Here is a 144179-nt window from a genome sequence, read left to right on the forward strand (position 1 = left end):
TTAATAACCAATTAATGGAATATTTGTTTATTTACTTCATTTATACTCCACCTTTTCTTCCCAACAGGGACAAAGTAGCTTACATCATTCACAAGAGAGCAGCAGTGGCGTAGGAGGTTAAGAGCTCGTGTATCTAATCTGGAGGAACCGGGTTTGCTTCCCAGCTCTGCCGCCTGAGCTGTGGAGGCTTGTCTGGGGAATTCAGATTAGCCTGTACACTCCCACACACGCCAGCTGGGTGACCTTGGGCTAGTCACAGCTTCTCGGAGCTCTCTCAGCCCCACCTCACAGGGTGTTTGTTGTGAGGGGGGAAGGGCAAGGAAATTGTAAGCCCCTTTGAGTCTCCTGCAGGAGAGAAAGGGGGGATATAAATCCAAACTCCTCCTCCTCCTCTAGTTTCTCTTTAGAGCAATCCTGTGAAGTAGATTAGGCTGGCATCAAACCTGGGTCAGTCTCTGCCACCTTTTATAGTACAAGGATGTGTGCCTTCAAACTCATATCTAGTACCTAGGTTTATTTAAAGCCATAGTTTGTAGAACAAGTGAGCAGGTCAGAAATGGGGGAATAAACACACATGATCTGAAGTTAAAAAAAAAGAGGCTGCTCCCCCACCTAGAAGGCACAGGGCTTGCTAACAGTGGGTTGGGAAATTCCTAGAGATTTGGGGGTGGAGCCTGGGGAGGCCAGGTTTTGGGGAGGGACCTCAATGCCATAGCGTCCACACACCCCCCCCCCCCCAGCAGCCATTTTCTCCAAGGGAACTGACGTCTGTTGTGTGGAGACCCTAATTCCAGCAGAATTCCAATTGCCACCTGGAGGCTGGGAATCCTATGGGGCACCTTTGCTGTATATATTTATAGAAAAGGTTTTCTTTCACTGTCTAGTTTAAGAGCTGATCCAGATTCAGAAGCCCGTTATTCACTGAAATTAATACATATGGCCTGCCTGCAGTTAAAGAAACTTACCCTACTTGTACAGTGACTGCCCAGCACGGACTCTGTATTATCAGCAGGCAACACTATGCAAGCAGCAGTGGCGTAGTGGTTAAGAGCAGGTGCACTCTAATCCAGAGAACTAGGTTTGATTCCCTGCTTTGCCACTTGAGCTGTGGAGGCTTATCTGGGGAACTAGATTAGCCTGTGCACTCCAACACACACCAGTTGGGTGACCTCTGGAGCTCTCTCAGCTCCACCCACCTCACAGGGTGTTTGTTGGGGGAGAAGGGCAAGGAGATTGTAAGCCCCTTTGAGTCTCCTTCAGGAGAGAAAAGGGGGTATAAATCCAAACTCTTCTTCTTCTTCTAGATTGGGGTTCCCTAACTCACCTGATTCCACTCAGTCAGATGACAGCTGCTGGGATCTAATTTTCCAAACAGGTCTGATTTGGATTGAGACTACAGTGCAAGGGAAAGCCTTCCCCCCCCCCCCCCCCAAACTAGCCACAGGTTATTTTTCCTGCCCCCACCCCCACCCCCAGCCTAAACTAGCCGCAGGTTATTTTTCCTGAGGGGTTTTTTTTTGGAGGGGGATGCATGCAGGTATATGTTGTTGCTTGGGCTTTGATATTCTTATATCTGTTGATTTTGTTGTTCAGCCATAGTCACAGAAGACTGGAAGATCAGATGACTAACAAGAGCACAGAGCAGAACTCTCCTTAAAGTTCTGAAATTTGCGGTTCAGGTTTCTTGCTACTTCCTAAGCATGCCCTTGACAATTGTTGGTTAAGAGGCTGCTATGCAGAAAACGTCCTTCTTTTAGCTGCAGGTCCACTTTACACCTTCCTGTAAATCCTACAGAAAGCCCCATTAGAAATACACAGTGGTCTCATTGTTCTTCCTTAGGAAGGAATGAACACACACACACACACACCCTCCTTTTATAAAGTTGCTGCCTTGCTGTGGAATGAAAACAAATAATCCACTTTTTGAGAAGAGAGGCCCACCAAGGGCCTAGTTTTCTCCTTTAATTTCATTCATGGAATCCAAAGTGCAAAAGGGGGCCACAGCGGGACCAAAGGAAGAAAAAGCTGTTTAATTGAATTGCAGTGAGGTTTTGGATTATATCTGAATTGCAGTTGAGGTTGTCCCCTTGTTCTCTAGTAGATCATGACGTACATAGGCCCTAGCAAAGTTAAACCTTCTTGTTGCCAATTCTGTGAGTGGTGGGGGTGGGAATTCCTGGAAATGTGGGGGCAGAACCTGGGGAGTGTGATGTTTGGGAAGGGTGTCATGACATACATAGATCATGACGTACCAGCGAAGTTAAACCTTCTTGTTGCCAACTCCAAGAAGTGGGGGGGGGGGGTCCTGGAGAGTTGGGGGCAGATCTTGGGGAGTGTGATTTTTGGGAAGGGAGGTCAGCGGGGATGTCATGTCATAAAATCAGCCTTCCAAAGTTGTCATTTTCTTCAGCGAAAACGATCTCCGTGGTCTGCAGATCAATTATAATCCCAGGAGAACTACGCTTGGAGGTTGACGACCCTGCTTCTGGGTTATGACACCTCACTGAACAGACAACTTATCAAAAACATGCTGGACATGTTTAAAAACATGCTGGACATGTTTAGTTTTAAAAGGGACTTGGACAGATTTATGGAGGAGAAGTCGATTTATGGCTACCAATCTTGATCCTCTTTGATCTGAGATTGCAAATGCCTTAGCAGACCAGGTGATCGGGAGCAACAGCCGCAGAAGGCCATTGCTTTCACCTCCTGCATGTGAGCTCCCAAAGGCACCTGGTGGACCACTGCGAGTAGCAGAGAGCTGGACTAGATGGACTCTGGTCTGATCCAGCTGGCTTGTTCTTATGTTCTTATGACATGTCAGGGATGGAGTGTCTGGCACCCTGCTGCCTGTAATCTCTTATAGAGCTACAGCTTTTCCTGTAATATTGAGTTGGACCCAGAGCCTCACAAGCTCCCTGCTCTTATTTATGGGATTCCAGCCTGAGAAAGTTTCCTTAGGAGTGAAAAAAGAACCTACAGAGGCTTTGCAAACAAGGAGAGATTTCCCCTTCATATCTGGAAACCTGCCACCAGAGGGTAGTAGGGCTCTATCTCGTCTGTTCTTCCTTTCCCTCCTCTTCTATAGTAAGTCCAAACAACATCTGAACAAAAATAGGCATTTAACCCTTGACGCTTGCAGCTTCAGGAGAGAGCAATGTTCAGAAAAGCAGAAGCATTTTCAGGGTGGCAGATGCTTAACCCCTTCCTACCCACCCCTTTGCTGCTGCATCCTTGCCAGTTGGCCCTTCTCCATGGGACTCCAGATGAGCATTTGCAAGCATACATGTACTTTTGTGTCCCGCCTATCAGGCAAGAACAGGTCCAGGCCCACTGCTTCAACCCAGCTCTGCAACCTGTGGTGGGTGTGGAAGAGGGCCTACCCATATTGATGCCTCCTATATTGAGGAGTTGTACTGTGTGTGATGGGTCCCTTCTGGGAGGAGATTCTGCTTCACCTTTTAGGGAGTGTTTCCGGTGTGGGTCTCAGGGTCAGGGGGGTGGCTTATCCTGCCACACTGATTCAGATGGCTCACGACATTTTGTCCTAAGGCATCTTTCCCTGTTATTAGGATTTTGCCAAGTTTTACTCCCCTCCCCCAAATGCTCCACACTAGAGGGGGTAGAAGAGTTAAATGGGATGTATGAACAGAAGTCAGCATTGTTGCACACTCAGTAGTGAGCCACTGTACCCATTTCCATGTTACAGGGAATGTACGTACGTCCTACATGTATGTGTGTACATGTTTGAAAGAAAGAGCCAGCATGGTTCACTTTACAAATGAAGCCAAGGACCAATACCTAGATAAAGGTTGGGTTTAAATCACAGATTAAGTGCATTCAGAAGAAACATAAGAAATATTCAGTGCACTCGTGAAAAAATATCAGGTGTGCACAATACACACCTTCCAGTATTCACTGTTATTTGTGAATTGTATCTCATGAAGGCTCTTTCTAGAATAAATGATAGCCTTTATGGTGCCATAGGAGTTGCACCAGATTAATGTGGTTATTCTTCCATCACCAAACTGCATATGTTGGCTTCCCACTGAATGCCCTCAAAGAGTAGGAGACACATCCCACCATTTATGCACTGTATATAAGATATGCCAGAGCAACCTGCTGTGGAGGCCAGACTACAGGAGCCTTTGCTTTAATCCAAATACCTTTCTTTCTGTGCCCAGCAAAGGCAGCCCTTTGCTGCAAAACTTCCTTCCTGTGGTGCTAGCTAGACCAATGTTTTTTAAGGAGTCTCAAAGAGGCTAGAGCAGTGGTGGCGAACCTATGGCACAGGTGCCAGAGGTGGCACTCAGAGCCCTCTCTGTGGGCATGCACAGAGTCCCCCCTCCCCACACACACATCTAGGCTGGCCTGGGCCACTGGGCTCGATTATTAGCATTAAACCTAAGACCTAGTTTTGGGGAAGCAGCTTATCTGAATTCCCCAGATAAGCCTCCACAGCTCAAGTGGCAGAGCAGGGAATCAAACCCGGTTCCTCCAGATTAGAATGCACCTGCTCTTAACCACTATGCCACTTCTGCTCTCATATGGTACTATCAGGAAACCAGTGGCTGCCAGAGGCAGGAAAATGGTGCTGATGTAGGCATGGCTTCTGAAAATGTGCATGGCATGACTATATGCTTGGACCGTGTTTTCTTTAAAATTAGCATAAAACCCTTGACATTCTGGGATCCACATATCTGAAGAACACCTCTCCCCAAAGGAATCTGTGCACTTTCTATGAACAGTTATGTTTTTTCTCCCTATCCCTCCTGCCTGGGCCGTACACACAAAGCCTGTGCTTCGTGTTATTTCTCCTCCTTGTGGAGCGGACTATCAAAGGGAGTGAGGAGGGTTACCTTGCTGTGGAGGTTCAGAAAGAAATACAGAACTGTTTTAGTAGCTTTTCAGTTATTTCTGATTGGGGGAAAGTGGGAAATCAGTGTTTTAAATAAATAGAATCATAGAGTTGGAAGAGACCCCAAGGGCCATCGAGTCCAACCCCCGGCAATGCAGGAACACACAATCAAAGCACTCCTGACGGCTATCCAGCCTCTGTTTAAAAACCTCCAAAGAAGGAGTCTCCACCAATGTATGTATGGCTTCTTCCTCGTGTTGTAATTGGCATGGGAGACGTACATGCTAATGAATCAAATGCTGGCTCCATGTTTTTTGTTTGTTTGTTTGCTCCTCCCCTCATGCTTCACACAGGTCAACTGCTTGGAAGCATGAAAACATACTCATGAATGTAGGTGTCTGTCCTTTGCTGTTTTAGAAAAATGAAAACGAGTTAACCTGGGGCTGTAAGTGGATACGTTTGGGTTAGCACAAGCACCAGCCAATTAGCACACTGCACAGGGGGATCATTTGCATTCCAGCTTCACTCTGGACAGAAAAATCTTGTACACACATTTTGTACACACAGAGACAACAGCCTCCATTGCAGTTGCAGGGGTATTGGCCATGTGGCTAACACCATTGGAAGTATATATAATTGCGGTGAGCATCATTGTTGATAGCATAATGTTTGTATTCTTCAGCTAGCACAGAGAACAAGCAGGATGGCATGTTCCTTCTCATGATCTGATCTCTTGGCAACCCAGTTTTTGTAATGTGTAGAACTTTGTAAACCCTCATAGCTTCATTAACATCTGGAATGCCCTGAAAATTCTTTTATTTGGTTTGCTTTTTGATAAAGACTACAGAACAAAGAATGCATGGTTCTCTACAAGCATATTTTACAAGAATTATTCCAACAACTGATGTCAAAGAACAGATTGAACCACATATCTTCGTCTCAAATATGAAAAATTCCTTCCTTCACCAGCTATATCCTGCGTAGAAGTTTGCAGTGCTTTACTGATTTGTACGTCAGATCCCTGAGAATGCTTGTCAGAATCATCATTGAAATCACAAAGACTCATGACTTTTTGGTAAGACTGAAAACAAAACTTATCCAGCAGCTTATCATTCCATGTAATCTCTTTAATACTGTGTAATACTTTTCTTTTTAAAATACAGTATTTTCTGAGGTAGACCATTACAGTTCAAACGCATTTTTTCAGACATTAATAAGACATGAATTAAATACTTTCATGTACAATATGTTGCAAAATGAGGTAGAAATGGTTACAGAGGATGTACAAAGTCAAAAACTATTTTTTTTAAAAAAAAGGTCTTCAAAAAATCCAGTACCACTTTTTGGAGGGGATAAAAAGAGAGGAGCCATCTTCCTGTGGTGTGTATCTTTGACACCTTTTAGAATTTCCAGTGAAGGTACCAGCATGGTATCAAGAGACTGTATCCACAGCTACAATCTCTTGAAAACTGGATGCTACCAGCATTACCGGACCTTTAGTGTTCAAAATTATTAAATCCCATGCAACAGTTGGGCTTGGATGACCATATGGACACAGCAGTATGCTAGCAATGTGGTGATCATTAGCTTTATTTCCAATCATGCTTTCATTTTGCCCCTTCAGGGAAGTATTTCAGAAGACCACAATATTGCTGTGTCTGTTTATACCCTGCCCCAATGCATAGAAGATTCTTGGGAATTCGGTGAGCCAAACAGTCAGCTAACATAGAGTTCTCATTCGTGCAGAACTTTCCCAAGAAAACTCACCTTACTGAGGAGTTCCTGGTAAACATGGAAGGACCCTAGAGTTCCCTGGAACATGCAGCCTAAATGTAACTGATCCACATCATTTAAAAAGTATGTCTTAATAAACAGAGGGATTTTTGTTTGTTCTTTAAATCAGTGGGCCTTTCCCCACTTCCCTTAAGCCCCGCGCTACTCGAGGAAAGTAGCGCGGGGTCCCTCGGCACTCCCCACTGAGAGGGGCGGAGACAGCGCAGCCGCCCCGAAGCTGCTGCTGTCACACCCCTCAGCGCGCAGCATCCCAGGCGCTCTTCTCAACGGCGCCTTTTGATGGCCCCGCGCAGAGCGCGGGGTCGTGGGGACGGCCGGGCGCGCGCCTGGGATGCTGCGCGCTGAGAGCAGCGCGCGGCATAGAGGGGAAGGACGAAAGTGGGGAAAGGCCCAGAGTTGGCTACATGTGACTGTGTGCTAACTTACTGCAAATTTGGGCACGATGACCCTCATAATAAACTCCCAAATATGTCCCCATTAAATTCCTTACACTGGTGGAATTTTAAAAGGTGAGGCAAGACAATGGCTTTCTTTGGGACAGCTTTCTGTAGCTGGTGCATGGAATAGTTGGTAGCGACTCTATATTCCCCACTATAGTTTTGAGCACGTTCGAAGGAACTAGTTCTGGTAGCCCTCTTAAAATAAAATGCACTGTTAAGCAACAGCCACACAGCTAAGAATGCTACCAGTTATTGGTAGGAAGCACCTTCAGACTTCGTGATGTGAGTATGCTGTAACAGGCATTGAAGTGCTTGTTTTTAAGCTAACTTGTAGTAAACATGTAGAACACAAAAATAAATGAGGTAGATACTAACTCCACACAACAGAAAGTAGACGTAACAACTAAATTCAAAAGTATGTTCTTCCATACCTTCCAAAGAAATGTGGACTTTGAAATAACCGTAGGCTTCTTGAAATGGCGCAGAGAGAGACACACACAAAGATATGGCCACTTATTATTTAACAGAAGGATGAAAAGTATTTGCTGTGAAGAATGAGGTTATTTCTGAGAGTGTTCCACTGTACAACTTCCTAGGTGGAGCCACCAAACTGGACCAGAAATCCAGAGCAGTGAAGCTGAAGCTGTTGGCCCCAAAAGCATACAGTAATGCTTGCTTAGCAACACACATATGCTCAAAATGTGGAAGCAGCCTGATCTCCCCCCTTCGTAATGAGCATTATACAAATACACATCCTTCCAGTAGCAGCTGGTTCCCTCCCAAAGGAGGGAGTGCTGAGTCTCACTGTCTTCCTGAACTACTCTTCCTCCATGCCACTGCTTTCTACCTCCTCCATCCCATGGAAGGCCTCTGCCATCATCCAAGACAGCCCAATGGAACATCCATGTTCAGAGACAGTGTACCTGAATATTCAAATACTGAGGTCAAGCAACAGAGCAACACTATTGTCTTCACAGGCCAGAAACTGAGTAGTCGGGAGAAGTGGAATCTGAACCCCAAACACCAGCATCTTTCTACCTCTCCCTCTTAAATTAGTTCCAACAGCACTTCCACTTCTAAAGATTCATTCCAGATTCCCTAAATTCATTTCCCCATCACTGTTTCTCATTTGCAGCAAAAATAAATCCTTTTCCTTGATTTGTGTCGACAAGACAGTCTTGGACTAGAGCACTTCTCCTATGCAACCCGATCCTGCATGAACTCAAGAGCTGCTTTCCTGCTCCCTCTTATCCTCCATATTGTACGAGACTAAGTGCACCATGTATGTGTATCGGGGGGAGGGAGGGAGGGAGGGAGGGGGAACCAGCCATCATGCCAGTGAGGAGGAAGGCTCCTTTCCCCAGCCTTCTTTCAGAGCCCCTGAATACAAAGAACAGGGACACCTACTAACATAGACCAAGTTTCACCTGTAGAGACAGGTGAGGAGCAAACGCCAGTTGCACACTTTGCACTGATGCCAACAACTCAGTCTGGTATGCATGTGCCAGTGAATTAGGTGAGCAGGAAGTGCTACAATAGTGAAAGAGTAGTATAGACTGCACCACTTAAGACTGCAAACAGTCCATCTTTGAATATTTCTTTTTAATGACTATGCGAAGGAGAGAAGGCAGCATGGTATATATAGCCTGATCTTGTCAGATCTCAGCTGCTAAGGTAGGGTCAGTCCTTGGAAGGGAGGCCTCTAAGGAAGACTCTGAAGAGGAAGGTGATGGCAAACCACCTCTGTTCTCACTTGCCTTGAAATGCCCTTGCTGGGGTTGGCATGAGTCAGCTGCAACTTGACAGAACTTTATACAAACATACACATACAGAGACCATAACAATGTAAGATTAGCGCTGTAGGGAGAAAGATGCTGCTCTCTGTTTTTGTTTATTTTCTGTTGCAGAGGATTTTTAATATAGGGGAGCCATTCCAGGCCTGCAGTCTGATGATGGTACAGTCCTTTCCATACCTCTGCAATGTACAACCTCATTCCCACCTAACTCTTCTGCTCGTGTGAACCAGGATGGAGGTGACACCATCCATTTTAAGGAACAACAGACCTTTTTTAAACAAAAACAATTCACCTGGATTTGTTCTACTCCCACCATCCTTAAGATGCAGGTACTCTGTGAAAGAAGCTGATATTCCTTCTCTCATTACCATTTGCCATCACAGCACTGTCTTGTAGAAATCATGTAAATAAAAAGATGGGGGCACCCAGTGGTTCAGGCTACCTGTAATGCCTCTGTGCTTAGATGCAGGTTTCTAGTCAAGAGATTCTCACACTGCATTTCTAATGATTTGGTTTCTGCAGGATAAGGTACAAAAGGATCAGCAGAATAACTTTTTGCAGATATTGTTTAGAAACAGTCATAAGGGCTAGAAACTTGCCTATAACATTGAAGTCATTATTTTCAGACATCTGTTCCACACATTATGTAGTGAGAGCAGATTCACGCTAGAGTAAGGAAGGCAGCATTCCTCTGTCACGACAACCTTCTGTCACTCTGTCAGTACAGCCTTCTGTATCCCTCAACTTTGTTCTTCAGAGAATCAGTGACACTCCAGGAATAGTGTGTGGTAGAGGGAACTGACAAAACTGGTCCTTCCCCTTGTCCACAGATGGAAAAACTGCAGTGACTATCATTCTTAATATTTAGGAGCAAGTCACCCATACCTAACTGGTTCTGGATTGTATGCATTCTTCTGTATTCATGTATTTTTCTATTCAATTGTGAATATAAAAATGGCTGGAGATGGAGTGAGAACTACTTTAAGCTGGATTGAGAAGCTTCTGATCAAGTCTTGGAAGTAAAGAAAACAAAGGAAAGTTTCATCTCTTCCTCCAAAAACATGCTGCCATGAGGTCCCGAGGGGCGGGGGAGAGTTAGTCCCAAAGGTTGGAACGAGGCTGGGATATACAAAGGTTTCAGAAGCAGAAACACAGTGCAGAAGGTGGAATCTTTCATTCACCCAAATTGAGATGATGTACATGCAGATGGGCCCACCAAAGAAGTTCATAGATGCTCAAAAGCCTCCATGAGTTTCCAACAACAGAAAGTTGCCCTAATAAAAGATAAAACCTCTCTTGTTGAGGTTTTTATTTTTCTGGAGTGTCAGGCAGAGCATTGGTCTTCAACCTTCCTAACCTTGGGACCCTAGTCAAAAGAGGCAGTCAGAACAATGGCCTCATTGGGTCAAGCCCAGCCAGTGGCAGATGATCAAGAGCTGGTGGCAGGAAATAAGAGCAAGTTCTACAAGTGTGCCACAGTGAGGATCAAGCTATGGGTCACAGCCACAGAGGAATCTTCTCCTTTGCAGAATGACCTCACCATTTCATCTTCCTTCTCCTCTTTTCCTGCCCACAGAAAAAGTCAGGAGCATGTGGCTCCTTGCCCCCTGGCAGCTGATCCTTCCGAAAAGCAAACAATAAAAATAAAATGGTAGCAGTGTAGGTGGGGGGCCTGACCCTCATAGGCTGAAAACCATGAATGCTTAACATTCAAGTGGGAAAGCCTAATGGTTACCTGGGAGGCAACTAAGGAAGAACCAATAAGTGGGGCAGCTCAAATCAAAATAAAGGGGAGAAGATAGCTTCCCAACTAGGCTCTGGTGAAAAAAGAGGCAAGGAGTTATGGATGCGAGGGGTTGGCTTGGGGCATTCAAAAAGAAACCTGCAGAGAGAGGCATGTGTGTGTGTGGGGGGGGGATCACTGAGCTGAATACCCACTAAAAGTACAAGGAAGCTTACTTGCTCTTGACAGAGGGAAATGATGATACTGTGGTGGAATACTATAAGCCTCTCTCAGGTCTAAGGCTGATTCCGCATGGGCCAAAAACAGTGGTGTAAAAATGGTGTGAAAACAGTATAAACCCTTTTACACTGTTTAAACCCTTTTACACCATTTTCACACCGTTTTCACACTGCTGTTTTTGGCCCATGCAGAATCAGACTTTGTGACAAATGAAGGGATTTTTTTCTCTCTATAAAACAAGAAACACCTTTACAGGTATATTCATCTGAGGTGGCACACCTTTAGGTGGAACAATCCACTGGCAGCATTTAGATATTACAAAGAAATAGAGGTTTGACTTGTGATGAATGTGTACTTTGGCTTCTTGTCTGCTCACACGTGATGAGCAATAGAAGACACCTTGGTTTTAGAAATCATCAAAGTCCAATTCATTATAATTTCCAAATGAAGGCACAGTGGGGAAAGGCGTAAATTGCCCCCTCCTACCCAGTTTCCCCTGCAAATGTTCTTTCTCACATATTGATGTTACAAACGTAGGAATTAATGGTTTAATCCTGGTTTAGAATCCCAGTGTGTGGGGAAGAAACAAACTCCTGTTTGTTCAGGTATATGCATTCCAATGAAATGATAAATAGGAAATAGACTGCAGACTTCTGAAAGCAGGAAGTCTTTGATAGTGCTCTGTGCAGGAGGGAGGGGCTTGGAGACAAGCAAGGGTTTCCAACTCCAGTTTTGCCTTGCAACATTAACTCCTTCCTCACTGATGTTTTAATTGCTGTTTGTATGGCTTTTACATATTTTAGCTCTGTTTTAATGATATGTGTGTTTTAAGGAGGGCTGATTTTAATACTTTTTAAATATGATTTCATCAGGTATGTTTCAGTATGATAGCTGCCTTGGTGGCCCTTGTGAGGACAGACAGACTGGGTATAATTTTAAAAAAATAAATACATGAAATAATAACATGTGGCTTTGGGGAATTTGTTGGGAGAACTAGGCAAGGAGAGCTGTTTAAGCCATTTCATGATTCTCCCTTGCAACTTCTCTCCTTGTCCCCCCCCCCCCCCCCCCTATCATTCCTTAGACTTGAAATAAAGCTGTCTGGGAGGAATATTGCCTAGAGCCTGTGCAGCTCTGTGTGGACGACAAGAATTTGATTGAATACTGATAGAAATATGGACTATATGTATATGTGCCTGCTAAAAAGGTAAATATGGTTTATTTGCTAAGATTTGTAAAGATAGAACAATCCATTTTTGGATAGCATTATTTCATTTATAGTGAATATTCTATTGCAAAAAATTGTTTGAATGAAATTGATGGACTTTCGACAGCAAAATTAGTAAGAGATTGATTACTTTTGACAGTAATACTGGTATAAAGCTGGAATATTAAGAATTAAGATTATATTTGAAAACACATTGATGACTGCCAATCAGGTGTGCAATGCGTTTTTGATACGTCCCTGCCTCCAAAACATCCATTTCATTACCGACACTCAGTGAACACACTTAAGAAAAGAACATTTGCCATGGAAATGTGTTGTTCTGCCCTTGACCTGTAATTGTGGGAAGCGCAAAGAGAAATGCCCAATTTCAAGCTGCTTCCTCAGTAGAAAATAAAATAAAAGCAGAGACTCCCACTCTTAAGCATCTAACAGTCACTAGAAATCAGACCCAGAATTAAATACCTCAGAAAGAAAAACCAGCAGATGAGTAATAGCTCAAGCAGGCAGGAGTGAACGAACGAGAACTGTGAATTTCTGAACCGAAGAGACCATCTTTACCTAAGGAAATTAAAGTGAAAAAACAGGAAAATGGTACTACTACTTTTCTTGGGATGAGAGTTATATTATTCCGAAATAAAGTGCTATAAGATTTTCTTACTACCAAAAAAATAAAAATTAAATTCAAGCTCCCCTCCTCCAATTATGGCTGAATTAAAAACAAAACCAAACCAGCAAGGTCAACTGGGAGGTTTTTGAAAACTGTAATTATTTCTCTAACGCCCACCACCTGCAAATCAAATCCCAATATTTTTTCTAAAATATAATTTAGCTGGACAGAATGTCATGATTGTCCCAAATGTATTACACTGAAGATTTAGTCCAGCTCTTCCGAAGACTTTTAAAGGGAGACTGAAGTGAAATCACAGATGGGCCATTTTTCAAATCACACTTTCAGGTGTTCATTTAAGGACCAAATACTCATCAGAGTAGTCTCTGCAATATTCTGTTCCCCAACCTTAAAGAAACAGCAACTGCAGACAGTGAAAATTCAGAACTAGTGTACATGGAGGCAGCTGCTTGACCCTTTCTGTTCCTCCCGTTTGTTCATTCAAACCTGATCCTCACCACACTTTTTCACTAGCACAGGAGGAAGATTCAGAGTAGTGTCTCAGCTCTTTCTTGAGTGTTTTCTTAATAGCCAATTTGAGTCTGCCCTGGTGTACCATGTGAAATGACTGGTAATATCAAGTGCTGGGCTCACGTGGGAAAGCCATTATTGACTAAACATGATATTCCCACATTTGGCCAATCCCCCTCAAACAAGAGATTTCCCTAGTGACAGTTCACACTACTAGCTGCAAGTCGTCAGTTTACAAATTGCAAAGGGACCAAACATACGAGCCCTTGTGGATCAGCTCGTGGTCAGACTGTAAAGACACTTACAGAGCAAACTCATGTGGAGTTACTCCATTGGGATCAATGAGTTTTGACTATAGCTTTTTCTGCACATGCAGAATAATGCACATTCAAACTGCTTTCAGTGCTCTTTGAAGCTGTGCGGAATAGCAAAATCCACTTGCAAACAGTTGTGAAAGTGGTTTGAAAACGCATTATTTTGCGTGTGCGGAAGGAGCCTATAATTCTGCACAGGATTTCTCTGCTGGATGTTTGACAGAGGCTAATCCGTAATGAGAAATACATGTGGCTATCTTTTCTGCTAAAAGAATGTAGCACCAAATATGCAAAGAGCTTAGTAACATTTGCCAGGCCAGGCCTGAGACTAATTGCCATTATCTCCATTATACCAAGATGGCTGAGGCACAGTAGGGACAACTGAGCCTCAGACACTGTGACTCACCACAGCTCATGAGGTTCACAGCTAAGCTGGGATTTCAGCCCAGGTTTCACTGGTCATCTCTTTCTCCGGTGTTAAGTGCTTTGGCTTCTTGGGTGCTTAAGTGAAAGCTGATTGAAATCTTTTACATTCAGAAAAAAGAATTTCCTCAAGCTTTGCCCCCACTGATCTTTGTGCATAATTCTTTAGCAATCTGCAATGCTCTCAGGAGCCACAGAGAACAGATACTTTGTGCGGCACATGACTGTACTTCTTGTAAGAATTTCAAAAAGCTGTGACCAGTGGGGCATTTACCACCACAGAACAGGAGCATAGCTCAGGGAAATGCAGGATAGGTGGAGTTATGACTCCCCAGGAATACCAAAAAAAGAAGGAACCAACAATGGCTTGTCAAGTAGAATGCATGGCTCCCAAGCAAGACGTACTTGTTCCCCAGTCAGCAGCACTGAGAACTCCCTCACACAAACATATGTAAACCAGCTAGACTGTTGTTGTCTAGAATAAATAGCACCGTCAGTGACTGCTGGGAAGGGGGAAAAAACCATCCTGGAGAACTACTTCTAGCCAACAAATTTTTGAATTAACGAGAAATACAACCTCAGTCCCACTGACTGAGGAGCATGACCATCCCATCATTCTCTGCAAAGGCTTCCAATGCTAGGGCTTTCCCAACAATTGCAGGAGAAACGATTTTATGCTATCCACTGTTCACTGATCACCTGCTTCTTCAAACAGGCATTAGTAAGCATTAGTAACTTTTGGTATGGGGCAAAGCAGAGAAATAGTTTTGCTGCAGGGGTACACAGACAGCTAAGTTTTCAGCGCAAGCACAAGTTCTAAAAAAAGGTGGGCAGTACCTGCTCAAAGGGCCTGCAGGATTTTTAAAAAGTAGCTCTTGGGTAAACATTCCACCCTGCAATAACGTAGTGAGAAGAGCACAGCCCATGTTTAAAACAAATTTAAAAGTCTGCAAAATGACACAGGCACTGCTTGCAATGTTATGCAACTTGTCACAAGCGCTTACCAACAGGTGTTCACAACTCTTCCACAAACATGTTACAAAAAGCATTTTCAATAATGGAAGCTACTGGTGGGAGAACTGTGGTGTCATGTGCAAACATGAGAGAGAACCTAGGACTTGGTACTTCGATAGGACCAGACTTGATTCTCAGTGGCTAGTATCATTAGGGGCATGATGCAGGTTTTATCACCAATCAAATGTGTCCCTTTATTCCACTGCACATCACATAGTTGCTACCAAGAGCCCAAGAATACAAGATCTAAATTCCACTTTAACCACAGCTGCAAAGAAATTGGAATGCTGCCACTGTTAGGAAGTGTTAGGAAGTGTTAGGAAGCTGGAGAAACCCCAGGAAATAATTAAATGTAGGGGTTTCTTGCAGATGAGACAAAAGTGGTACAATCAGCCAGTTGGCCGTCTTTGCCTAATAAAATGTTTTCCCTCCCATCTTTGGAAGTTAAAAAAAATTAATATCATCATAAACTTATTCCATGAATTAGCTGAAAAATTTGGACCGGGCAATCAAAGATATCCATCCAATCTCTTATCAGTGTATTTTAGAAACTGACAGATTTCCTTCCATGCAGGAGTCAGAACACTGCTAAAGAAAACAAGGAAAACTCTTGCTTTATAGTATCACAGAGGCTGTTGACTACACCATTCTTAAAACGACCCTGATATACTTCAAGCTCAAACATCTGACTCAGTAGACAATGTAGCCTTGGAGACTGAAATTTAGATTGTGGTTTCCTTGCTCCACAAAATAGGAAGTACGAATTGCTTTCACTTAATGTATTGTTGAAGGCTTTCACGGCTGGAATCACTGGGGTGCTGTGTGGTTTCCGGGCTGTATGGCCGTGTTCTAGGAGCATTCTCTCCTGACATTTCGCCTGCATCTGTGGCTGGCATCTTCAGAGGATGCATACAGAGGATTCATACAGCCCGGAAACCACACAGCACCCCTGCTTTCACTTACATTGACTGGCATCTGGAATGTGAAAGTACCTCCAAACATCTCCAAACTACCTGCATGGCGTGAGTTCAGTTAATACACAGGTTGCTTCCACATGAGTGTTTTGCTCCACCAAGGCTCTCAAACTGGAGTGGGTTCTTTCGGAGCACCCACACAATGTAGCCTTGCAGCTGTCGTCCTCCCATGGTTCCTCCTGGTTTGCACCAGGGTTTTCCAAAACCAATTCACTCTGATCTTTTTAGAAACATCATGGTCAAAACTGTTTTGCCCACTGTATGAACAGGAACAAGTAAATTCCTGAACGTCCTATTCACAGTGACTCTATTTTCCCCCGGCATCTCCTCTCAGCCATTTCTTCTCCTGTCCCATGATTTTTAGATACAGCCAAAAGCCCTCCAATGATGCAAGGAAATGATGGGCATGAAGGGACACTGAAAGCACAGAGAACAACTTCCTGTGGATACTTTGCACGGGCAACAGCAACTCATCCTATGGAAGCAACCACATTCTACATCCTGAACTGAATAGAGTGTTTGGTCTCCATCTCTGCATTTTTCACTTCGGTCCCATTAACGCTTCTATCAGAACTCTTAGAACAGGGAATATTAGTCAAAGATGGCATCAGTTTTATTCCTCTTCCCCAACTAAACATCCATCAGAAAGTTCTATCTATATAGCAATAACTTTTAAACAGAATTAATCTACATAGATTAAAAAAGAATCTCGCTGTTGCTGAGATAGTTGAAGATGCCTACAGATACTAAAATCCAAGTTCAAAAACACCAAATACCAGTCTCATGAAGGTATAGCGCTGTCAGAAAAAAAAACTTGCAGAACAATTTGAGAAGCGAGACAGATAGAACTTTAGTCTTCCATAGAGCCTACAACTGCAGTCCTAAGCTAATACTCTTTTAAGACCCACGGACTGAGAAGGGTTTAACTCTATTTAGGGTATTTTTAAAAGCAAGTTATATACTGGTCTTATTTGAATCCATTTGTTCATTTGAATGCCACAGTCTACATTGGGAAACATGGTCTTTTGCATTTGTACGTACAATAGTTAGAAGTTCACGTGTGAGTCACCGTGAGATGGGTTCAAGACAACTGAAACTTTACTGAAGGAAACATCTATACCCTACTTGCAAGGTTGATGGGTCCTAAATTGGAGAGTGCAAGAGGCAACACAGTTTAATAGACCTCAACATAGCAAAGTGTCCAGGCTAATGCACAGGAAATTGAGACTGTGAACAAACAGCAAAGAAAAGCATTTGCAAAGTATAATACAACTAGTGAGAAGAGGACTGTTCCAAATTCACAAGATATGATTTTCATCTGTGACATACTGGAAAGTACTCTATAAGCGTTTTCCCACTTACCTTCTGCTGTGCGCTACTGTAACCAAGTAGTGCGGGGTCCCCTGGCACTCCCCACTACAGGGGCGGCAACAACGCAGCTGCCCTGCCGCTGCCGCTGCCGCTGTCGTGCCCCCTCAGCGCGCGTCATTCCTGGCACTCTTCAAAACAGCGCCTTTTGATGACCCTGCGCAGAGCACGGGGTTGTGGGGAAGCCCGGGCGCGCGTCAGAAATGACGTGTGCTGAGAGTAGTGCGCGGCATAGGGGGCTCATGGTTAGTGTCGCCTTTTAAAGAAGAAAAATCATTGGTACAGTTTCACAACCTCTTGCACATCCTTTAAAATATCGCTGAAGTTAGAAATATAAGTATTCACTTTGACTCCAATTACACTTGGGGAAGTTTAAACAAGTTTTTTTTTCTTGGCTTATTATACCAGATTGGAAAATTCCTGTTATAGAATATAATGGAGGAAAATGCTCAAAATTTGGAAATGTTCCTTAGAAAAGTTCCTTCAAAAAGTGGTACTAGCCATGGCTTTATAAACTACAACACTAATACTTCTTACCATTTGAAGACACGTTACTCCACCAAAATGCTATGGTAAAAATGTTTTCTTTAAAAACAAATAAAAAGTTATGGCATAACATATTGTGAAAAGCCCCTGAAATACATTCAACTTTCATCTTTGTAACAACTTCAAGTTTACTTTTGCTTTCCTTTAATATGGAACCCAAATGTGCATTAAAGAACATTTGTTATCCCTCCAGATCATTTAAAATTTCCTTGAGTTTTTTTCCTTTAAAAAAACATTCTTTTTTGTTTTGAGGTAAATTATTTTTCCTGAGTAGTTAAAAAAAGAAAAAAATCACTACATACATTACAAAAATAAAAATGCCTAGTATATTAAACGGTCTACATTTTCAAAAAATCTAAAACCCCTTCCCTCAAAACCCACTGATGCCATTTGTTTTAATAATGCTGTTCTTGATGGCTTTAAAGCTCACCTAGGGTACAGTACCCCCCAGGAATGAGTCTATTATGGTATGGTGCATTGAATGACCCACAGTGCCATACCAAAGGAAGTTAAGAAGCAAAGACAAATATTCAAGAGGTACAGTATTAAAAAGGAAGGGGGGCAATACCTGGCTGAAAACTTTACAATGCTGGTACAGAAAGGGCTGACTGGGAAAACAGATTAATAATAAATAGGTTATCCTGAGTTCGTTGCACAACTACTTTCCATTAACAAAAGAAACCAAACAATCACCACACAGTCAAACTTTCAGACATTTTTAGAAAACAAAAAATGTGTGTCAATCAATATAGGGAAGTTCTTGCATCCAAAAAGTGTGACTTTCCAAAAGATGAGAATGACACCTCACCCATCTCTGTTCCTCGTGGACAGGCGGCACACCATCTCTTGGAAACAGTAGCACTCAATGCCACAAAGCTTCAACAGCAAAAGGAAAATTTAAGAAACCTCAAAGCTCCCAACAGCTTCCACTTAAGAGATCCAAGGTGATCTACCAGACGCAATAGACACTAATGCTGAGAACCATACATTTTATCCCATTCCATATACAAGTCAAGCTCCTTCTGAGAGACAGCAGGATGGATCTTGCAGAAAATGCTTTCAAAATCCTTGTAGGAGGTGGGCTGAAGTTGGCCTGGCAGGCTGTGCAGCTTGTTTGCCCCAGCCTGCTGACAAAGCTGAAGAAGCTCGCTGCCTGAATAGCTCTCAGTGAGTTGTACGATGGAGGCCATCTCCCTCTCGCTGAGACAGTAGTTTTGCTGGGCCATAGCGTGGTGCAGGATCTGACGCCTGGCAACGCTATCTGGTGGGGAAATGTAGAAACGCTTAGCAAACCTCCTCTGGGTGGCTTCATCAAGGTTGCCAGGCCTGGTGGTTGTTGCTATGACAACCACATTCTGCTCGCCTGAGGTAGCAAGGTTATCCAGGTAGGAGAGGAGCTGGGACTTCAGGATAGCTGAGTCTTCCAAGAGTGATTCTACATCTATGAGGAGAATGACAGAAGGCTGGCGACAGTTGGCCACAAAGAAAGTTGCCTGAAGGATCTTCTCAGCTTCAGCCTTCCACTTTGAGACCAAAGCTGTCCCGCTGAGCTTCAGCAGGGTGGATCCCAGTTGTGTAGAAATACACCTGCTCAGCAGGGTCTTTCCTACACCACGAGGCCCAAACAGCAGGATGTTTTTGGGTGGGCGGCTTGCCCCAGTGTAAGCTCCTGGCCTCAGGATGGGCCACACCAGCTCTTCCTCTATGACAGCTTTGACAGAGACTTGCCCGGCGATTTCTGTCCACTGAACTGGTGGGCCACAGTCAATTATTTTGTTGTTCACCAGTTCCAGAATGAAAGGGTCCATGGCTTTTGGCTGCTCTTCTACTGTCTGGGCACTGTTATCACTAAACGTTGGTGGTTTGGGCTGCATCCTGAGAGAAAAGGAATCTCCCCCATGCTCACCATTGGCAGTAGGAGGAGTGAATTTCTCAAAGCTCTCACTGGGTCTCAGTGGGGCTTCACCAACATTGTAAGCTGGAGAAACCAGTCCTTTCATGGGCTGGCTGCTGTATTTCCCAACAGGCTCCTCTGAAGCCACTGTTGTCACTGCTACACCTGATCCTGCTGGTCTTTTGCCCCCTTTGAAAGGCACCTCAGAGCTTCGGTTGAATCCATTCCCTCTACATTCACCACTGTCGGACATCTGATATGGGGACTTTGGTTGTTCATAGCTGTATTTTCGATACCTGCCTTCACCATCATCCTCACTACCAGTAATATCAAAGGCCTTCCTTTTCAGAGTGCTCCCTGACTCACCACTGAGTGGAGGCACTGTAAGAGGGCTCTGGTAGCTGTACCCAGGGACCACAGGGGGTCGAGAGGATGGGGGAATGGGTGTAGGGGCAGCAATACCTGAGGGTAAATATGAGGCTGATGGATGGGGAGGATGGATGGTGCCATAGCTGGGCTGGGGTGGGTAGCTGCCTGAGGCATAGTTGTACATAGGTCCTGAGGAGCTGTAGCTGGGGACAAGAGTTGTGGAAGGATGGCTAGGTTGTAGGAGGCCTGAGCTATGCAATGTAGATGGGTGAGGAGGTGGAAGCGCTGAAGCAGGCTGGCTGCAGTAGCCTGATGGAAGATAGGCCCCACTGTAGCCCGAGGTATACTCCTGAGAGGCCCCAAGAGTTCCAGAAGTGGGGGGTCCTCCACAAGTGTTACTGGGATAAATTGAATCAGAGAGATTGCTAGCAACCACAGGGGAGGTTCCAAGACCATTACCAGGAGTGACAGCAGGAGGGACAATCCCTTTGGAGCTGGATAATCCATCATGCATTGGAGTCAGAGGGTAGGTCCCCTCTGAGGTATGTCCCATTGGCCAAGGCTCCATCTCACCCTTCTGACCATTGAGTGGCCCAAAAGCGCCATCCCCATAGGTGTTGAGTACTGATGGCCTGTCATAGGGAGAGTCCAGTACTCCAGAGTACTTCTCAGCATACCTCTTCAGGAGGTTGGAAGCAGTCAGAGCAGAGATGTCATCATTGGCCCAGGCATAGTTGAAGCGCTGCCGGCTGCTGTGATAAAGGTCAGACTTATGGGCAGGTGAGGAGGTGGTGGAGGAGACATCAAGGTGCTGCTCCGGCCACTGATTCAGAGGCTGAGCATGCTCTGGTGTCCAGTGCATCTTTGACAGAGCTAGGGAAAGAGGAAGAAAGAAAGCAAGAGTTAGATGTTGTCTGTTAAGAAACATCCATACGAAATAAGTCTTGAAGATAACCACTGACCTCATCTTATAATTGATCATTTATCCAGAACTACCAGTGTACAAAGTGTGTCAACATCCATCCATCCATCCATCCATCCATCCATCCATCCATCCATCCATCCATCCATCCATCCATCCATCCATCCATCCATCCATCCATCCATCCATCCATCCATCCATCCATCCATCCATCCATCCATCCATCCATCCATCCATCCATCTGCGGTGTACAACCAATAAAACCATCACATTAAATCATGATCACTAAAGCAACATTTTCAGTTAAACACAATTAATAATCAGCTTTAACCTCCATCTTAAAATCAGATGATGACATAAACAATGGAGTCATCGGGCAGCTGGCATAATATGGACAAGCCCCCAAAGTGGAATATGGGGTGCAGGGGACGGCGCAACTCTGTTAGGCTTAACATTAGTGACTTGTCCAAAATCATGTAGTGAATTTCATGGCTGAAGACCTGGTGGTCAATGAATTCTTTTCAATTACTACTTGATCAATCTCCCTATAATTTATTAAGTTAAAAGAATACTGTTGGGGGATGCATCTTGCAATTACTTGTGTAGACTGTAAGACTTGGGACAGGGACAAAGATGGTAATAATCCATGACCATCAGCCCCTTCCACAGGTGCTATTGCCTTCCTCTGTAGAGTCTTTCTTGGTGGTCTCCATTCCAAGTACTGACCCTGTTTAGCTTCTGAGATCTGATAAAATCAGGAAATATTTTTAATAAAAACCAAGACCCACAAAGACTTGCAGTTTTCCTACTAATCTCTGCTTACCTCATCCATCTGATTCAATCCCCCCCTCACCCTTTGTGCCTGCCTGCTTAGCTTCTACTGGTTCCAATTCTCTCCCATCACCCACTTGTCCAGCAAAATGAAGAGGAGAATTCCAATTTCCCCCACACCAGTCCTGCTGTCATAATTGGCTCTGCCTAGCTCAGGCTCTCCTGCAGTGTTGAAAGACATGTACAGTGTGCTTAAGAGTCCTCGCAGACACATCAGGCACCAGGAGAATCTCTCAACCAGAGAAAACCTTTCTTTGATATACTGTTCACAAGGCAGAGGTGTTATAGTTTAACTCAGCAACCCATGATGGTGGTTCTCATCTTGAGGGCCTTCTCATGAGATCTTACAAGCCTAACAACCTGGGGGAGATGACATATCTATTCCTGCTCAGACATCATTTTTAATTTATTTTACTCCCGTCCCCCATTTTTCTCAACTCTTTTTTGCCATTTTGGGTAGGGTGTGTGTGGATTCTTCTTTCCTTTTCAAAGGGTATTCCTATCTGAATGGTTGTCAACATTTTAGAACCAGAGCTAGCTGTTCTTGCAGCCATGCCTCTCCGTAAAAGGGGTTTCAAATTCTGGATCACTTTCACCGAGGGCAGCCATCCCTGCTTTAAAAAGAGACCAGTGGCTCCAAGGCGCTTTCTCCTTCTCCCATCCCCCTCCCGGCCTAGGCTCAGCTGCTCCATAGCAAGCAGGCAGAGGAATGCACACAATGAAGCAATCAAGGACAGAGCTGGTGGAATGCTAACGGCACATCACCAGTCATTCCCCCCCCACCCCTACTTCAGCAATTTTAATTGTGTCAGGGTGTTTTTTTACCCCTGTCCCTGGCTCTCTGTTCCTTCTGATCTAATGAGTACAGGCATTTCTGGAGTCTTGCTGAAGGGCTCGGCAAATTCCAAAAGGCTATAGAGAGCGAGAAGAGGGACCAACCGGGATCGCCCTCCACATTACACAGGTGGACACAACCGTTTTCCGCCAACGGCCCAATGCTTTTACGGTCGCCAACCCAACTCTTCATGCAGGTCCCTTAATTTCTATGGTTGGTGTGTGTTTTTGTGTATTTGTATTCTCTCCAATCACCTCTTCACACACACACACACACAACCCCCATTCTCACTCTCCAATGTCCCTCCTCCTTCTCTTGTTCACAAAGGCCTCAGGGAAAGCTGAAGTGGAGGCCGGGGAGAGCTGCCATTCAGCCTTTAAGCCACTTTGTGACCAGAGTACAATTAGATTACCTAATGCTTTAATTGACTTATAGGGCATTTGTTCTTCCACTCTGGATATCAAACTTACATAAGAGGATTTAAATGGCAACTTTTAACTGGGCTTTCTCCAACATCCTGCCTTCCTTTACCCACTAGAATTAAACATCTACAGAGAGATGCCTCCCCGGTCCCAGCTACATAAATAAATGCAAGGACTTAGGGGGTGACTTTTGAAAAATGATAGGGGCCTTCTAGTAAACAGCAGCTTTGATCACACAATTTCAAGCCTTCATTCGTCTTGGGGAAAGCTGGGGAAGAGGTGATGTCCAAATGGCAGCAGAATCCTGTGTGCAGCAGGAACCTATTAAAGAGCAGAAAATTTCACAGCCCCTGAGGATCAAGACAGAGATTTTTTTAAGTGAAAGGCACACAGCATGAAATACACACGACTGCTGGCATTAACTTAATTTCTTTTGCCTGACATCCATAAGACTTCACGCAACACACTTCACATTAGAAGAGACAGGTTGGTTAGGAGCAAATATCCATGCCTGCTCCCTTCTTCATTCCCTGAGGAAAGTAAACTGAGCCCCAGCTAGGACTATAGAAATCCTAAGTACTTAGATGATCAAGCTTCTACAAAATGGATACTGAATTCGTAGGATCAGAAATGTCCTACCGGTATGTAGACATGGCAGGTAAAAAGATGGGCCTGTCTTTTAAAAACCTGAAAACCTAAAAATCAGTATTTTTTATCCAGTCCTGGGCTTGACTTGGCAAACAAGTTCACAAAACATTATTGATAGCACTTAGTTGGACTAAAATTTAGCTCAGATCAGTAGTTATATATAGCTATACCTGTTGGACATGACATCATCTTTCTACTATAGCAAGCATTCAAAACTGGACTTTCCTGTTTAGACAAAGAAAACCTGGCTGTGAAAGATGGCTACCAAGCAGTTATCATGTTGTACCTAACAATGTATGGATGGAGTCTATGCATTATAGTTTGAAGAGTTGCTAACATTGGTTTTCTATTAGGAATTTCTAGGTCTACTCACAAAACTACAAATATTAAAAGATTCCCTACAGAAAATTACTGTTAATATTTAGTCAAAATATGTTAGTTGATGTCATTACTATGGAAATATTAGTATATCACTAACTTCAGAAATTTATAGTTCATGTCTGACATTCATGTTATAATTTTGAAAGAAACAGCTTAGGAAATGCCAGCATCTTAAATGATAAATGGTTCAATAGATGGGATTAACCCCAAATAGTCTGATAACAGACAGCACCAAATGTTTCAGAGAAAAATGCTAGATTCCAGTATGAAGCAACAGAAAGAATAATCTGATCCCACAGTCTCAACCAAAGCCATCCCATATAAGACTGATTCACACTTTACTTGGCCAAGAACCTTTTCCATGTAATGAAAGCAACGGGTTGAAATATAATGTAAAGGGATTGTGGTAAAAAAAATAAAATTAAGCATGAGCTTAATCCACCTTTCTCCCCCAACTTCTGTGACAGATGTTTTCATTCCTGTAAGGCATTGTGGGAAGCTAATCTTGACTGCAAATACACTAATTATGCAATATTTATTTGTTTGTTTACACAATTTATTTATTTACATCATGCATAGTCTGCCTTTCTCAGTGGGGCCTAGGTGGATCACACAGAATAAGTCAGTACAATGGGACATTCAAATAAACAAGGCAACAGGACTTGACATAGAAATCTGGAACCAACCAGAAATCGGAAACAGAAGGGAAGGCAAAGCTGTAACCTACTTACAGCAACAGATAGTGCAACCTATTTAACCCCCACCTTCTTTCTGAACCATTTTCTTACAGTACATCCCTATTTCCTATGTAAAATGTACCCCTGAATAATTCATTTAGCACAATTTGCAGAAAGCCAGGAGAGTAAGAGCCTTCCTGACATCATCAGGCAGGCCATTCAATAAAGTGGGGGGCACAGCAGCAAATGGATGTGTATGGGTGGTTATTTGTGCCCATTTGCTGGGTGGCACTTGCAGAAGATCCTGCTCAGACATTACAATGATGAACAGGGGAAGTCTCAAAAGTGAAGTTTTGCAAGGAATTATGTAAATAATATGTGCAAATGAAAACTCCCCCGAAGGTCTCTGGGCGGTGAACAACACAATAAAACAATTACATTAAAACCCCATTAAAGCAGCAGATTAAACAAGATTACATTGATGTCCAGCATAAAACTTCATAAACCCACCCTGGAAAGAAACAAAACAAGGGAGCGGAGGGTCCCCGTAAGTATTAAGGGCCCAGAGTGTAAAGGGGGGGAAGGAAGGGGCGCACATCAGCGGCCGCCCCCCCCCCCCAAAGCCCGGTGGAACAATTCGGTCTTACAGGCCCTGAGGAACTCTCCAAGATCCCGCAGGGCCCGGATAGCTGGTGGTAAAGTGTTCCACCAGGCAGGGGCCATGGCTGTAAAGGCCCTGGGAGGCCAGCCGCATCATCGAGGGCCTAGGGACCACCAGCAAGTTGGCCTCTGACGAACGCAGAGGCCGTACAGGGACATATGGGGTAAGATGGTCCCAAAGGTATTTACACCTGCAGATTACAAACAAAAGACATATGGTTCATAAAACAGTGGCCCAGAACCAGCTTCAGTGATGATTTATGTCTCATTGAAAGCATGGGACTTTAAATTAGCTGCAACTCAGAGCTCAGGCAGATACCTGGATTACCCACAGACAAGAATATGAACATGGGAGCCTGATATGGACCTGGACCACAGCACACAGGAGAAGGAACGTATGTTCATCTCTTACAAAGAAACATGTTCTACAGACCTGAAAGGGCTCTGCTAGTTGACTCTGGGTAAACTTGGATATAACCATCATTATGCGCTTGTGTGTGTGTGCCATCAAGTCACAGATGATCTATGGTGACCTCATAAGGTTTTCAAGGCAAGAGATGTTCAGAGGTGGTTTGCCAATGCCTGTCTCCATGTGGGTTGAAAGAGTTTTAAGAGAACTGTTACTAGCCTAAGGTCACCCAGCAGGCTTTGTGTGGAAGACTGGGGAATCAAACCCGGAGCCCTCCACTCTTAGCCACTACACCATGCTGGCTCCCATTATATGTAAGGTATTCTAGGGCAAAGAATGGCTCCCTAGAGCAGCCCGAGGTAAGCGGGGCAGCCCATTCTCCCCCGCAGGTTGTGGTTCTAATTCAAACTGGGCCTTGTTGGGTTAAAATTTAAGAAGGGAAATAAAGGAGTAATTGACTTCAGTCATAACTGTTTAACAATCCAGGTGATTAGCCACTGGAAAAGCATCCCAAGGGAAGGAGCTAAAGATGAGCTGCCCTTCTAAAAACGTTAAGTTTAAACAGAGCACGCATCGGTGGTGATAATTTCTAGTGAGTTCAGGATAAAAACGGTCTCTGCTATGCCTTCATACGTTTTAATATGGCCAGATACATCTTTAAGAAAAAATCTGCCTTGATCTTTATACATTCAGAAGAAAGGCAGGTATATAAATATTTCAAATAAACAAATAAAACCTGTCTGGCATGGAGAATGCCAAATTGAATTTTAGAATTATAGAGGAGGAGAAGGAGGAGGAGGGGAAACACCGTGAGTGCAAGGTTAGGGTCATTGTTGATGCAGGCTAAAAGCAAAACCAAACCAAATCGAAAACCAATCTAACGTCCTTTAAAAAAAAATAAGAAAAGGGAGAGAGAAAAGACCCACAGGCTGTGGAATGGGGCCAGCAGGGAGAGAGAAGTTGTCATACATTTGAAATGGAACGTGAATAAGCACGGTAGAGAAGGCAGATGTTTCAGTGCTCTCCCTTGGCTGTGTGAGAAAATTACTGTCCAGTGACCAAATGGTATGTCAGTTTCCCACCCTCTCGGCTTGCCCATTATCTAAAGCGCAAGACAAAAGGAAGGAGGGGGGCTAGTCCGGAGAGAATCCCATTGTCCCCTCGCCCTCTAATTATGGAAATCTGGTTAATCTATTCAGGAGCAACGATGAACTGGGGGGTTTGTAAGGGGGGGAGCTTTAGCTCAGGCTCACAGTAAAAGGTTTCCAACTGTTCAGTTGAGAATACTTCCCTCTGTTATTTCCCGTAACAACACTGGTCACTACTGCCAAAGCCACCAGAAGGCAAAGGGCTGCTTCTAGCAAGAGGACACACTGACCATTGTTGAGTCTATATATCACAGGCACATTCTGCAAACAGTGCTCACTGGCATATAGTATAATCTACCCATGTGCACACGGCATGCACGGCATCCAATTCATGGAATGCATATCCCACACACACCAAAGAGATATAATATGCAGTCATGCGGCATGCGGCACTTGGGACAGGCAAGCAGATATTAAAAATCAGGAAAGATGTCTGAGATCAGCCTTGCCCTACAGTAACAAACAAACAAAATGATACTAAATTCAAAATGCTTGTTTAGCTGCTCAGGAAAAGGCATCTAGCTTGCCTCTAGGAATGAGCGGTGGTAGAAGCCCTCTCCTCATGAACAGTCCTGGTTAATGGTTCATTCCTGCTGTGGCAGGAAATAGTGGGGAAAGCCATGTTAAGATAAAAATAACAGGGGACCAAAGATAAACTGTTTTAATCCCCATATGTTTGAACAAAAGTTAAACATAACCTTCAATCTCCCCCCTTAAAATTCACAGCATTTAACGTGGCTAGGATCGTTCCTTATTTTTTATTTTTAAATGTTCTCTTTATTAAATCAGAGAAAACAGCACACAGGGATGTACGCTATCTGAAAACACTGTACTGCAAAACACTGTAAAGAGCCTAGTTCTTCACAAATCTGTCTGACTGGGCTTCATCCCTCCCTCTTTTAAGTCAGCTTAGTAAGAAGTGCTATACTGTAGATCTGTTTACACCAGTCTTAATGTTTAACACATCTTTATGGGAAAAATTCCCCCCACTAATGTATACAAACGACTTAGGTAGTTTCAATGTATGCATACATTTCCCCCCTGCATTATCCTGAGTATCTTTTATCTTATGTGTGTGGATACTGTGCATGGCATGACCTCCATTTACATTGATACATTATATGAATTTGGGGGTTTTGTCACTTGGGGAGAAGTCACCCGAGGAGGGAAAACTGAAGTAACTGCCCAGGTCCTGCACTTGGAGAGGGGGCCATGTTTTAACATCATTGTATGGATTTTATTGTAAGCTGCCTTGAGCCTTCCAGAAAAAGGTGGGGTATATATGAAATGTAATAAAGAATAATAAATAAACAAATATCCCACATACCGATCAGAGTTTGTGATACAGGGGGTCAGTGGAGGAGGAGGAGGAGAGGAGGAGGAGGAGGAGGAGGAGGAGGAGTTTGGATTTATATCCCCCCTTTCTCTCCTGTAGGAGACTCAAAGGGGCTTACAATCTCCTTGCCCTTCCCCCCTCACAACAAACACCCTGTGAGGTAGGGGGGCTGAGAGAGCTCAGAAGAATTGTGACTAGCCCAAGGTCACCCAGCTGGCGTGTGTGGTGTACAGGCTAATCTGAATTCCCCAGATAAGCCTCCACAGCTCAGGCGGCAGAGCAGGGAATCAAACCCGGTTCCTCCAGATTAGATATACGAGCTCTTAACCTCCTACGCCACTGCTGCCTGCATGGAGTCTGTCTTGATGGCTGACACCACCCCCACCCCCCACTAAATGGAACTGCCGAAAGAAGCATGGGCAGGTCATCAAATGAGATGCAGAGTTGCTTGCACAAGGGGAGAGGAGGGGGAGCAAATGTGACGTTACATCATTTCCAGGCATCAGAACAGCCACCTCCCTCTGCAAGATTCACCATGTTTGGAAAAGGACAAAGTAAAAGAGCCAACAAAGGTTGGCTGTTCAGTCTCCCTCTCAAAAAAAAAAAAAAACCCTGTCCTCAGGACCAGCTGTGACTGTATGACTTGTTTCTGAGTACAAATCCTTAGGTGTAAAACTCTTAACCAGCTGGGGACCCCCTCAGTCTAATACTCCAGGGGTCTATACCCACAGGTAGGTCATGAATGACAGAGTTAGCAGCTGGTCCACTGAGCAAGTGCAGAGTGCAGGATAAATGACTGGAGCCAAGTCAGTCAGACAAGGACAGTTATATTATTGTAGTTGCATATATACACAGAATACAGTGACAGAGCCTCCGGCTTGTGCCCTGTCCTCAGCAAAGGACATCCGTACATTGTTATCTACTACACTTATACAGTTCTATAACCAATGACTGACGCATTCACGGAGCATGTGACTATTTAACCATTTAACAAGCAATTAGATGAACCTGCAGTATCAGCTGGTTCAGTAGTTTCTGCCAGGCAGCTGTTACACTACCAGCACCTGACAATGAACATCTCTGAAGCCGCCATTTTAAACCAGTATTTATTTAACTTTTGCTGCTGTTTGGAAAGGTGTGCTATTCATTCGTAACTGTGGGAAGCAAGAGTGCCACAGCTTCAGCCCCTCTTTGCGAGCACCCTGAGGAGAGCTGGACCTGGCCCGCCAACCCACCCATGCGGACAGCATCAGAACAGCAATTAATATAACTCCTTTTCAGCACAGGAAGGATCAGAAAGCCCGCTCCCCACAAAAGCTCTCCCTTGCATGCTCTCTTTTTCTTCTTTTTTTAAAAAAAATAAAATTTATTTCAATACACAAAGTAAACATAGATATATACATAAAATATAGACTTTCATATTCTCACAGTTTCTATACAGCTTACTTATCTAAATTTACATTGAAAAAAATTACTGTCTTGTCAATATATCTTCATATTTAATAGCATAATTATTATAAAGCATATATTTTTCTAAATCTTTCATCTTCTATTTTGGTTTATTTCGCTTTATTTTTAATTTTCAGCTATACAATTTTTTTAATGTTCAATTTTTTTTGAAATTCTGAAATTGATAAATTATGTGTAAAGGATGTTAGTTTTGCCATTACTGCATATCCATACTCATCCATTCATTCAGGTCTGGATATTTCTTTGGCTTCAATTTTGCTGCATGTATTACTCCTGTTTTACTTTTTAATATTTGTTTTATACCCTGGCCTACCCCCAGCAGGCTCTGGGCAGCTTGCATATGATTAACATATAGTACATATCACCATGCACTTAAATGATTCATTCCCTTGTTTTCTCTCCATACATCCAGTCCCTTCGCACAGTTTGATGTAGCTTGCCTCCACCAACTGGTCCAGAGGTGTCCAACTCCAGCGCTTCAGATGTTCATTGATTGCAATTCCCATCAGCCCCTGCTGGCATGGCCAATTGGCCATGCAGGGACTGATGGGAATTGTAGTCCATGAACATCTGAAGCGCCAGAGTTGGACACCCCTGAACTAGTCCATCTGTGTTTCAAGAATGTGTAAAAACTCTCCGTTGCCCCCTGCTGCTCAACCTGGCCCAGCCACCTCAGGCCTTTGATCCTCTAGAACTCATCACAGGCTTGCATCACAAATCCCACCCCCATGACTGAATCATAGCTCAGTTCATTCTGTCATGTGATGATGATATAATGCACTCACATCTCAGTTAATTCCATATTGCCTCCTGGTGGATTCAAGAAAGTTCCTGGATCTGGAAGGGTTGAAGACCACTGGAATGGGCTTACAGTTATGCTCACAGGATTTCCAGCCACACCAGTGAAATACATTGACTTCAAAATCTCCTCTCAAATTGCTTGTTTCTTGTAAGCTTCTTCTGAAGCATCAATGACAGGATGTTCAAGCTGCATGCACCGTTTCCATTTTGCCTTCAACTCTCAGATTGTTATCTACAAAAATGGTGCAATCGGACTCGTGCATATATTTTGAAAATCACACCGAGAGAGGAAGGCTGGTCATTAAGACAAATTTTGCCAATATATTCCAGCAAGCCACGACATTCTCCTTTGGCCCAGTGTTATTTGGCTGCTCATGACTTTGCATAAGCACCATCAATTATTTATAAACAAACCATTTGTTCACATTTAAAATAAAAATCAAACTAAGTATGTGCCTGATTGAAGCACTGCATTTGAGTAATAGAAGTTCAGCTCTAAGTACAAGCAAGGATTGCTCCTAGTCCCTTCCCTATTTTGTTTGCTCTGTGTTAAAAATGAGAACCAAAACTACATACACGCACATCTGTGATGTCCCCATATATAATACACCTCTTATTTAATCCTGGGGCAGTAATGAGTTCCTTCCATCTTTGAAGATAACAGAAGGTGGTTAGACATTTTGGGTTAAGAACATAAGAACATAAGAACAAGCCAGCTGGATCAGACCAAAGTCCACCTAGTCCAGCTCTCTGCTACTCGCAGTGGCCCACCAGGTGCCTTTGGGAGCGCACATGCAGGATGTGAACGCGATGGCCTTCTGCGGCTGTTGCTCCCGATCACCTGGTCTGTTAAGGCATTTGCAATCTCAGATCAAAGAGGATCAAGATTGGTAACCATAAATCAACTTCTCCTCCATAAATCTGTCCAAGCCCCTTTTAAAGCTATCCAGGTTAGTGGCCATCACCACCTCCTGTGGCAGCATATTCCAAACACCAATCACACGTTGCGTGAAGAAGTGTTTCCTTTTAGTAGTTAGTCCCTGAATTCTTCCCCAGCATTTTCAATGAATGCCCCTGGTTCCTAGTATTGTGAAGAGAGAGAAAAATGTCTCTCTGTCCAGCATTTTCTACCCCATGCATAATTTTTGCTAGAGCTTCAATCCATATCCCCCCTCAGAGCGTCTCTCCTCTCCAAACTAAAGGAGTCCCAAGCGGCTGCAGCCTCTCCTCATAGGGAAGGTGCCTCCAGTCCCTCGGTATCTCATCCTTGTTGCCCTTCTCACCTGCACTTTTATATCTCCTCAATATCGCTTTTTTGAAGATGCGGTGACCAGAACTGGACACAGTATTACTCCAAGTCGCGGTCGCACTTTCACTGCTTTATACTAAGGGCGATGACAATCTTTGCCAGTTTTATTATCAATTCCTTTTCTAATGATTCCCAGCATAGAGTTTGCCTTTTTCACAGCTGCCATGCATTGAGTTGACATTCCCATGGAACTATCAACTAAGTCGCCTAAATCCCTTTCCTGGTCTGTGACTGATAGCACTGACCCCTGTGGCGTGTATGTGAAGTTTGGATTTTTTGCCCCTGTAATGTGCATCACTTTACATTTTCTACATTGAACTGCATTTGCCATTTCACCTGAGCCCACTCACCTAATTTATCAAAGGTCCACTTGGAGCTCTTACGCCATGATCCTTTGTGGTTCTCCACCACCCTACCATAATTTGGTATCATCCTGCAAACTTAGCCCTGCAGCTACCACCCACCCCTACTTCCAGGTCATTTTATGAATAAGTTAAAGAGAACTGGTCCCAAAAGCGAGGATCCTTAGGGGACACCACTCCCGACATCTCTCCATTGTAGAGAACTTCCCATTTACACCCACTCTTTGTTTCCCTGTTTTTTTCTCAACCAGTTTTTTAATCCATGGGAGGACTTCCCCTCTTATTCCTTCATTGCTGAGTTTTTCTCCAACAGTCTCTGGTGAGGAACTTTGTCAAGAAAGCAACTTTTGCGAAATCCAAGTAGACGAAAATGTCCACCCGGTTCACCCCTGTCCACATGCCCTGTTTACACCCACCTCAAAGAACTCTAGTAAGTTTGTAAAGACAGGATTTGCCTCTGCAAAAGCCATGCTGACTCTTTCTCAGCAGGGTCTTGCTTTTCTCACGTGTTTTATAATTTTTATCTTTAATGATAGATTCTACTAATTTTACCAGGAACAGATGTCAAACTGACTGGCCCTGTAATTTCGAGGTCCCCCTAGATCCTTTCTTAAAAATTGGTGCGACATTGGCCATCTTCCAGTCTTTAGGGATCGAACCTGATTTGCAGGGGATAAGTTGCATATTAAAGTGAGAAGATCAGCAATTTCATGCTTGAGCTCTTTAAGAACTCTTGGGTGAATGCAATCTGGGCCAGGGGATTTGGTAACATTTAGTTTATCAATGGCTGCCAGAACTTCTTCCTTGTCTACCACTATCTTCGCTAGTTCCTCGGATTCGCCTCCTAAGAAGCTTGGTTCAGGTGCAGGAATGTTCCTCACCTCCTCTTGGGTGAAGACAGATGCAAAGAATTCATTCAGCTTCTCTGCAATTTCCCTGCCATCTTTTAGCACACCCTTTGTTCCTTTGTCATCTAACGGGCCTACCGCTTCCCTTGCTGGCTTCCTGCTTTTGATGTACTTGAAGAACTGTTTGTTGCTGGTCTTGATGTTTGCAGCCATGCGTTCCTCATAATGGAAGTTTTATGGAAGGGAATACCTTTCTCCATGAAACAACCTTCAGCAGATGCCACAGACAATTTCTGTACCACGGACTTGCCCCAAAACAATGGTTCAATTCAAGTGACTGGTTTCATTCAGACATCATAAAAAACCACAATTCAATTAAACTAACAATGGTTAAACTAACCATCTAAATGTGGGCCATTTCACTAACTATGATCAGCTGCGGCCTACCACATCAGGATCTGAATCTGATTAATTAAACATAAGTAGATTTAACTGCTGTGATGTAGGAATGCCTGTTTAATTCTGGCTTGTTTCTTGCTGATGCCCAGGCTACAATGGCAAAGCAAAAGAAACCAGCACTTGTCAAGGTAAGTGAGGATTTGAGTGGTCATCTATGAGCAGAACCCTAGCCTCTGAAACAAAACATAGACCATTCATGCACTTGTGGTCTCCTTCGCATTGAGCGTTAATTCCCTTGAGGTATGGTTCTCGGATACATACACATTTTCCCCTCTTCTGAACTCAAAAGGAAGGGGGCAGGCAAAATGGAGACGTGGGCTTTGCTGGGGACATTTCGCAGCAGGAGTATCCTGTTTAAACAAAAAGCCATGGGAAAATCCCACTAAGAAGCAAACAGCTGTGAGGTAAGCACTGCATGCATAAATGGCCAGAGTTAAAATAACTCATGGTATCCATGCAATATCTGAGCTGGCCCAAAGTCTTACTAAATTTGAATCTAGATAACCTAACTTTGGGGTGAGGAATCATTTAGAAACTGGTTTGCAAGAGTATAGAACATGATTTGCACTGTCAAAGTTATGGCACAGATGGGAAGGTGGAATGGCAACCACACATCTGAGACTTATCTGAAATGTTGATTCTCAGAAGGCAATACAAAAAATCACAGCGAAATGCACACTTTATTGATTTGTATAATCATAATTTTTCTATGTACAAAATATGACACTAATTCTAAGTTGCATTTGTGTATAAATACCATAGATTATGTAATATTTTGAATAGTGCTTCTAGTATTATAGATTATAGATTATGTAACATTCTGAATAGTGCTTCTAGTACTCTTTTGTCTCTCTATATATTATTTTATCTTATATTGTATTTAATTTACTGAGAGGGCTCCTTTTGTTTATTTATGTTATATTGAAATGTTGTACACCGCCCAGAACCCTCCGGGGGTGGGCGGTATAAAAGTCAAATAATAATAATAATAATAATAATAATAATAATAATAATAATAATAATAATAATAATAATAATAATTATTATTATTATTATTATTATTATTATTATTATTATTGGTGGTGGTGGTGGTGGTGGTGGTGGTGGTAACGGTATCTTGAAACTGATGTACCTTGATCTTGTACTATTGGTCGTTGACTGTAAATAAACGACTTTGACTTTGGCATTTATGTATACTGTAAGATGTTTGTAAGATATCAAATCTTGAGTCAATAAACGGACTCTGTGTAGTTGATCAGTAGTGTTTATTGAGTAGTGTCAGAGCACCCAAGCTTGGCAAAGCCAGTTCTGGGAAACCTGGCTTTTGCCATCCATTTTATCCTCGGCACGGCAAGTCCCCCCTCCCAAATTCCCAAGACATTGTGAAAAACAGTCCCCGGAGCTGAGGCACCCCAAGGTCAGCAGCTGATAGTAAGAGAGAGTCACCTGGCTTCCTGCCCCCACAAAATAATGAATACAACTCCGTTTCTCATGGGATCAGGGTGTCAGGGATAAGCCTAGTTATCTACAAAGTGTGTGAAGCCATACAGTAAAGATCAAGGAAAGAATGCCCCAGATGGCAGTAGTAACCTATAGCAGGCTAGTTACACATATCTTTTAGCAGCATTTGATTTGTAGCATTAAGCAGTTACAATGAGGTAGGAATGCATCTCAGTCACCTAGACACAATCCCCCTGACAATGTTTATGTATAATTCTCATTGTTTCTCGTCCCTGTTGTTTAAAACCTGCATATTTACTATGACCTATGTTAGTTTCTGTCCATAAAAATTTAATTTTAACCCCCCCCATCCCAAAATCTCTTTCTTTGCTCCCTTTTTAATGGCATTTCTTGCTACAATAAGCAATACAGATTCTGCAACGCAACCTGAGAGGGACTACTTTGGGCTTGTCCCAGAGATACAGTATCCCTAGAATAGGAGTTCTGAATCTTGTTGAACCCACAGGCTCCTTCAGAATTTTCAAAAAATGGCTGCCATTTCAAAATATTGGGAAGAACCAAGCCAAGCTTCCTCCTACAAGGGCAAGAGCTGTTTTTAATTAGGCTCTCTCTACAGATTCAAACTGATGCCCTCTTGGAACTTACTAAATCAACGTTTTCTTCCACTAGTGTTGTGGAAGGAGTGTCTGATGGAAGAAGCAACCAGACACCAGGAAACACATCAGTGAGCATCACAGTGCAGATCATAGTACCAGAATAGTCCAAATCTATAGATCGCCTGGCTTTGTGTCCTCCCCTCTTTCCACTGCCTTTTGTAATCCAAATCCTTGCCACAAGCGAAGCATTTATGTATTGAGCACACTGACTGATTACGCACAAGGAATCTGCTGCGTGATGGGAGCGAATGTGCGTCATCATGAGATTTCTTGCATGGACGTATTTCCTCAAGCCCCAGTTTCATTTTCTATTCTTTCCGTGGCAAGCAAGACCACTTCTAGCACAACATTAATTTTGCCTCGCAGCCAGAGTGGGCAGATTTGCCAATGGGCACAGCTTTGCCCGGGACCTCTTCCTTCTGCCCACAGCCAGCCCACCTAGTCTCACCCCCCCCACACACACACACACTCCCTTGCACTGCTTTGCATTCTTCGCCCTCACTCTCCTCTCTGTTGCCAACTTCTTCCTGCTTCTCTAAATGCTTGTATTGAGACATCTATATAGTAATAACAGAGTTGGCTTTTGCAAAAGGAACAGCACAAGCAGGGCCTCTTTCTGGCTCCACCCCACCCCACCTCCCCCACCCTGCTTCATTTTTAAAACTTTCTTTCAGAAAAGTTTCTTTTCCCCATGGAGGTTCCATTTTAAAACAAGCCTCTCCCTTTCAGCAGAGAGAGAGTGCAGGAAAGGGAGGGGAGTAAGATCTGTGCCTTTAAGGCTGTTGATGGGCAGATTTAAGAGAAGCAGCAAAAGGAGAGACCGGCTGAGACTTCAGCAAGCAGCTGCAGGGCAGGAACTGGGCTGCTTTTCATAGAAGAAGAGGCATGTGCGGAGAGCCCTCTGCAAGCCCACTGCACAGAGCCCCAGGGGATTTATGTCTCACTTTTCTCAACTGCAAAGAGTCTCAAAGTGGCTTACAAACTTCTTCCCTTTCCCTCCCCATAACAGCACTCTATGAGGTATGTCGGGCTGAGAGACTTCTGAGAGAACTGTGACTCCCTCTGCTAGGGTGGGTGGGCCATGTCCAGATTCCAGGCCCCCTCCCTTCCCTCTCTTGCATGCCACCCCTCGCAAGGTCATGTGAAGGAGTGAGGAAACATGCGACAGTTAGAACTTCGGGAGGGAAAATCCCCTCAAAGCACTAGTAGGCAGAGGAAGGCACTTGGAGGTGCAACACATACCATCCCAATGACTGCCAACTCACTAGGGTGGGTGGGCACTTGGAGGTGCAACACATACCATCCCAATGACTGCCAACCAGATAGGGTGGGTGGGCCATGTCCAGATTCCAGGCCCCCTCCCTTCCCTCTCTTGCATGCCACCCCTCGAAAGCTTCATGTGAAGGAGTGAGGAAACATGCGACAGTTAGAACTTTGGGAGGGAAAATCCCCTCAAAGCACTAGTAGGCAGAGGGAGGCACTTGGAGGTGCAATACATACCATCCCAAGGACTGCCAACTCACTATGGGTGTTATGCACATGTTGGCCAGCTGGTCCCCAGCCGCAGAAGGCCATTGCTTTCACATCCTACATGTGAACTCCCAAAGGCACCTGGTGGGCCACTGCGAGTAGCAGAGAGCTGGACTAGATGGACTCTGGTCTGATCCAGCTGGCTTGTTCTTATGTTCTTATGTTCTTATCGGGCCATCAGAGACACATTGCATCCACCCATGGAGGTTCCACTTCAGATATCACCGCTAGCAGCCACAGATGTGTATATGCTGTGCTTTTAAAATGAAGTTTCACCACATGAGCAGTGGTGTATAGATGGAGTTCTGTATAGATTAGATGATACAAACTGAGCCAGCAGATGTCTGTGCTTATCCTGTATAATTTATTTTACTGCTCTAAGTCACTGGGAGGGGCAAAGAGTTATTCAGAGCATTCAAACCCACCCACCTTTGACAACTGCTCCAGACACTGCCCACAGACAATTCTGTCTTTGCATTCTTTACAGCTAGAAATTTATTTTAAAAAATAACTATAAAAGCTGAAAATTTTTAAGATAGTAATCTTCATGGTCAGTATCAAGTTATGTGTCTGTTCAGAATTGTGAAAATTACACAACATTGATACTGGTTATTGACAAAAGGATTGGATCCAAAGGCTCTGCCCCTCTTACGGTAGGCCAGTGATTCTCAACCTTCCTAATGCTGTGACCCTTTAATACAGTTCCTCATGTTTTGGTGACCCCCAACCCTAACATTTATCCATTTTACAGATGGAGAACACTGATGCAGAGAGTCTTAGGCGACACCTGTGAAAGGGTCGTTCGACCCCCAAAGGGGTCCTGACCCCCAGGTTGAGAACCACTGCAGTAGGCTCTTCCTCCAGAGAAAAAAAAATATGTTCTTCCAATGAAGACTCCTTGAGTCAGAGGAAGGCTCCTTCTCCCAGAAGAAAGCTCCACCATGAGCAGAAAAAAAAATTGGGATCCAACCCCAAACATCTTGCACAAACAATCCTTTTCAAAAGTCACCTCAGTTACTTACGATTATCAGAGACAATACATTCCAATAGTTAATGCACATGTTGCATTAAGTAGTGTATCCTTTTGCCTATCTTTCATCTACTGTTTGACTCGTGGTTTTAGCATTATATGACAGGAGGTTCACTTTTCTCTACTGACGATAATACACTTTGGCCTCCATTCCATACCTGGTTTTTATGACATTTTGAGCTACTTAACAAATAGCTATTACATCAGATTGGATTGCAGAACTGAGATAGAAACAAATCCAGAAATGTGACATTCTAAAGACAAAGCTACAGGGAATCTACTGTTCCATTGTTCAAAAGAAAACAACTCTAAATCCATAAACTACAGATACGATTTTCACTTATCTATTCTGCATGTACTCACTTCAATTTTAATTTTTTAAATAAGATTCAAAAGCCTTGGTAATATTCTGATGTTTGTGTGCGTGTGAGTGACTATATGCATAAGAAAAGTGAGAAATAAATGCCTGAATAAATTAATAAATGCACAGAGAGACGTTTTTCAGCACCTACTTTTTTGAGCTTCAGGTAATGTGGAAGGAACATTCACAATCTGAGATATGCAAGCGACATCATATTACTGGCAGAAAACAGTGGAGACTTGAAACTACGACTGATGGCAACATTAAAGCAGAAATACCCAAAGCAGAATTATAGCTGAATATGAAGAAAACAAAAGTAATGATTACTGAAAAATTATACAATTTTAACTTTGAAGGTGAGGAAACTGAAATTGTATGCTGTCAGAATATGGTATGAAGTTAAAGCCGATCTTTCAATGTGTTGTAAACTGTACTTATCACTCTTGGATGTTGGGTTCCGTCAACCTTCCTGCAAAAACCAGACTCTTGGATGCAGAAATCAGTTTATTGAAGAGCCAGCATGATGTAGTGGTTAAGAGCAGGTGCACTCTAATCTGAAGAACCAGGTTTGATTCCCCGCTCAGCCACTTGAGCTGTGGACGCTTATCTGGTGAACCAGATTAACTTGTGCACTCCAACACATCCCAGGTGGGTGACCTTGGGCTAGTCACAGTTCTTCGGAACTCTCTTAACCCCACCCACCTCACAGGGTGTTTGATGTGGAGGGGGGGGAGGGAAAGGTAAGTTCCTTTGAGTCTCCTTACAGGAGAGAAAGGGGGGATATAAATCTAAACTCTTCTTCTTCTATAGACATCAGAAGCTCTTTGGTGGCTGGGTATAGGAGATTATCATTTAGTAAAACCTGGGGGGAAAAAACCTGGAAAAAGCCAAAGTCCCCCCCCCCCCCCCCCGCAACCCAGGCTATAGGGCAGAGCTTTCCTAGCAGCCTGCAGACTCAGGAGATTCCTGATCCCTCCCCTCTTGAGAAGTTGGAATCGGCTTCACAGGCAGGGAGAGAGGGCTGCCTATGAAGATCAGGAACCCTGATCTTCACAGGCAACCCTCCCTCCCCGCTTGTGAAGCTTGCCCATCCCTAGCTGGCAATCCATGGTAACAAAAGGTGCTGCTGATGTCTATCCTTGTTACTAATTGGATGCATATGCCATAAAGTAAAGGTAAAGTTTCCCCTTCAGTCGTGTCCGACCCTGGGGTACCACTGCGAGCAGTGATTTTAAAGGCAAGCCCAGGGGCGTAACGAGGCAGCCCCGGGCAAACTGTAGCCCTGGGCAAAACCTGAGTTGGATGCCCCCCCCCCCCCCTCCGGGCGGCCACTCCACCACGACCAATTTTTTTTTGGACCAGGACATTAATACGTGCAGGGGGTGCATTTTTAGACATATCAGCACCAAAACTTCAGCATATCATCAGGAGACTGCCCTAATGATACCCCCCCAAGTTTGGTGCAGTTTGGTTCAGGGGGGCCAAAGTTATGGACCCTCAAAACTGTAGCCCCCATCTCCTATTAGCTCCCATTGGAAACAATGGGGGATAGGGGCACCCCCTTTGGGAGTCCATAACTTTGGACTCCCTGAACCAAACCTCACCAAACTTGGGGGGTAGGATAAGGACAGTCTCCTGATGATACGCTGAAATTTTGGTGCCGCTAGCCTAGAAACTGCGCCCCCTGCAGGCCAATAATGGAAAACCACTAAAATACCCAAAAACGAACCCAGCATTTTGATGCCCCCCACAAGGTGATGCCCTGGGCAGCTGCCCACCTTGCCCAATGGGCATTACGCCAGTGGGCAAGCCTCTGTGGGGTAGTTTGCCATTGCTTTCTCCCGGCTATTCTTTACCCCCTAGCTATGAGCTAGGTTCATTTACCGACCAAGAAATGGATGGATGGCTGAGTTGACCATGAGCCAGCTGCCAGGATATCTGACCCACAAGGGGCTCGAACTCCTGACTGTGTGAGTGGCAGTGCAAGCACTTAAACACTACGCCATGCGACTCTGCTGCATATGCCATAAGAGCATCCAAATATTCACTAGACGAGCTTGACAAGCCCCTTAACTCTTGTTCCAAACCACTAAGATTTTATTATGGAAAATTCACAGAACAATTATTTTGGAGGTAGATGCAACTGTATAGCTTTTGGCCCAATCTATTCCCTTTCTATCTAACTGTTATTTAAAGATCTCTAGGTTCTCCTCTCTTCCATTTTAACCTTATGATGACTCTGTGAAGTAAGCAGAGAGAGAATGACTGACCCTAGTGAACTCCATCACAGAATGCGGATTTTAACCTCAGTCCTACTCTGACACTTCAACCATTACACCTCACTGGCTCCCCTCCAAAAGTCATGGATGTAAAAAATGACAGTGGGTCCATCAAAGGTTGAGGAATATACAAAACCATTTTTCTACTGTTCCAGGGAAGTTTCCTGCACTGACAACGGAGCACCACAGTGTCCAGCTAAGAACTTGGACAGCTGTTGCATAGTGACATATCGTTCCCACTGACTTGGACCAAGATGACAGAAGCACACAGATATTTCAGAAGCAGGAGTGACTGCTGGGCTGAAAGTCCATTTTTAAAAGAAAAAAGTCCCCCGGATCATGCTGCTAGGGGAAGAGGTTAAAAAAAAATTGGGACCTGCTTTGTGCTGCACAAACTCATGACTGTCGCTGACAAGGAAAAGGATGGTTTTGCAATCAAAGTGAGGTCAATGTACATATGTTAAAAGAATTGAGGCTAACTTCAGTGGTGCCCCTATTCTGCCCTTACCCTCTGGAACATCCACTGTCTGGAATCAGGTTTCAGCTCTTTTTGTTGTTTCCATAAGCCATATGACTTTCTAATGTCCACTCTCTGTCCACTCATATATCAAGGGCCGAGCAGCTGGGCATTAGAATGACCGATAGGCCATTTCCCATCTGTGCTATTTTGGTGTCCGGCCGGCAAACTGAAAAATTAATATGTATCCATTTGTATGTGGCAAGCAGCTGAGCATCACCCATCTGTCAGGCTGACAGCAAATAATCTCAGCCAAATGTGAGCAAGAGAGAGAGAGATGAGCAAGAGATCTGTGTGTAACACAGACCCCCACGGACTCATCTAGGGCACCCCCCCTCCCAGGATAAGAAACCCTCATCCTTGTAAAGCATAGTATGGAATAAAAAGTGGAAGTACTCACTACGAAATGAAATAAAACCTGAGGAGGCACAGAAGAGCATCTGATTACATTCACTGATGTGGATATTCAAGTGCTGAAACCCTTATACCTGAAAAGTGTTTTTCAAAGTCTCCGGGGTTTCAAGGAGCATTTTCCACACCAACCTGTGTACGTAAAGAACTCCTATGCATTTGCCACACGCAGCCCTTGATGTTAAAAGCATTTTTAATGGAGGGTGCAGAAAAAAGATGTTTCATATCAACTCAGGGATCCTCAACAGGCTTTATTTTAGAACGCCAGGAAAAGAAAGCAAACTAAAGAAACAAAATATCTTTTTTCCCCTGCTCCTAAAACATCAAAGGAGAAACTTCTAAGTTGACACACCTTGAGAAAAAGTGGAAAGGAAGCTACCTTGCCATCATCTTCAGGACCTCTTATCTATAGGGCCTTTAAGGCAATTTCCTCAGTTCGTAAAGAAGGCTGTATGAGCAGCTGCTAAATGATATTCCAAGGAACTGGAAAAGCAACCAATATGTAACTTATCAAAAGGGGTTACAGAACCCCCTCCAATGAACTTCCAGAATTGAATGTTTCAGTGTTACAAAGCAATTTGGTAAAAATCACACTATCCTTTTGTCCTTCCTTCTTCACAGGGAATCCTGGGAATTGTGGAGGTGGCAAGACACTCGACTTTTCTAGTGTTCTCAGCAGCTCATGAAACTACAGTTCCCAACTTTGGAAGAAACCATGATAGCTAAGGTGTTCTAACACCAACATAATTCTGTGCAGTACAGCTGAGTCTTTGGATGACCACAGAACAAGTACCTACTATTTTATGGGGCAATCTCAGGGGAAGGCCTTGACCTCTATGCCATTTGTTAAGCCCTTCAGAGCAACCCACTGTGGGATGCAGCACACTAGACAATGCAGCACACAGCAATTTTTTTTGACAAAGTTCCTCACCAGAGACTGTTGAGAAAACTCAGCAATGAAGGAATAAGAGGGGAAGTCCTCCTATGGATTAAAAACTGGTTGAGAAACAGGAAACAAAGAGTGGGTGTAAATGGGAAGTTCTCACAATGGAGAGATGTCGGGAGTGGTGTCCCCCAAGGATCCGTTTTGGGACCAGTGCTCTTTAACCTATTCATAAATGACCTGGAAGTAGGGGTGGGTAGCGTGGTGGCCAAGTTTGCAGATGATACCAAATTATGTAGGGTGGTGAGAACCACAAAGGATTGCGAGGAGCTCCAAGTGGACCTTGATAAATTAGGTGAGTGGGCTAAGAAATGGCAAATGCAGTTCAATGTAGCAAAATGCAAAGTGATGCACATAGGGGCAAAAAATCCAAACTTCACATACACGCTTACAGGGGTCAGTGCTATCAGTCACAGACCAGGAAAGGGATTTGGGCGTCTTAATTGATAGTTCCATGGGAATGTCAACTCAATATATGGCAGCTGTGAAAAAGGCAAACTCTATGCTGGGGATAATCAGGAAAGGAATTGATAATAAAACTGCAAAGATTGTCATGCCCTTATATAAAGCCGTGGTGCGACCCACACACACTTGAAGTACTGTGATGTCCAGTTCATGGTCACCACATCTCAAAAAGGATATTGAAGAGATAGAAAAACTGCAGAGAAGGGCAACGAGGATGATTGAGGGACTGGAGCACCTTCCTTATGAGGAAAGGCTGCAGCGTTTGGGACTCTTTAGTTTGGAGAGGAGACGTCTGAGGGGGGATATGATTGAAGTCTATAAAATTATGCATGGGGTAGAAAATGTTGACAGAGAGACATTTTTCTCTCTTTCTCACAATACTAGAACCAGGGGGCATTCATTGAAAATGCTGGGGGGAAGAATTAGAATAAAAGGAAACACTTCTTCACGCAACGTGTGATTGGTGTTTGGAATATGCTGCCACAGGAGGTGGTGATGGCCACTAACCTGGATAGCTTTAAAAGGGGCTTGGACAGATTTATGGAGGAGAAGTCGATTTATGGCTACCAATCTTGATCCTCTTTGATCTGAGATTGCAAATGCCTTAACAGTCCAGGTGCTCGGGAGCAACAGCCGCAGAAGGCCATTGCTTTCACATCCTACATGTGAACTCCCAAAGGCACCTGGTGGGCCACTGCGAGTAGCAGAGAGCTGGACTAGATGGACTCTGGTCTGATCCAGCTGGCTTGTTCTTATGTTCTTATGTTCTTAGACGGACCCCAAGTCTGACTCTGCAGGACTCTCCTTATGTACGTACCTCCGTTCTTCCTCTGACTCAAGTCTTCAAGAGGAGGGATGGGCAGTTGATAAAACACATTTCTGTGCCGAAGGAGTCTTGCCTTAGCTGGAATGTTCTACTTATTTGGTCAATTGTAAAAAGAAAAATATATCATCTTTATAAACAGTTTCCCTCATCTGATGCACTACGGCAAAGGTCCTACTACAGTGATGGTGAACCTTTTTGAGACCGAGTGCCCAAATTGCAACCCAAACCCCACTTATTTATCGCAAAGTGCCACGCCGGCAATTTAACCTGAATGCTGAGGTCTTCGTTTAGACTCCCTCTCCTTCCGCCCCACCCGCTCAAACAGGGGCCAGCCTGCTCTAGCCTCCAGCAAGTCCCGCACGCATCGCTCTGTGCCTCTCTAGCATCTCTGCCTCCTCTGCGCTCCCCCCCCCGTACCATAGGTTCACCATCACTGTCCTACTACCTTTCCTTAGATGTGACATCGAGTTTTGTAATAATTAAGGCAACAGAGCTGTCCCCTGCTCTCCCTAGAACCACTGTAATTTCAGCCTAAGTCACACATACAGGAGAATGATGGAGAAATGATGTGATTCAATGTACTACTACACGGCAGCCTGCAGACCTAGCACCATGGAATGAATCCCCTATGATTTAAAAAAAAAAAATTCCCTGCAAGCACAAAAGCCGTACAGGAAGCAAATGAAGAGAGATAGAACATTTTTCGTTGTTCAGCAAGTTTTTTAATTGCATGGGGGCTTTTTGAAAAGAAACATTGAAAGCTGGACTCCACAACCTGCAGGGTGAAGCCGAGCAGCTCATTGATCACCTCACTCCAGTATATGTTGTGAACCAGGCTTCAAAGTTGCTCAGCATCGACTGCCTGAGGCTACTCACGTCATATCGCAATGGGGGCTCAAGAAGGTCCGAAGGCAGGCTAAAATTATGCTGTCTTCTAATTATGTAATCCTAGCCCAATTTCCCTGTTCAGTGGATGGCTTATGCTGCATGATTACATTGTTCTGAATTCGGCAGTCTACCTTGATATGGTGGACTATAAATGGAGTAAAGAAATAAAATGAATTGCTCTTTTCCAAAAGCACCCAAAGGACTTCTCTGTTATACATTAAAGCCTCAGGTCTTGCCAATATGAAACAGCCCAGCAAAACTGTAAGCGCTCCTTAGCTATCTCATATTGCTCAGGTACAGCGAACCACCTGTGGTCAGCACCTTTCCCCACATCTCTCTTTGTGGCCCAGACATCATAACAAAACTCGAAATTGTGGATGTTCCAGTGCAATACTGCCAGCTGGCATTCCCATGAAGCACAGCCTAGGAATTCCTCTCAGCACGCGGCATCCCTGGTGCGCGCCCGGGTGTCCCCACGGTCATCAAAAGGCGCCGTTTTCTCCAGCGCCAGGAATGCCATGCGCTGAGGGGGCGCGACAGCAGCAGCTTCGGGGCGGCTGCACTGTCGCCACCCCTGTCGTGGGGAGTGCCCCAAAACCCCGCGCTACTTGAGGAGAGTAGTGCAGGGCTTAAGGTAAGTGGGGAAAGGCCCAATGATTTGTTTTCATCTACAAGAATAGTTGAGAAGAGAGATATCACGAGTCAGTCACTCTTTACAAAATAACCTTAACCACACAGTACGCAGAAGTTTCCGTTCCCAGGGCATATAATAACTTTGTAAGGAGCTGAGTCTTGCTCTCCCCTCTTGGCAATGAGAAAATGTAGCAAAATGATCTCCAGATAATCTATGATTGGGATGGAGCTTCAGCCTTTGTCTGCCAGAGCTCAACTGACAAGTAGCTATTTAGAAAGCTAAAATGAAAGCTTTGGGAGGGAATCCCTGTCAGGAAAGTGGCAGATCGAGGCCAGGAGACGGGCAGCCCGGTGCAGCTCAAATTTCCACTCCTGTTTATCAATGGATGCACTCAAGAGATCTCACAAAACAGGGAGAGTGATTCTAGCCTGCTCAGAAGGTGAACTCAGAGCATGAGGCAGGCGTTTTGATAAAAGAATGATAAGTTGAAATCTAGAGCAAAAATCCGTAAGGTTGTTAGCAACTCTATATTTATGGAGATATTCTGCCTTCAAGGATCCTTCCTTATATATACTGTCTCTGTCTTTTCCTTTGTAGCGCTACTGAGGGCAGTTAGTGCAAAAATTGTGCAAACTCCTCTCTTTAAAAGGTGAAATGAGGCAGAGAAGAAAACAAGCATTACAAAGGCAGAATTCACCCAAGCAAAAGAAGAATCTGCTAATTCAGCACAGGCAAAAGAGGATTTCATATGTGAAACTCCACAATCTACTGAGAGCTAAGAAGACGAAGAATGACAAAAATGGCAGAGAGCGGCTAACAGTGAGTGCTTGTGGAGAGCCTCACACCCCCTGCCAAGGGCCTCATGACTCCCAGGGAAACTAATGGGAACCATGTGTGCAGGAGGTAGCGGACTCTATCAAGCAATCTTGAGAAGAAATCTTGTTTATTAGAAATCTGACTAGGAGCTGGTTTTCCTAACAACAGGTCATGAGGTAAATCTGTTCCTGGAAGGTGTTACACGAGGCTGCAGGTGAGGGCTCACTATTACTAAAAACACACTCCTTCAAACGAATAGGGAATTTTTTGGCAGCTCTATTCTGAAGAAGGAAGTTCGATTCCCCACTCTTCTACATGAAGCCAGGTGGGTGACCTTGGGACAGGCCCAGTTCTCTCAGAATTCTCTCAGGCTAAAGGGGGCAGGCAATAGCAACATTTTAAATTGTAAATCTATTGTTCTAAGCCACTTTAAGCCCATTTACAGGGAAGTGTGTGGGGGGGGGCTATAAAACGAACTATAAATAAAAATAAAGTTTAAAAAACACCTCCAACCATCTCTTGTCTTGAAAACCCTATGGGGTCGCCACACACCAACTGCGACTTGATGGCACGCATATACACAAACACACACACATACACACACACACAGAGAGAGAGAGAGAGAGAGAGAGAGAGCTTTCAGTAATTTGAGTACCCATCTGCAGACTGAACTGCAGTCCAGAAATGGGTTTACCTCTTTGTCTGCAGTTTGTGAGGGCCAAGGTATGAGCAGCAGCCCCCTCATAATGCTCAAACAGAAATTTGAATTTCATGAATCTTTATTTTTGGCTCCAGTCCTGGGCACTACAAAAGAAGGGTGATCATGACTGCAGGTACGCACATGCCTCCGTGTTATGTTATGGGAATTTTGAATCCAGAACTGGATAGCATATCGAACAGGTAATGATGCCAGATGTATCAACTGGATTAGAGACTGGATCAATTATCCAATTATTGCTATATTTATTACTATAGTAGAGCTAACGTGGCACAGCAGTAAAACTAGGACAGCAGTAAAATCATGACTTTGGAGACCCAACTTCTAATCTCCATTCAGACACAAAGCTCACTGGATGACTGTGGAACAGATTTTCTATCAGCCTAACATGGTGGCGAACCTATGGCACTCCAGATGTTCGCCACCACTGGAACCTATTTCACAGCTCTGTTGAGAGGCTACACCCTGTCTTGAGCTTTTAGAAGGCAGGGTGGAATAAAAGTGTAACAGCTAGTTTAATTACCTTCAAATTACCAATGTGCCCACTTGAACAAGTATTTATTAGTATTCCTGTACACACGTTCTTGTAGGTAAATAAAAATGCTTCACTTGCAAATGTGGGGTTAATACAAGATGTAATTAAATCTACCAAAATCATCACTGCAGTAACTGGTAACTTGAACTTTAATACAGATCAAACAACAGCCTGTTTGAGGTCTGGATAGAAACAACGGTTTATAGGTATATGTAAGTGGTCATTATCAATTTGCAAATTGCTTTACAAACTTTGTCTATTATTTACATTGTAGATGGGAAACTAAAGCAGAAAGGTAGCATCAAAGAACGCACAGGGGCCGTTTCCCCACTCGCCTTTTGTTGCGCGCTACTCGCTCCAAGTAACGTGGGGTCCAGCGGCACTCCTCACTACCAGAGCGGCGACAATGCAGCCGCCCCAATTCTGCCGCCCTCGAGACCCCTCAGCGTGCGTCATTTCTGCCCCTGTTCAGAATGGCGCCTTTTGCAAAACCCCGCGCAGAGTGCGGGCAGTGGGGAGCATGACTGCGCGCTCAGAAACACCCACGGTTAACGAAGCCCGGTAAGCCTCGCTTTTCTTTTCAAAGTGGGGAAAGATGATAGAAGATGATAGAAGGAGATTTCCAAGATCCATGTCCAGGTTCTTCTGGACAACCCCACCAAAACTCCTGTAAAGATCACCGCCGATGAAAGTCCAAATATACTATGTCTCTGGATACAAGCACAAGTTTTGCGCAAAAGCATAATATCACTTTGAGTATGTTTTCCTCTCACCTGTTATGTTCCGTTGACAGATATCGGGAGAAGTAGACAACTAGAAAATGACTATTAAATTCTATTTCAAGCTCCAGGATTCAGAAAGGCACCAGGAGAAGCATACAAAGCCATGATATGTTAAAGAAATAAGCAGAGAAATGGCAGGGTGAAAGTGACAACACATCATTTAAGAGACCTTTACAGCCACAGCACACAAAAAAATATCTTCGGATTGTTCATTCTAGCTCGCTCATGCCACATTGTAATGCTGAACTACTTTTGCACAGGCAACAGAAGAAACGTTAAATACACATTAGGCAAGATAGGCTTTGCATTTTCATTATAAGCTGATTTGAATGCAAGCATACGAGGAAGAGAAGTCTAGAAGTCTAGATTAATACCCTGCCTTTCTCTCCTGTAGGGAGACTCAAGGTGGCTTACAAACTTCCCTTCCTCTCCCCACAACAGACACCTTGTTTGTTCAGAGAGTGCTGAACGAACTGTGACTAGCCCAAGGTCATCCAGCAGGAATGTAGGAGTGGTGAAACAAATCTGATTTGCCAGATAAGAGTTTGCCGCTCATGTGGAGGAGTGGGGAATCAAACCCGGTTCTCAAGATTAGAGTCCACCTGATCTTAACCACTACACCATGGTGGCTCAAAGTCAGCCTTGTGTCTGAAAATGCACAGGTACATTAGAGTAAACTAGCTGTAATGAGGGCAGCTTTACAAGCCTGCTTCCCATGAGAGGCACACCCTTGTTGCTACAACACCCTTGTTGCAAATCTCTCTCTGCCCTGAGACACCTACAGACCATTTTCAGACAGTGGGATAGGTTGGGAGTAGAGGGAATGGAATTGGCATTACCCTTTCCTGGTGAGTGATTCTTTTCTGAAAGAGATAACTTTTGCTCACTAGAATATCCCCTCTTTTCTACCTGCTATAAAATATACCTGCTGAAGTGCCCACCTCAACTATGGAAAGAAGAGGTTGGCTACACCATGGCCTCACCAGAGAGACAGAAGCATCACCTGCTAGTTCAAAGAAGTTTAAAACAAAAGGAACTATGTCCGATTTTTCACCTGAATTTGCTATCTGCAATTAAGTTGTATGAAAGCTGATGCTGAAATAAAACGTTTTTTGAAGATGCCAAAAACTCAATTGTTTGTTTTGATGCAAAGGACTAATACTGCTCACCTCTGGAATGATTATGCATCTGAACTGGAAAGTGACAATTTTACCCTGGATTCCAGGTTTCTGATACCTGCTAGGGGTGAGGGAACAGGTAGCTCATTAACACAGCAATCCTAAGCCAAGTTACAGCTTTTCATGCCCAATGGTCTTAGAATGATATACGGTAATTCTGCTTAAGGATTGCATCATAACCGTACCGAAGGTGAAAGAAATTGGATACCTAAATTCCACTGAGGGGGAGGAAGGAAAAGGCAGATGCTGATTTTTTCCTCTACTCTGATCCAAAAGGAGGCCCACTTTCATATATTAGAAGATGTTGGGAAAGAAGAGGAGGCAAGGAGGAGGAGGAAGAGGCTGCTCGGGTTCTGTTCCAAGAAGCAAAAGGACATATGGCAGGATGGAGAATGGTGGACTCACATTTGCAGACTAAGTCGAGAAGCAAGACTCTTCCATCCTGTACTAGATTCTCTCAAATGTACCCCAGCTTTAGTAACCCTAGGCCTCACACAATTGTTTCTGTTGTTCTTGATCTAGAGCAGTGGTGGCGAACCTATGGCACTCCAGATGTTCATGAACTACAATTCCCATCAGAAACTGCCAGCATGGCCAATAGGTTCATCACCATGGATCTAGAGAGACCATTTGCAAACATTATGTAGCAGGCACTTTCTGCGAATCTAGCATAGCTTAGCAGTGGTAGATATGTGCATTCCTTGACATTTCATTGGTTGATTTGGGTGATACGTGATTCAATTACAGCTTTCAGGCCAATAGATAAATTGTGAAACTCTCTAGCTGCTGCCACTGAAGAGTCCAGAGCTGCGTATCACCCGGGGCCTCTGTCTGGAGCAGCACATTGTATATATACCAGAATCAAATGAATGTATTATGGCTTTAAATTGCAGGGTTAATCCTTTCAACCTACAATTCCTTTCACAAATTCATAACTGAGTTTTTTCTAAATAAAAAATTGCATGTCTCTGTGACAGGAAGACCTCTGAGAAGGTTTGCAGACATGTGGGGGGTGGGTACAAACTCATGTCATACTCCTCCTTAGTTCGGATTATGCTGTTTTCATACATGCTGAGATTAAACATTTTCAGTTTATAACCAAGGTGCATGGACAAAGGATGCTTCAGGCTTCTGCCACAACATTTCCCTGACCTGTGGGGCACTTTTTGCTCCACAGGGGGTCCTGTATGCACTGATCGGGGTACACCTAGGCTTCCCCAACATGGAAAATTGCTCCCCACCAGCACCATTTTAGGCCAGGAAAATTTTGTAGGGGGAAGGCTCAAATGCACAGGGTCATCAAAATGCGCCGTTTGGAAGAGCGCCAGGAATGACATGCGCTGAGGGGGGCGCGAAAGCAGCAACGTCGGGGCGGCTGCATTGTCGCCGCCCCTGTAGTGGGGAGTGCCGGGGGACCCCGCGCTACTTACCTACAGTAGTGCGCAGCTACTGGTAAGTGGGAAAACGCCCCAGATCTTCTAGTCTAAGTCCAACATATTAGATATTATACCAAACAGACACCACACCACTCACTGTCAGGATTATGATGGTTCAGTGGCTGATTTTAAAAGAACCAACAAACCGACACTCACACCTGGTAAGATGTTGGTTTGCAGAAAAGCCTACCCAGGCGTTCATATTTTGCCTGAACTGGATGGGGTTTCACTCCACTTCAAATATTAGTTGATAGACTGCAGAAAGACTGCAGTTGCCTAGATAGTGTCTATAGCTCATAGGGCTTTTCATGAATTCTAACCGGGGTCGATTCTACAAAGCAAATTTATACTGGGTTGCAATCGAGATAAAGGAACCTGTTTTCCTTTTTCCCGTTCACATACCTACCATGCAGGCTGAGATTGGAGCCCATAGCTTTCACGCCTTCACACGGAGATGCTTCTCTCTCTTTTTATTTCCAGCAACACAGGAGGTATGCATTCCAAAATATTTCAATGAAAAAGGTTTCCTGAAATACTAGAGGGGTCATATGCAGGATCTACTGTGCCATTGATCATCTTGGCAACTGGATTGTGGCACTTGCCATTTTATATCTTTCCGCCTCTTTTGTAACAGATGCAAAAACCATGAAAAAATGCAGAGAAAATTCCTTCATGCAGATTCCACAGGACTCAGATCATGATGCCTTTGCTTTGTAAAGTTCCTCTGAACATCAAAAATAAAGCACTTTCAATAGGTACAGGGTGTGAAAGCCAAGCACACCACCCTACTGTCAACAGAATTCAAATAACTTTTTAAAGCAAACCTCTACTGTTATTCTTTTCAGAGACCTTTATTAGACATCAAAATAGAAAATCAACAGAGTAGAAACAAACAAAATGAAGTAGCTGAAATATATATATATACATATCCAGCATTCATGGGGGTAATATAAACAGGAAAAGAAGAAAAAAACAGAAAACCAAGGGATTAATTCAGAGTGTTAGTCAGAACCTTGGCCACCATTTCCAACATCACAGGATCCTGGTTATTCAAGAGGTAGTTCAGTTTAGAAATAAGAGAACAGGGGCCTGTCAAAGTGGGGTCCAGAAGAAAAAAATTGGGTCCATATTCCCATAAATTTCGGGCAAACAAACAGGGTGTGCTCAAGCAACTCTTTGAGAGTTTGGCAGTAAGTGCAAGCACACTTCTGATGTGCAGATTTCAGAAACCTCTCTAGAGATAATGTGAGAGGGAATGGGTTAATTCTTGCCCTGATGTTCACCCATCTCAGTTTAGGGTCAGAAAGTATATTTAAATAATTGGCCATCCGCCATTTTCTGGGTATAATGTCAAAATGGAGTCAATTGGCCAAAGGGAGGGCATTTCACTTGGCACGTGGTGTTAGTGTGCAAGGCTTTTATAAGCACCAGGAGACTGGGATCAATTCCCATAACCTCAAGTTTCTGCCACAAGAGCTCCCTAGTGACTGAATTGAAGGCCCCTTTGAGCTCAAGGAAGGCAGTGTAGAGACTGACTTTGCCTCTCTTCGTATATTTGGAGATAACCATATTAAGGACCATGCTGTGGTCTAAGGTGGAATGCCCTTTTTTGAAGCCAATCTGTTCTGGACCCAAGATCTTGTTCACATCCATCCAAGATGAAAGTTTGTTGAACAAAAATTTAGTGCAAAGCTTTCCAGTTATCTAGAGCAGGCTAATGGCTCTGTAGTTGCCTGGAAGAGTATGATCTCCCTTTTTAAATACTGGGGTTACAATGGCATTTGTCCATTAAGTAGGGACGATGCCAGTACTAGTTACTGAGGTGAATAGTGCGGCTAAAAGTGGAGACCACCAATCGATAAATGTTTTAAAAAATCTCAGACAGAAGAATATCAGGACCTGGGGCTTTGGGGGGCTTCAACTGCTCAATTAGTGGTCTGATTTCGACCTCTGAAACAGGTGGCCAGATGGGAGTGGTTGACGGAATAGGCTGGGTGTCTGGAAAAGAGCTGCCACAATTATAATTGAACACCTCTTTGAAGTGGCTAAACCACGTTTGTTGATCTATATTAATTACTGACACACCAGAAGCTCGCATACCACCGGACACAATCGACCAAAGGCCCCTCATATCATTATTTAGGACTGACTGGATAAGGGAGTCCCAATGAGATTTAATAATTTTTTGTTGATTTTCCTGGAGAGCTTGCCTTCAACATTGTCTAAGAACAAAATAGTCATTGGGTAGGCGGGGTAAGTCACTATTTCTGCGCTTACAGAATGTCTTAATCATTTGTCGCGTAAGACACCCACACTCTTTTGTAAAACCCCTATCAGCAATGAGCATCATACATGAAAGAGAAGTTTATTTATTATTTATTTTATTTATTAATTACGCTTTTATACCACTCTTACCCAAAGGGCTCAGGGTGGTATACATCAATTCCAATAATTCCAATAAAATCAGTAGAACCAGTTTAAAACGATCATTATAGCAACTTATACAAACACCCGAGGCAACTTATACCCTTCCATCTCCCTCCCCACCCACGGGAGGCCTAGGTGGTACGGGGGTCTGATGGCTAACCCAGCTGGCCAAAAGCCTGGTGGAACAGGTCCGTTTTACAGGCCTTGCGGAAGCTCTAAAGGTCCTGCTGGGCCCGGATCTCTTTAGGGAGCGTGTTCCATCTGGTGGGGGCCATGACTGTAAAGGCCCTGGCCCTTGTAGAGGCCAGCCGGATCTTCTGACACATTGTCGACAATCCTCTGAGATAATTCCTCATATCTACCAATGAAAGCTTCAGAAGGTAGCATTGCTAACAGTTCAGTTCTAATTCCTGTTAAAGTAGGTCCAAAGAGCAGTGCACTTGCTTTGTTCTTGGAGGAATCGCTTCAGAAGATTCTTGGGACAGATAAAGAAATTGAAGAATCAGAATTTAAACTTTAAACTTACCTAAATCAAAATGCATTAAAAGGGGCATATGGTCACTCCAAATTTGATTATCTGAAAAGTATTTACATTAGCAAAACAAGAGTGAAGTTTTAATAATATAATCTAAAATGCTGCTGCCACATGGAGAGATAAAAGTGTACTCGCCAGAATTATTAAAGTGGGTTAAGCCATTCAGCTGAACAAGATCAAACTGAAGGCAGAGCCTGACAAGGTTAGCATCGGCATGGTTAGAGAAGCTATCCCTTAATTCTCTGGGAAGGCAGAAATGACAGGACAGGGAGTCTGCGTCCAGGCTAACCAAAGGTTGGATAGTACACTCATCTTTCCCAATCCTTGCTTTAAAATCACCTGCTAAAAACAGTGCACTAGAATGCCAAGTCTGGCGTAAAGTGGAAATAAAATTGATTAATTGGGACAGATATTGATCACACATCTCGATTTGAGAGCCAAAGGGAAAGTACACTTTTAACACCATTAGACTGAACAAACCTCAGTTCAATATGCCTGGGCCAGATTCTTGCAGGATGGAAGAGTTTTTACTTTTAGTCCCAAGTTGGAACCAATTAATATAGCAAGACAGGCCTTGTGGCATCCTTTTGTACTCGTCCTGTGGCCTGGAAGAGAGTAGGTATTATATTAAACTTAACAAGGTAGTTACAAAAGTTCTGATTCTTTGCCTTTTTGTTCCATCCAGCCACGTTCCAGGATAAAAATTTCAGTACTGTTATTGCTATTGCTCAGGCAGCCTAATCCACAGCTCTGGGCAGCCAGGAAAGGCGCAGCTACTGCAGAGAGGCAGAAAAAGCAACCCCACCCCGCACTGCCCAAAAGTCCTCGATAGGGCTGAATGGGTGGTGCAAGTCCAGGGTTGTGGCCTGCCCTGCACAACCTACCCCTCTGCGCTGGTGTCTAACCAGAAGCATGTCTAGGGAAAATGTAGCCCAGTGAAAAATCTGAGTCCCCCCCCCCCCACCACGGTATGGGCAGCCGCCCTCACCCACCACGACCAAACAAGTCACTTGTCTTGAAGTCAGTGTGTGGACCCTGGGAGAAGAAGAAGGGGCATGGGGGGCAATTTACGGCCCCCTGCTTGACTAAATTATTTATTTTATTTTTTATTTTATTTATGGGATTTCTATACCGCCCAATCCCCAAATTACCTCCGCCCGGGGACATTTGACCCCACATGTCCCCCTGGGCAGTACGCCCCAGTGTCTAACTGGATGTCAGTGCATCTTGGGCCAGCCTCCCTTCAGGGTTGGGTGCTGCTGAGGACCGCAGCACCTGCCAGCCTCCCAAGTTGCTGTGCTAGCAGGGTGGGCAAACGCGCTGGTGCAAGCTCCCACTGGCTCCACTCAGCCTTTCACACACACACCCTTTGGAGTGAGGTGTTAGGATCTCTATTCAATCTGTCCTTAAGTCCAAGAGACTTTCCAAACTCCCCATTATGACTGATCCTCCCTCCAAACAAGAATGTTAGTGAACATTCTATGACAGAGGAGCTCAGCCAATAGTAAAGCTGCACCACACAAATCAGAGGCAACCAATAATACAACTGTCTGAAGAGGAGAATCTGTAATGATCTAGGGAGCATTGGAATGAAGGGTAGTTTTCCTAAAATAATGAACTTTACTTAAAAATAAGGAACATTTGGTAACCGTACCTCAGGGCATCAACAACTCCTTTTGAGAAGGTTAGCTAACTTGAAAGGCCCATCCCACCTGTAAAACCAGACTTGCAAGCTGTGCTGGCATTCAGTAGGGTTTAACCCTTACCATTCTGAGCCTTGATAACTGCAGAAGTACTCTATATTTAAGACAAACTCAGCTAAACCAGCAGGCACTCAGAGCCAGACTAAGGCCATTTGTACACTTGCATTCTACCTTGCAGTGATCACATCATTCCTTTGCCATAGATTTTCATTTATGCATTGCTTTGTGCCCTTTCCAAAGACACCATGACGCAGATCAGAATAGCCACACTGTATCCAAATGCTGGCAAAATACAACTTTTCCTGCTACTTCGCTTTCCCTCGCAAAGCTAAATGAAGTATAATTCTCTTCCACAGTTAAATTATGATTGAGGCAGCTATAGCAACACCTGGCCTCCTCCTCTTTCCATCAGACCCACTGGATTTGTTAGAACTCACTGGATTTGTTATAACTTATTGTCATCTGAAAATAGTATAAAGTACTGAAATGTAATTTACTGAAATGCTTTTAAAATGTTTTAAATATTTTAAGTGTGACACTGAATGCTGTGAGCTGTCCTGAGACCAAAAGGTGAGGGACAGCATACCAAGTCTACTTAAATAAACAAACTGGATTTGTTTTATTTTTCATTCACAACAAGAGAATTCCTGATTACTTTTAAGTTTACAAGCAGTCCGGGGGGGGGGGGGGGGGATTAAAGGCACAAAACCTACCAGAAATGAACCCCCACAGCCATGCCAATTGTACCACAATCCAATCAGTTGCACTTGCATAGCTGTGCATGTGCATCACACAAAAGAAAAAAAAGGAAAAGGGACCTCCCTGCGATGGCCAGGCAATAACGAATATGTTGCTGTAGATGGGTCACACTCGCTGGGAGAAAACCATGGGGGAAAACATGATCGGGGAACTTTGTACACTGTCCGACGCTCACAGAATCTGCCTCCAACCCCCTAGGCCAGTGATGGAGAACCTGTGGCACGGGTGCCAGAGGTGGCACTTGGAGCCCTCTCTGTGGGCACGCGAACACGGAGTTCGTCATGTGGGGGACGGAAAATCACCCCCCCACACACACACATCTAGGCTGGCCTGGGCCACTGAGCACGATGTGCAAGCACTGTGGTGAGCAGGGAGGACTCGGCTGGCGGGCCTGGTGCCTGTGCTCCAGGTGGCTGCTGCACAAGGGGGGGGGGGCAGAGGAGGAAGAGATCCTAGAGAGGCACAGAGCGGTGCGCGTAGGTCTTGCTGGAAGCTAGAGCAGGCTGGCCCCTGCTCGAGCAGGTGGGGCGGAGGAAGGGGGAGCCAACTGGTTTTTTCTAAACCACAACCTCAGCATTCAGGTTAAATTGCCGAGTTGGCACTTTGCGATAAATAAGTGGGGTTTGGGTTGCAATTTGGGCACTCAGTCTCAAAAAGGTTTGCCATCACTGCCCTAGGCAACCTGCACAGAAAAGCAGCTGGATTCTCCCTGACAGTGGACAGCACAGAACATAAAATGAACTGGTGGAAGGGAGGGGAATTACACATCTCCTGCCTAATGTGTCCAAGTGGGAGGCTCTCCAACCTGGGACTGTGCAAAAAAATCACTGATTTAGCAATTTTTTTAAATCCTGGGTTGAGCGGAATAAAACAGGCCAAACTCACTTTGGGAATGGGACCCATGCAAAGTATCCCCCCCCCCCACACACACACAATGGTTTACATAATGTTCTACACCCATATATTTGGCCTGTGCAGAATCCACCAACAATTCATGCACATACACTCTGCTGAGACTGTGCATTACTCCCTCTATCACACAAGTTTTTGCTGTACAAGTTACAAATGGCTGCACTGGGACTGGTTCATATGTACTCCTGATCAAAAACACCAATTCTTTTCCTCAGAATTCAAACATAATATTTCTGGCACAAGCTTGTTACATACACACTCAAAACACTCACATGCCATGCCCAATCTCATCCCATCTCGTGAGTCATAAAAGAAAAATGTCTCTTTTATTTCTGAAACGACATAAATAGGCCGGGCCTCTAAACACTCCAGCCTCAATAAGACCCCGCCTCCATACACCCCACTACTTGAAGCCTGACTTGCTCCTGTGAGGCGATGCAGATATAATGCTGGATGCTCACTTTATGTGCTTAGCAAATCAGGAGTCAGTCCCCCCAGTTCTTTATATCCTTAAACCATCACCACCCCACCACTCCAATTAAAGCAATGTGGTTTTCTTCTTATAATTGGTTCAGTGGGCTTTGTCACAAGCTGCAAATCAATTTTAAAATTTTGAATTTAAAACAAAAGGAAACAGGGCTCCCTTTATCTACTGCAAAGCTATTGCACACCAAGTGGCAAGGCTAGATAATCCACTGGTCCCTTCTGACCTTGGAGTCTGTGAAATCTATGCAATTACCCAGGGGTAACAAAAGCATTGTGTGAACATGCTTGATTCACCATGGTGCAAAGGGCAATGACCTCAAGGTAGCCATCATACATGAGCTAGGCTGAGACTGAGCCTACTGGGGAATAAGGTTCAGAATGTTCCCAAGACCCTTGGTGGCAGCGCTCACAAACAGGGTATCCTAAAAATAAGAATAATAACTGAAAGCACTCCCACTATTTCAAGATTCATGCTCTACAATTCTCGTGTTTTGGATTTTAACCTGCCCCCCCACAAATGAAGATTCATTCTGAAATCATGGTACACTTGAGAGAGAAGCTTGAAAGGGAAACTCATATTCCCAAAGCCTCAGGCCTCCCCATATGAAGAGGAAGCTTGCAGCCTACTGGAGACCCCTCCCCTTAGAAATGCCTTAGAGCACGACGTGTTCAATCTGGCTCATGTTAGGGCCATTTAGGCCTCTCCAGGCCGCCTTTGTTCCCTGACTGACAGCTCTTTTCTAAATGCCACCTCTATGGGCTGAAAGGCCTGGAGTGCCTATTCTGCTCCATTCACTGATGGCTTTTCCAGAAGCCCCAAGCCTTTCCCTTCTAGCCACTGGAGTAAGCTGAGAGGCCTGGATTCCTTCTACTCTGCACTACCCCTGCCATGATTCACTGCATTAGACTTTAAAAAGGTGTGAGGAAGCATCTTTAATGGTATCCTTAACCCCTCCCCCTAATTCACCCCTTATGTGCACACTCCCTCACAAGCACACACTGCCGATAAGCGGGACTTCAGCAAGATTGTATTCAAGTATTATATATTAGCCTACTCTTCTGCCAAGAAGCTCTCGGGCAGTACACTAGGCCTCCCGCAGAGTACACTAGGTCTCCCAGCCCTCTCCAGTGTCTAGCTAAACCGGGACTGAGCCCAGCCTCTGGACAACTGGGGAGGTCTTGAAAGACTTTATCAACAGTTAGTACCTGGATCACAGATACAGCAGACCTCTGGTGAGCAGAAGTCTGAACTGGTGCGAGTTTAATTGCACACATTTCTGATAAGTAGTATTTCCATTTAAATTACCATACATGTGTGTAAATTGGCATATTTAAGACATTTCTTAGCCACATTTCCATTGTCCAAAATTCAAGTCTGATTATAATATAAACAGAATCAAAAACATTAAAATATAAAAAAACAACCCCCGCCTCCCAAATTTTAAATCACAATTAACAACTGCTAGTAAATAGAGGAAACTCAGCTATTAAATGCTGTCTTGAATAAAACTATCCTCAGCTATCTCCTAAAGATTGAAAGTGATGGGTGCACCTCTTTGGGGAGATTATCCCATATTCATGGGGCTATCACCAAAAATGCACTCTCTTATGTACCTATTGGACAAGCTTCTTTGGTCAATGGGGAAGTCAGGAGAGCCTCTCTTTATGATCTTAACTCCTGGGCAGAAACATATGGAAAAAGACAGACCTTCAGATACCCCAGTCCTAAGATATGAGTGCTATAAATGTAAATCCATCTATGAATGTAAAGTAGCACATTACATTTTCTCCTCTTTTTTAATTATCCATATGTGATCTCACAGTACACATTTCTTTTTTCCTATCTTTTTTCTTATTGATATTTTATCCTCAAAGCAAACCTATGAGGTAGAAAGTTAAAACTGGAAGTGTCCCTTGCCCAGGGTCTGTCTCCAAGGCCTAGTTTTCACAAAAGTGACAAGCCTGTGTCGAGTCGGTACCAAAGATGAGATGAATGTGACTTAATACCTGCAAACAAAACAACTCCCCCTACAAAGAAAACAAGACTCAAAGGAGAGGGATTATAGCCTGGATGACTTGACATACTAATTTTTATGAATAGGAATCTTCTTGTTAAAAAAAAGCCTTTAATCATGTCAGCCCTCACCTGTAGTCTGAGATGGTACAGTTCTGACACCTGGTAATCACTTAAATGGTTGAATCCCCACTACCGTCTTAGCCAGGTTTCAGAACACAAACTAACCAGGTTTGAGGGACGACCTCCCCATTGCTTGTGTGGCAGATTCAGTTTCTGGTGCTTGTTCTCCCCATTAATCTGCGTTGTGGCAGGACCTGGTTGCAAGTGGCATAGACCCCATTAACATGGTTCAGAGCTGATCCGAGGGGAGGGATGAGGGTTGAAACCCTGACTCGTTTCCCGCCCTGGAGTGTGACGCAGAATTCGGGCAACCAATCAGCGCTGCGATGCGCGTGCAGCCTTTCCTTGGTTTCGTTTCCGCTTTTGCGATCGGCCAGCAGAAGGGGATGCAAACGCTAAACAGTCAATCGTGTAACTTTGAATCGTTAATGGTTTACACAGGTAACGATTAACTGTTTGCACAGTTAAACAGTTGAGCATTAAACTTTTACACGCTGGTTTTTTGATCACACCCCTACAACGTACATTTCCGCAGTGGGAAAAGGTCCTGCCCCATCAAGGCACGCCAGCCAATCAGGGGAGACCGGCGAAGGGAGCTCGCCTGGTAGTGGGGATTGCTAAGAGTTCTGCAACCGGGTGTGTCTGCTGTGTGCTCGCTGCGATGGGAAGGGAGAAACTCCGATGAAGAGGACACGGTTTCACAACGAACAGGTTTGGATCTGCGTGCAAATTTCAAGTGGGGATTCGACCAATGAGAGATACATGGTTGATCATGAATTTGAGCTCTGATCTCTTTAGTCCATCCAACTCTCTAGCCACTGTACCACACTACAAATCCCCTCCTAGAGTAGGGGAAGTTGTTCTGTAGCATGTGCTGAACTGCAAAATGTGATACTATCAATTGAATTATGCAGTGCGGTTTAAACATTCAGAGGCCACCTCGCACAGCATTCTGCTCCAGAAGGAACCAGCACAACATCGTTCTGCGAAAAGCGTTGATGGCACTACAAAGTAAATCACTTCTGCAGAAACGGTCCATTGGTTCACTTACCGTGAAGAGGCCTTCTCTTGTGAGGCAAAAAGGCATCTTGTTGGGTGCTTTCCACCCCAGCTCAGGGAGGCAGGAAATAGAATTATGTCACTTCCTGTCAAGGCTTGGAACCCGCCCCTTGCCAGTATTCGACTGACTGAGCAGGTGGAGTAGAAGAAAAGCTTAGAAATAAACAACGATTAGAGAGAGACAAGAACATGGAAAACATCTCTCTATCCTGAACAATGATAGGCCTAAACAATTAGCCCTTAACCCATAACAGGTGGGAATATTCCCTACTATATACATGACTCCTTGGAGTCTGACTGATGATGACTGGAACTAATGACACAGCGAAAAACGACGCTAAGGGAGGGTCAAGATGCCTTTCTGCCTCACAAGAGAAGGCCTCTTCACGGTAAGTGAACCAATGGACCGTTCTCTTGGAGGCAAAAGGCATCTTGTTGGGACCTCCCAAAGCAGTGTCCCCAGTAGGAAGGGCTGTCGTTACGCTTCTATAATGTGTTCCAGGACCCTTTGCCCGAACACAGTGTCGGCTGCCCCCCAAGACCGTAGCCTATAGTGTTTGACAAAGGTCGAGGGGTTGGACCAGATCGCTGCCTTACAGATCTGTTCTACAGAAGCATTATGTCTGAAGGCAGCATTGGTAGAAGCTGATCTGGTGGAATGTGCCGTGATTCCTTCCGGTACAGGAAGGTCTGAGGCCCTGTAAGCCTCCACAATGCATAATCTAAGGTTGGAACTAATGGAGGCTTTGGACATGGGAAGGCCAATCTTGGGATTGGAAGTGTTAATAAACAGTGTCTGTGATTTCCTAATGGGCTCTGTTCGAATAATGAACGCTTTAATTGCCCTCCTAACGTCTAGTGTGTGCCAAGAGCGTTCTCTGGGGTGAGACGGACGTGGACAGAACGAGGGCAGTACAATGTCCTGTTGTAGGTGAAAAGCGGAGGCCGCTTTAGGTCTAAAGGTAGGATCCATTCTAAGAACCACCCTGTCATCGTGGAATATACACAGGTTGGGGTCAATGGAGAGTGAGCTGAGTTCCGAGACCCTTCTGGCTGAGGTGATGGCTATCAGAAATAATGTTTTCATTCTGAGCCATCTCAGATTGATGGTTTGGATGGGCTCAAAGGGCGACTTGGTGAGTGCCGAAAGAACCGTGTGTAGTCTCCAGGATGGGAAGCGATGACAGGTGGGAGGTTGTGATTGTTGGACCCCTTTTAGAAAACGGATAACGTCCGGGTGTTGAGTTGCTGGGAGACCGTGGAAGGGATGCCATACCGTGGACAGGGCAGCGACCTGTCTCTTAAGAGTGTTGCTACGGAGTCCCGACTCAAAACCTTCCTGAAGGAAGTCTAAGACCGAAGATAAGGGTGGATCTTCTGGATCAATGTGTTTGTTCCTGGCCCAACTGACGAATTTCTTCCAGGTGTAATTGTAAATTCTGATGGTGGACGGACGTCTAGATGCCATCAGGGTGGAGGTCACTTCCTTGGAGTAGCCTTTGCTGGTTAGTTTTCTCCACTCAACAACCAGACGGTCAGTTTGAGCCAGTCTGGGTTGGGATGCAGGATTGGACCTTGATGGAGAAGATCCCAAGAGGCTGGAATCTGGTACCTGGGCCCTATGGCCAGTTCCTGGATTATCGAGAACCAGGGCCTTCGTGGCCAGAGCGGTGCCACTAGGATCACCCGCGCCCTCTCTGCCATGATCTTCCGGAGAATTTTGGGAATGATTGGAATGGGCGGGAAGGCATATAAGAGTTCCTTGGGCCACGGACTGGATAAGGCATCTATCGCTAGGGCCTTGCGATGATAGAATCGAGACATGAATTTTGGGACTTGGGCGTTCTGTGCTGTGGCGAACAGGTCCACTTCTGGTCTGCCGAACCGACGTACTATGTCCTGAAAAACTCTCCTGTTCAGGGCCCACTCCGCTGGGGCAACGGTTTGTCGGCTCAGCCAGTCTGCGTTTAGGTTCAGAGATCCTTTGATGTGTTCTGCTCTGATGCTCTGAATGTTGAGTTCTGCCCAGTCCAATATCAGGGAGGCCTCCTTGGCCAGACGGGAGGATCGCGAGCCGCCCTGGTTGTTGATATAAGACTTGGCTGTGGTGTTGTCCGTCCGAATCAAGATGTGATGTCCCGCTATGAGATGTTGAAAGGCTTGAAGAGCTAGGAGGATAGCCTTCACCTCCAGCACGTTGATTGGCAGTTTGGATAGGTGCTGTTCCCACTTGCCTTGGGCATAATGTTGGTTGAGGCTTGCCCCCCAACCCTGGAGGCTGGCGTCTGTGAAGATCTGTAGCTGGTTGGGGTACAGGTAAGGCTTGCCCTGGGTCAGGTTCTGTTGTTGAAGCCACCATCGAAGTTGCTGTTTGGTGGACTGCGGTACCATGATGGGATGGTCCCGTTTTAGGATGATGTCCCGTTGGAAGGGTCGAAGAATACGTTGGAGGGGGCGTGCGTGGAATCGCCCCCACTGGACCAGATCCATGGCCGCAATCATCGTGCCAAGGAGCTTGACTAGGAATAGTAAGGAGGCTGTTCTGGGGAGCATTATGAAGGTTGTCATTTTTTGGATTTTGGCTATCTTCTCTTCTGGGAGAAAGAGGGCATTGTTCCTGGAGTCTATTAGGGCTCCTAAGTGCAAGATTCGTTGGGTTGGAGTGAGAATGCTTTTCTCCCTGTTGATTAGGAACCCATGTTGCTGAAGGGTTTGCATCACCAACTCGAGGTCCTGGATGGCTTGTTCCTTGGACTTGGACCGAATTAACAGGTCGTCCAGGTACGGGTGTATGTGAATACCCCGTTGTCGTAGCAAGGTGACCGGAGCCAGAAGGACCTTGGAGAAAATGCGGGGAGCTGAGGCAAGTCCGAAGGGAAGAGCCCTGAATTGGTAGTGTTGGTCCGCTATGGAGAATCTCAGGAACTTCCTGTGTGAAGGCCTGATGGGAATGTGCAGATATGCTTCTGCCAGGTCCAGGGAAGTCATGAAGTCTCCTGGTCTGAGTGCCTCCGAGATGGTCCGGAGGGACTCCATCTTGAACCTTCGAAGCTTGAGGAATTTGTTCAGGGTCCTGAGGTTGAGGATTGCTCTCCAGTCCCCGTTCTTTTTGGGGACGGTGAAGAAGTGAGAGTAATGCCCGGAAAATGCCTCTGCTTCGGGAACTATCTCTATCGCTCTGATAGACAGGAGATGTTCCACCGCTCGTAAGGTTCGTGCGGCCTTGTCCTTTTGCTTGCTGAGGGGGGAAGGAAGAAATTTTGTGGGGGGAACCGAAGTGAACTCTATGGCGTAGCCTTGTGAAATGATCTCCTTCGTCCAGGCGTCTGAGTGATCTTGATTCCATGCCTGTTGGAAGAGAAGGAGACGACCTCCCACTGGAGAGGAGTCAGGACTTGGGAGCACCGTCGGTCCTATTTGATTTGTCGAACTTTGATCTGAAGTTCCCTCTGCCACGAAAGGAGTTAGATCCTCTGTTCGTCCAGGAATTATTCTTGTTGTATCTGGGGTTCCAGGAGGCCGATCTGCCATCTCTGGAAGTCCTGGGAAGAGCCCTATGGGAACGAAAGGTAGAGGGCCTGGACCAGGATTTGTTGCTGTCCGAGCGCCCCCCCCCCCCACCCCCCCCCCCCCCCCCCCCCCCCCCCCCGCCCCCCCCCCCCGCGCCGCCGCCGCCCCCCCCCACCCCCCCCCCCCCCACACACCGACCTCCCCTCCCACCCCCCCCCCCCCGCCCGCACCCCCCCCCCCCCCCACCCCCCCCCCCCCCCACCCCCCCCCCCCCCCACCCCCCCCCCCCCCCACCCCCCCCCCCCCCCACCCCCCCCCCCCCCCACCCCCCCCCCCCCCCACCCCCCCCCCCCCCCACCCCCCCCCCCCCCCACCCCCCCCCCCCCCCACCCCCCCCCCCCCCCACCCCCCCCCCCCCCCACCCCCCCCCCCCCCCACCCCCCCCCCCCCCCACCCCCCCCCCCCCCCACCCCCCCCCCCCCCCACCCCCCCCCCCCCCCACCCCCCCCCCCCCCCACCCCCCCCCCCCCCCACCCCCCCCCCCCCCCACCCCCCCCCCCCCCCACCCCCCCCCCCCCCCACCCCCCCCCCCCCCCACCCCCCCCCCCCCCCACCCCCCCCCCCCCCCACCCCCCCCCCCCCCCACCCCCCCCCCCCCCCACCCCCCCCCCCCCCCACCCCCCCCCCCCCCCACCCCCCCCCCCCCCCACCCCCCCCCCCCCCCACCCCCCCCCCCCCCCACCCCCCCCCCCCCCCACCCCCCCCCCCCCCCACCCCCCCCCCCCCCCACCCCCCCCCCCCCCCACCCCCCCCCCCCCCCACCCCCCCCCCCCCCCACCCCCCCCCCCCCCCACCCCCCCCCCCCCCCACCCCCCCCCCCCCCCACCCCCCCCCCCCCCCACCCCCCCCCCCCCCCACCCCCCCCCCCCCCCACCCCCCCCCCCCCCCACCCCCCCCCCCCCCCACCCCCCCCCCCCCCCACCCCCCCCCCCCCCCACCCCCCCCCCCCCCCACCCCCCCCCCCCCCCACCCCCCCCCCCCCCCACCCCCCCCCCCCCCCACCCCCCCCCCCCCCCACCCCCCCCCCCCCCCACCCCCCCCCCCCCCCACCCCCCCCCCCCCCCACCCCCCCCCCCCCCCACCCCCCCCCCCCCCCACCCCCCCCCCCCCCCACCCCCCCCCCCCCCCACCCCCCCCCCCCCCCACCCCCCCCCCCCCCCACCCCCCCCCCCCCCCACCCCCCCCCCCCCCCACCCCCCCCCCCCCCCACCCCCCCCCCCCCCCACCCCCCCCCCCCCCCACCCCCCCCCCCCCCCACCCCCCCCCCCCCCCACCCCCCCCCCCCCCCACCCCCCCCCCCCCCCACCCCCCCCCCCCCCCACCCCCCCCCCCCCCCACCCCCCCCCCCCCCCACCCCCCCCCCCCCCCACCCCCCCCCCCCCCCACCCCCCCCCCCCCCCACCCCCCCCCCCCCCCACCCCCCCCCCCCCCCACCCCCCCCCCCCCCCACCCCCCCCCCCCCCCACCCCCCCCCCCCCCCACCCCCCCCCCCCCCCACCCCCCCCCCCCCCCACCCCCCCCCCCCCCCACCCCCCCCCCCCCCCACCCCCCCCCCCCCCCACCCCCCCCCCCCCCCACCCCCCCCCCCCCCCACCCCCCCCCCCCCCCACCCCCCCCCCCCCCCACCCCCCCCCCCCCCCACCCCCCCCCCCCCCCACCCCCCCCCCCCCCCACCCCCCCCCCCCCCCACCCCCCCCCCCCCCCACCCCCCCCCCCCCCCACCCCCCCCCCCCCCCACCCCCCCCCCCCCCCACCCCCCCCCCCCCCCACCCCCCCCCCCCCCCACCCCCCCCCCCCCCCACCCCCCCCCCCCCCCACCCCCCCCCCCCCCCACCCCCCCCCCCCCCCACCCCCCCCCCCCCCCACCCCCCCCCCCCCCCACCCCCCCCCCCCCCCACCCCCCCCCCCCCCCACCCCCCCCCCCCCCCACCCCCCCCCCCCCCCACCCCCCCCCCCCCCCACCCCCCCCCCCCCCCACCCCCCCCCCCCCCCACCCCCCCCCCCCCCCACCCCCCCCCCCCCCCACCCCCCCCCCCCCCCACCCCCCCCCCCCCCCACCCCCCCCCCCCCCCACCCCCCCCCCCCCCCACCCCCCCCCCCCCCCACCCCCCCCCCCCCCCACCCCCCCCCCCCCCCACCCCCCCCCCCCCCCACCCCCCCCCCCCCCCACCCCCCCCCCCCCCCACCCCCCCCCCCCCCCACCCCCCCCCCCCCCCACCCCCCCCCCCCCCCACCCCCCCCCCCCCCCACCCCCCCCCCCCCCCACCCCCCCCCCCCCCCACCCCCCCCCCCCCCCACCCCCCCCCCCCCCCACCCCCCCCCCCCCCCACCCCCCCCCCCCCCCACCCCCCCCCCCCCCCACCCCCCCCCCCCCCCACCCCCCCCCCCCCCCACCCCCCCCCCCCCCCACCCCCCCCCCCCCCCACCCCCCCCCCCCCCCACCCCCCCCCCCCCCCACCCCCCCCCCCCCCCACCCCCCCCCCCCCCCACCCCCCCCCCCCCCCACCCCCCCCCCCCCCCACCCCCCCCCCCCCCCACCCCCCCCCCCCCCCACCCCCCCCCCCCCCCACCCCCCCCCCCCCCCACCCCCCCCCCCCCCCACCCCCCCCCCCCCCCACCCCCCCCCCCCCCCACCCCCCCCCCCCCCCACCCCCCCCCCCCCCCACCCCCCCCCCCCCCCACCCCCCCCCCCCCCCACCCCCCCCCCCCCCCACCCCCCCCCCCCCCCACCCCCCCCCCCCCCCACCCCCCCCCCCCCCCACCCCCCCCCCCCCCCACCCCCCCCCCCCCCCACCCCCCCCCCCCCCCACCCCCCCCCCCCCCCACCCCCCCCCCCCCCCACCCCCCCCCCCCCCCACCCCCCCCCCCCCCCACCCCCCCCCCCCCCCACCCCCCCCCCCCCCCACCCCCCCCCCCCCCCACCCCCCCCCCCCCCCACCCCCCCCCCCCCCCACCCCCCCCCCCCCCCACCCCCCCCCCCCCCCACCCCCCCCCCCCCCCACCCCCCCCCCCCCCCACCCCCCCCCCCCCCCACCCCCCCCCCCCCCCACCCCCCCCCCCCCCCACCCCCCCCCCCCCCCACCCCCCCCCCCCCCCACCCCCCCCCCCCCCCACCCCCCCCCCCCCCCACCCCCCCCCCCCCCCACCCCCCCCCCCCCCCACCCCCCCCCCCCCCCACCCCCCCCCCCCCCCACCCCCCCCCCCCCCCACCCCCCCCCCCCCCCACCCCCCCCCCCCCCCACCCCCCCCCCCCCCCACCCCCCCCCCCCCCCACCCCCCCCCCCCCCCACCCCCCCCCCCCCCCACCCCCCCCCCCCCCCACCCCCCCCCCCCCCCACCCCCCCCCCCCCCCACCCCCCCCCCCCCCCACCCCCCCCCCCCCCCACCCCCCCCCCCCCCCACCCCCCCCCCCCCCCACCCCCCCCCCCCCCCACCCCCCCCCCCCCCCACCCCCCCCCCCCCCCACCCCCCCCCCCCCCCACCCCCCCCCCCCCCCACCCCCCCCCCCCCCCACCCCCCCCCCCCCCCACCCCCCCCCCCCCCCACCCCCCCCCCCCCCCACCCCCCCCCCCCCCCACCCCCCCCCCCCCCCACCCCCCCCCCCCCCCACCCCCCCCCCCCCCCACCCCCCCCCCCCCCCACCCCCCCCCCCCCCCACCCCCCCCCCCCCCCACCCCCCCCCCCCCCCACCCCCCCCCCCCCCCACCCCCCCCCCCCCCCACCCCCCCCCCCCCCCACCCCCCCCCCCCCCCACCCCCCCCCCCCCCCACCCCCCCCCCCCCCCACCCCCCCCCCCCCCCACCCCCCCCCCCCCCCACCCCCCCCCCCCCCCACCCCCCCCCCCCCCCACCCCCCCCCCCCCCCACCCCCCCCCCCCCCCACCCCCCCCCCCCCCCACCCCCCCCCCCCCCCACCCCCCCCCCCCCCCACCCCCCCCCCCCCCCACCCCCCCCCCCCCCCACCCCCCCCCCCCCCCACCCCCCCCCCCCCCCACCCCCCCCCCCCCCCACCCCCCCCCCCCCCCACCCCCCCCCCCCCCCACCCCCCCCCCCCCCCACCCCCCCCCCCCCCCACCCCCCCCCCCCCCCACCCCCCCCCCCCCCCACCCCCCCCCCCCCCCACCCCCCCCCCCCCCCACCCCCCCCCCCCCCCACCCCCCCCCCCCCCCACCCCCCCCCCCCCCCACCCCCCCCCCCCCCCACCCCCCCCCCCCCCCACCCCCCCCCCCCCCCACCCCCCCCCCCCCCCACCCCCCCCCCCCCCCACCCCCCCCCCCCCCCACCCCCCCCCCCCCCCACCCCCCCCCCCCCCCACCCCCCCCCCCCCCCACCCCCCCCCCCCCCCACCCCCCCCCCCCCCCACCCCCCCCCCCCCCCACCCCCCCCCCCCCCCACCCCCCCCCCCCCCCACCCCCCCCCCCCCCCACCCCCCCCCCCCCCCACCCCCCCCCCCCCCCACCCCCCCCCCCCCCCACCCCCCCCCCCCCCCACCCCCCCCCCCCCCCACCCCCCCCCCCCCCCACCCCCCCCCCCCCCCACCCCCCCCCCCCCCCACCCCCCCCCCCCCCCACCCCCCCCCCCCCCCACCCCCCCCCCCCCCCACCCCCCCCCCCCCCCACCCCCCCCCCCCCCCACCCCCCCCCCCCCCCACCCCCCCCCCCCCCCACCCCCCCCCCCCCCCACCCCCCCCCCCCCCCACCCCCCCCCCCCCCCACCCCCCCCCCCCCCCACCCCCCCCCCCCCCCACCCCCCCCCCCCCCCACCCCCCCCCCCCCCCACCCCCCCCCCCCCCCACCCCCCCCCCCCCCCACCCCCCCCCCCCCCCACCCCCCCCCCCCCCCACCCCCCCCCCCCCCCACCCCCCCCCCCCCCCACCCCCCCCCCCCCCCACCCCCCCCCCCCCCCACCCCCCCCCCCCCCCACCCCCCCCCCCCCCCACCCCCCCCCCCCCCCACCCCCCCCCCCCCCCACCCCCCCCCCCCCCCACCCCCCCCCCCCCCCACCCCCCCCCCCCCCCACCCCCCCCCCCCCCCACCCCCCCCCCCCCCCACCCCCCCCCCCCCCCACCCCCCCCCCCCCCCACCCCCCCCCCCCCCCACCCCCCCCCCCCCCCACCCCCCCCCCCCCCCACCCCCCCCCCCCCCCACCCCCCCCCCCCCCCACCCCCCCCCCCCCCCACCCCCCCCCCCCCCCACCCCCCCCCCCCCCCACCCCCCCCCCCCCCCACCCCCCCCCCCCCCCACCCCCCCCCCCCCCCACCCCCCCCCCCCCCCACCCCCCCCCCCCCCCACCCCCCCCCCCCCCCACCCCCCCCCCCCCCCACCCCCCCCCCCCCCCACCCCCCCCCCCCCCCACCCCCCCCCCCCCCCACCCCCCCCCCCCCCCACCCCCCCCCCCCCCCACCCCCCCCCCCCCCCACCCCCCCCCCCCCCCACCCCCCCCCCCCCCCACCCCCCCCCCCCCCCACCCCCCCCCCCCCCCACCCCCCCCCCCCCCCACCCCCCCCCCCCCCCACCCCCCCCCCCCCCCACCCCCCCCCCCCCCCACCCCCCCCCCCCCCCACCCCCCCCCCCCCCCACCCCCCCCCCCCCCCACCCCCCCCCCCCCCCACCCCCCCCCCCCCCCACCCCCCCCCCCCCCCACCCCCCCCCCCCCCCACCCCCCCCCCCCCCCACCCCCCCCCCCCCCCACCCCCCCCCCCCCCCACCCCCCCCCCCCCCCACCCCCCCCCCCCCCCACCCCCCCCCCCCCCCACCCCCCCCCCCCCCCACCCCCCCCCCCCCCCACCCCCCCCCCCCCCCACCCCCCCCCCCCCCCACCCCCCCCCCCCCCCACCCCCCCCCCCCCCCACCCCCCCCCCCCCCCACCCCCCCCCCCCCCCACCCCCCCCCCCCCCCACCCCCCCCCCCCCCCACCCCCCCCCCCCCCCACCCCCCCCCCCCCCCACCCCCCCCCCCCCCCACCCCCCCCCCCCCCCACCCCCCCCCCCCCCCACCCCCCCCCCCCCCCACCCCCCCCCCCCCCCACCCCCCCCCCCCCCCACCCCCCCCCCCCCCCACCCCCCCCCCCCCCCACCCCCCCCCCCCCCCACCCCCCCCCCCCCCCACCCCCCCCCCCCCCCACCCCCCCCCCCCCCCACCCCCCCCCCCCCCCACCCCCCCCCCCCCCCACCCCCCCCCCCCCCCACCCCCCCCCCCCCCCACCCCCCCCCCCCCCCACCCCCCCCCCCCCCCACCCCCCCCCCCCCCCACCCCCCCCCCCCCCCACCCCCCCCCCCCCCCACCCCCCCCCCCCCCCACCCCCCCCCCCCCCCACCCCCCCCCCCCCCCACCCCCCCCCCCCCCCACCCCCCCCCCCCCCCACCCCCCCCCCCCCCCACCCCCCCCCCCCCCCACCCCCCCCCCCCCCCACCCCCCCCCCCCCCCACCCCCCCCCCCCCCCACCCCCCCCCCCCCCCACCCCCCCCCCCCCCCACCCCCCCCCCCCCCCACCCCCCCCCCCCCCCACCCCCCCCCCCCCCCACCCCCCCCCCCCCCCACCCCCCCCCCCCCCCACCCCCCCCCCCCCCCACCCCCCCCCCCCCCCACCCCCCCCCCCCCCCACCCCCCCCCCCCCCCACCCCCCCCCCCCCCCACCCCCCCCCCCCCCCACCCCCCCCCCCCCCCACCCCCCCCCCCCCCCACCCCCCCCCCCCCCCACCCCCCCCCCCCCCCACCCCCCCCCCCCCCCACCCCCCCCCCCCCCCACCCCCCCCCCCCCCCACCCCCCCCCCCCCCCACCCCCCCCCCCCCCCACCCCCCCCCCCCCCCACCCCCCCCCCCCCCCACCCCCCCCCCCCCCCACCCCCCCCCCCCCCCACCCCCCCCCCCCCCCACCCCCCCCCCCCCCCACCCCCCCCCCCCCCCACCCCCCCCCCCCCCCACCCCCCCCCCCCCCCACCCCCCCCCCCCCCCACCCCCCCCCCCCCCCACCCCCCCCCCCCCCCACCCCCCCCCCCCCCCACCCCCCCCCCCCCCCACCCCCCCCCCCCCCCACCCCCCCCCCCCCCCACCCCCCCCCCCCCCCACCCCCCCCCCCCCCCACCCCCCCCCCCCCCCACCCCCCCCCCCCCCCACCCCCCCCCCCCCCCACCCCCCCCCCCCCCCACCCCCCCCCCCCCCCACCCCCCCCCCCCCCCACCCCCCCCCCCCCCCACCCCCCCCCCCCCCCACCCCCCCCCCCCCCCACCCCCCCCCCCCCCCACCCCCCCCCCCCCCCACCCCCCCCCCCCCCCACCCCCCCCCCCCCCCACCCCCCCCCCCCCCCACCCCCCCCCCCCCCCACCCCCCCCCCCCCCCACCCCCCCCCCCCCCCACCCCCCCCCCCCCCCACCCCCCCCCCCCCCCACCCCCCCCCCCCCCCACCCCCCCCCCCCCCCACCCCCCCCCCCCCCCACCCCCCCCCCCCCCCACCCCCCCCCCCCCCCACCCCCCCCCCCCCCCACCCCCCCCCCCCCCCACCCCCCCCCCCCCCCACCCCCCCCCCCCCCCACCCCCCCCCCCCCCCACCCCCCCCCCCCCCCACCCCCCCCCCCCCCCACCCCCCCCCCCCCCCACCCCCCCCCCCCCCCACCCCCCCCCCCCCCCACCCCCCCCCCCCCCCACCCCCCCCCCCCCCCACCCCCCCCCCCCCCCACCCCCCCCCCCCCCCACCCCCCCCCCCCCCCACCCCCCCCCCCCCCCACCCCCCCCCCCCCCCACCCCCCCCCCCCCCCACCCCCCCCCCCCCCCACCCCCCCCCCCCCCCACCCCCCCCCCCCCCCACCCCCCCCCCCCCCCACCCCCCCCCCCCCCCACCCCCCCCCCCCCCCACCCCCCCCCCCCCCCACCCCCCCCCCCCCCCACCCCCCCCCCCCCCCACCCCCCCCCCCCCCCACCCCCCCCCCCCCCCACCCCCCCCCCCCCCCACCCCCCCCCCCCCCCACCCCCCCCCCCCCCCACCCCCCCCCCCCCCCACCCCCCCCCCCCCCCACCCCCCCCCCCCCCCACCCCCCCCCCCCCCCACCCCCCCCCCCCCCCACCCCCCCCCCCCCCCACCCCCCCCCCCCCCCACCCCCCCCCCCCCCCACCCCCCCCCCCCCCCACCCCCCCCCCCCCCCACCCCCCCCCCCCCCCACCCCCCCCCCCCCCCACCCCCCCCCCCCCCCACCCCCCCCCCCCCCCACCCCCCCCCCCCCCCACCCCCCCCCCCCCCCACCCCCCCCCCCCCCCACCCCCCCCCCCCCCCACCCCCCCCCCCCCCCACCCCCCCCCCCCCCCACCCCCCCCCCCCCCCACCCCCCCCCCCCCCCACCCCCCCCCCCCCCCACCCCCCCCCCCCCCCACCCCCCCCCCCCCCCACCCCCCCCCCCCCCCACCCCCCCCCCCCCCCACCCCCCCCCCCCCCCACCCCCCCCCCCCCCCACCCCCCCCCCCCCCCACCCCCCCCCCCCCCCACCCCCCCCCCCCCCCACCCCCCCCCCCCCCCACCCCCCCCCCCCCCCACCCCCCCCCCCCCCCACCCCCCCCCCCCCCCACCCCCCCCCCCCCCCACCCCCCCCCCCCCCCACCCCCCCCCCCCCCCACCCCCCCCCCCCCCCACCCCCCCCCCCCCCCACCCCCCCCCCCCCCCACCCCCCCCCCCCCCCACCCCCCCCCCCCCCCACCCCCCCCCCCCCCCACCCCCCCCCCCCCCCACCCCCCCCCCCCCCCACCCCCCCCCCCCCCCACCCCCCCCCCCCCCCACCCCCCCCCCCCCCCACCCCCCCCCCCCCCCACCCCCCCCCCCCCCCACCCCCCCCCCCCCCCACCCCCCCCCCCCCCCACCCCCCCCCCCCCCCACCCCCCCCCCCCCCCACCCCCCCCCCCCCCCACCCCCCCCCCCCCCCACCCCCCCCCCCCCCCACCCCCCCCCCCCCCCACCCCCCCCCCCCCCCACCCCCCCCCCCCCCCACCCCCCCCCCCCCCCACCCCCCCCCCCCCCCACCCCCCCCCCCCCCCACCCCCCCCCCCCCCCACCCCCCCCCCCCCCCACCCCCCCCCCCCCCCACCCCCCCCCCCCCCCACCCCCCCCCCCCCCCACCCCCCCCCCCCCCCACCCCCCCCCCCCCCCACCCCCCCCCCCCCCCACCCCCCCCCCCCCCCACCCCCCCCCCCCCCCACCCCCCCCCCCCCCCACCCCCCCCCCCCCCCACCCCCCCCCCCCCCCACCCCCCCCCCCCCCCACCCCCCCCCCCCCCCACCCCCCCCCCCCCCCACCCCCCCCCCCCCCCACCCCCCCCCCCCCCCACCCCCCCCCCCCCCCACCCCCCCCCCCCCCCACCCCCCCCCCCCCCCACCCCCCCCCCCCCCCACCCCCCCCCCCCCCCACCCCCCCCCCCCCCCACCCCCCCCCCCCCCCACCCCCCCCCCCCCCCACCCCCCCCCCCCCCCACCCCCCCCCCCCCCCACCCCCCCCCCCCCCCACCCCCCCCCCCCCCCACCCCCCCCCCCCCCCACCCCCCCCCCCCCCCACCCCCCCCCCCCCCCACCCCCCCCCCCCCCCACCCCCCCCCCCCCCCACCCCCCCCCCCCCCCACCCCCCCCCCCCCCCACCCCCCCCCCCCCCCACCCCCCCCCCCCCCCACCCCCCCCCCCCCCCACCCCCCCCCCCCCCCACCCCCCCCCCCCCCCACCCCCCCCCCCCCCCACCCCCCCCCCCCCCCACCCCCCCCCCCCCCCACCCCCCCCCCCCCCCACCCCCCCCCCCCCCCACCCCCCCCCCCCCCCACCCCCCCCCCCCCCCACCCCCCCCCCCCCCCACCCCCCCCCCCCCCCACCCCCCCCCCCCCCCACCCCCCCCCCCCCCCACCCCCCCCCCCCCCCACCCCCCCCCCCCCCCCCCCCCCCCCCCCCCCACCCCCCCCCCCCCCCACCCCCCCCACCCCCCCACCCCCCCCCCCCCCCACCCCCCCCCCCCCCCACCCCCCCCCCCTCCCACCCCCCCCCCCCCCCCCCCCCCCCCCCACCCTCCCCCCCCCCCCCCCCCCCCAAGCACGCTTCTCTCTGTGATACACCTCTGAAGATGCCAGCCACAGATGCAAGCACGGTGTTAGGAACAAGATCTACCAGACCACAGCCACACAGCCTGGAAAGCCCACCAAAGCCAATAAATCTGGGCACAACAATTCCCAACTCTGTGTGCACCCACTTCTCACTTTTTCTCCCATGCACTCTGTATAAAAGGTGATGGGGGCAGAGTGAAGATAACACATAAGGCCTACGCCTCTCGCTGGGGTCACTGTAGAACTGAGGAGGGGAAAATGTCATCCAAACAAGCCCACTGGCCTTGAGTGTTTTTCTTAATTGTAAATACCCACACCCAGAAACTCAGCTCTCCTTTCTGTCTTTTTAAAAATTACTTTAAAAAGGAAATTTCTCGCTCTTATTGGCAATTCTGGAAACATTCAGGGAAACAACTAAAAATTTCAGAGATGTCTTCAAGTGTACACCACCATGATCAAGTAGTAGTTTCATTTGAATAAGGCTCTATTCACAAATGCTCATCTTTGAAATATTCTGTTCTCATACGACCATCAAAAACGTAACTACTTCATCACATTTAATAAGGCACCTACAGAGTTACAAAACTGCGTTTTGCTGAAACAAGAAAATGACACTTTGGAGGACTTGGCAAGACCCTCAATTCCTATTCAGAGGAAAACTGAAGTATTCTTGGGGTCAGAAATCAGCAAGGTTCGACCCTTTTCCCCTTAAAAAATAATGCTCAATCCCAATATTTTTATGTAAAATATTTCACCTGGCTCACTCCTCTCTCTCCAATGCACAGCAGTCTTTTATTGCTACCAAATTTAGTCAGATCACTGTTACAAGGAGAAGTGCCCTTTGTCCAAGGAGAAAGAAGCCACAGTTAAATTATGGTTCAAAGCGTTCTTTTTCTCAAAGACCATGAGGGAACTGGTTTTGTTTGCAGACGCTGTAAAGGGAGAGAAGCAGAACAGCAGACTTGAACAGGGACAAAGGCAAATAACAGTGTAATGTTAAGAAATTTTTCGCTGTGTAGCTCCAAATTTAAACTACAGTATAAGGAGCAGGTAAAATTCACAAAACAGTGAATGAGTTTCTGAGTAGAACAGCACTCTTCCTCAAGTTCAATGTTAAAGAAAAAAGGCAGGAAAAAAACACACCGCTGATAAAAGGAATGGGGGAGACCCATCTGCAATATGGGACTGCCCTAAGATGGAAATTCACCCTTTACAGTTTACAAAAACCAACTTAATTAATATGCAAAAGATCTTGGGTTGCACCTAAGCATGTTGGTGGGAAAGAAGAGACGGCCATTCTTCCTTTGAAAATACAAATGCCAGGAGTTAATCAAAAGCTACGTCTTATACAAGTCAAAATGCACAACCCCTTCAAGATGGAGTAAAAAGCCAAGCAAGACTGGAAATCTAATTTTAAATGATATGCCAGCAATAAAAAGTTAGTTAACTGACTTGAGGAAATGGCTATATTTTTAGAGCAATGTTTTACTGGCAGTGTTTTGTGATCTAGAAAGCAATGCAGTATGTGTCCATGGGAGGGCCTTGAACAGAGTAATAAAGATCAGCTTCTGTTGATAAGAAGCTACCAGGTCCTGTACTGTCAGAGAACAACTCATCCAAGTTCCTGGTCCATTTTAAGTCACCTAAACTGCAGCTGATGATAGGGGAGAAGACAAGGAGGTCTGTACAGTTCTTGCCAGTCGATCTAAGGAAGGAAATCAGAAAGCTAGAAGAGAAACACAAAGAGGGCAACCACTGTCATCAAAGGATTGGAGCATTATTCTTTCCCACACGGAAAGACTACAGCATTTGGGCCTTTCTAATTTACAAAAAGCTCAATGAAGTTGGGATACATGATATGAAGTAATATTATGAAAGATAGAAACAACTCTCCATTTCCCACAATACCTGGATTTGGGTTTTACACAATGATACTGGTCAGCAGGAGATTCTGGGCAGAATAAAAGAAAATACTTCTTCGTACACCACCTGGCTAATATATGTAATTCACCATCATAAAATGTGGTGGTGGACATTAGAGATTTTAAAATGGGATTAGATACATTTGTGAGAGATAGATCAATTAATGTTTATTATCCATGATAGCCACATGGAACCTCCATGTCATGAGACAGTGTATCTGGGTACCGAACACTGGGAACAAACAACAGGAAAAAAGTTTCTTGAGCCTCCCAGAGACGCTTCACTGGGTACTGATAGAAACAGACTGCTGGGCTAGATGGATTAGATTTAGAATATACAAATCCATTAGGATTTGTACATTCTTCAGATATTACCGGTAAGTCAACTGAGAGAACCATAAAGCTGAAAACTGGTGAAGCTGCCTGGTACAGAAAGTTACTGCTATGTTCATTGTGGAAAGTATAATACAAAGGACATTAAGGAAATAACATACTGGACAGTCTTTGGTTGATAAAGTATCTTTGCTCACACACTTACAGAAGCCAGTCCACACTTATTTATTTACTCCATTTATGCCCTCCTTTACCCCCTGTCGGGACCCAAAGTGGCTCACATTTTATCCTTATAACAATCCTCTCAGGCAAGTGAAACTGAGAGAGTGTGACTGGCACAAAATCACCCAGAGAACTTCCACGACAGTGGAGATTCGAACCTGGGTCTCCTAGATCCTAGTACAGAACTGTAACCACTATACCACACTGGCTCTGTTGATCTCAGGAAGACACTTTGCCAGTCTGGTAGTCTGGCAAAGTGTCCATCACACTAAAATCTTTTATTAAAACATCTCTTGGCAAGAAAGATGACATGGTGAATTATGGGGCTTTTCCATGAAAAGATCAAATGTCGCCTTTTTTTGGCACTGAACTGGAAGTTTAGAATTTAACATGTTTGTGAACAACCATGTTTGTAGTCCACAGTCCAGTTAAATCACCTCCACATCAACACTACTATAAACTCCACATTCACTCCAGACAAGTTACTCCTGCCACAAGGTGGTTTTTGGTCTCTGGATCTTAAGTTGTTCCCGTTTCAAATCTAAAAGTCCTAGCATAGATGCCAAAAGTCACAGGTATTTAATGGTAACCTTTTATAACCATCACAAGACATGAGACAGACACTTCACAGCTGTATCCCTTCCCAAACTAAACACTCCTAGCAGTGAGAGAAAGAATATCTTAGGCTCATTCCGCATGGGCCAAAAACAGCGGTGTGAAAATGGTGTAAAAGAGTTTAAAACGGTGTAAAAGGGTTTATACCGTTTTCGCACCGTCTTCACACTACTGTTTTTGGCCCATGCGGAATCAGCCTTAGGGGAAAATGTGGTATCTAAAACCACATCAAGATAATACCATACAGAGATCATGGAGAAATAGACTCAGCTGCCTGTAAGAGTATATAATCATTGAGAGAACAGGAAAAGAGTGGAGCGACCAATTTCCTGCAGTCACTTGTGACCCCTGATCGGTTGCTGGAGAATCATAAGTACAAGCTACCCTACACAGATCCTTTGGCATATCTACAACGTACACAACTCCAAAAGAGGAAGCATTCATCTTCTCAGAGAGAGTACTAAGGGCTAACACTCTGCCTGCCCTGTAATCAATGCTGCACTTGGATGCCACAACAAGCCACAATTTAATCAAACCATGATTAATTGTGATAAATGAATGAAGGCAGTCCAACAAACCAGGATTCAGAAGTAGGATGGTTGATAACCACAATCTATACTAACTACAGTATGTTGAGACACCATAGTTGAGTTGAGCAGCATCACAGCTTCCAGTCACCTTGGCACAGAAATTGATGTATCGGCAAGATGTCCTCCCTCACAAACATTTACACACAAACTGGGATTTGCTACTGGACTAACCAGAGCTTGTTGCACAAACCAGTTTAAACAATCTATGGATTTTCTCAGTGTATGAATACAGCCTAAATCTGTGTAATTACCAGGATTCCCTCTACTCAGTAGCTAATCCTTAGTGGGAAGTGGGCACATAAAGTCTACCCTTATCCAAGGATTACAGAAAAAAGACCCTTACCTGTCTCTACGTGATAAGTAATCCAACCCCCCCTTTTCTGATCAACTATCCCATGTGATTCAAATGCATCTCTTATTGTAGAACAATCACTCTCACTTCTAAAAAAGAAAGCCCCATAATGTCTAACATTTAGTGGCTGGAAAATCAGTGAGGAGAGGCAGTTTATTAAGCAGTATCATGCACTGCATGGGTCCTCGCTCCTCACAACGTGTGGGACTCTCTGGGTTGTGGGGATGGGAGAAAATCTAGTGCTAAGCCTTTAACTTAGGGATGAATCAGAACTGTTAAGTCAAAGAGACACAGTGAAGTTCTCTCCCAGTAGGTATTCCAGATAAGTAAGGTGGATACAGAGAAAGTTGTGTGAGTAGCAGGGCTGAGAATCCAGGGAAAGTTTCACAGAGTCAGGAAACAAAGCTGGAACAGCCAGAAGCAGGGCAAAAAAAACACACAAGACAACTGGAAAGAGAAAGTCTGCTAACAGGAAAGAGAAGTTATATAAGGTAAGCACAGGCAAATGCAGGAGACAAACTCAGTAGGTAAGAGTACAGCAAGTGAAAAGCCAGATAAGATACTTGAGTAAAGCCAGACTGACAGGGAAAAGGCAAGGCCACAGTTCTCTCAGAATTATCTTAACCCATGCAAGGGAAGGCAATGGCAGACCACCTCTGAATATCTCTTGCCTTGAAAACCCTAAGGCAGAGGTGTCCAACTCTGGCGCTTTAGATGTTCATGGACTACAATTCCCATCAGCCCCTGCTGGCACGGCCATGCCAGCAGAAGCTGATGGAAATTGTAGTCCATGAACATCTGAAGCGCCAGAGTTGGACACCCCTGTCCTATACAGTGAGTTGGATCTCATGGGGGATTTTGGCAAATGTAAGATAGGGGTGGTCTTTGTCAATTCCCTCCAAGAGAACTATTTGAGAGGCATCCTGGGCTACAATTGCAGGACAGGTGACGCAGGTCCACTCGACAGACAGAAATCCCTTCTGTCAGTAGAAATTTTCCACAGAACTCAAGCCAGTATTCTCAAATGTGCCCACACCCTACACTTGTCTAATGTTATTTGCTGTTTATTTCCCCCCTCAATTTCCAACCTGTTCCGTTGTTCATTAATAGAACAAGCTAACTTGAACTTTTCTGCGTGCTTTCATTGTGACCCCAAAATCTCTTTTTGGGATGGATGGTATCAAGTTAACTACATGTCCACAAAATCTGTGAAATTAGGATTTTTTAAAATGTGTTTGGTTGGTTCTTTAGGAATGCTGCCTGTGTTCCCTATCACAATGAACAATATAGAGAACCTATTGGAGAGCCACCAAGCCCTCAACTTTTAGGGAGACCCAAATATTTTGGAAACCAACATTTACCCCCAAAGTTTTGCTCTGTGCTGTTTTCCAAGTAGAAAACATAGCTTCAAGAAGTCAAAATTGTTGCCGTTGCCAGCGTGTTTTTTCCTGGGCTAGCTGAACATTTTAACCAGCTAATTCCTTCCTAACCACCTCCACATGACAAACTAAGAAGCAGAAAATAAATGCTTCCAATGGGAAGCAAAGAGAAGGGAAAGAACCAAGCTCAGGCAGAAAGAAAGCAGTTTGTGTGTCTAACAGAACCCTGGCCAAATTGGCTCTACAGGCAACTCTCTGTTACCTCAAACTGAAGATGCTATTATTAAAAAATACCAGTTCTAGAGACCTGCCAGGGAGGCGCAGAGAAGGGGGCAGAAAGCAGAGTCTCCCAGATAAGCAATTGTTAACATGATCCATATGGTACACAAGTTGCCTTTCTGTTTAACCAAAATGATAATGGCAAAAGGAAAGAATGCAAGGGAAGGGGAGGGGAGGGTGAGGGGGGTGTCCTGAGAGAGAATGGAAGCTAGGACAAAGCCTGCTAGCTAAAGCGTTCCCTGGAGCTGAGCTAAAAGGAAACTCATTGTGAAAGAAGCTGCAGCTTTCTGCTTCTTTGCAGCTTAAGCGGCACAAACTGCACCCACCCCCCACCTCCCCCAGCATGTCCAAAATGCAAAGCCCCAGAAACTGAGCCCCCCCATGCACTCATTTACAGAAGCGTTTTAGAAGCAAATTCTAGCAAGATGCCTTATTTAGAGAATACCAACCAGAGAAAATGATTGCAATGCATATCACCCATGAACTAAATGCTTTAACTGTAATAATGCACTATTCCAAACAATCAGGAGTGCAAAAGGTTTTTGGTTTTTGGTTTTTTTTTGCGTTGAAGGGTGTCCCAGGAAGAATGAAAGAGAGCTTGCCCATCCAGGGATTCCTTTTCAGAAATACAATACAGTATCTGTCACGGATTCCCTCCAAAGAGCAGTGAGGGAAAGTGTAAACACACTCAGGGCTAAATAAAGAGAAAGGAGGCCAAAAGTTTAATTTAGTAAGTAGACTATACCCCTTATCACCCTCCTGGATCATTGCTGTATTTAAAAAAACCCTGAAAAGGCAAAAATATGTGTAATGGTTAATATATATATATATATATGTAATGGTTAATATATATTAATCATATAATGTAAGGCTGTTGTAGGAGGCTTTTTAAGGAAAGTCTCTATAATATACCTGCTTTTCTAAGAGTGTAATCCTGCACAAATGTACTCAGATAAGTTCCACTGTGATCAATGGTACCTCTGTAGAGGAGTGCAGATCTAACTAGGTCCAGTGCTTTTATGGGGGAGGGGGGGGGCAGTCACTGAATCAGCGTCTATCAATTAAATATTTTAACGCCATTTACAGCCTTATTTTTAATCTCTATTTTTATCGATTCACTAATTACATGTAAATATGTTTGATCACCAAAATCTCAAAGCAGATGTCTATTCCCTGATTGAAGGAAATGTGGCCTGGCTTTCATAAATTAACAAAGAAGTTTCTAGCCCTCCTTGTCAGATTGCAAGAAACTATTCATTCTCTATTATAGTCAGTCTCAAAAACAAACAAGTGTGACCTTAACTCACATCTCCACCAACTCACATCGGCCCCACCAAATAATCCACTAAAACCTCTGTTGATTAATCTTCCAATTAACTCACTTAGAGCTTGTGATCCCATTTTTATCTGTCCCATAGCCCCAAGACATCAAAACAATACTCCACCCATTGGACTTTTTTGCCTGCAAATATAACTACAGCAGTTTGGAAATCCGATCACCAATCTATTAAAAATACTGATGAGGGGCTCTATCCTCAGCATACTTGGTGAACAGTAATTTCCAAACTGATGGTAAAAGAGGTAGAGCCAGACACCTGGGACTTCATTTGGACCTCTCAATCTGAAGATGGTGCATATGTGAACAGATATATATCTGAAAAATGACACACTGATCTCCTGTGTTGAGTAATGAAGAAAGAGATCTGCTCTTTACACAACTGCTGTGAAGGCCACTTTCCCTCAGCACACATGCGCACGGTAAACAGGAACAATGCCTGAGCTTTAAACACACAGCCACGCAAGCCAGAGGCCGGGTTCCAAGCTCAAACTATCCCAGGCCTTCCAGGGAGCAGCCAGGAGGGGAAAACAAACACTCATGAGAATCTGTGCTTGAAGGGCGCTGAATACTGCGTGAAGCAGAAAATGGGCAAGCCTTCCGACCAATCTGTCCAGAATTTAAGACCAGCAGCCCTACCAAAATAATTCTGCCTGACCTAACAGAGGGCAGTGGAAATCTCTTAGAGAACTCAAGCTGTTCTGTGACATCCTATAGCATACCTTTTTGGACAGTGTGTTGTTTTGACAGAGAAGGTGCAGGAGGTGACAGACAGAGCTTCTCGGGCTAATCACTGTCATTGCTTTGAAAGCCAGCTCCTTGTGCCCCAGTGCTTCAAGTTCTTGTGCTTATCCACTCTTCCCCAAGAAAAACAGAATGATACTGAACAGGCAGAGCAGCCCCCTTGCATAGGATGCTAGATACCATTTTGCAGCTGCAACAGCAGGTCCTCAACCAGCCTAGAGGTAGCCCACACCTTCTGCTTGCTGCAATGCCAGGAGATCGCTTCCTCAAGAGCGTCACAAATGGCATGAGCGGAGATGGATGAGAGCTGAAGCCTGCCTTTAAGATTCCAGAAGGTCGTCTTGTTCTCTGCAAGGATCACCACCAGTCTGCCTGCCTGCTTTAGTTTTAGCACCAGTTCTGTGTGTTTGAGCTACAAGGCCCTCCAGAGCACATTCTTAAAGGGTCCTGGTGGGACTGAAAATAGCCAGCAAATCTCTGTCCCTTGCTTTGGCCTCCACATCTGACTGGAGTTGCACTGCTAGAGTGTACAAAATAACATCATGGATGTCGAAAGAGGTGCAGGCTGGACCTGACAGTCTGAATCCACTCCGCAAGGGGCTCCCTGCAAGTTTGGTAAACTGACAGCCAACTAACCCCAAAGCAGCCTGAGGAGATTTGCAGGAGCAACCGATAGGAAACGCATGCGTCTTGAGGGAGGCGCCCACTTTCAACTCCCCCCCCCCCTTAACCCCCGGCTTCACGCCTACAAGATAGAGACCCCGGGCAGTGGCAAAGAAAAAGGGACCAGCTACTGCCACGCTGAATCAAAATTCCTCCAGAGATGGCTGCTTCTCTCGCCCCAGGGGTCACTGCAGACGCAGCATCCAAACAAAGGACGCGGGGCTTTCTGCTTCCCCCCGGACCCGTGTTCGGCTCCTGTTCGCCAATCGCTGCCAAAGTGGGACTGCCGGAACACGCAGTTGCAGAATAGGAGACTCTTGCCTCATTACTCCCCTCCCCCCCTCCAAAAAAAGAGAGAACGAAACTACACTGCCCTCGCGAGCAGAGCCTTCCTCCTTACGGACCCCGCAAATCCTAGAACTTGCATCTCTCTTTCCGAGCCGCCTGGGAACTCGCCGTGCAATCTCTTCTTCCATGCACAACTCACTGCACACCTCCTCCCCGCGGCACGCAACATTCCCACAGCACCGGCCGGGCTCCCAGCCTCTGCAAACCCCCCAGAGAGGGCCCCCCTCCCTAAAGGAACCAACCCCAAGCGCTGACTATTCCCCCCCCTCCCGTGCAACCCCCTCCTCCGGACTCATCCAACATGAGCAGCGCTTGGAAAATCAGGGCTAATGAGGAGGTGCCCCAGGGGGGCTTGTGCAGGAGAGAGGCAGCCCCACCAAACAGCGGCCGGGCTTTCAATTAAGAAGATTTGAGCAACCCTGTCAGAGGGAGCCCCCTCCCGCTCCCGCCCCCACCACGTCCCCTCCCGTGCAGCCTACACATGACCAGCTTTGTCCGTCTCCCTCTGCCGCTCGGACCCCGGACCCCAGAGCTCTGCAAGGGAAAAGTTCCCCCCAGGCTCCCCTTCCTCCGTACATCCCCGCGGGGGGCGCCTCTCTCTGCAAGCAGGCGAGCCCTCTTCCCCGCGGGATGCACCCTTCGCCTCCCCCCCCCCCCCCGCTTCCATGCTTCCTGGGAGTCCTCGGGCTAGGAAAGCAACGCTCACACACACACACACACACCCCTTCGACCAGCAGCCCCCCTCGCCCAGGCCGAGCCAGCAAGGAGCCCCTCCCGAGTCCCGGAGGTCCCGTCTCGAGTGCAGCTCCTCCAGCCCGGTGCCAGGGTCCGCCGCTCGCTCACCTACTCATCCCTGCTCGTCCCTAGCGGAACCCGGCGCAGCCACATCGTCCGCACGGCCCGGGCGCGGTGGCGGCGGCGGCGGCGGCGGGGAGGGCGGCGGGAGATGTGTGGCCGGCCGCTGGACTCGGCATCCTCCTGCCGCCGCCGGAGCTGGGACTGCGACCCCCGCCCCTCTGCAGGCAGCTGAAGGCTCTGCCCGGCCGCCGCTCGCCTGCCCTGGACCCTCCCCCCGGCCCAGGCGCCCTGCCCACCGCCCGCCCCTTCGCACCTCCGGCTCCAGCGCGCCCCGGCCCCTTCCCCGCCTCCCGTGCGCGCCGCCTCCTGCGGGCGGCCCCGTCGTTCGGCTGCCCCAAGACACGACCCAACCTCTGCCAAAGTCCAGGAGAAAGGCGGAGCTTTCCCTTCCCCACCGCTCCCCACCGGTGACCTAGCCACTCTGTCCGCCCTGGATGTTTTTCCTATTTCGTGATAATATGCTTATGATATTTTTTTATAATGCGTAATGTTATGATTATTGCTGTTACTGATTATGCCCTTTATATATTTTTTGATATCTTGCTATTCATGTTATGCTTATCGATGTTGTTGATGGACTATTCCTAACTGATGTTTATGTTACGGTTATTGTTGTTGTGCACTGCCCTGAGCCTTTTGGGGGAGGGCGGTGTATAAATTAAATATACCATACCATACCCATGCAAACTGCTGCTCATGATTTGAATGGGGCACGTTCGCAAAAGCCCACTTGGTGGGTTAAACGCCTAAAGGGGATCAGACTGCCCCCCCCCCCCGCCCTGCAAATAGCCATTGAAAACGCAGGGAAGCAGCCCCACGACCTTCTTAGCCATCTCGAAGGCGTGAGCGTGAAAGGGCGGTCAAAGTCTATTAAAAGGGTAATTAAGTGCTTCAAGTGATTTTTTTCCCAGTGAGTGGCTGGAGGATAGAAGTGGAAGAAGATAAGGGACAGGCAGGCATCTTAAGAACATAAGAACTAGCCTGCTGGATCAGACCAGAGTCCATCTAGTCCAGCACTCTGCTATTCGCAGTGGCCCACCAGGTGCCTTTGGGAGCTCAGGTGCAGGATGAGAAAGCAATGGCCTTCTGCTGCTGCTGCTGCTGCCGAGCACCTGGTCTGCAATCTGAGATCAAGGAGGATCAAGATTGGTAACCATAGATCGACTTCTCCTCCATAAATCTGTCCAAGCCTTTTTTAAAGCTATCCAGGTTAGTGGCCACCGCCACCTCCTGTGGCAACATATTCCAAACACCAGTCACACGTTGCGTGAAGAAGTGTTTCCTTTTATTAGTCCTAATTCTTCCCCCCAACATTTTCAATGAATGCCCCCTGGTTCTAGTATTGTGACACTATTTCTAAATAGTAACACTATTTCTCCAGATAGTTACTTTGGGGTAAGAAACTGCCTCCTCCAGTCATCCCAGTGTCCCCCACAATACCCTTTCTGGTGTCCACCAAGCGTTTTTGGGAAGCGCCTGGGGCCAGGTAGGGTCTTTGCCCAGCAAGAATTCTAATTGACTACTGGAGATTTGATTGGCTGTGCAATTTTGTAAAAAATGTTGCTTTGGCACTGTCTGGCATCACAACACAGCGATCTATACTGTGTTGTGGTTGTGAAGAGTGGAGGACTCTAATCTGGAGAATGGGGTTTGATTCCCTTCTCCTCCTCCGCATGTGTGGCAGACTGTTATCTGGAGAACTGGATTTGTTTCCCCACTTCTCCACGTGATGCCTGTTGGGTGATCTTGGGCTAGTCACAGTTCTCTCTGAACTCTTTCAGCCCCACCTACCTCACTAAGTGTTTGTTGTGGGGAAGGGAAGGAAAGCCCACTAAGCCCCTTCAAGACTTCTTATAGGAGAGAAAAGCAAGTATAAAAACCAACTCTTCTCTTCCTCTCAGGTGGCCTTCCCCTCCTACCATATTGTGGCCGCCATTTTGTTGCTGGGCCCACCATTCTGTGTCAAAATTCCAAATGTGCCCAACAGGCACAAAAAGGTTGGGGGCCGTGATCTAGTAGTCTCTGGTGAGTGAAGAAGTCCCTTCTTTCCTTTCTCCAGGTTTGGAAGGCTGCCTTTGTGGTGGCTTTCATTCTATCCACCTCTTTTATATAATGCCCTTTCAGAACAAATTTTGTGCTGCACATAGTTTGTGGTGACACAAGATCAATTCAAGCAGAATCAAGCAATGAAGCTGTGGCAGGGGGTGGGGGTGGGGGTGGGGGGGAGCATGACTGTAGGCTGCTGGTGGGGGATTATATGCTTCAGTGTTTCCTTGTACAGAAAAAGCCTTCACAAACAAAAACAGCATTACAGAAGAACGTATTCAACCTAGCTGTCTCCTTATAACATGATTTTATGTGTATCCTTTTTAATGAAAGACAACTGAAACATGCGACCTGTCCTCTCGCTTGCTGCTTAAGTAGTATAGTTTAAAAACAGATTTATCATTTGAATCCGATGAATGTAGTGCAAACTGGCCTTAACTTTGCATTTGTGACGGGATTTTCCTTAGTTTTGCGCGTTGTATATTTGTCAAATGGTCTATTTGTGAAGGATTTCCACAAACTCCTCTATTTCTTATTCTCTCCATTACATTATTTTGCTAATTCAAAATATTTATATCTGGTCCACCAATCTCAAGGCCGCCCAGCAACCTATAATAGCTAAAAGCAAACTTAAAAGGGATCATAGGAAAAAAAATAAGCAGAAATGGCAGGAAAACAATTGTATATTCTACCTAGATAAACAAGATGATTGTCATCCAGCATCCATTTATTTATTTACATTACCTATAGTCTGCCTTTCTCAGACTCAAGGCAGATTATGTAGTATAAATCAATATGATTGACAGCCAATAAACAATATGCAGGTTTGGGGCAATATGCAGGTTTTGGATTTCAGAAATCTGAAACTGAGCTAAAACAAACCATAAGTGTTTAAACATGACACATTAAATGGCACAGAAATTACATAGTAGAACCATACCTACAGTGACAGTACTCAGTAGTATAGTCCTCACTCGCTATCCCTTTACCAAAGCATTTTTTCTGTACTAGTTAATTAAAATACAGTCCTATTATCTGCATGCTGTTGAAAGCTTTAAAGCAGGAACCCTACCACTTTTAATGTGCCTGGAAACAGGCTGGTAGCCACTGGAGCTGTTATAGCTTCTGTTCTTGTGTCTTGCCCAGTCAACAGTCTTGCAGCTACATTCTATGCAACTCTAGTTTCTGAAAAGTCTTCATAAGCAAGTCCATGCAAAACACAACTACAGTAATCTAACTTGAATGCAAGCACAGTATGGATAATTTTTGATGTTTTTCCAGGAGGGCATGCATTTGGGAAACAAAAAAAAAGGAGTCTAAAGGTTGGTTGTTGTGGGTTTTCCGAGCTGTGTTTATACACCTCTGAAGATGCCAGCCACGGATGCAGGCAAAACGTTAGGAACAAGATCTACTAACTAGACCATGGCCACACAGCCCAGAAAACCCACCACAACCAGTTGAATCCAGCCGTGAAAGCCTTCGACGAGTCTAAAGGTGTTTTTTCCACAGACTATACTTGGATATCCCAACTTCCTGGATATCCATGCACCTTTGTGCTTTGTGTTTCTTCCTTGACCCTTTACGATGTTTGAGCCTTATCTAGAACAGGCCAAATCGTCAACAACCAGCAGAACTTCGGACTTCTCTGAATAGAGCATCACTTTATGAGTGGGTGCCTCCATTCCAATTCACTTTTCATCATAAAGAATATCTGACCAGGTGGAAACGGTTTCTGAATGAGATCCAAGGAGGACAAGGGGTGATTTATTTGTCAGAAATAACCATTTTCCTGAACAGTGGTGTTTAAAACAAGACCTTAAGAAACTCTTTTGATATTTGAAATAAGTTCATCAAATGTTGAACTATGTTCATAAAGTTTGGAATGATAGGGCTACAAGCAGTGGTGGGATCCAAAAATTTTAATAACATGTTCCGATGGTGGTGGGATTCAAACAGTGGCGCCGCCGCACACACGCACCGCCAGTCCCTTCTGGGCAGGGAGGTTGCTTTAGAAACTCGGCATTCAGAAAAAATTAGTAACCACTTCTAGAGAAGTGGTGAGAACTGGTTGGATCCCACCTCTGGCTACAGGGGGAATTTCTCTTTACATTTTCAATGAACTACTCTGAGCAATCTCTAGGTAGCATTTATATTTTGAGGAACAGCAACATTAATGCTGTTATAAATAATTATAAATAATACATTATTTATTTATTAAATAGCAGAAATAGCTATTTAGTATTTTATTGTTTATGACAGTGGGGCCATGTTCATAAGTTGTGTGTGTGTGTATATATATTTATAAGGGCACTTTACACACACATATATGGTCAAGTTAATCAAGTGTTTCTGTATTTCATAACAGTGTTATGTATTACAAAGATTTCTGTATTTTGTGTATATCTGTATTTATAAGTAATAATAATAATATAAATAAGGATATATATGTATATTGAAACACATACAGATATCAAAATGAATCAGTACATAATGGACCAAACATAGCTATACCGAACCAGTGTTCACATTACTACCCTGAAAATCATTCAGAATAAGCATATAATATTTCTCTGAATGTTTTCTGCTTCACAATTCATCTTAAATGGGTGATCAATTTTGCAGTTGTTAAGAAATCCTAACTCCTAAACGATACTTATAACAGGAGTTTTTTTGTTCTTTCCAATAGTTTGCATAAACCAACCACACTGCAACTATCATACTTCTGATAGACCCAGGTAGCCCCATGTTGTAAATAAATAAATAAATAAACAGGGGTAAGGCACGTGTTTCTTCAAACCCAGGCAGGACCCCAGTCGTGGAGAAAAATATGAGAAGTAAAACAACATGAGAAAACGAAACTTCTAAGCCAGTAGTAGTAGTACCATGTCTGTATGTGCAGATATCACAGGAAGAAATTCAAAGGAGATGAATAGAGAGAGCAAGAATAGCAAGGAGGTGAGGGGGAGAGGAAAGAGTATGAGGGATGAACAACCAGGGAGAGGAAGGACCAGGTGGGAAGATGAGCCAGAGGATGGGAAGGAACTGATATCGGGGATAGTGGGATTTCTCCTTCTGTTGAGGTCCTCAGCTTCTTATGAAGTTGCTGAAATCACATGCTTAAAACCAAAATGCCACTCTTAACTCTTGTCATGAGCAGCAGTGGCGTAGGAGGTTAAGAGCTGATGTATCTAATCTGGAGGAACCGGGTTTGATTCCCAGCTCTGCTGCCTGAGCTGTGGAGGCTTATCTGGGGAATTCAGATTAGTCTGAACACTCCCACGCATGCCAGCTGGGTGACTTTGGGCTAGTCACAGCTTCTCGGAGCTCTCTCAGCCCCACCTACCTCACAGGGTGTTTGTTGTGAGGGGGAAAAGGCAAAGAGATTGTAAGCCCCTTTGAGTCTCCTACAGGAGAAAAAGGGGAGATATAAATCCAAACTCCTCCTCCTCCTCCTCCTCCTCCTCCTCCTCTTCTTCTTCTTCTTCTTCTTCTTCTTCTTCTTCTTCTACTATACTACTTACACAGGATCATTTTTTAAACTGTGAGAAAGGTGGGCTATCAATGAAGCAAATAAATAAAAAAATGCATCCCTTTTTTACTATACTTTCTCTAGTTTATGTTACCAAAGGAGCCGGACATGTATTTAAATGCAGAGTTTCAATGTGAGATGCATTTTAATCTTAGTATACACATAACAGCATATCCACAACGAAAAGTTCTCAAGGTGGCTTATGGCTGTTAAAAATACAATCTAGTCAGTAAAACACTATACAATATTAAAATAGATGAAACACATTAGAATATGTAACAGACAAAATAGTAGCAGCAAAAAAGATTCCGCCCCCCCAAAAAGGAAGAAAGGTTAAGACATGCTAAACCTGTGATGGCAAACCTATGACATGTGTGTCAAAGGTGACACCCCACAACATTTTGAGTGACACATCAGAGTTCACCAACACCCAACAACTATTTTCCCTATTTGAATTTGAGTCATTTTTGTAATTATTTGATGTTTCTTTATATAATACATAGCACAATACATATTGACTTGTATTTTAAAAAATAAATGAATATTTTTAAACAAATGAATATTTTTAGAATTTACTGTCGAAGGCTTTCATGGCTGGAATCACTGGGGTGTTGTGTGGTTTCCGGGCTGTATGGCCATGTTCTGGTAGCATTTTCTCCTGATGTTTTGTCTGCATCTGTGGTGGCATCTTCAGAGGATCTGAAGGTGCCAACCACAGATGCAGGCGAAATATCAGGAGAAAATGCTACTAAAACACGGCCATACAGCCTGGAAACCACACAACGCTTCATTTTTAGAATTGTTTCTTTTTTGTTGTGGGGGAGGGGGGTGACACGCCAGCAGAGTCAAGTTAGGTGTTTTCTGAATTTTTGACTATCTGTGAAACTAAAGCCCTGTCTGAGTAAAAAAATACCAGTTACAATGCGATGACCCAGATCCTAGGACCTCTGGATTTAGAGTGTCTCTGGATGAAATGATTGGTTGACTTCATTTATAGCCCACCTTTGAGACTTGAGAAAGTTAACAAGACATTTACAAAATTCCATCAGCATGGCAATGCAATAGACTGGAATTACAGAAATTAGGAAACAATGCAAAGCAAAAACAGTGTAAGGCAAGATACACTATAAACATGTAAATAGAGAAGTTCATGTGAAGAATTAAATTCATTTAATGACCAGGTACAGGAAGGTGCATGGAGAATAGATAAGATTTCATAGTGAGGTTGTCCTTAACACAATTCTGTAATTATTGGGAACAAAGGAAGGGGTGAGGTGGGGGCAAAACTGCATAACTAAATGCATAATCGGGTACAATGGAAGAACATACCATTAAAAGATGCATTTGTTATTGTTCCAGAGGGTGTTCTTCAATTGTTTATCCACTAGATGTAGTCAGCAATTACAGGGTGACACAATACATGTAGTTTAATCTATTTAAAATAAAGTTATTGATGCCATTAAATCAAGTCACTTCCCATTATTATTATTATTATTATTATTATTATTATTATTATTTAATTAACTGTTGTTATTAATAATAATTCATTGTAATAATAAGATTTGCATAAATGCTACTCAGCATTTTAATAACATGATGGTAATACAGTTTTTTAATCCAATTAAAAATAAGTGACAGGTACTCGAGCATGTCTGTCACTCCAATGCTTTTGCACTTATTCACTGGATCACTAAGAAGCAGGTTTGTTTCTTAGTGGTCGAATGGATAGACTACTGTCTGCACAGTTTCCTCTTACAACTTGAGAGGTAATAGAGCACTTAGAGGCATTGTTTTTCACCAGCCGAAAGTGAATATTTCTTTATTTAAAAACATGTCTGTTTTGCTTTCTACTGAGTAAACGTATCCAGTTCTCAAAGCTGCTAACAATATTAAGTAAAACAAAAGAATTGTTGTTAAGCAAAAGCAATAATCCGCAAAAAAAACCCTTATCAAAATTAACCAAGAGCCGCAATCCGAAGAAAATTGTAATAGCAAAATTTGCCAACAGCAAAACCACAGAAATAAACAATTTAAAAATTTAGTGAAGGTACAGCAGTAAGAGTGCCTGGCCACCATAAGCTTGTCATGTGGTTCGTTCGTTCGTTCGTTCGTTCGTTCGTTCGTTCGTTCTTTCTTTCTTTCTTTCTTTCTTTCTTTCTTTCTTTCTTTCTTTCTTTCTTTCTTTCTTTCTTTCTTTCTTTCTTTCTTTCTTTCTTTCTCACAGTTTTCCTCTCTCTTTCTCTCTCTCTTCTCCCATCCCCAACCTGACCCTGCCTCTCTAAACTATAGCCAGATGCATAGGTACCATGGGGACATCCGGGGACAAATGTCCCAGGCACCCACCATTGGGTGCACAGAAAAAATTTGGGCTCATTTCTGTTTTGTTTTTTTTGCATTTTTAATGTTTTTAGGTTGTCGGCCTGCAGGGAGTGCAATTTTTAGGCTAGTGGCACCAAAATTTCAGGCTATTGTCAGGTGACCCTCCTGATGATACCAGCCAGGTATGGTGACGTTTGGTTCAGGGGGTCCAAAGTTATGGACCCCCAAAGGGGGTGCCCCTATCCCCCATTGTTTCCAATGGGAGCTAATAGTAGATGGGGCTACCCTTTTGAGGGTCCATAACTTTGGATCCCCCCAAACCAAACCAAACTTCACTAAACCTAGGCCAGGGGTAGGGAACCTGCAGCTCTCCAGATGTTCAGGAACTACAATTCCCATCAGCCCCTACCAGCATGGCCAATTGGCCATGCTGACAGAGGCTGATGGGAATTGTAGTTCCTGAACATCTGGAGAGCCGCAGGTTCCCTACCCCTGACCTAGACGGTATCATCAGGATAGTCTCCTGCTGATACCACCCAGGTTTGGTGAAGTTTGGTTCAGGGAGTCCAAAGTTATGGACACCCAAAGGGGGTGCCCTCATCCCCCATTGTTTCTAAAGGGAGCTAATAGTAGATGGGGCTACTCTGTGCCCCAGCACTTAGGTATGAACAAGCTGGGCCTAGTTACTTTCACACAGTTATGACCTGTCCTTGACATCTGGGTTAGGAAGGAACGTCTCACTTCCCTTCCTAACCCAGCCAGTGAGCCCTGCTCACGCTAAGATGGCACTTTTTAGGTAAAATGAATATCGAAAATGTGAAGTTGAATGTTGCATCTGACATTTCGTATTCAAATCCCAAGCTGCAAAACTGGAAAATTCAACAAACTGTGTATCTAGTTGTCAATTCTTTCCCAAGCAAAACTGCGGAGATTGCATCTATGGGGTTCATGGGGGCCCCTACCCATAGCAGGCCACTTCACCATTACTGAAACATAGAAATGGGCCAACCAACCCCTCCCTCCTCGCCGGTTTTGTCCCACAGAATTGCCAAGTTGCCTCAGGACAAGGGAAGACCCCTAGCAACACACTGGCATACATACTCAAGCTCTGGGTCAGCTGGGACTAAAAATGTGGTGACTGAAGGAAAATAAACAGGGCAATTACCCACTGTACCTCATCTATCATAGAGGGAGGCAGTAAATAGAACTCTTCTAGTTCTAGGCTTTTTAGCAGTAGGCTCTATATCTGGTATCTGATGTTTATTGGGTATGAACACACGTGTATATGCAAACACACAGATCTGTGAATGCTGATGCAAGACAACTAAACATTAAGAATAAAGCAACAGAGCATCTACTTGTCCCTTTTCTCACACCCTCCTTTTTTTTAGAGGATACAGACTTTAGCAATGGTTATAGTCGCACCATGAACTCATTCCCTCAAAATAATCTTACTGATCCTGGAGGAGAAGAGTTTTCAGGGACACTGTGCGTCTGAGGGGCTATGACAAGCTTTTGAATTTATTTATTGTGGGTTCAATGACATTCATGAATAATACATCGTTCCGTTTTTATGCCATATGAAACATCCCCCTGTCCAATAAATTGTTAATAACCGCGAGACAAAGATGCCAGCCCAGATTCTCATATACCACTGCAATTAAAATTAGTGGCCGCTTTGCCTTTGGCCTCAATGGACGAAGGATCAGGCTTCACATTTATGGGGTGTCTCCATGGAAACGAAGGAGTAGATCCCCCCAGAAGGAAGGGCAGGGAAGAGAGGAAGAATTGCGCTGGAGGGAAAGAATGAGAGTCACCATCTACTGCTAGCATAAGTATAAGGCTGCAGGGCTGAAATGGGTGCTTGGGAATGTTGCTGTTAGCCTGGGAAGCAAGTACACAGAGTCAAAACAACAAACAGGGAGAGTGAATTTCAGAGGCAACTGCACAACTGTCTGCAAACAATTTGAAAACAGTTGAGTTTAAAGGCGCAGAACCAAGGAAGGGGCATTTGAGACCAAATCCACTGCAGGGACTGAAATGATTTCCACTATTTCAAATAAGGAGAAAGCAATGGACATTTTTTTTTTTGCAGCACACCAGATGCTTCATGAGGAAATCACATACTAATAAAGTGGAATCCAAACCACTTGGGTTCCAAAGCTAAACTATACTATCAGAGAACAGCTCGAAACATAGAAACATGAATAAAGGATTTTTCATTTTCCGGATTCACAATAAAGGGGATTGTGGGACTGTTTTGCTATGTACACAAATTGCCACTTTACTGTGTCATACAGCACTTTGGAAAGGGGGCTGGAGAATGGCTTCGTAAAATATGGCTGATCTGTGAAAATTCCTGATTTGGAAACTGGAAGTAACAGAGTTATGAGAGGAACACAAAAACAATATATCCAGTAAGGTACCGGTAAGCAGGAGGGCATGCAGATAATTACATTAAACCACATTTGATTTTTCCCCCTAACTCTACCTTATTAAGAACAACAATAAATGTAATGCCTGTTTTGCTACATACTGATTTTAATCCTAAGGGTCCCAGAAGCAAAAATGAGCCCTACATGGAATTCAATACAGACAAAGGTACTGGAATAAATTGTGTGATTTTAGCTATTTTATTTCCTGTTTGATTTATCATCTATATTGTGCCTTTGAATCCTTTCTGCATGCACATGGAATGTCATTTTGCAAAGCACATGATGATCCTACTAGGATCATAAGTGGGATTCAAATTCAAATATAACATCATTAACAGCATATCTTGATTTAGTCCTACTTGTTTTGGTTCTTTTAAAACAAATAATACAGCACAGGTGCTGAACCAGCTTTATGATCAAAAAAATTTCTTCCCCTTGCCTCCCTTCTCTTCTCTGATCCCTTTTCAAAAGTAACACAATGATCAAAAGTCTTGGCTGGTTAATTACCTCTCTGTTTGATCAGCCATAGACACCATCAGCAGAAATCCATGCTGACACCTCCCTGTTAAAACACCCGGTTGATCCCATGGGGAAGTTGACATTCCTCAAAACTCATTAGTGGTTTAACAGCAAAAATATGATAATCCCAAGGTCCAAGGGCTGTTTTTTGTTTTTTTTGGTAAGAACATGTGATATTGAATAATTTTTCCCCCCTCCTGGCCTGTTGGTTTACCTGGGGGTGACATATCAACTTGGGTTACAGTTCAACAAGCAGCGTGCAGATGATAATTCCAGAGGAGTAGCTGGGTTAATCTATTGTAGCAAAATAAGTACAGTGGCACCTTAACGACTAACAACATTTATTTCAGCAGCAGCTTTCTTCCGAGCTCATTACTTGGGATGGTGTGCCAGAGAAAGGTGAGGCGGGGAGGGGGGCCTTAAACACCAAGAATGTAATGAAAAATGAGGCCCTGGCTTGTCGAGAACATGCTTGGGATAGCGTCACCGATCTCTGTTACATGACACTCTGTGTAAGTGACAACAGGGGATTGAGGCACGGGGTTACCTATCGTCTGAGTGTCACAGCCCCTGACTCCCTGCAACCATTAATGCTTTTAGCTGGGGAGGTTCCTAGCATGTTGGTCAAGGAACGGTCACACTTAACAGTCATTCCTGCTAATTGATGGCCCTATTAAGCATCACTTTATAGCTGTGCAGCTATTCAGGAAAGAGACCTTGGTGTCACTGTTGATAGCTTAATAACTGTGCCATCTTAAACTGGGTTACACCATTTAAGCTCATTGACTTCAATGGCTTTAGAACAGAGTATCTCTGCTTAGGATGGCACTGTAAAACATCTATGGTACTGTAAAACATTTAGCTGCGCTGCAGTGCAGTGGGGGAAAAGGATGGCCTATTTCCAGCATTATGACCTGCAAAGCCCCAATGCCCAAGTTTCAGCATAAAAGGTCTCATCTACTGTTATGACCCATCATGACCTTTCAGACAGTCCAAAAAAGCTCTCTTAAATGTACCATCAATGCAACGTCAGGACACACACGGGCATGAAGGGAGATGTTTTAAATCAGTGGTTCTCAACCTGTGGGTTGGGACCCCTTTGGGGGTCGAACAACCCTTTCACAGGGGTCGCATAAGACTCTCTGCACCAGTGTTCTCCATATGTAAAATGGATAAATGTTAGGGTTGGGGGTCACCACAACATGAGGAACTGTATTAAAGGGTCGCGGCACTGGGAAGGTTGAGAACCACTGTTTTAAATGGTTGTCATTTGACTTGGGAACTCTCTATCCATAGAGACCTTTGAAAACCCAAGTTTTTGCATTTGGCAGCAGTGAAGGTATTTTTATTCAAATGAGCTTGTGGTGGCTGGTGATAGGAAATCATGAATAATTGAGGTAGTGTTACCTAAGCCCTGGCCTTGTGATGGGCTGTAAAACCAAGGAAGTATGCAAATTAAAATCTGATTACATGCATCCAGCAGGACCCAAAAATAGAATATTTCTCCCTGATGTTTCCCAGTGGAGTATTTAAAATACCCCATCATCCCTGAGGCCCCTTTCACACAGCAAATGTAAAGCAGGTTGCAGGCGGGATAAATGAACCCATCATAGCCCTGGGCCATTTGCATGGCTGGGTGTCCTGTGGTCAGCAAGCGCATTGGCTGGGGCATGCGCCTTCGTGTGGAGGCGCCTTTTTTTTTTTTTACTCACCTCCTTCCGCTGTGTAGCTAAGTAGCCTGGCAGGCATGGACCTTCACAGTCATGTTGCCGCCCCTGTGCCCCTCTGTAGCTAGGCAGCAGAGAAGCAAGGACTGAGGAAAAAAGGGAAGCATGACCAAGTAACGCACTTCCTGGGGCAGCCATTTGCTCAACTGTGGCTGCAATCCATGTTAAAACAAAAGAATCACAGATAGTGTGATTCTTGAAAAACCCAGTTTGTGGAGGAAAACGTGGAGTGGACTCATGTTAGGAGCGGGATCTGTACAAAGTTCACCCCCCAATACAGGATTTATATCATGGTTAGCCCACATTTATTGGCCTGTGCAGAAGGGGCCTGAAAAACTACAGTGCCAGCAGATATCTAAGTTATTTTTCTTCTAAACCTCCCCATTTTGTTCTGTGGATTGGCTGCGCTAGAATAATGTTCCTAACCTCTTGCTGCATTCCCCTTCCAGTTCTCCCCAGATCAGCCGGGTATAATTCCATACAGTCTACCATCCAAAGCCACCATTTTCCTCAGGGGCGCTCAGTTGTAATTCCAGCAGGTCTCCAGGCCCTACCTGAATGTTGGCAATCCTAAGGGAACTTGGACACAACTCATTTTTTTAAAAAAAAAAGTCTAATTCAGCCCTCATTCATGATAATGTGCTTCTGTTAAAAGAAATTAGCAGACCAAATTAGTGAAGGATTTATATGAATAAGATCAGGGGCATGAAGGCAGAGCATGGGATATAAGTTTTAATGTAGCTGTGCCGTAAAACTGGTTCCCAGATTTTTGATCCCAGGTGGTCATGCTTATTCCGATTTAAAATTAAGAGACACATTTCACCTTCAGAAAGGTACATACATTGTTTCTTCATCAGCTGCCACGGTCATGGGATAATATCCAGTGGTGGGATTCAGCAGGTTCACACCAGTTCAGCCGAACCAGTTGTTAAAATGGTGCTTGTAAACAACCGGTTGTTAAATTATTTGAATCCCACCACTGATAATATCCCTACAGCTGTGGGATAGCCCACTTGTCCTGCCTTTCCCAATTTATTTTATTTATTTTATTTTATTAAATTTTTAGACCAGTGATGGCAAACCTATGGCACGGGTGCCAGAAGTGGCACTTGGAGCCCTCTCTGTGGGCACGCCCACATAGAGTTTGTCATGTGGGGAGCAGAAAATCACCCACCCACCCACCCACCCACACACACACACACACACACATCTAGGCTGGTCTGGGCCACTGAGCACAACGTGTGCGCACCGCGTTGGGCACAGAGGACTCGGCTGGCAGGCCTGGTACCTGTGCTCTGGGTGGCTGCTGCCCGGTGGGGGGGGGATGTAGAAGAGGCAGAGATGCTAGAGAGGCACAGAGCAGTGTGCAAGGGAGTTGCTGGAGGCTAGAGCAGGCTGGCCCTTGCTTGAGCAGGTGGGGCAGAGGAAGAGGGAGCCAACTGGTTTTTTCTAAACAAAAACCTCAGCATTCAGGTTAAATTGCCGGGTTGGCGATAAATAAGTGGGGTTTGGGTTGCAATTTGGACACTCGGTCTCAAAAAGGTTCGCCATCACTGCTCTAGACCATCCCTCCCCTCTTGGACTTGGGGTGGTTTCCAACATTAGATTTCAATACAACAATAACATCTAAAACAGTTAAAACTATTCAAACTATACATCCATCTGCAAACCAAGATGGCGAATTATCCCTATCATAATCATGATCCCTATGATTATCCCTATCATCCCCATCAATAGATCGTAAAGGAGGACAAATTAAACAAACAATTTATCAGGATAAATGCCAAGTCAACAAGACTGAATTATGATTTCTGGTAACCATGATGCTTCTTGCTATCTCTAGCATCTGTCATGTGGAAAACATCACATTCTGTTGCCCCTGCCCTTGAGTCAACAGAGAAATGGAGAATTGCTCAGCCTCCGAAGAGCACTGCATGGTGGACAAACCCAGCATCCCAGCTTCACTTTAGAACAGGCACTTCAACCTTTGTCTTAGCACACTAGTGTGCTCTCCTGTACACCTTGGATATCGTTTCCATGAGAAAGGAGATAGCAATGTCCAGTGTCCCTGCTAGAGATGGCTGTAAGACATGGCTGCATTTGCTGCATTTGCTGCAGTATTTTGCTGCTCCATTTGCTGCTGTAATACATGGCTGCATGGCTGCAAAAATGCACCACTGGCATGGATGCAGCAGCAAGTGAGGTGAGAATGGGCAGGAAGAGCATCTATACGTACCACATTCCCACTTTGCTCACTGTCCGCCCCTCACCCTGGCTCCTTTTTCTGTTATGCCTCTGCAAAAGCACAATGGTGTTTTGACCAAGAAGCCCTGAGGCCCAGAACCAGGGGCATACTGCCCAGTGGGACATATGGGGTCAAATGTCCCTGGGCTGCAGCCAGTTAGTCACGTGGGGGTGTAAAATCACCCCCCCACACACACACACCACCCCTCCTCCTTCCCCTGGGTCCATACACCTGGTGCAAAAAAATTTTGTTTGGTCATGGTGGGGAAGGGCAGCTGCCCATACGGGGCAGTGGGGGATGGGGAGGGGACGACAGATTTTGCACCAGGCTGCATTTTCCCTAGGTAAGCCTCTACCCAAAACCCTCCCCACTTTCCTCTTACTTTCCCTTTCCCAGCTAAGCCATGCGCATCTTGGTAGGGAAAGGGAGGAAGCCCTTTAAACTGGAGAAGGCAAGCAGCTGCGTCCCAGTCACAAAATACTTTAGTTTAAACCACACACACACAGTGGCAATGGAAGGCGCATCCACCTAGATACTCCCTCACAGCTACCTTGAACCACAGTATAGGTTTATTTTTGCTCTGGTTCAAAGGGGGAAGACCCAAGTATGCCACCAGTCATGCTCCAAATGAACATGACAGACCTCCCCACTAAATGCAGTGATTTCCCGCTCTCCATGCAGGGAAAATTTCCCATTTGGCATCAGTCTGCACTGACAGACGCTCAGGTTTAAGATGCTGTTACAAGCTACCCGAGAGGGGCCCAACTGACATGAAACAAAAGCATGCTTTACTCTACCAGTTGTCAAAAGTTTTCGGACAAATAACAACCTATTCCATCTCTCTTTTGCAACTTTTGTAGTTGGTTCCAGGAAGGAGGAAATCAAGCTACCCCATCTTCAAAGTTTGCTGCATCCGCAAGCAAGCATTAAAGATGGATGCAAATTCATCAATGTTAATATTGAGGACTGTAGTACATGCTAAAACAAATGGTTAAAACAGCACCAAACCAAAACCCCCACAGCCTATTTATACCGCTTTGTACTTATCAGTGTAATGAGTTGTCAAGGAAAGCTTCAATTTTAATATCCCAGCAAGCAACTCACAATAGACGCGTTCTTTCAGGGTGGAATTTTGCCCACAAATAAAGATTAAAGGGGGCACCTCCCCAATGGCTGCATTGTTGTTGTTATGGCCTCAACATGAACAATTCCAAGGAATGCCACTCAGAGTCCAGTGCACAAGAAGAAAACTCGAAGGCCCAAAGGATTATCCCTGCTGGAACATGTTATGAAAGCAATTAACAGATCCATTTCCCGCAGTCATAGTATTCCGTTCCACATTCCCTCCTATGCTTTCTACATAAATTGGATGGGTGTGGGGGGAGATGTTAATTTAGGATTGAGAGAGGGTATATGAGAGAGACAGAGAGGGAGAGAGATGTAACATAAGACAGGAATTTCTACACATGAGAATTGGAGAATGGCACAAGAGTTAGCTGCATGTAGTCAAAACACACATTAATGTAGACTGTGGCATAGTCAGTCTCGCCTTTTTGCTGATGAAGAAATTTGGTGCATATTTATCTTTGAGGCACTAGTGATATTTAATGTATAGGTTTTATTTTTAATTGAAGGGTGCTATTTTGCTCCCAAAGAATCTGTACTCAGAATAGAGCAAAATTTGATCTGATGGCCTGGAAATTTTTGTAGGTCTTTAAGACGCTACTGCACTCAAATGTTCTTTTACTGCAAGCCAACAGGGCTACTCACCCAACTGCAATTAAAATACTCCGTTGTAATTCTAAAAGCGTTACTCCTCTCCTCCACCTTTCCAGTACTTTTCCTCACCCGGCATTTCTGTTCTATTTTCACAAGCTAACAGTGGCATGTTCAGCCTCTCCCTAAATCAAAAGGGGCTCAGCTTGCTGTCACTCCAGGGCAAATCAAGAGTGAGTCTGAATGAGCAAGTCTTCTGATTAGCACAAATCCCATAGAGTCTCCAAACTACTGAGGATGGTTAACCGCTGTGACAAGCAGCTAGGGGACAGCGAGGGCTTATGCATCACTTATAAATTTCCTAAAACAAAATCCGACTGGGAGGAAAGAAAGGACAGAGATGTGTTTGGGCTGAGGCTCTAATCTGCTTTACATGGTGTGTTGGAATAAGTGCTACACTTCGTGCAGCAGCTGGATGCTTGCTGCGGGGGAGGGGAATAAATACACTTTGCCAGGGCTGGGGGTTCAGGTCCGGAGTAGCCCAGTAAAGCTGAAAGCCCCACTACTATAGCATGGTCCATTTGTGACATTGCAGGAGGGGAAAAGAAATTTTATTTTTAGGATTCGTGAGATTGTTTGTGACAGAGCTGGGTCCTGAGTCACAAGTTTTGGTACTGGATGCAACGAAATGGAATCTGGGCTTTGCGCAGCATGCACAATTGCATCCATGTCACACCCAGCAGCAGAAAACACACTGAGTATGGATGCGTGCCCACATACCTTAATATCAGTGGTGGGATTCCGATGGTGGTGGGATTCAAACAGTGGCGTAGCCGCAGACACACACCTCCAGTCCCTATTGGGCAGGGAGGTTGCTTTAGTAACCCCTTCTTGGCACTCAGCAAAAATTAGTAACCACTTCTAGAGAAGTGGTGAGAACTAGTTGGATCCCACCTCTGCTTAATATCCATGTGCACGTAACCTAGCTTCATTGGGCTGCCCACTCCCAAAGTACACAAACGGGCATTTAAAGACACGGTGCTACTGCGCTCAAATGTTCTTTTACTACGTTTGATGTGTTTGCCACTGGAACCCCACAGTGACTGTGTCTGCTGCATAAAGTAGGCAGGCTTCGGATTAGAACAGGAAATGAGTCTAGTCCTGTAGATGTCAGACCAGCACTATTCTAAAAACATACTAAATGGGGAGGTGGACTGGCCACTGAAATTACAGTGAAATTTCCAGAGGTGCCCCTATCTTAGAGGGTCGCTGGTGGCCGAGTGCAAGCAGAGCCGTGTCTTAGCAACTCTGCCAGTGCCTCAGGGGCCGCTTGGTTCAGATCCTTCACCCACAATGAAAACTGGTGTCAGCTTGTCAGTTGAACTCCTCCTGAAGCGTTGCCAGTTTAAGGGAGAATGAAATGGGCCCTCCATTGCTGTCCCTCTGAACTGGGTGTTTCTCAAGCACTGGACTGAAGTGCTGCCAGTACCATTCAACTTGGTTTGCTCCCGGGCCATTTTCCCTTCTCAGCCCACCCCTGCTAGTAAAAGTGCTCTCCTAGCAAGAGAGACGAGATACTGATCTAGGACGAGTTTGCACCTGACAGCAGGGGGATCTTAAATAAGGGATGAGGAGAGCACCAGCCATAGAGGGATTTCACAGTGCAATAATTAAAGTCTTCCCAGTTCATTCTGTTAGGTGGTTTCCCCATCTGCCGATTTTTTTGGGAGCGCCATGCCAAAGTGGCAAGTTGATGAATGGCTGACATGGCCTGAGCTAATTTCATTTGCCTGATTTATTAATCTCACATAAAATTATGTTGGGTGGCTTGATTTAATACTCCCTGCTCTTATTACTCCCCTGGCAGAAAATGGAAGGGTGGGGGGGGAGCTTTTCCATTTCCAACAAGTGTATATCCACCCCCATGATTGACTACCATCACTTTGCTTGCCATTTGTGGGAAAAAGAGGAATGTAAGAGGGGCTTGAACTATTTATCTCTCCATCTGTACACAATCCAAGGTGTCTCCTGCAGCTTATGGATTTTCTCATTGCTAACGCCCCAAAAGGAGGCAAGCCAGTCGTTATTCCTATCGTTTAAAAGATTGCATAGTTATCGTAAATAGATTGTACTCAACATTTGTGAAAATTTCTAGCAGTTTTTACTGCTTAGTTTGTACTATAGATTATACTGCTTTTTTGTATTGTTCTCCAGTGTTCTGTCCAACTTTGTTGCATTGCTTGTGCGTATTATAGTGGTATTCTGAATGTATTATACTGAGTGTAATGCATTGTTCTTGAATTTTGTAAACCAGTTGTATTCCCAGTATATTTTATACTGTTCTTACTGCATTCATTTTAACTATGTAATCTGCCTTAAACTTGAGCAAGGAAGGTGGAGTATAAACTAAGTATTAAATAAATAAAAAGAAGTGGCAGAACATGCTTACATTATGCACATTAAAATCTCTTTGATCTACTTCCAACATCTTTAGGGTTGCTAGAAAGTGGTAAGAAAGGATATTTTCCTACTCTTTGGCCTCTTCCGCACATGCAGAATAATGCACTTTCAATCCACTTTCAATGCACTTTGCAGCTGGATTTTACTGTTCAGAATAGCAAAATCCACTTGCAAACAATTGTGAAAGTGGATTGAAAGTGCATTATTCTGCATGTGTGGAAGGGGCCTTAAAAGGCCATTTGATAGGTAGACTGGTTTTAAACTAAACTGGTTGTGAGGATGCTCCATGACAATCTGGATTAGAAAAACAATACCATTGGGAGGGAGGGATTCTTTTAAATATATATATATATATATACCATCACTTTGCTTGCCAAATATATATATATATTGTTTTCTAAAATATATTGAATAGAGTAGAAACAAAGAGATACTAAAATAGATAAGAATAAAGCATAAAGAATCTCTACCTACAATTATATTAAGTATATATTACTTAATGAATCTCAATATAATATGTTCAAATTATTAGAGAGACTATTATAAAGTCTTAAAATCTTTGTCATTTATCCATCAACTCCAAAGCATTTTTACTAGCCCAGTTGTTATACCTTAGTCAATATCAATTTCCAATCCTTGAGTTATTTTGTTTTTACATGATCAATTCAGATTCATAATCAAAATAAAGATCCCCATTTCTCATCAAATTCATGTTTTGAACATCGATTTACAAAATTGGTTAATTTAGCCATAATAGCATATTCTCTGATCTTATCTTCCCAACATTCCCAACATTCTACTGTAAGACCTTTATCAGATTCCCAACTAGTTGCAATTGTTTCTCTTGCTGCAGTTAGCAAATGCCAACACAGTTTGTTCAGTTTCTTAGGAAGATTTTCCCGTAATCTACCCAGCAACATCATATTTGCAAGTAAGAGGGAATTTAAATTTAATTATCTGTTGCACTGTCTTGTGTATTTCTATCCAGAACTTCTTTATTTTTTACAAGTCCACATAAGAACATAAGAAAGAGCCTGCTGGAACAGACCAGAGTCCATCTACTACTCGTAGTGGCCCACCAGATGCCTTTGGGAGCTCACATGCAGGATGTAAAAGCAATAGCCTTCTGCTGCTGCTGCTCCCGAGCACCTGGTCTGCTAAGGCATTTGAAATCTCAGATCAAGGAGGATCAAGATTGGTAGCCATAGATTGACTTATCCTCCATAAATTTGCCCAAGCCCCTTTTAAAGCTATCCAGGTTAGCGGCCATCACCACCTCCTGTGGCAGCATATTCCAAACACCAGTCACGCACTGCGTGAAGAAATGTTTCCTTTTATTAGTCCTAATTCTCCCCCCCCCCCGCCCCCCACATTTTCAATGTATGCCCCCTGGTTTTAGTATTGTGAGAGAGAACATTTTCACTCTGTCAACTTCTTCTACCCCATGCATAATTTTATAGACCACACCGTGTGTCATTTTCTACCCCGTGCATAATTTTATAGACCACACCTGAAAGAAAGTTCCAACCTCTTTTTACCATCTCCAGCAGAGACAGTTTCTGTGGCTCACTTTGAAAACCATCTCTTAACACTTTGCTCAGCAAAATGGGAAGCCTTTCCTCCAATTTAAGTGACTGTTCCATCTGAGGTTTGGAATCCACGACTGGATCACATTCTGGCCCTACCGGGGCAGGGATCCTTTAGTGTAACTTCGCTGACCAAAACTGATCCACAAGACTGCACTGCGTTCTGGGTGGGGAACAAAGGAATTCACATTGTCCCAGTCTGTGCCTGGGCTAAAAGTACCCTAGGGACAGCTTCAATCCACACAGCTGCTGTTTGTGTCTAAATGAAGACTCCAACCACAAATCCCCAATGTTATGTGTACTTTGTCCGTTAAAAATTAACAAATGTGTTTTGGCATAAGCTTTTATATCCCTCAGTTTTCCCTCAGTTGCATGAAGATAAATTGTGTCAATGGCTGTCTTTTTAACTGTGCAAGCTAAGGATGGTTAAATACTAGCCAGTTTGGTTAACGTCCTGATCTCCAGTCATATTTAGGCAGCCGTTTTTCAATAATCAGTTCAATTGCTCAGGACCCATTTCTCTTTCACCAGCTTTTGAAAGTAAGACTTCCCACACAGCACCGTACAGCATGATCATACTTGGTTATTGTCATGCAGCCCAATAGAGTTTTCTCGCCCTCCCCAATCATTGCTACAGAGTGCTTCTCTCCACAGCAGAATTAAATCAGTCACCAAGTCTGTCAACTGCTTTCAAAGCAACACTAAGTATGGGACTTTTTAAATCCTACCATTTGCTGTTCCTTTCCTATATTTCTTAACCATGGTAATGGCTGCTAATCTGTCTGGATTGTGAGGATTTTTGCATCGGCATATTTGTGCAATCACAATGGAAGCTATAGTCAGGGTTGGTTTTTTTCAAATCTTAAAAGTAAAATTGTACAGTTCAGTAAGAACCCTCTTCCTTGAGCATTTAAATATCAAACATGCAAGCAACACCCCCCCCCCCACACACACACATTGTAAATCAGTGATGGCGAACCTTTTCAAGACCGAGTGCCCAAACTGCAACCCAAACCTCACTTATTTATTGCAAAGTGCCAACACGGGAATGTAACCTGAATACTGAGGTTTTAGTTTAGAAAAAACAACTCAAACATTACCATCTTTTGTCTTAAAAGGCATTGTGCTCTGCCACACACTCAGACTGTGGCGTAGGTGGTGGGGGAAGGCGCGCTCTCCGTGGAGCTGACATGGTACCCAAGTGAGCTCAGGGTTACTGGGCCTGCTGCCTGGTCTGGTAATGAGGTGGGGGAGAGTGGGTACTTGTGGGGCAGTAGATGGTACTTACAGCAAATCAGGTTGACTCAAGAGGACCTCCTTGAACCTCAGCCCCAGCCAACAACAGCCTCTGGTGGGGCGGGGAGAGGCGGGAAGAGGGAGGCTATGAGTCTATACTGGGGTGAAGGCACTTGTGCCCACAGAGAGGGCTCTGAGTGCCACCTCTGGCACCCGTGCCATAGGTTCACCACCACTGTTGTAAATGGTGGATGAACCGTTTCAAAAGCCTTCCTTTGAACTTTCTAGTTTCTACCAGACAGCCAATTGCATCATAAGCAAGGACTGCTCTGATTGGCTACCTTTACCTGATCAAGCAATTGAAAGCTGCCAAGCACAACTACTGTGCACCTTCAGATCAGTTTGCAAGTCATTTGCTGCCAGACCACATAAATCTGGAGGTCAGCTCATTCAGTTTTGGCCATCAAACCAGGTTCAGTTGACCTCTTGCTGAAATCTGAAGCCTTGTGTAAACATATACATGGTTTACAAATGACCATCAGCATTCCGGCATGATCATTCAAATGTGTTTCAGGCCCTACTACATGAAATTATTACTCCAATCTGCATTGAGATCCATTTTAAACTTGATTTATTAGATGTATATTAGACATCCCAATTCATAGAATCCTTGATTCTTCTAGAATTTGCCCTCCAGAAACATGGATAATTAATTCCAACAAATATTCTGCCATCATTTCTGAAAGTAAGAAATGTTACATTCTCCATGGTATGGCTGGCCTCTACCCAGGCCAGGGCCTTTAGTGTAAGGTGACCAGATTTTTACTCCTGTAACACAGGGTGCGCGCGCACCTGCACGCACCCGCGCGGCCGCAGGAGCACACTGCCTTTTGCAGCGCTCCCCGGTCAGGAAACAGGGAGGCACCCCAGAAGGCAGTTCGGCAGCGCAGGAGGCGCACGCTGCCTCAGGAGCGCATTGCCTAATTGGGACAATTTTAAAACCCCGTGGGACGCGGGACACATTGCGGAAAAGCGTGAGTGTCCCGCCAAAAGCAGGACGGCTGGTCACCTTACTTTAGTGCCCTGGCCTCAACCTGATGGAACACCCTCCCTCCCCCCGCCCCCCCGGGCCCTGCAGGACTTAGAACAGTTCCGCAGGGCCTGCAAGACGGAGTTGTTCCACCGGGCTTTTGGGAAGGTCAGCCGTTGAAGGTGCCATCCCTTGCATTCCAAACACTCCATATTCTATTTTTGGAGTATGCATTTATTGCGTCTGACCGCCCTGGTGAGTTTTCGCCTCATGTTGTCACCTGTTTTAGAGGTAAGGTTGAAGTTGTTGTTACCTGATTCTGATGCTTTCAGAATTTCATTGGAATTTCATTGTGACTGTGTTTTAATTTATTTGTACACCCCCCGGAGCCCTTTGGGGATGGGGCGGCATATGAAATTTGAATAATAAATAAATAAACACACTCTGAGAGGCTGTTCCTTGATGATGTTGAGGACAGAGCCAAATTGCTCCGCATTCAGCCCTGTTTACACAATTCTGGGTTTGAAATCAGACAAGGTGAGATTTATCCATCACATGAGCAAATCCATTGCCTTTCCCAGCCACTTGGAACATCCTGAACCAATTCTCTTCCTGTCAGGGCAATATATAAACCAGCTCTGTTGCCTGCTGGAATGAATAAAGATTCTGATTTTAAAAACCAAAAAAAAGCAAAAGCAAAAGAAGAGAAGCTGAGATTGTCGCTCTCCCACAAGAACCTCCTTGGAGCGGGGTGGGGTTCATCAGCCTCACCTCCAACATCTGGTTGTGCTTAAAATTCATGTAGCTATTGGGGGAGGGTCTGTCTTTAAAATAAAGCCTATCAGATGGATGAAGGAGAATGCCAGAGCCAGAGGCCATGTAGGTAAAGAGGAGGACCCCCAAAGCTGCAGTGCTCAGGAAAGGGAAAATACAACCACCAGGAAGCTTGGCTGAAAAGAACAGAGGGAGATCCCATCACTGTATGTTAATGCAGTAGCACATGGCAGCTTGCAATGTTAGAAACACTTCTGGCAATTAAAGTCAACACTTCGTTGCTTACCTTAAAATATGGTTGCCAACTTATCTGGAAGGAAATATCCTGTGGCCAGTTCCTGTGCTTTAAACAGTGCTTTAATGTGCAGGAATTAGCAAACCAGGAGACTTTCACAACATTAAGGGCATGGTCCGCTACTTCTATGTAGGTATCAAAGAATTGGTAAAGCACATGGGTGGATAAAAATGTTGGCAAGCTCTACTGTGAAAGCGTGGGCTTATTTTCATACAAATAAAATTCAGTTGCTGACTTCTGGCTATTGGTCACTTTAATAATAGACACACTCCCCTCTCCTAGATGGTACATGAATACAAAAAAAGGTCTAATGTGATTAAATTAAAAGGGAGCTCATGGATCTTGGGACTGAAGCACCAAGAGATAGACGTATTGCCTCTCACTTTGTCCCCGTCAACTGTGCTGCTGCAGGACAAGTAAGGATGACAGGTGTCCCCAGCAAACAATTGTCAAATTGCTCCTGCATTTTCCCCTGCAGTGTCACCAGGGGGCTTTTGGGAATCTTTTTAAAAATCAGTAATTACTATTGCACTGCCAGATAACATTGTTACTGCTATTGCCGTGATCGACTAGTTCCTCTGAATTCTCAGATTCCACAATGAAAAGGGCTATATGACAGTTGAGGTTCACACACACTGCTCTCCAACCCCTGATGAGTTCTACCTGCCTGCCAAGTCAGATGGGCTACTGTGGCCAGTGAGGTGATGGTAGTTGGAAGTAATGAGCATTGGCCCTGCTGCGTGGTGACAAGAAGATGCAGCAAGACCATGCCAGGGACAGAGAACATCTGGGACAGCATTCTGCAAGTGCACAGCTCCTAACGGGCCACCACTGACCTGCATAGGGACAGGCTGAAGCCATTAACAAGGTTCCATCCATTCTTAAAGACAATTCTGTTTGTGCCCAAAGCAGTGATCTGAGAGTATACAGCAGGCTTACACTGATTTGCCCGAAGAGAAACACCCCCTTCTTGAGAGGTTCAGGATTCCAGAATTATTGTGAGGAGACTAGTCCTTGTTTTTGTAACTTTAGAGATGGCCAGTCCTGAGGTGGGACTTTCTGCATGAATGGGGGTCAAAAACACATGAATAAATGTCAGCCATCCGACTTGGAGACAAACTCTTGGGATACTGGATTCAGCTTCCCCAGAACATTTTTTGTCTTGCACCAAGACAAGTGAGTGGAATTCTGACCAAGAGAACTGTGCAGTCAAGAGGGTTTCAATTAAAGAAGTGTATCCTAATTTTCAGCTGAACGGCCTGCTTGGCTCATGCATTTAACCTGGAGTGGTCTCTAAATACTAACAGGCAACTTTCCTGCATCAGGCCAGAGCCCAATGGGAACACAATGGAGTCTTGTTTCTGGTAACTCGAGAAGCCTTATTCCTGGCTCTTTAATTTTAGACTCCAACATGCTTGCATTCCTGAGCATTACAATGGCAGATATTTATACCCTGGAATGCAGGGCCCAGTGCTAATTTAACAGGCCTGGGGTAACCAGAAGCTGTTCTCTTCACTGAGCTGGAGCAGAGATAAATCTGGAGCTGAGCAAGGTTTTATGGGGCTTACAAATCCTGGCATTTGTCCTTTTCTTCTCCCTCCTATTTCTCATAAAAAGCTGAGCTGACAGTCCCTGTAAATTCACTGGCCACCTGAATGGACAAGCCAGCTGATGCTAATGAGAAATGTGAAATGGCAGCGAATCTCAGTGGAGGCAAAATTGGAAGTGTTGCAGCATGACCGGACTGCCGAAGGCGAGAGAGAGAGAGAGAGAGAGAGAGAGAGAGAGAGAGAGAGAGAGGTGACATGAATGTTTGCTTCACTTACACAGTAGCTCTTCATTGTTGTTTCTTCAGACCAAGGTTGGGAGTCCCGTTAATTGAACAGTGAAGATGATGGTCATTGGTTTGTCATGATAGTTATGAGAGCAGGAGAAATAGTTCTGCCTTCCCTTATACTCTCTTTTAATCATATGCTTTCCCCAGCATTTTTTCCCCAAAAAAGTGTTTGTAATTGTTAGCATTTTTCAGGTGTATTTGTTCCAATCCACTGTCAGTTGCACCTGATCCCATATATTTATTGAATTAAAATTTTTATAAATTTTAAGTTTTTATATTTGGGGGGGGCGGTATAAAAAGTACACAGCTTTGGTGATGCAATGGAGAAGTAATAATCTTATCTGGGGCTTGGGAGAAAACAAAGAAATAAATGCTGGCGACACACAAGAGAATTGCACTTGCAAGCAATGTGTGAGAGGTCTTGCTTCCTTTGTCCCATTGTCGCCACTGATCAATAGGTTTTACGGGGTTTGAAACAATATGGCACAAAACTTGCAAACTCTGTTTAGTGAAAGCAGAAAAGGGATGAGCATCCACACCCCACACTTCAAATAACCTCAAGCTTTCTGAAACGGTATAATCTGTCTCCAGTCAACATCAATATTGGAGGAGAAGGGCTTCAAATGCTCCGACTTGATGTCACAGACACCAAGCTTTGGACTTTGGACATCAGTACACTTCTTACATAATATTTGTGAGCTAAAAGTTCATACCTGGAGTCGGAGAACAGTCACTATCAAATGGAAGGTAAAGCATTGGAGAGATGGGACATTGTAAAAACAGCAAGGGGATAGGATGGGATTTGATTTCTTCCAGGACATCCAATCAGAGCCAGTGCTTAGGGCATACCACAGAACCCCAGAGTTCTACCAAGTCTTTTCCTAAAAGGTCTTCAGCCAAAGATGGGAACAGTCATGTTGGACCATAACTGCCTGTACCAATTTACACAGGTCAACAAGTTCCACCTCTGTTGGTAGACTAGATGAAGACAAATGAAGAAAAGAGAAAACACAATAATGTATTGTTGAAGGCTTTCTCTGCTGGACTCAACTGGTTGTGGTGGGTTTTCTGGGCTGTGTGGCCGTGGTCTGCTAGATCTTGTTCCTAAGGTTTCGCCTGCATCTGTGGCAGGCATCTACCAGACCACGGCCACACTGCCCGGAAAACCCACCACAACCAAAACACAATAAGTTCTTTGCTTACTGGTCAAAACAAGTTTTCCTTTGACATTGCATTGAGCTGAAACCCACTCACGTTCCAGGAAGTTTACCATTTGGTTGGCTGTCAGTTTTTTTCCCTCCTCCCATATTTCAGGTGGGCTAGTCTACCTTTTTATTGTTTACAGCATCATATGCATGTTTACTTGTTCATTTCTCCTCTTTTAGTTCAAAAGAGTTTGAAAACAATGCCAACCAGTTCTGGGGATTGGGGAGAAAAGATGAAAATTTGGTTCGAACACCAGTAAGCCAAGAACTTACTGTGATTTCTCTTTGTTTCATTTGTTTTATCCAGTCCACAAAGAGAGGTGGGACTTTTTGACATGTGTAAATTGGTGTAAGGCTACCAGTTCAGTCTGCAGTTGGCTTTAGCAGTAAACTTGCAGGACAGTCCCCCCCCCCTCCTTCCCCAGCTTCAAATTTCAAACGAGCCCCATCTAACAATGTTATGTCGAAGGCTTTCACGGCCACACAGCCTGGAAACCACACAGCACCCAGTGATTCTGGCCGTGAAAGCCTTCGACAATACATTTATGCAGACTGTTCTCAGTCAGGTTAATAGTTGTGGTCTGATGATGAAATCTCTTGAACTGAACATCTGTGATCCTGCAACATCCCCTGGCCTTCAGCCAGCACAGTCCCAGCAAGATACAGGTGGGAGTGGTATCATCTGTGGAGCCATGTAGGCATAAGTGGAGTCAAGCCAAAAGAAAGGCACCAAAAGGCAGTCAGGAGTAGGATGACCATGAGGAAAGGCAAGCCTGAGAAAGCTAGAATCCTCAACAGCCTGAAGTGTTCTGTCAAGAGAAGGAAGTCTGCAAGTTTGGGCTGACCTTAGTGGAGGCAGCTACTAAGACAATCCTGGTTGCTCAGGAGATGCTGCTGCCCTGTATGCCTTGAAGCAAGGAGGTCTCAAAACATCTGTCTCTCTGAGGGGTGTGGGGGTGAGAGAAAAGTCTGATGGCCAGATGATTTCTGCTCTGAAATTCAGGAGCTCAGAGTTTAGAAGACAGAGGACTAAGACTGTGGTCTCATTTCACTGGAAAAACTCCAGACCAAATAAGCTAAATTACAATTAAAGTATTTACTAGTCTCCATGTAAGAAAATAGGGGGAAAATGGCACTTATAAGCTTGTCTCCAAATGTTAAGGACTTTATAACACCTTTTGTGCACATGACTATACTACAGCATGGCCCAGATTAAATTTGTTGTCCAGTACAGATAGATAACAGGAGGGAAACCCTTTTAGATCATAGGATAAATGTTTTGCTTTTTGGCCCCTTACTGCAAGCATGGAAAAGAAGGATTTAACTTCCCTATTATGTGAAAAGTCTTCTGCTTTCCATCCACTTATAACTGGACAAATTATTGAGAACAAACGGAGAGGGATGCATGTAACATTTTAAATGTGGCAGAAGTGTTAGGAATGCCCTTTTAACAATCTAAAGCTCATGTCACACACAATGCCATGGGTTGGTGATAGAGTTCCTGCTTTATATACAGAAAATTTCAGGTTCAGCTCAATGGTCTAGTTAAAAGGATCATGTAGGAGGTGTTCTGGAAGACCTCTGGCTCAGATTCTGGAAAGCCACTGCCATTCAGAGTTGCCAGTACTGACCCTGATAGACCAATGGTCTGAGTATAAGGTAGCTTCATCCATACACCTAAAGTTTTTTCTTCTTGAGCAAGCTTAAGGAAATACACATTTCTATAGATTTCCCTTACGTTCAGGGCCAAGCAAGGTTTAAAGGTTGCTTCATAGGGAAACCATGAGTGAGAAGTGACCTTGATGGCTCTCAATATGCACCCTGTCAAGTGATGATGTCACTAATATGCCTCCCCACATATATACCTCATATCTGATCCATCCATCCATCCAGCTACCGCTGCCGCTGCTGCTGCTGCTGCTACTGCCGCTTCTTCTTCTCCTCCTCCTCCTTCCTCCTCCTCCTTTTTATAGATATATAGATGAATCAATTTGCATGTTCAACATTAACATTTTTAAAGAAACTGTTCAAGACAGCCTACCTGGACATGAGGAAGAAGACTAAGAGCTGATACAGCATTTAATTTACAAAAATATCTGTGTGCAAGGCAAGTTCCAAACATTGCATCCTGCCTTCACAGTGAGGTTGCCTGGGATTCAGGGAAATGCAGAAGAATATGCCCCCTCCTGGATATTACCAGCACTAGTAACAGTCGAAGCTGAGATGAGTTTTGAAAGGAGGCATTATGATGCCACTTTGTGACCTTGGGTTCTGGCTGCATGTGCAGTTTTATGAGTAGACTTTTTGATCCAACTAACCCCATACCGCACTTCCCCTTGGCTTGGTAAACAGCCACAACGAAGTTGCCACAAGTGCTTTGTTTACACTACGCAGAAAAACCAAGATAACTGTGAGATTCCTCAGCATGCCTATGACAAGCAGCATATCTTTGTGTTCTGGGATGGTCATGCTGTTGCAAAGGGGAAGAGAAGGGATTACAGCTGGACAGCCCTCTAAAGAAACACAAAGTGGTTGGTCATGGAGAACATTTTAACGTGACTCTCAGTCCAGCCATGCAATCAGGTTTGCAAAAAGTAGCTCCTGCCTTGTAACTTTTGAACCGCACAGCAGGGCCACCAATTGCTATAAGAAATATAAGACAGTATATTTGAGCATGTACAGAGAGCGTTTTCATCTCCCTACCTTAACCATAAGAAGCCTTGATGTATGTAGTATGTTGGTGCAGGGATTCCATAATAAACATCAAACTTCAAGATAAGGCTGACTTCTGAAATCTTTCTTTGTTAGGTTTCTTAACCATAGCCTGCCATGCTCCACCATGTGTCCCAACCGACTAACCCATAGGTATCACAGACCATAGGGATAGAGAGCAGATAGGATATGACAGGCAAAGTTTGCATGACCCATGACCATCAGTGTAAAACTCTGGCTGAGAGCTGGAGAAAATGCCCAGAACCGGTGCTGAGTTCAGCACTAAGCGATTTGTTTCGGCTATAAAAGTAGGTTGGAGCCGGCCTGGTGTTGGGTTAAGAGCGGGAGCCTCTAATCTGAAGAGCTGGGTTCGATTCCCCACTCCTTCACATGAAGCCTGCTGGGTGACGTTGGGTCGGTCACAGTTCTCTCAGAACTCTCCCGGCCCATGCAGAGACAGGCAATGGCAAACCACTTCTGAATGTCTCTTGCCTTGAAAACCCTGTGGGGTCGCCATAGGTCAGCTGTGACTTGAAGCTACACGCACGCACACACAAGTAGGCGGTTGTAGACTTAATATGGAGCAACCATCACCAAGGTACTCCAAAGCCCCCTTGTTTAATTCTAGCATGCTGCCTCTTGCACATTGAGAACATGAGTTTTTGAAAGCTCTGCAGTGTTTAGAAGCGATGTAGGGGCAGCATTAACAGCCTGAAAACTAGTCTAGTCTAAAGCAAATGATGGTTGGCTCCATTTGAATAATAAAATGGTTTTCATTTTTGGTCCCAATTTGACCAAACCCAGCAACCACCAGGGATGGCAAAATGCAGCCAGCTGAAGCTAGGAGGCAGCAACCCACAGCACAGGCTCCATAAATTATCTCCGTTGCAGGGCCGCGGTTGTATATAACCCACGTGTGAATGATGGGAAGCCATTCAGGCGCCTGCAAAGAGGTTCAAACTTTTGCTGAGTGCGGGGCAGGCAGCTAATTGAGAGAAGAGCAGCATTAGCAGATAAGGGAAAGGGTCAAAGACGCAAAAGCTAAATCCTTGACCTGTTATTTAAGAGGTCAGGTAGAGTTCAATAGACTACTCCGGGCCAATACACTCAATTAAAATATTAAAAGTCCAAGTCAGAAGCACAGGGATGGGAGCTAAATCTTGCTTCTGCACACAGAGAGGGTGGGGTACGGGGACTGGGGATTATGAGAGCATTCCTGGCAGGCAGCTATGGAAGGGCGGAGAGGAGCCTATACACTTTGGGAGGGAGCGGGTAGGAGGTGGAATGGGTGGGATTTCAACTGACATTATTGAAAAAAACAAAACTCACTGCTGATAAACCAGTACTAGGAGATAACATTTCAAACGAAGAGGACCAAACACTGACCAGTGTCAGTAGGATTTACCGTTGCTCACTGCATTGTGTGTCTGGATGGTCAGCCTTTTCATCCTGAATTTTAAATTCCAGTCTAAACTTTTTCAGTTTTATATCATCATCACTGCTGGCATTTGTCCTTTTCCCTCTTGAAAAACCAAGTTTCCTTTTGTGGAAAAAGAAGGTGGAGAACAAAGAAAATAAGGATTGTAAAAATGTATTGGGAAAAGTTGATGTTGTGATTGGAGTTTGTTAGGGAAAGACAGGGAGTGGTTACAGGACCCGAACTGGCAGCCAATTAAGGGCTTCTGTGCGTGTGCATGAGTTTATGTGTATCTATCTGTCTGTCCCAGGAAAAACAATGAGGGGGCTTTTGTTACATGCATGAATGCACTGGCGTAATGCCCATTGGGCAAGGTGGGCAGCTGCCCAGGGCATTACCTTGTGGGGGGCATCAAAATGCTGGGTTCGTTTTTGGGTATTTTTAGTGGTTTTCCATTTTTGGCCTGCAGGGGGCGCAGTTTTTAGGCTAGTGACACCAAAATTTCAGCGTATCATCAGGAGACTGTCCTTATGCTACCCCCCACGTTTGGTGAGGTTTGGTTCAGGGAGTCCAAAGGTATGGACTCCCAAAAGGGGTGCCCCTATCCCCCATTGTTTCCAATGGGAGCTAATAGGAGATGGGGGCTACAGATTTGAGGGTCCATAACTTTGGCCCCCCTGAACCAAACTGCACCAAAATTGGGGGGAATCGTTAGGGCAGTCTCCTGATGAGACCCTGAAAGCTTTGAGACTGTGCCTTCAAAAATGTGCCCCTCCAGCCTGCAACCCCCATTGACAGCAATGCAGAAAACTCAATGCAGGACAAAGATTCTTGGGCAAATTTCGGGATGTTCTTGCAGGGAGGGCATTCTTAGACATATCATCACCAAAATTTCAGGGTATCATCTGGAGACTGTCATGATGGCACCCTCAAGGTTTGGTGCAGTGTGGTTCAGGGGGGCCAAAGTTATGGACCCTCAAATCTGTAGCCCCCATCTCCTATTAGCTCCCATTGGAAACAATGGGGGATGGAGCACCCCCTTTGGGAGCCCATAACTTTGCACTCCTTGAACCAAACCTCACCAAACTTGGGGAGTAGCATAAGGACAGTCTCCTGATGATATGTTGAAATTTTGGTGCTGATATGTCTAAAAACTTCACCCCCTGCAGGCACCAATGTCCTGGTGCAAAATTTTTTTGGTCGTGGTGGAGTGGCCGCCCATGGGGGGGGGGCATCCAACTCAGGTTTTGCCCAGGGCTACAGTTTGCCCAGGGCTGCCTCATTACACCCCTGCATGAATGTGATTATGTAGGGCGTTTCCCCACTTACCTTGGTCCAAAGGTTGCTGCGCGCAACTCCCAGTGCGTGCCATTTCTGGCGTGCGCCCCGGCTTCCCCACGACTCCGCGCTCTGCGTGGGGTCATCAAAAGGCGCCGTTTCAAAAGGTGCCAGGAATGATGCGTGCTGAGGGGGCGTGACAGCGGCAGCGTCAGGGCATCTGCATTGTCGCCGCCCCTGTAGTGGGGAGTGCTGGGGGACCCTGCGCTACTTGAGGTGAGTAGCGCGCGGCTTAAGGAAAGTGGGAAAATGCCCGAGGTTAAACAAGAGCTGTATAAAACAGCAGTTTCATTCAAGCAGTCATGATGAAACTACATTGTGTGTTAAAAAGTTCCATCAAGTCACAGCTAAATTATGACCCCCCCCCCCCATAGAGTTTTCAAGGCAAGAGATGTTCAGAAGTGGTTCATTATTGCCTGCCTCTACATGGGCTGAGAGAGTTCTGAGAGAACTTAGTCACCCAGCAGGCTTCATGTAAAAGTGTGGGGAGTCGAACTTGGTTCTCCAGATCAGAGTCCATCGCTGTTAATCACTACACCATGCTGGCTCTCTACATAGAAACAACTTTGAAATTTAGGCCAAAATTACACAGAAAATGTAAAGTGCCAGAAGACTGGCATGGGACTGCGTGGCTGTCAATGGATTCACAGACCGGATAGAAGCACATTCTGTTTTGCATCGATGCACAGCAATAGTGGTGGGAGAAATGCTGAAAGAACGTTCGCATTTGTCAGATCAGCGTGGAGACTTCCACCTTTTTTTGCTATCCATTCAAGAGACGGTTGCATGTATCACAGCCCAAACTATCATAAAATCTTCATTACAAATCCATTGACAGTTGGAATCGAGCATCATCAGAGCAGCTCTGGGGCTCATGCAAGGGGATCGGGGAAATCAACTGTAGATTCCAGAACAAGGGCAGCTATTATCCTCCACAAACACTCCAACTTCTACAGACTTCCAGTGCAAAATATGGCTTGCATTGACTTCATGCTCCTTACACTAGAAACTAAAGGACAGAGTAGGCATTCTTCTTGTCTATGGTCACCTAGTTTCCCAGTGGGAACCTTCTATGAGTTGGCACAAATACTGTCAGATGTGGTGCTGGAGACTTGTGGACTGATCATTCTGGAAGACTCCAACATTCATGCTGACAATGGCCCTTTCCCCACTTACCTTAAGCCCCGCGCTACTCTCCACAAGTAGCGCGGGGTCCCACTGCACTCCCCACGTCAGGGGCAGCAACAGCGCAGCCGCCCCGACGCTGCAGCTCTTGCTCCCACTCAGCGCGCGGCATCCCTGGCACTGGCGAAAACAGTGCCTTTGGATGACCCTGTGCAGAGCGCGGGGTTGTGGGGCCGCCCGGACGCTTGCCAGGGATGCCGCGTGCTCAGGAGAAGTGGGGAAAGGCCCAATATCTCCTTGAGACCAGCCTAGGATTTTATAGCTTCTTTGATTGCCTTTGATCTCCCAGATTGTGATGGACATATGAAAGAGATCACACCCTAGACTTATTCTTTCACATTGAGCCTTTGAAGGAAGATTTAGTTTCGGAACTGGAGATTCATCCTGAGCCATAGTCTAACTACTACTGACTTAAAGTCAAGGTGAATGTGGCCCTGTCACTCTGCATGAGAGGGAGCCAGGTTAAAATGGTTCACCCACAGAGACTCACGAATCCTACTGGATTTCAGAATGCTCTGGGAGATTTTAGGATTCTAAACACGTGTTCTGTTGAGGGCAGAGTGGAAACATGGAATGTGAAGCCCCTTGATGTCATTGATGTGGTTGCCCCTCAGTAACTTCTCTTGTCCTCGGGACAAACCCAGACCCCTTGATTTATCATGGAAATGCATAACCTGAAAAGGACTAGGACAGTGATGGCCAACCTTTTTGAGGCCGAGTGCCCAAACTGCAACTCAAAACCCATTTATGTGTCGCAAAGTGCCAATACAGCAATTTAACCTGAATACTGAGGTTTTAGTTTAGAAAAAACATACATTATCATGTTTTGTCTTAAAAGAAAAACACAATGACAGAGCTTTCAATGATATAAACTACTTTATGTAAACAACGTTTATGATCTGCTCCCTAATTTCTACCTTTATGGAAACTTCAAGGAAATTTTTCAGAAGTCAGCCCCACCATTCCGAACAGGTTCCAGGCATGTTTGTGAATGTTGTCAATGCCCAGACAGCTAATTGTTGCATATAAATGCAGATGTTATTATCAAATTGCAGATATGGGTAATGGAAATAATTATGCACATATGACCTGCTCTAGTGATTTTGTGGCCCCTCTGAAAGATGATCAAATCCCCTTTGCCATCACACCATGGCCAATTGGCCATGCTGGCAGGGGCTGATGGGAATTGTAGTCTATGAACATCTGGAGAGCTGAAGGTTGCAGACCCCTGATATAGGTAGAAAGAAAGGTCTAATACACCATCTGGGCTATTTATGAATCCTTTTGACCCAATTTTCATGGTGGATCTGGACAAGATTCTGGGTTCTCAGAGGGCTACTACTTGTACCCTGGATCCTTGCCCATCCTAGCTGCTAAAATCAGTCACTAACTCAGGGCTCCTTTCCTCAGTCACTCAAAGAGGCAGTTATCTGTCTGCTACTTTAAAAATTATCCCAACAGAAAAACAACATGGCCAGTTATCACCTGGTCTCTACCCTCTCTCCAAGTGATTGAGAGATCAGTAGCAGATCACCTTCAGGTCTTTTTGGGTCATTCTTTTGCTCTAGACCCTTTTCAGTTTGGCTACATGCCAGGCTATGGGACAGAGATGGTTTTGGTAACTTTGGCTCTGGATCTCTGACTGCAAACAAAGGCTAAGCCCTCTCTGTCGCTATTATTAGATATACCTGCAGCATTTGAAATAGTAGTACTTGCCACCTTGATGAGGCACCTGGAGGCAGAAGTTGGTATCAGGAAATGTGTGTTGAACTGGTTCAAATATTTCCTTATGGATCAGACTCAAAGGGTTGCTGCTAGAAACCAGCTGTCATGGGTGTGGGACCTATCTAGCAGGGTTCCGCATGGTGCAATTGTACACCACATGTTTTCAATCTCTATGTAAAGCCCTTAGGACAAATCATTTAATATTCTGGGGTTAATTGTCATCAATATACCAATGAAACTCTGATTCACAAACTTGTTTGGATAAATTATTAGGGACTGTGGTCTATATTGTAGTGTATCGGTTACTGTGAATTATACCCTATTATGTAATTGTTGTACTGCTTAATGTGTCATGTTAACACTTTCACTATGCTGAACGTTTGCCTTCACTTATCACTTTAACCCTCATGAGGAGTTATTTCAAGGCTTCACTATTTCCTGCCGGTAATGTGGTGTCATCTGCATATCTCAAATTGTTAATGTTCCTTTCACCCATTTTCACTTCATCTTCATTTAAATGTCTTCTGGCTTTCCTGATGATACGCTTTGTGTATAGATTGAACAAATAAATACATCCTTGCCTGACACCTTTGCCTATTGGAAATCATTCTGTTTCTTCATATTGTCCTAACAGTAGCCTCATACCCAGAGGATAGATTGCACATGAAAACAATCAGATGTTGTGGTACATACGGTCCATCTGCCCAGTGAGGCAAATAATGGCTCCCTGAGACCATTTCAGGTTGGAAAATGGTGTGGAGAGGAAGCATCCTTTCCCCATATGCCACAGTCCCTGTCCAAACGGACCTCAGATGTTCTCGGGAATTGAGCTCCCAGCACAGAACTCTCAGGCGACATCTGTCTGCCGTTCACATGTCTGCCACATAGACTCTGAATGTGTGAATCAGCCCCCAGAGTCTCGATGAATCCTAACTCACAATCAGCATTCCAGTGACTTCATTTTCAACATGGGCCAAGGGACGTCTGGGGAAAGGACTTCAGAATAGCAGGCAGAAATGTTCAAATATTGAAAGTTTATGCAGAAATAGGGTTACTGTTTCCCAAAACATGCTTCTCCCCTTGAAATAGCCTTTTAAAAACGGAGATCTTCAGGCCATGCTCAGTACTGGCGAAGGATCTTCACAGTAGCCTCAACTGTTTCTTTCCTATAATGTATAAGCTAGCTTCCTTTTCCCATTTCCCCAATAAAGAAAGCCATCCCGTTACCACCCAACCATGCCTCCTCAGCCCCACTGCTCCCACCCCCCTCTCCATTAAACTGAGTTAGATTAATTGCTGACACATCTATATTCACCCATGTCCCCTCTCCTTTTGATTACTCCCTGACAGAGATTAATTGAAGGTGCTGTAGGAGGTGAAAAGGCTGGGCTGGGTATCTCTGTCTCTGTGTGTGTGTGGTTGCACATAGGCACATTAGGATGTATTTAAGGAATTTCTGCTTGAGAATTTGTCGGTTGCTATGCGTGTAGCGCAATAAAAGAAATCTTAGATGCCATATTTGGGAGACTGTTCTGCTTAGATGAAGTCTGTTCTTGTCCATTATATAGAAGCTGTGATCAAACTAGAAAACAGAATTTGAAATTGTGATAATATAGACACAGTCAAACTAACACAAACATTTGTTGTATGAGAAAGAGGCCCAAGACAAGCAGTTGTACAACATGGCTTTGTGCTTCCAGCATAGAACAGACTTCTACTTAAATGTTCTTCAGCCAGACAATTTCAGCTCAAGTTGAGGCCACATAAAACATCACCCAACAATGATATATTTGGACAGCAGGGTTCTGAAGGGTTCCTTTCCCTTTCATTCTCACATCATTCCAGGTTCCTGGAATTTCCCCCCTCCCTCTTGAGATTGGAGCCTATATTTTTGTGCACCTTCTGATGGTGCATCCAATGTATCCCTAAACACAAGGACTGTTTCCATGACTGTTAGATGTCCCCTTTCACCCACTTTATCTCAGTCATGTTGACAGTCCACAAGAGGATATATGTGTACATTCCAGCACAGAGAACATTTGAGGAGGAAAATCAACACTAATAACTTATTATTTCTTATTTACAAAATTTATATCCTGCCTTTCTGCCCTTTCAACTGCCACCAAGGCAGCGAACAATTTAAAACATATATAATAAAATTACCTTTAAAAACGATTAAAATGACCTCCCTTCTAAACACATCTCAATAAAAACAACTTTTAAAGAGGCTGAAAACTATTAAAATGTGCATAAAACAGTTAAAATACATACAAAACATAAAACATTGGTGAGGAAGGAGTATCACTGAGGGAATGCTGAACAAAACAAAAAGGTCTTCACCTGCTGGCGATAACGGTAACAGAAGGGGACAGACAAATCTCCCTGGGGAGAGAGTTTGGTGCTATTACTGAGAAGACCTTCTCCCAGGTTGCCACCTGCCTAATCTCAGAAGGCAAGGACCCCCAAAGCGGGACCTCCAAAGCAGGGACTGTGAAGATTACCATAATAGTCTGGCAGGTTCATAAGGGATTAAGCAGTCCTTCAGGAATGTTGGACCCAAACAATTTAGGGCTCTGAAGGTCAAGACCAGGACTTTGCCTGGAAACAAATTGGGACCTAGTGTAGGCAGGCCAAGACTGGACTACGACCCAACTTCTGTAAGATACTGTAGGACATTACAGTAATAAACTTATTATGGGAAAATGGGAGGTCCAGAAGTAGCCGTTCCTGCATAGAAAGGTATATGGAAGCAATATTGGGGAGTCACTACAAAGAGTTAAAACCTCAGATTCTAACAGTGTCATTTGTTGGTTGGTCTTTAAACTTTCTCTCCTGGCCACACATTACAGGGGGAAATGTTGTCAAACTATCTTTCAGAAAACTGTGCCAATGACTGATCTTTGGATTGAAACACTGTGGTAAGCTTGTAAAGGATCTCTGAGCTCCTGAGTACACAGTCTGAAACTCTGGAGCCTACTCACTGTGAAGAGACTCTCTGGGAAATACTGTTAAATTGCTGGCATTTGTGTGTTTTTAAATATTCTCAAAATTCCTTTGAACACTGAGATATTTCAGTTCTCAATTGTAAAGCTATGACACAATTTAGCTGAGGCAATGGGTCAGATAAATGTATTCCATCCTGTTATGATTTCAGCCTATCCAGTATTTTGACCTTTGTCAGTAGAAAGACATTCATGAGTATGCTACAAAAGACAGCTAGGATATTCAGTATCTTACTTCACAGTTCACACAACATCACACGCAGATTTACAAAGCCCCCAAGAAAACCTCAATAACTCTTGGCTTGGATCCAACTACTGGTACCTCCTCTTAACTGGATCCTTTGACTGTCTTCCGCTAAGCCTTCCTCTAATGAAAAACGTGTGAAAGTGTTGTGTGTGTGTGGGGGGGGGGGGGGGGGGGGGGAAGGGAGAAAGGTTTTCTCTGATGGAGAAAAAATTATTTGTTGAAGGAAGCTCTTGGTTGGAGGACAACTTAGTAGAGGAGAGCCATAGGGTCCATCCCTGTTTCTGTAATGCACATATTTTCAAACAGCTGTTTGTTATAGTCACACTTTATATTTTTAGGTGTACAATTCATAAAAAAATAAACAGTACAGATGCCTAAAAAGTAATTTGTAAGGTGGTGACTTGGATATAAGGAGGCCACTCATGGAGTAAACCTTATGAAGTGGACTTTCCTATCCCCCTACATCAGAGGCGAGGGGAAACTGTGCCTGGGGCATGTGCATGCCCTGCGCCCCTGCCACGGTGCCACTCACCCCCACCCTGGAATGCCTCCACCATGCCCCCACCATGGCCCAGCCATGCCTCCGCTGCGGCTACACCTGGGGTGTCGCGTCCCGCCCGCCGCCCTGTGGGCGCTACGCCACTGCCCTACATGTAGCTCACTAAGCACCCTTGAAATTTTATTCCTAAGGGTCATTGAACCCTCAGAAATAGCACAGAGGGCAAAGGAAGGGCCAGCAATATGAAGGGGGAAATGAGTGCAGCTTGTTTCCCTCTCCTCCAAGAGTAGAAATGGAGTCAGGTCTTCAGAACTGCATGGTTGGATAATTTTAAAATTGTTTGTATTGGAGGGGGGGGGGGTTCTACCTTATTTTATGGCATTTATTATGATTTTTATGGTATGCTTTTACAGTTTTGCTGTAAGCTCCTCGATGGGCCTCACTGGTGAAAAAGCAGGATTGGACATATGTAAATATACATAAGACATACATATACAATACAAATATAACTATATAGAAGTGGAGCTTGTTTCTTTCCCCAGAAAATTACGTCCATGTATTTTACGCTAAGTGGTAGAGGGAGGTCACTCACATTTACATCCTCCGGAAAGAATGAGGCCTTTTCCACTAATTTAACTTTAAAAGAATAAATAAAAGCTTTCAGGAAAATTAGCAACAGGGGAAAATAGACAAACACTAAGCAAGTATTGACATCTGTCAAAGAGAACATCAATATTGATTGACCAGAGAGGTAAATATTAACCAAGTCAAAGCTGAGGTCAATGCTTAACTCAAGGGACAATAAATTTACATGAGCTGGAAACACAAAGTATATGTCTGCCTGGCTACTCACATTCAGATCCTTTTTATCAGTCAAGGGAGTCCTCTGAACTGAAGTGTAGTAGATTCCATTCTGAAGGTGTGTGCTCACTGGGACTAAAAACAGTGGTGGGATTCAAATAATTTAACAACTGGTTGTTTACAAGCACCATTTTAACAACCGGTTCTGCCGAAGTGGTGTGAACCTGCTGAATCCCACCACTGACTAAAAGTTTATACTAGAGGCTGGTATAAGAAAGACCAATGTTAGCTAGGGACACCCTAGGGAATTGTAGTCCATGAACATCTGGGGTGCCATAGGTTGGCCACTCCTGGTCTAGGCACTCAATACAGCATTGTCTGGTTCACAGAAAATAAACAGGACCTCCACAAATTAGTTATCAATAATTATTTTTAATTAGGAGTAATTATTCAGACAGTTCAAGCCATTGCAGTAAAACCCTTTCTACAGTGAATGGTTACCCTTTAGCATAAAATGGATCCAATATGTTTCTCTCCAAAGGAATAAGAATGTCGACCTACTGAATACTTTGAGGCAAGCAAGAGCCCTCTATTGCCCTTCCAGCCCACCTGCTGAGACCATGAGAAATACACTGGAACTGCTGAGATATCCCTATCACCCACATACCCCAGTAGAAAAGATAGATGCCCAGTCAGCTACAGAGTACATTTTTTACCTGTTTTGTCAGCTGTTGGACTCTATGGTCACAGTGTGCCGGATGCTCTGTTACAACTCCCAGAAGAACGTTTATGGGTTCCTTTCCTAATGCTAAACAGGAGGAATATGGAGTGCATGTGGCCACACACAGACCTTACTGCAAATTTTTCAGCCCAGCAGGAAGACTTAAGGTCCATTCTCCAAATCTCTGGCATAAATGAGATGGTATTGTTTGATCTATTCTTCTTGTTCATTTCGAAGTAAGTTGTTGTAATGGATTTCCAGTATGGACTTTCAGGTGCCACATGACTCCATTCTGATGTGATTGGACTTCTGTGAATAAAAAGTATAACAGATTCTGGCAGCCAGCAGAGGATTGTTACTGATCATCCTGCTTGGAAAATAATACCCCAGATCCCTGATTTCTCCCACAGGTCCTTAAAAAGATGGGATATAGTAACAGAAGCCAAATCTAGCATTAGGGACAAAAGCTGTTCTCTGTCTATCATGTGCATATTCATAAATTCATATGCATATTCATAAAGTTTCCTTGGATGTTTTTACTGTCCTATTTTTTACTTGTGACTTGGGTGGCATTTGGGATTTTGTATATTTTGAATATTTTGTAGGCACTAGCGGATAAAATGCTACAAAATACTAGGCTAAAGACTCCTATGTCAACTTTAAACATTCATAAGGTATGTAATTTTTTTAAACAAAATCCATCAGATGCACAGTTTTCACATTCGTGCATCTGGTAAAGTAGGTTCCTGTTCAGGAAAGCTAATAAATAAAATAAGAGAGAGGGGAATATCTCAAAGCCAAATAGAATGTCTTGTGCACTTTTGGGGAAACCGAAGATGATGTAGACATATATATATCATCTCTCAGAAGTACATTCTGCAGCCTCAGGAGTGCCACAAAGAACATAATCTTTTATCATCATTATTCTATTTTCCTGAGGAAGCAGGTTTTTCAGCAAGGTCTCTCTTACAGATCATAACAAGGAAGAGGTTCAAAAAGAGAAATATGTTCTCTTGTACCTGCATTAATTATGGTGAACAGAGGGCCTTTCCCCACTTACCTTAAGCCCCGCGCTACTTGAGGAGAGTAGCGCGGGGTCCCCCGGCACTCCCCATGACAGGGGCAGCGACAGCGCAGCCGCCCAGACGCTGCTGCTGTCGCACCCCCTCAGCGCGCGGCATCCCTGGCGCTCTTCTTAACGGCACCTTTTGATGGGGACGCCCGGGCGCGCACCAGGGATGCCGTGTGCTGAGAGCAGCGCGCGGCATAGGGGGGATCGAAGAAAGTGGGGAAAGGCCCAGAGTAGCCGTTAAGTTTGCCCACCAATGCAGATTTGCTGTCAGCAATTCAGCTAATATAAAATCATTTCCAGATCTAATCAACTCGAAGCCTCCTCAACTGAAACAGGAATCCATGTGGGAACTTTATTAAATAAATTCTTCTATAGAATGTTAAAAAAAACTAAATCTTGGTTATTCTCCTAAACAAAGATAGATCTAAAATGTTCCTCCCAGACCTGAGGTGATAAAGCTCGTGGCTTTAGGGTGAGAACATAAAGATACTCCCATGATTTGCTGGAAGGTTTTAGAACCGTTATTGGGAGAGGCATTTTGTAGGCAGTAGTACTTTTGTAAGAGTAATGCCCATGTTTGGGTTATAAACTGTTGTTGTTTACAATTCAGAAATTTCTTATATTCCTTTTTTAGCTGAAAAAAGACAGGTGAAAGTTGGTGAGCACCAATCTCGTCACAGGTGCCACCAGCCACAAGCCTATTGTATGCTAGTCACTGGTGATTATAGGTTCCATCTCCCAAAAGTACACCTAAGGCCCTATGCCAATATTGCTTCAGTTTTGTCTAGGTTTATTCTTGGACTGTTAGTGTTAGCCCTAACTTTTGCTTCAAGAAACTCTTTTTTTTTCCTCTAGAGATTGCTGCTCCTCTCATTTCCATTGACCAAATATGGAGTTGGGTAGCATTCGGCATCATGATCACATTACACTACAAAACTTTGGGTGACCTTTTCCATGCCTTCATACAAATATCAAGCACAACAGGTGAGAACTCTAATTTAGGGGTGGCCAACCTATGGTGCTCCAGACGTTCATGGACTACAATTCCCATCAGCCCCTGTCAGCATGGCCAAGCTGATGGGAATAGTAGTCCATGAACATCTGAAGCACCATAGGTTGGCCACCCTTGCTCTAATTCAGGAACAATAGAAACCTCTCTTCTGAACAGGCATCCAGTGAGATGATGGGAAGAGGCAGCAATGTTCAGCAGCACAGCACGTGCTTTGTGTACAGCATGATGCTGGTAGGGGATGATGGGAACTGTAGTCCATAACATCTGGAGGGCCGCGAGTTTGACACCTGTGCTTTAAAGGATTTCTGGTAATAGCTACTGAGAAAAAGTTCCTTGACCACTTAACTGTCTCCTCCTTTTTAAGGGAAGAAGCACAAAAACTCAAGAGCCTGTGCTTTTAATAATCTGACCTCATCTCTTGCTCTTTCCAGCATCACCCCATCCAAGGGTTTTATTCTCGAGTAGAAAGAAGAGGAGTTTGGATTCATACCCCACTTTTCTCAACCATGAGGAGTCTCAAAGCGGCTTACAAACTCCTTCCCTTTCTCTCCCTACAACAGACACTTTGTGAGATAGATGGAGCAGAGAGAGTTACGAGAGAACTGGGACTAGCCAAACAGGTCACCCAGCAGGCTTCATGGGGAGGAGTGAGGGAAACAAACTTGATTCACCAGATTAGCATCTGCCACTCATGGAGAGGAGTGGGGAATCAAGCTCAGTTCTTGAGATCAGAGTCCACCGCTCTTAACCTGTTGTACAAACAGGATCCAGAGCTTTTGCTTCCAAGGGCCAGTTCTACACTTCTTCTCCAGCCATAAAAAGCCATCACAAGTAGGCAGAAAGAATGAACAGAGTGGCCCTGGAGCACTTGAAGGGGAGTCTAGTTCTTGGCAAACAGCCCTCCACTCCCACTCTCCAACTCGCCATAAAATGCTTTTCACCCCAAACCAAAACATACATTAGATTAAATCCACATGAATAAACAGCTGTTCTCTCCGGCTTTTTATGAGGGGACTGTGGATTAGCTCATTTCAAAGCCTGCCAGTTGCAAGTTGGTGGTGTTGATTTTAGCAGTGTAGCATTCTCCTTGCACCAAATGAGCAGCCATGAGGAATAAACAACGCTACAGGGAGATGAACTATTGACAGTCAATGATTACAAATCCTGTAGACACCTTCACATTGGGACCTATTGATGAGCAAGCTTGTTATCAGTCCCTGGCACGGAGGCTCATTCAGAGCTCTCTCTGGCAAAGAAGAGGAAAAAATTCTTTGGTGCTGACACAAATGCCTTGGGTAACTCACCTAATGGGCCACTGATAAGAGAGCACATGGGAGTAAGGGAGAAGAATGTCTGACAAGGACAATCAATCCATTTTAATGGGTATTATTAATTTGCTGCAGAAAATTGAGCTTTGGTGACAAGGAGGTTGGCGAAGCCAGATTCCAGCCATCAGTCACCTTCGCTCACAACATTTTAGCCAGAAGCTGGTTCATTCATCACCAGGCTCTCATGAGAACAAACAAACCCACCTCCTGTTTTGGAAATGCTGAAATCAGCTGAATGTATGTAATTTTGTGAAATCCAAAAATGCTGGCCATATCTTTAAAAAGGCCATTTCAAAAATTTAAAACTCTGTACAGAATAGGAGTCTGACAGAATTATTTATTTATTTATTATTATTATTATTATTATTATTATTATTATTATTATTATTAGTAGTAGTAGTAGTAGTAGTAGTAGTAGTAGTAGTAGTAGTAGTAGTAGTAGTAGTAGTAGTAGTAGTAGTAGTAGTAGTAGTATTGTAGATTTCACAGCTGCCAGATCTGTAGCTGGCTGTTGGCCTTCATTACAATTTGAGCCTCACCCAGAGTAGTAGTAGTAGTAGTAGTAGTAGTAGTAGTAGTAGTAGTAGTAGTAGTAGTAGTAGTTGTTGTTGTTGTTGTTGATTTCACAGCTGCCAGATTTTTAGCTGGTTGTTGGCCTTCATTACAATTCAAGCCTCACCCAGAGGCCTAGGAAGTTGTAATGTATCAGCGTAGTATTTGTGCGGATCCCAGCAGGGCTGCCTTCTGAATTTGACCAATGTTAATTTTGTCAATTCGAAGATGTTTCAAGTGCTGCCCAAGTGTTTTTGGGATGGCTCCCAGTTGTTGTTGTTGTTGTTGTTGTTGTCGTCGTCGTCGTCGTCATCATCATCATTATTAATATCAATATCAATATCAATATCAATATCAATATCAATATCAATATCATCATCATCATCATCATCATCAGTAGTAGTAGTAGTAGTAGTAGTAGTAGTAGTAGTAGTAAGTAGTAGTAGTATTTGCACTTAATATACCGCCCTACTCCCAAAGGGTTCTGGGCAGTGCACAAAATAAAACCAACATATGACAGAATTCAGAACAAATACATTAAAATCCAGTAATTATTAGTAAGAACCCCATCTGAGTTATTAATTAGTAAACCCCCATCTGAGACTCAAACTCTCTCCTCCAGGAGGGGACTGGCAGTATGTTGGTTGGTATGTGGGGACTTCCACAAGGGGGGTGCGCATCAGCAACCAGCTTCCCCGAAGGCCCGGTGGAACTCAACAAGGTCCCACAGGGCCCTAATAGATGGAGGATCAAAATGATCAAATACAACTGTCGTGAGCATGGAAATGGAAGAAATCATGTGAAGAATTTTATTTCTACATCCTTGGATGTATGACATTACCATTACCTTTCTCTACAGATTTTTTCCACAGATATTTACCTACTACTAATGGGAAACTAGAAGTAAACTTCATGTCTCGCGTACTGAGAACAAAAGTCCTTAACTCTAAGATATGTTTTCATAGGACAGTGTGGTCAGTGTTCATCATTCCTGCTGTCTGTAGTTTGGATTACATTATATAAACAAGGCAGAAGGGATGCTGATATGGGGAGACTGCTTCTGAGCACTCCAAAGGTAACACTGGTTGCCAATTAGGATTTCACAAATGCATGGCAGGATAGTGAAGATGTGTTGAGAGTCCACTGCTTCCTAGCTTTCTTAAAATGGTGGTATAGCCAGAGGTGTATCTAGGGAAAATGTAGTCCGGTGCAAAATCTGAGTTTTCCACACACACTCCTTATGGGTGGCCGCCCCCCCACCACCACGACCAAACAACTTTTTTTGCACTAGGTCTTGAAGTAAGTGTATGGACTTGGGGGGAAGGAGGAGGGTGTGGGGGCGATTTTACTAAATGGCAGCAGCCCAGGGACATTTGACCCGATATGTCCCCCTTGGCAGTACGTCCCCGGATATGGCTGCAGCTATATCCTCTCTTTAGTGTAAGTCCAAGGTCCTCGATTTAAAACACAAAACTGAACCTGATAGCTTTCTAGTTCTTTTTCCACCTAATTTTTTTATTTCTGTGTACAAAGAGGTGGCTAACACATACAGATATCACCCTAAGCTCTAGTTCCTCAGTGGTCCTATTTGGCTGTCTCTTCAGTGTCTCTACCTTTCTTTAAGGTAGCGTCAATATTAGAAAAGGAACCAGGGAATTTGGGTAATAGCTGTAGAAATTATATGGTGGCTAGAACAGTATAATCTGCACAACTGTTCATTGGAATGGCTAGTCTTACTTATTTATCAGAAAAGAGTTCAGATGTAATTGGATTAAAATAGCATATTCAGCTGGCAATGGTGGTGGCAGGGGGCGGGGAATGAAAGTGAATTTGCGCACGTGTGCATAGTAATAAGACTCTGTCAGGTATCTGGCCCATAAGCAAAAATCAATTTGGGTAAATGCCCAAAGCAAGTGACATAGTTAGTCTGTCATTTCAAAATAGGGCTTCCGTTGACTCAGCAATCTTTAGGAGCAAAACAAAAGGCCTGATAAGGAAGAAAAATGGAAATAAGAATACAGTCTGCATCAGCAAGTTCCAGCCATCAAGAAAAGAATGAAGTAACTGGCACAGATCAGATCATTATTATTAAAAACCCAAATATATAGATTGCTGCTAGAAATACATGAAAGGCTGGTGTAGAACAAGACAACTCTTCTTCCCAGGTCAGTAAATTTTGGTCTAGAGATGAGCCGGTAGAGAGATGAGATAGTAGAATAAACTGCAGAAGAAGAATTAATCCCCCCACCCCCAACATTAATAGTTCTCAGTGAACAACTGGAACAGTATTTGAAGGGCTAGCCTATAACCTTTTCCCCTGAAGGACTCCATTTTCTTTGGCAGAGAGTTTTTACATGGGGGAGGGGGGAGCAAGAACAGGTGGTGTAGCGCATTCTAACACCTCATTCTGTTGCACGATGTGGGTTGGGCCTGAGTACCTGAGGTAATAATTGCTAGCTTGCTTGAGCGAAGGTCTTAAAGTCTGGCTTTATCAGTGATTAGGAGGGAAGATTTTATTAGTATGGCAAACTGACCAGAGAGATGTTGGTTTGCAGACCCCACTTGGTCAGATTCTAGAAGACAGCCAAATGCATGAATCGACATGACACAGGCAATCAAAGGAATCAGTGACAAAAAGAGGGAATCAAGCTTGGCCAACTCCATTGTCTCTTTTAGATTTTTTTTTAAACCTAGTAATGATTACAAGACCTGGTAAAAGAATGGCCCACTCTCAAAGCACAGCCTTAATATCTAATAATAGCTCCCTATTAATAACTCAGAAAGGCTACTGAAGAGCTGTTCATCAAATTCAAATCGAGTGTGAACTGGGGAAATTATCACTTAGCCTTTAATCAGCAGCAAGCACTGCATGTTCACGCCAGATAATGTGGCAGCCAGGAATCATTAGCGATAACAAAGACATTTGCAAGAAATATGGGAGAGCAACAGCTAAGAAAAGCCTTTATCTTGTTTTGCTTTAAACTGCCTCATGGGAGTTAGAAGAGAGCACAGAGGGAGGACTGACAGGACTATCTATGGAAAGAAACCTCTTGCTAGAGCAGCAGATGGAGGGTCTATCTCTTTAGACAAGGAATGACAACCACTAGTCCCAGCACCAAACCAGGCCTGCAGTGGTTTTCCATTTGGCTCCCAGAATAACTTTGCAGTGCTCCTCAGCTGAACATTTCCGTGAGAGAAAGCAAGAAAGGGGCAAACAGAAGGGAGCAAATTGAGTTCCTGGGATAATTTAATGTCAAAGGCTTTCACTGCCAGAATCAACTGGCTGTTGGGGGTTTTCCGAGCTGCATGGCCATGGTCTGATAGTTTTTGCTCCTAATATTTCGCCTACAACTCCGGCTAGCATCTTCAGTTGCTATGACACCAAAGTAAAGGGAATTTCAGAGCACAAGGTTAACCAATACCACAATACTGAAAAGAGGAAATAGTGTGGGGAGAGGAAAGTGATGTGCCACTGCTGAGACATAGTGGGTCCCATTTGCACTTCTGGGCCCAGCCCAGCCCAGCCCAGCAGCCAGCACCATACAACTAGACCTGGTGTCTGGTATCACACACTTCAGATGAAGTTTTCATGAAGAGAGAGCTGCTGGGGGAGGGAAAGAGGAAAAACTGAAGGTTCGGAGAGCAGATAAAGGTAGATTGGCTGGCAGATAGGAAGGAAAGAAAGATAAAAACAAGGAAAGGGAAGAGGATATAGGGACTTTCAGGTAAAGGAAAGAGGAAATTCTGTCCTTATAGATCCCCTGCTTGTATCATACTATAGGTTATTGAGAGCCAGTGTAGTGTAGTGTAGTGGTTATGAGCAGGCAAATTCTAATCTAGAGAAGGAGGTTTGATTTCCCACTCTTCCACAAGAGCAACAGAGTCTTACCTGATGAACCAGATGTGTTTCCGCACTTCTACATTCCTGCTGGGTGACCTTGGGCTAGTCACAGTTCTTCGGAACTCTCTCAGCCCCACCTAGTCTCACAGGGTGTCTGTTGTGGGGAGAGGAAGAGAAAGGAGTATGTAAGCCGCTTTGAGTCTCCTTACAGAACAGAAAGGGAAGGGATATAAATCCAAACTCTTCTTCTTCTCTTCCATAGCTGTGTAATAGTTTGGTTAGCAAATGGATACTGCAGAATATTACAGAAGTTGTATCAGTGGGATGCGAGGTTGAGAAGTGATAGCACATCACTTAAATGCCCACATTTCATGTAAATTATCTCCTAGATGACTCAACTAAAAGTGGTGCACTCAACCTGAAAGTGGTACACCAAAGGATGCACCCAGTTCTCCTGCAATCTAGGTGGACACATCATACACCCAGTGATTGCAATTGGTTTCAGTTTTCACCACTTTGTCCAGGGTGTTATTAAAGCGGAGTACAGCACATCTGCTTTTTGCTTCCTGCCACATGGCATAAGCTGTGGGCATCTTGTACCTGAACTAATTTATCCTGAAGCACACTAAGGTCAACTAGGGTGCAATGCAGAAACCAGAGTGATAAAAGTTCTTGACAACAGCAGGCAAGGCTCTGGTTTCTGTCAAGCCCCAGAGGCTTCTAGGGCTGCCATTGCAGCTGGAGTCTGCATGATGATTACAGGTTTGTTGCTTAATAAAGCACCAATGCATGAAAGAAGGCAAAGACATCACAGCCGAGGATTCTGGGTAATGGTTAGAATTTTGAAGCAAAAAGTGACCTTTGTTAGTTTGATTTTTTTTCATTGATTTTATTACTTTTTCATGATGAACGACACAAAACTTCCCCTTTTGAAGGAAATGGCTTTCAAACCTAACTTGGGTATTCAGAAAATCAGCCTGTTTTCTCAAATATTGACGGGCCTATCCTGAAATGGTAGCTTTTGTTACTAGGCCCCAACAAGAAGGAAAATGCCATGGTTGTCTATTTTATGTTGACATTTCCTATAGCTACCTTTTTGCTGTAGAGAAGTCACAGTTTCCCAGAACTCAAATTATATTCTATAGTAGGATCTGAAAGTGTAAACACAGAGGGTTAACAAATGGTCAGGCATGATCAAGTTTTTCCAAGGTAATAGAAAAGTGGTTGTCTTTTAATAGTTTAGTACATTTTAAGGCCTGGGATTCTAGTATACCCACCAGAATGTTCACAAGTTTTATGGCACTGTGAAACATGATGTCACATCCTGTCCAAAATCCAGGCGTGATACAGACTCAGTTTTACATTGTTTTTTATTCTTAGGTTGTGCATGGGTTGGATTCTCTGATTGTACATTTGCATGCTTGCAACAGTAGTCCTATCTAGTTGGACAATTCTCAAGTTTCACATTTTTAAAAACTTTTTTCCCCTATAGGAATCAATGGAAAATGGCTGGGTACATCTTATTCTGGGGTCCATAGAACTGGACTTCTTGACCAATTCAATTGAAAGTTATTTCAAGGACAGGCACCAAGAGCTCCACAGCAATTTTGATGCCAGAATCTTTAAAAAGAGCCCCTCCAGTTCCTTGGAACAATTTGCCATAGGGAATAATGGAGCCAGAAAATATCAGAGGCCCCTTCCGCACATGCAGAAAAATGCACTTTCAATCCACTTTGCAGCTGTGCGGAATAGCAAACTCCACTTGCAAACAATTGTGAGAGCGGATTGAAAGTGCAGTATTCTGCATCTGCAGAAGGGGCCAGAATTCTCTACCCACACACCAAAAAACCCTGATTCTGAATACCAAACCTGACAGTATCGAGAGCCCTCCAAAAATATTTTAGCTGCACCTCTCTAGTACACAACCATATATTCAAACAGGAGTGAGCTTAGTCTTTCTACTGGTTGAGGTACACTTATCACCCCTCCTTTAAAAATCTATCCACTAAGATTAATGCCAGTTCCCTTTTTGCCTTCATGTGTTTCCCTGAAGCTGGTTGACATATGCTCACTGGGGATGTGAAATCTCCTGGCCCTTTGCCCATCAGCCAGTGGGAGAATGAAAAAAAAAACATGTAATTGCTGTCAGCAAAAGCATGATGTCACAGGAAAATCCAGAAGTGATATTGCACTTCTTTAGGAATCACAGGCAAGTCTATGGTAAAACTGTACACTTTTCAGCAATTCCTAGAGAAAATCAACACCACGATTGGAGGATCTTCCATGCTGCCACCCAGCTGGTCTCCCCGCAATTGCCAAGCCAGGTCTAGCAATCCTGTTCACTGACTGCAAGTTGTCTTCCTTTCTTCCTCTTTTTACTTTTTATGTTTATCTCAGACTCCATTTAACATTTTATTGATTTTAAAGTTCTGACACTTTCCTACATACTTTAGACTAAGGGTTGCCAATCAGGATTGGGAAACTCCTAGAGATTTGGGGACAGGTCCTGGGGAGGGTGGACTTTGGGGAGGGGAGGAAGCACAAGAAGAAGAAGAAGAAGAAGAAGAAGAAGAAGAAGAAGAAGAAGAAGAAGAAGAAGAAGAAGAAGAAGAAGAAGAAGAAGAAGAAGAAGAAGAAGAAGAAGAAGAAGAAGAAGAAGAAGAAGAAGAAGAAGAAGAAGAAGAAGAAGAAGAAGAAGCAGCAGCAGCAGCAGCAGCAGCAGCAGCAGCAGCAGCAGCAGGAGCAGCAGCAGCAGCAGCAGCAGGAGCAGGAGCAGGAGCAGCAGGAGGACCCCTTTCTCTCCTGTAAGGAGACTCAAAGGGGCTTACAATCTCTTTTCCCTTCCCCCCCAACAAACACCCTGTGAGGTGGGTGAGGCTGAGAGGTCTCCAAAGAACTGTGACTAACCCAAGGTCACCCAGCTGGCATGTGTTGGAGTGCACAAGCTGGTTCACTAGATAAATCTCCACAGCTCAAGTGGCAGAGCAGGGAATCAGACCTGGTTCTCCAGACTAGAGGGCACCGGCTCTTAACCTCTACACCACTCTGGCAAGAGGGATGTGATTACAGTCCTCTCTCCAACACCCCCAGTTTCTCAAGGGGAACTGATCTCTGTAGGCTGGAGATCAGTTGTAATTCCAGGAGCGCTTCAGACCTCACCAGGAGTTTGGCAACCATATTCAGGCATGAAAACTGCCGAGAAAGGGGTACAGTAAAATGATTGGCGCAAGAGTCAATCAAGTAGTATTGTGTCAATTCAGCTTCTCTGTTAAATTGTTTTCCTTATACTGGCTTGATGTAGGTGAAAGGATTATGCCCTGAACGTAGACAGAGTTATTCAGCAACATGCTCATCAATAAGATTATGTCTGCATGTGCTCTACAAAACTACTACCTGCAATAAGGTTACATTCTGCGAAAGTCTACCCTACCTCCTCCCCTTCTGTTATATGCCAGGGCATGAATGGGAGACAGACTGATGAGGATGAGGATACTACTGACTCTGGAGAAGACTGCTGTTTGCACACCAAAACATTCTGCAGCAGGTTTCCTGCCTCAGCTATAACTAGGCCAGGGGTCTGCAACCTGTGGCTCTCCAGATGTCCATGGACCAATTGGCCATGCTGTCAGGGGCTGATGGGAATTGTAGTGCATGAACATCTGGAGAGCCACAGGTTGCTAGGCTTTTCCCTTTCCCCAAGTTCCGCTGGATCCTGCAGTTTTCATTGTTTCTGACATGAGCACACAAAACACATCCAATATGTTCACTGTACCCAGAGCATAAATTCTAACCCAGCTGCATGGGTCTAGCTGTAGTAAGACTTCATTACGATGTTGCATGAACTGAAAAGTTTGGGATGTTAACATTGGGCCTTTCCCCACTCGCTTCCATCCCCCCTATGCCGCGCGCTGCTCTCAGCGCGCGGCATCCCAGGCGTGCGCCCAGGTGTCCCCACGACCCCGCGCTCTGTGCAGGGTCGTCAAAAGGCGCCGTTCAGAAGAGCGTCTGGGATGCCGCGCACTGAGGGGCGCGACAGCAGCAGCTTCGGAGCGGCTGCGCTGTCGCCGCCCCTCTCAGTGGGGACTGCCGAGGGCTTAAGGGAAGTGGGGAAAGGGCCATTTACTAAATTATATGCCAGTGTTTAATGTGCATCAATTCATGCAACTACTTGCTCACCTATACGATGAACCAAATTCTCACCAGGCCCTCACCTGATAGCCCACAAAAACGTTGAAATTGTTTCTGGCCAATGAGATAAAGGAAATGTTTGGAAATGTAAAGCTAATGTGTGAATAGATGGTCTACATTTTCTAAAGAGGTGGCGTATTCTTCAAAATGTAATAAAATATTTATTTTATTATATTTATATGCCACCTTTCCTCTTGCAGACTTCCCTGTGGGCTTGTTTGCCAGTCTGCACAAGATGAGAGTTCCCGTAAGGAGTTTCTGTATATGTGAAAGGTCCTGATCGGAGCACTGTTCAATTAGGAATTGTCACTATCTCTAGTGGGCCTGCAATATTTCAGCATGTTTTTCCCCAAGTCACAACTGACTTAAGGCAACTCCATAGGATTTTCAGATGTGGCTTCCCTTTGCCTGTCTCCAATTCAGGATCCTAGTGTACTTTGGAGGTATCCCATCCAACTACTAGCCAAGGTCAGGGCTGAGAGTGTATAACTGGACCAAGGTCACCCTACAAGATCTACAGCATGAGTGGGAATTTGAACCTGGGTTTCCTGCTTCCTAAACCGGCACCTAAACAAGTACACTCCTGGCTCTCCTTAGGTGTCATATATATTGTTTAAATAGGGCTACCAACTACCCAAGGAAAATGGCATTGGATTTGTTTCTTTGGTTGGGCTGGCTACTTACCAATTTTATTTGGAGCTTACAAGTTCCAGTATTATGGGACAAGTGCAGAACAGATTAGAAAGTACGCTGGCCAATTATACACTGCTGCTCTGCCCTGCAGCAAGGGAACATTTGCTTCAGGGCAGAGATTTCTGTACTGCCGCGCTCTGTGTTACATCACTGCAGATCCCAAAAGCTGGTAGGGTAAGGAGAGCAGGGAAAGCCCAAAGTTTCCCCTCACTTTTGGGTCTCCTCTCGGTCTCCTCTCCACCCCCCCTCCTTGCAGAAGTTCTAAGATGGGCTTTTGCAAAAAGCACAAAAATATCAATATAACGGAGAAATATTGATATAACACAGAAATATTGATGTAGCATAGGAATAGCAATGTAAAAAATTTAAGGGACTTTAAAAACAAAGCCAGTAATCTTGCAACAACTGGGAGCAAACCAGAAGTGTGGGCAGGCAAGCCACGCAGCAGGCAGTGGGGCAACTCCTTGTGTATCAACAGAGAAATGTGAGGAGACCCCACTATGATTCCACTGCGCAGCAAAGAAAGCTGAGGAAAACACTCTGTGCATAACGGGCCTCTGTTGTTCACCAAGTAATTAACTTGTGGAATTCTCTATGATAGGATGCGGTGTCGGCTACCAGTTCAGTTGACTTTGAAAGGAAACTAGACAAATTTATGGAGAACAGATCCATCAGTGACTATGATAAAAGGAATCTTTGTTCTCACAGGCAATAAGCCTCGGAATACCAGTGCTGGGTTTTAACAACAGAGAGAGGAATTGGACTCTGTGCCCTTGTGAAACAGGATGCTGGACTAGCTGATTCAATATGGTTGCCCCTAGATCTAAACTGGAGGCGGAATCCAGCCCTCCAGCTCCACTCACAGGTTCAATCAAAAAAGCTTTTATTAGCTATGTTCCTGGTAGATTTTAATCGCTCACAGTGCACTCCTAAGCATGCTTTCCTGGGAGTAAATCCCATTGAACAGACTTGAGTATAATTATGAGTGGACCTGCTCAGGGACTGCTCTCTGAGATGTCACTGATGCATCTAACTAGGATTCATCCTCTGGCCAGACCCATGTCATCAACATTCTGAAAATCACAATTCAGCAGTTCTGCTTGAAATATAGATGTTACGTATAGTTAGAGATTTACCTTGCAAGTAATCCAAGGAATCCTATGCTATTCCCTGTCTATATGCACCTAATTCAAATATTTATTTATTTCATTTGGATTCTGCCTCTAGGACTCGCTAGCAACGGACCTGACCCAGATCTGCTTAATTTCAGCAAGGTGCATCCTGTCTTGTGCTTTCAAACCATGCCAGAAACAGCTAATGTCACCAGACAAGTTTCCTCTCTTTACTCTGAAAATAAGCTCCAGAACCTTCCATGGAACACAATACTGACAAGAAAAGAACAAAAAGTCCTGAAGACCACCTCATTTCCATTTAACAAAATAATTCCATTTTTGCCTTTAAGGAGGAAAAATATATCAGCCCTAATGGAAGCCAAATTTGATCCGAGATGCTTCTGGAGGATAAAAGGGCTACAGCCATGTTTTGCTGCTGCTTGAAAGTGTACTCCCTTATTGCTGGTGACATTTGAATTTGGCATTTGAAATGTTTCAGTTCTTTGTTTTGACACATTGATGTTTGAAGCAACTGTGGTCAGGAGTTAACTTTCCCTTCTATAATTGCTGCCAGATTGAGACCCTTCCCTCCCTCCAACATACACACACTCAGGCTGTCCAGAGTCCCCCAGGAGATCCTGTCACGGGCTCGGTGGAGGTCTTTAGCAAGTGAAGTGGGGGTTGAAGTACGGAGAGAATTCTGCACAGAGAAGAATAAAGATCTTGTAGTAAAGAAGGCTGGAGCGTTTGGGATTGATGGCCTATAATGGCTAGGTCTTGGGAGAACTGCTGAATGAAAACGGTGGCTTTTCAGCCACAGAGGCAGATAACAAGCAAGTTCCAACAAGCAGAAATTTATGTTAAGGGAGTCTGGAGTAAACACAGACTAGGTTACGGTATCCTGAGTCTTCACCCTCATACATTCGTCACCCTGTTCATACAGGGGCTCCCACAGCATTTCAACATGTTCCCTAACTGATGTGGGCTTATCCTGGGACATCCAGAAAGTGATCCTTGGCCCAGTTTGATCAGTGGAGCATCTTTAAGGGCAAAACTACATGCTTGGGTATTTACAGAGTTGCATCAAGGTCCCTGGACCCAGTGGAGTTCTCCATAGCCACACAGCAGCTGCAGGGAATGTCTTTTTAAAAATAAAAGGGAGCCCAAACAAGTTCTGTGAGGGAAGAAAGGCTCCTCTCCACCTCACAACCCCCCCCCCCCCAATTTTCTGTGCGGAAATAGCACCGGAGTAGGACTGCCAACTCTAGGCCTGAATATTCCTGGTGATTTGGGGAAACCCACAGTTTCTTTTTTTTTCTTTTTTACTTTTCAAGTGTGCAGAAACACCTTCTGGGGGGAAGCCTGCCCCCTGTCTGTGGATTTAAGTATCCTCAGGCAGAGGACACATGTGAGAATTAGTTACCGTGTTTCCCCGAAAATAAGACCTACCCCGAAAATATGCCCTAGCGTGATTTTTCAGTATTTTTGGAGGATGCTTGAAATATAAGCCCTACTCCTAGTTACAGATTCCTGGCACAGCCCCCACCCTGCGCCCCCACCATGCCATGCCTCCACCACGCCCCCGGAAAACCCCCGCCTCTTGAGCCCCTGGGGTGCAAAAAATAAGACATCCCCCTGAAAATAAGCCCTAATGCATCTTTTGCAGCAAAAATTAATATAAGACCCTGTCTTATTTTGGGGGCAACGCAGCCTATAGCTTTAAGGTCTTTATATGTATGTATTAGAAAGCTGAACAATTATGCAATTTCAGGGTTTATAAACTAAGAGAAGGAAGAGGGAAAATAGAGCTGTCATATTGGTTCCTAAGCCTGCTTAGAGAAGAACCAATCAGACAGCAGTCCTATTGGTCCCTTTAGCAAAATTTGATAGGAGCCAATCACAAGTTAGATTTTTCAATCCCTCTTCAATGACTAAGTAGGACTAGCTTAGTAAACCAAAGAATCAGAGGAAGAGCTCTGAAAGACTTCAGAAAAGCAGGACAGAGCTGAAATCTAGATACCTGCTGCAGTAATTCCCTCAAGTGAAGGTGCCTGAGAGAAGAGGAAGCCCAGGGAGGGCTGAATAACTGTGGAGAGAACTAGATCCCAGCAGCCTGACTACAACCAGTCTCAAGTCAGTCCACAAAGAGAGGTGCTACATCAAAGTCCAGGGAAGAGGAGATTCCCTTCCCCATGAGAACACTGGAAGAAAAGGCCTCAGCATACTGTAAATTTGAATTAATATAGAATAAGAGCAAAGGCAGTTCTGCTGTACCCAGTTGCACATTTTCTATTGTTCTTATCAAGTTGATGTTACATTTTAAACAATATAGTTTGTTTCATCTGGGAAGCACGCATCCAAGGCCTAACCACACTAACCAAACCTGAGTAACCTCTCAACAAGTAACAGGAATAGCTGGCAAGGCTTTCAGCAGAGTATGCACTCCATGGTAAATTCTGATTTCCTGCTGTTCAATGTGGAACATCTGTCAATAATCTATCCACCTAAAGTTAAAGCAAATTTTGAATCTGTGTGCTGCAGTCAGTCGGAATTGGGCCCAGTCTTGCCTGAGCATTCAGTTTGAGTGTTTGTTTATATACTGTTTTTGTACTAAAATAGCAATATATCATTGAAGCATTGTAACCATAATCTTAGTATGCTCTCTGAATTCCCAAAAGTGAGCACCTTTCCTCATGGAAAACAGCTTACAGCTCCCTGAGGAGAGAAAGCTGGGAATTCAGAGAACCTGAGGTAAAAAGCAGTTTCAAAAAAACCAGGAAAAAAACACAGGGAATAGCCAAAAAAAAAACCAAAGCAAAAACTAAAGGCACAAAAAAGTGTTCAGAAATCAGGGGTTAAACCAAAGCACTGTGGGTCCGGAACTGGTGGAAAAAACCCATGTGAAAAAGCCATGAGAATCTCTGGGTTGAAATTAAACAAAAACCTCAGTTGAACCAGTGCGATGAAATACACAGAGATGTGTGCTTATAACAAAAGCAGGATTAAAAATATTTTTAAAGAAACCAAATGCAAGCCACTTTATTGGAAACACATGCAGTGTTTCGAAGTGACATCAAAGCTGTGGAGGAGTTTTACACAGCAACAGGCCAGATTAAGGAGAAGGCATCTGTTTTGTTGACCCGGTCTCTCTCTCTCATTAGGCAAAAAGGATCCCAGTCACACTGCACTTCCCCTCCCCCCCCCCCTGCCTCCTTTCAAGAGAGAGCAAACAAAATATAACCACATGGCTGAGCCTTGCAAAATATGGCAGGAATGAGAAGATCAGGTTACAGGCTGTATAATCTCTCTGCGTGATTTAGATTCAGGCAGACCTCTGCATCCGTTAGGCCCAAACTGCGCATGATGCTCAGTCATGTGTAATAACCATGACATCCAGCTGAGCATCGTATGTGTAGTCTGAGCCTTCAAACACTTTGTTTGACTTTGCTTTTTCTTCTTTTTTGGGGAGGGGGGAGGGGGATATTCTTCAAATGCCTACAGGGTGCATTCTGTAAAATCTGAAGGGAAGATGAGCGCCAGGTCTCCCCCCCCCCCCCCATTACTGATGGGGGTTGGAGGCAGGGCAGAGTTGCCAGATCCTGGTTGAGAAACTCCTAGAGATTTGGGGCTGGAGCCTAGGGGGGAGGGCAGGGACTTAGTGGAGCACAAAGCCATAAAGTCCACCTTCCTAAGCATCCATTTTCTCCAGGGAAACTGATCTCTGTAGTCTGGAGATGAGCTGTAAATCCAGGGGATCCCCATTCCCCACATCCCACCTGGAGGCTGGCATCCCTAACAGGTGCCTGGGAGTGGTGACAAATGAGCATTCCCAGTGCACACTCCCAATAAGATCTAACCCACTGGGAAATCCTCCTGAGTCAACCCCACTATAATGGACAGCGCTGCAAATGACTACTGTAAATTGCAGTTGCAGGTAGGTTGCAGGTGTCCCCTGCTAGTTAGTAGAAAGTGGTGCTAACTTGATTTTAGATCAAAATTTTATGGACTGCTGAATGACATGAGCTAAACACATATATTCTAGGTGTATTCAGAAAATATGTATTCATCCTTTTCAAGATCTGTTCAAGGTAAAATAATACAATAATAAAATCCTTATTAAAATCCTTATCCTTATTAAAACAGCAAAGACATACAAACAGTGTAAAACTACTTTTCAGTACAGGAAGGCTCTTTATAGTATATAGATGAATATATACATGATAAACTGGCCATACACACTTGATAGGCCAGAACACAAATAGTTTCCTTGTATTATCAGGTACGTGTGTATGTATTTTACAAAGTTCATGCCACACAGGCTAGGGAGCTGCATGCATGAGATCCAAGTTACATAGCCAGCACAATACTTGAACTTTATTCTAGAAATCCAGTGAGATGAAGGAACCAAGGTGGAGCAAGGAGTCTGAGCTATGAACTTGGGTGGCCTCAGGTCAATTACTCTCTCTCTCTCTCTCTTTCTCTCTCACCTACCTTACAAAGCAATGTGTTTGTGTATTCACATATTTATAGCCTGCACATCCACTAAAACAACTTGAGAACATTTTATAAGATTCAGTCACAACACTGAAGTAGCCCTTTCTCTGCTTTACTGCAGAAGGTCTCCAAACAGGGTCCCTTGGCAGCAGACTCCAGGCGGTTACCTCGTGTCCCACCTTCAGAGGTGTAGCTCCAAGGGGGGGTGCCCCTGTGGGGGCATTCTGGGGGGCATTCCGGGGCAGGGCAGGGGCAAAGGACGCACTAGTACACCAGGCACTATTCCCCCTTGCTACACCTCTGCCACCCCCAAACAACCTGATTCCTACTGCTCTGCTGTGCCTCCCAAAAGAAGGACTTGAGGTGCAATGTTTGAGCTGTGCAAAATCGAGTGACCTGAAAACTCAGTCTGACCCCATCTTACTAAATAGCTGCTGATTCTGTTCTGGCTCCTCAGCCTGCCTCCAAGACTACTGATCTGCCTTCCTGATAGGGAGAATAACAGTGCTATGGTGATATCATATCATACATTTTGTATTACTAAATATTATCAGTGGAGGATGAAACCCAAAGCTTCTATTTTCAATGACAGTCATACATCATGGCCAGTTCTAGCCTCAGGAAGGAAGAAGATACAGACAGACATCTTCTGTGACTTCCCTGCATTATTTAAATGCCTTCCCCTTAGAAACTGGCTGAAGTTCAAACTTTTAGAGATGTTGTATTATCTCTGAGTTTGATCAGGCTTTAGTAGCCAGGATTAAGACAACCGAGACTTGGACAAATTTGTAGGCTTCAGATTTCTGTTAGGATATGGGGTACACGTTCTTTTCCAATGAATGTATTTAGAGGCCAGGGCAAGAGGAAGATAAAATACATAATGCACACTT

The 144179-nt window shown here is 47.6% G+C and overlaps 1 protein-coding gene across 1 annotated transcript; it reads right to left on the reverse strand.

Annotated features, from left to right (window-relative positions):
* Positions 1-17466: 17466 nt before the first annotated feature.
* FIGNL2 (fidgetin like 2) lies at positions 17467-84568 on the reverse strand. The gene is made up of 2 exons (XM_048491613.1): positions 84377-84568; positions 17467-20992 (listed from the first exon to the last, which is right to left on the reverse strand). Exon 2 carries the CDS (start codon positions 20979-20981, stop codon positions 18825-18827), a length of 2157 nt encoding a protein of 718 aa, XP_048347570.1. The 5' UTR covers positions 20982-20992; positions 84377-84568; the 3' UTR covers positions 17467-18824.
* Positions 84569-144179: the final 59611 nt, after the last annotated feature.

Source organism: Sphaerodactylus townsendi, linkage group LG03, assembly GCF_021028975.2.
Source record: "Sphaerodactylus townsendi isolate TG3544 linkage group LG03, MPM_Stown_v2.3, whole genome shotgun sequence".
NCBI classification, from domain to species: Eukaryota; Metazoa; Chordata; class Lepidosauria; order Squamata; family Sphaerodactylidae; genus Sphaerodactylus; species Sphaerodactylus townsendi.

Excerpts from the sequence above, each read along its gene's own strand:
- FIGNL2 (XM_048491613.1), bottom strand. The coding sequence starts at position 20,981 with ATGCACTGGACACCAGAGCATGCTCAGCCTCTGAATCAGTGGCCGGAG.